Source organism: Sturnus vulgaris, chromosome 2 (assembly GCF_052056855.1).
Source record: "Sturnus vulgaris isolate bStuVul1 chromosome 2, bStuVul1.hap1, whole genome shotgun sequence".
NCBI lineage: Eukaryota > Metazoa > Chordata > Aves > Passeriformes > Sturnidae > Sturnus > Sturnus vulgaris.
The window spans coordinates 105089715-105217783 of NC_142244.1; the positions used below are offsets into that span (position 1 = coordinate 105089715).

At 39.9% G+C, this 128069-nt stretch overlaps 4 protein-coding genes across 15 annotated transcripts in view; 2 read left to right on the plus strand and 2 right to left on the minus strand.

The window, feature by feature from the left end:
* The window catches only part of CNKSR2 (connector enhancer of kinase suppressor of Ras 2), a 206390-nt gene extending 204385 nt beyond the window's left edge, over positions 1 to 2005 (plus strand). For all 4 annotated transcript variants that reach the window (XM_014879721.2, XM_088160266.1, XM_088160265.1 and 1 more), the window contains one exon: positions 1 to 2005. This exon is cut by the window's left edge and continues 691 nt beyond it. The gene's annotated coding sequence lies outside the window, so the exon portion shown is untranslated.
* An 809-nt stretch (positions 2006 to 2814) lies between these two features.
* On the minus strand, positions 2815 to 5609 carry KLHL34 (kelch like family member 34). Its single transcript, XM_014879710.2, has one exon. The coding sequence runs from the start codon at positions 4933 to 4935 to the stop codon at positions 3148 to 3150; it is 1788 nt and encodes a 595-aa protein (XP_014735196.2). The 5' UTR covers positions 4936 to 5609; the 3' UTR covers positions 2815 to 3147.
* Positions 5610 to 24023: 18414 nt separating this feature from the next.
* SMPX (small muscle protein X-linked) lies at positions 24024 to 74652 on the minus strand. 7 transcript variants are annotated; one of them, XM_088160273.1, is made up of 5 exons: positions 69291 to 74652; positions 60675 to 60734; positions 55774 to 55863; positions 51929 to 52082; positions 24024 to 25104 (listed from the first exon to the last, which is right to left on the minus strand). In XM_088160273.1, exons 2-4 carry the CDS (start codon positions 60711 to 60713, stop codon positions 51942 to 51944), a joined length of 270 nt encoding a protein of 89 aa, XP_088016399.1. In that variant the 5' UTR covers positions 60714 to 60734; positions 69291 to 74652; the 3' UTR covers positions 24024 to 25104; positions 51929 to 51941. The 7 variants fall into 7 exon arrangements, with proteins under 7 accessions (XP_088016399.1, XP_088016403.1, XP_088016402.1 ...); XM_088160277.1 differs by lacking the exon at positions 69291 to 74652 and adding an exon at positions 68113 to 68741; XM_088160276.1 differs by lacking the exon at positions 69291 to 74652 and adding an exon at positions 64230 to 64897.
* Positions 74653 to 74781: 129 nt separating this feature from the next.
* MBTPS2 (membrane bound transcription factor peptidase, site 2) lies at positions 74782 to 114816 on the plus strand. Of its 3 annotated transcripts, none has more exons than XM_014879735.2 (11): positions 74782 to 74925; positions 79788 to 79936; positions 81624 to 81762; positions 85195 to 85298; positions 87694 to 87821; positions 91600 to 91718; positions 92572 to 92752; positions 95258 to 95352; positions 97563 to 97758; positions 107612 to 107687; positions 108985 to 114816. In XM_014879735.2, exons 1-11 carry the CDS (start codon positions 74851 to 74853, stop codon positions 109205 to 109207), a joined length of 1485 nt encoding a protein of 494 aa, XP_014735221.1. In that variant the 5' UTR covers positions 74782 to 74850; the 3' UTR covers positions 109208 to 114816. The 3 variants fall into 3 exon arrangements, with proteins under 3 accessions (XP_014735221.1, XP_088016398.1, XP_014735225.1); XM_088160272.1 differs by having other exon boundaries at positions 107612 to 107718; positions 108951 to 109203; XM_014879739.2 differs by lacking the exon at positions 108985 to 114816 and adding an exon at positions 97889 to 97953.
* Positions 114817 to 128069: the final 13253 nt, after the last annotated feature.

Genomic DNA, 128069 nt, shown 5'->3' on the forward strand with positions numbered 1-128069 from the left:
GTGTTTAAGTTTTGTCAAAATAAAAGGGTGAAAATCGGCAGACAAAAAAATTACTAATGTGAATTTAAGTGTCGAAAGGTTAGGTCTTATTTCCTTGTGCTTTTTTAAAGCCTGTTGCTAAGGTTTACCACCAGAGCAACGGGATGCTGGTTTGTATTATAATTAAGACCAAATTGTGTGTTGTCTCTTAATCACATTAGGTTGATTTTTAAAAAAATCAGTCATGGTACTGTGATTGATGATGCTTTTGCACTGAAGGTATCAGTATAATGTGCAGATTTTGCAAAAGAGAAAATGCAGACTTTCAACATCCTTGGTAGCCGTGTTTCTTTAGCCCTTTTTAGAAAAGCAGCAGTGGAAAAGGTTTCCAATGAAATGTTCCAAATCTGAGATGCTTTGAAGATTCCCACAATAGAAAAGGAGTGAATAGGATTTTGCAAGTAGTTTCCTATGTTTTCTGAGCTGTGAAATTTGGCTGCATTGTATGCAGGGATAATGTGTGATGAGCAGAGCTGAGCACAGAACCTGAAAAATAACCGAGGAGTAAAAAAGCCTCTGGTTTGCTTTTGAAGGGGAGGGGATGTCTCTGGGTTCTGCTGAGTTCACAAGCCAATTAAAATGTTTTAAACTTCCATGAGATTTGTTATCTGCTGAATAAAACCCAGTGACTATGAAAAGAAATAGCTCCTTAGAGTTAGGCACATGCCTGAAATAAAAGTGAGAGGGAACTCTTAAATCATATATTTACTTTTTATGGGCTTGATTTTGAAAAATGTTAAGAGCATGACAAAATATTTCTGCTCCTCATCAGTATTTTGCTGCATAAGTTAGGACTCATGACATGATTTAATAATGCTCATGTGGAAAGGAAAAGCCTCCTTTGTACTTTAGTGAGTTGTACTCTTAACCAACTTGAGACTATTGCCTGTACAGCTCAGTGAATGTACTTTTAACTTTATGAACTCTGATATTTCCTGGCAGTTATATCCATGAAGGGATGAAGGAAAGAATGGACAGATTTTTTTCTCTCTCTCCTTTCTTTCTTTCTTTCTTTCTTTCTTTCTTTCTTTCTTTCTTTCTTTCTTTCTTTCTTTCTTTCTTTCTTTCTTTCTTTCTTTCTTTCTTTCTTTCTTTCTTTCTTTCTTTCTTTCTTTCTTTCTTTCTTTCTTTCTTTCTTTCTTTCTTTCTTTCTTTCTTTCTTTCTTTCTTTCTTTCTTTCTTTCTTTCTTTCTTTCTTTCTTTCTCCCCTTTTTCTCACTTGCCCCCTTTCTCTTTTTCTTTCTCTTGCTCTTTCTACCCCTCATTTTCTATCTTGTTATTGCATTTGGATTGCAAATGTTCTGCAGATTTTGCACAACTGTACAGAAGAGTGGCCTTTCTGTAGCCCATTTTCAGTAATCCTATATTCAAGTCGTATGGATGACAAATCATGTATTAACGTTTGTATAGAATTCTGGATCCAGTGTAAGATTTGTACTATTAGAAGAATATTGTTTGTATAAACTGGACATTTATTTACTGCATGGGTACTGACTTGTATATTAAATTTGTGAGGTTTTTGTAAATTTCTCTTAAAAAATGCTTGACTTGAAATGGATTGTGCTATTGTTCCAAGCATTTAGATTCTCTTGCTATTGTTTTACTGGACCAAAAGTAAATATATTCATATGAAAAACTCTTTATATCTGATGGATGTATATGCACATTGTGTAGTTGATTCCTTGTCAAAACCAAGGCAGTTCAGAAGACTTAGATCTGTTGCTATGCAACAGCCATTCTGCCTGCACTTTACGTTAGTAAAGTTAGCTTGATTGCTTTAAAGGTGAAAATTAAACATTACAATTTTTTAAGCTAGTCTAGTGACAAAGAACATGTGTCCTCTCCATTGTGCTGCCTTCTTTTAAGACTATTAAATGTTCTTCTATATATATTTTTATTGTATTAACTTCAGACTAGAAAGGGAACACTGTAAAATGAAATACAATAAATTTAGCTTTTAAATGAACATTTATGGCTCAAGATTCACTTTACTCCATACAGGATTGATTCTGTGGCATCTGACTGTTTTGTCTGCATTTCACATATCCATGTATCTTAAAGTACCCCGGTGTGACTTAAATGCTGCCAGTGTGGCCAACAGGGACTGACTCTATTGTTGATTTGTATGTAGGCAGGCACTGAGTAGAGACTTCTGAAAACCTTCAGTTACCTCCCTTCCCTTTGTACTCTTTGATGAAAGTAAACCTTTTTTGACTGCAGGGTTCTCTCTTGCAGCAGTTCAACAGCAATGAAGCATTTTACCCTTAAGAACAGGTGTGATAAAACAGCGTATGGTGCCAGGGCATCAGTAACAGCCTGTTACTCCTGTAAGAAGCTTCTTGGAGGCTAACTATAAGGGTACCCATTCAGCTCTGGCCATCTAAGCTAAAACAGGGTCTAGATACAAAAGAAATGTACATCACCAGTAGTGTGTGTCCTTAAAAGAAAAGAAAATAAACTACGACAAAGACCACTGAGAGAGAAATGGCTTCTATCAAACAAACACTGTTTTACCTTTCAGCTGTACCTGAGTCTATGTAGTGAAAAGTCCATGCTTTCTGTCCAGTAATTTCATGCTGGTTAACTAAGACATTCATGCCTACTACATAGGATATCAAATAATACCTTTCCTTGGCAATACTTGCTACTAATTCTTCTAGGCATCAGTTTTCTAGTCTTTATACAGCTCTGTTTCCTTTTGCTTAACCATAGCATAAAATCTCAATAGCACTTACCAGCTGGGAGAATTACCTCTGATTAAAAAAACATAAAAGATGGATTATATTTTTTAATATTTGAAAAATCCGACTTGCAACACCTACTAATTGCTATCTAGGTATTATCCAAAAGTCAAGGATTACAGTTCTCACTCATCGCCTCTAAAAGTGATACTTCCTACATCCTTGCTCAGTGAGATCAGCTTCCAGCTTTATAAATCCTAGATGTGTTTCCTGTGCTGGAGACAGATTTTCTTGCCTGTTTCCACCAAGCATTTGGCTTATCCAAGTAAAACTTCCGCTCTCACATCCAGTGCCAGTGCAATTTCCTTCTTCTCCAGGATCTCCCTGCTCCTTCATCTCCTGGGATGGCTGTTCCCAGCACGGCAGCTCAGCAGTTGGGCAGATTCTTGTGCTGGGTGTCACTGTCCTGCTCTTCAGCCACCTCGGAGAGCTGGAGCACGGCACACTGCAGCCCCCACCACGGCAGAGGGGCCTTGCAAATCTCTTCCCAGCCATCATTGTCGATGTCATAGCCAACCACGTCTTGTGTGGAGACCTCCAGTGAGTTTTGCCATTTCTTCCCCCCAATAAGAAGAGCTGTTTCCTCTACCACTGCCAGGCCGTAGGAGAATCGATCGTAGACCAGTGGTTTTAACCGAGTCCATTGGTTTTGATCTGGGTCATACCTTTCTATTTCAGAGAAAGGTTCATATAATCCCAGAAAGGTGAATATGGATCCCCTGATTGTTGCCATCTGATGCCCAAACCGAGCAATGCTCATTGGGGCACGTTTCACCCACTGCCCTTCAAGTGAGCTCAGGGAATAAACCTCATTGCTTGTGCTGGCTGGGGCCAAGTACTTGCCCCCAGAGATGTATATGGTGTTCTTGCAAACAGCACTGGCATGGCCATGTATCCTGCATGGCAATTCCCTGGCCTTCGTCCATCTGTCCCTGCTGATGTCATAGACTTCCACAGATGAATGCAGCGACCCGTCCTCACCCCTTCCACCAATGGCAAAGATATCCTTACCTAGGACACAGCAAGAAAACTGGCATCTCTTTTCCAGCATGCCCGTGATTTGGGTCCATGTGTTAAATCTTGGATCATACCGATGGACCTTATTTGTAACCAATAAAGTCTGTCCAGTTTTAGCATCACCTAAGGTACCACTTTGTATTTCCCCACCCAGGACATAGAGGAAGTTCCCCACCACACACACACTGTGGTTCTGCACTCTGTCCTGCAGCTGCGTGAGGGTTCTCCATTTGTGATTGTAAACATCAAAGGCCACCACATCAGTGATGAGCCCTTCGCTTGCTGTGCCTCCCCCCAGCAGAATGATCCGAGTTTTCTGGTTCCTCAGTGTCGTGGACTTATCCTGCAGGACAGGCTGTTTGAATACAGATGTGTGATAATTTATTGCTTTTATGATCAAGCATTTAATAGCTGGTGAGAGGGACACTTCTGACTGTGTGTAGGTTTTTCTCAGCTCTCCTACTGGGATGAGACCATATCTTATGTGCTCTAAAAGGCTGCTTGCATGATCCAGCCTGGATTTATCATGCTTCAACCACAGCAGGACAAGATTCAACAGGCGGCATTCTTCCACCATGGGGAGATCTGGTGATTGAATCACTGCTAGCAAAGACCTGAAGTTCAGCTCGAGAAGTCCTGACAAATCCAAGTCCAGCAGCTTCCAGATGTTTTTGATAATGTATTTTTCTGTGGCTGCTAGGGCATCTGGCAGGTAGAACCTTCTGGCCACGTTGGCAGAGTAGCAGCAGTTTTCCAAGGCAAGATTGTTAACTAAGTACTGATTGCACAAGCCAATAGCATCAGTCACTTGTAAGTAGCTTGCAGCTTCCAAGGTATCCTCCAGGCTTTCAAAGGAAAGGGGCAGCAAGGATGTGTAAATGAAATCCAGGATATGCTGGAGCCCGGTGGGTGAGACAACTTGCAGGTGAATGACACTGGCTTTAGACTCTTGGGTATAGCTTTTGAACATGGCTCGGAAGTAGTCGCTGGAGCATGCCAACAAGGACTTGTGTGCAGGAAACTCGTTTTCTTTCACTTTCAGCAAAATGTCACAGAGAAAGCCCTCTGATCTCAGGCTCTGGTATTGGGCAAGCACGGCAGCGCAGTGTGCTTTGCAGTAGGACAGGAAGTAGCTCATGGCAGACAATGCAATGCTTTCCCCTTGAGCTATTAGTGCTAAAATGCAATTAGATATTGAAACAGCTGCCTGACTCAACAGCCATTGCTTGAATGCCCAGCAGACCTCCAGCTGTTAGAGAAAAGCCCAGCTCAAAGAAACCAAGTCAGTCTCTTGCCTGGCATAGGGGGACCGTTAGTAGATTTGTAGTGAATTCAATTCATTCCTTTATAGAACAAATAGCTATTGTCATATCAGCTGTAGGATGCTTACTTTTCTTGCCTCCACAAGAAGGATGAAGAGTCCACAGTTGTGCCGAGCACTTGCTTGGCTGGCCATCAGGTGACAGATGAGGGAGCTAGATGACAATCACAATAAATGGCCCTTCGTGTGTGCTCAGCCGTTGCCCCCAGCCCTCCTTGCTCCACAGGCAGATCCCAGGGATCCTCTCTGGCTGCCAGCGCGCGGCTCTGAGCAGACACAGATGAGAAGGGAGCGCTGACTTTTCTCCTCTTGTTTGTAGTTTGAACTCCAGTCAGTTCAGATGTCCCCACCCCTGGGACAGCAGCCCCCTTTCTGTCCCTTTTCCACACGGTCTTGGGAAGCCTCAGCCGGAGATCAAATCAGCGCCCAGGGATTATTACGGGAAGATTTTCTGAGCCCATAAATCTTTCCCCGGCAGCCACTAAGACAACCAAAATACCATGATTAGTCACTGGTTCGATTTGACATGCATTTCTGGCTCTTTGCTTCACGTGACACCTCCATAGCTCACAGCTACCAGAATAGCCACAGCCTCATCCCCTCATCCCCCTCGCCTGGGAGCCAACCCTGGGCGGATGAGAAATGGGGCCAGGGACTGGGAGGACAGAGGAGCTTCCAGCGACAGCCACAGCCAAAGCAGCTGACTTGGAATGACCTGGCTGGAAATCACAAGGGTAACGCGTTCGCACAAAGTGGTGACAAAAATAGATTCCCCCAGTTCAGCCATAATAAACCAAATTCTGTTTATAGAGGAGGCTTTGCATAATTGTGCTCTCAGTTACCAGCTGGGAGCAAACCCAGAGCCCCCAGGGATGGGCCAGAGCTGTCTTGCTCAACTTTCTCACTTTCCGTTTGTCCCAATTAGAAGCACTTATACAGGGATTATCCCTGATTTTCACCTGGGCACTTCAGGGTCTAATTTCTACCAGGAATAGCAGCTCTGGGCAGGCTACATATTCTGACCTCTTAAAGCTTGCTTTTATTTCTTCTTTTTTTTTTTTTCCCTGCATAACTCTGGGTGGAGGTGTTCAGGAATCTTCTCTCAACACCTTTCTTTCAAATCAAACCCTCAGGACTTGCAGACCCCAGTGTTGATAAATGCCTGATCATTTTGCTGCACTGTGAGCCAGCAGACTTGAGAGCAGAGAAGGATCCCACAGGACTGGAAAATTTCACTTTTTGCTTAAGCCCAAGGTAAAGCCTTTTTACTGTATTTGTTTATATTTATTTATGTGATGTCATGAAATTCTGGCTTACCCCTGTAGCTGAGCAGTGTTTGGAGCTGACTGGATCCTAATAAGGACTCTGCATGCTGTATGACTGTTCCAGCTTAAACTGTCTTGCTAAACAGACTGATACCTATATATGCTCTGTTTGTGGGGAAGAACTCCAAAAACATCATTTTTTTGTTGCTGTGTAGCTCTGAAAATTTATTTCCTCTTGAATCCGCTTTCTGTCGTGACATTATAGACCATGAATCAAGATCTTGCTAAACGATCTTGCCCTTTGCTAGCAAAACAACATGTATGGGCAGTAGCGATGAAGGAGAAAAGGGGCACTAGTATTTTTTCACAGTGGTTTTGCCTCTGTCCAAGTTGGGGCAACTCTGAGGTATGTGAGGTGTTAGTGAAGCTGTGCGGTTGATTCCAAGGTTCAGTTTTGATATTTCTCCTGTTTTGGAAGTAGAGACCAAAGGCCAGGTGCCTCTGTCACCCCTCAGCAATCATGAGTCCTGGTGATGAGGGACCAGGCCTTAAATGCTCCCACTCCTGGAGACACTGATTTCCCAGTTTAACCCCACCAGGTACCAGATTTCTGTACCACAAGGTGCAGATAAACCTCCACTGTTTTGAAATAGCTGGGTGAACACTATCCATCACAATTTCCCTGGGAGCTTGAGGTGTGAGACACGAGAGCACAGGAGCTGTGCCTGCCCCACAGGGCTGAGTTTGAGGAGAGTTTTGCAGCAGTTCTGGCATGTGAGCCTCCTGGCATCACCTCCTCCTCACCAACAGCCCTTGTCCTCCAGCAGCCCTTAGCCTGTGCTGCCACAACTGCTCTGACACAGCCGGGAACTGATGCACAGGGAGAAATGGGGAAAACCCAAAAAGAGAAGAGGAGGGAGGCAGGTCTCTGTGGCCAGGTCAGCCTTCCTCACTGTGAGCTCCCAAGCAGATTGAGCACAGCAGAGCTGAGCCACGGGCTGGGCTGGGGCTGCAGCTCCAGCAGAGACCCCGTGCACAGAGCTGGGCTGGCTGCCCTGGAGCCAGGGCCACCAGCCCCAGGGCACTGCTGAATGTGTGTGCTGGTACCAGCTGGGACCCAGCACACATAAATAAATCCTACTACCCCGGATCCAGCTGTACCAGAAAGAGGTCAAATTATGGCTTGACCGGCTGAGGGTATTGCCAGCAGCAGCCAAGGAATATTCCTGACCCCCATATGACACTCCTGCCTCCAAGTGATGCACTCCCAGTCAAAGGCAGTGTGCCTTTTCCTCACCTCCAGTCTTGTACCAGTTTGGCTGACACGTGTACAGTACCAGCACAGCTCTAGCCACTGTTATTTCTGTAATTTCAGAGAGGCCAAACAAGGCGCAGTCTGAACGTCCCTGCCTGTGCCCAGAGTGACTCCATGTCAACCCAGCTGGTTGTGCATCACTTGCTTTACAAATGAATTCCATCCATGGGTGGCTGTTTATACAGGTCAGTTGCTGGCACTGATTGAACTGAACTGATTTAACACCAGTGCCAGGGAAGCGGGTGCTATAATTGTATGCAGATTTGCTGTGCTATTCCCTCTCAGACCTACTTCATCTTCATGGCAAGCCAGCTAATAGAAGTAGTAAGAATCATGATCCTTATAAAGCTGTTTATGTGCCTGGAGGTTTTTTTTTTTATTTTGGCTTATAATTGAAATAAAACCACATCCTTTCCAGTCCCTTGCTCTGGAGTGAAAAAAAATCATTATCAAAATGAGGTTTTTCCCTGCTTCACTACCAGGCAGTTAGCCTTGTCTAACTAGGGAGCCTGCTTAGCCAAGACTCCTTTATCAACGAACAAATTATCTTCATGCAGCAGCTCAGGTCTCCAGCACCTTTGGAAGAATATTTGATGTCCATTAGTAAGAGAACAGACAGTGACTAAACAGCTAACTTGGGAATCTCAGCACGAGACCTAGCACTAAGTGGGATGCAGTCAAACCAGGATCTCATTTTCCTCGGGTGTAATTTCGAAGATCAGATCTAATGTTTGACTCAGTAGATGGTGCTTAAAATTAGGGAAATACTAGTGTTTCAATGATGTTGATTTGTTGGGAATAGATAATACATTTCTAATCATGTGCATCATTTAGACTTTAAATTAGATTTAGATTTCAAGCTTTCAGTATAATTTCTGTTGAAGTGATTGCTCTACTACAGTAGGAAGTCTGAAATAAAAAAGAAAACATTTAGATGTGTGCTGTGAAAAACATTGCCTTCCACACACACAGAGGTTTTTTTCCTATACAAAATTGAAAAATGGCCTAAGTTGCAATGCCATGTTCAGTTTAATATTGCAAGTAGGCCATTGGTCAATGTTGGCCAATAAACAATGGAATTATTATTTTATATTTTACCAATTATTTTTTAAGAGTAAAAATTATAAAGAGTTGTACAAGTGATATTAGTCTCATTACTAACAAGTGGCTTACTGTAAAATACTCATTACAAAAATCCACAGCAGAGAATTACCAGGCTACATTTTGTTCCAAAAGAAATCAGTGCATTCCAGAGGACAACAGAGTAAATATTTCAGATGCTTGATAATGTACCACATGAACAAATAACAGCAAAATGAGCCAAGAAATGAGTATAGCCGTACAGGTTTCCTAGAAGTGCTAATCAGAAAAATTGTATTGATTTAAGTTGTCTTGTAAAAATCTTTGGACTACAGTCTGTTCTTCATCCTTGAATAATCATTCACAGTAGTATTTGGGTCAGCATATCTATTTAAAGCAAAGGATGTTTAGCCCAGGAAAGCAGTCCTTAAGAGCAAAACAGCAAGAGGGAGGAATTTTCTTGCAGCTAAAAGCAATGTCTAGTGAGATCATGTCTGTGTATGAAAGCAAAACAAGAAGGTTCCCAGCTTGCATGAGGTGGGCTTAGGCTGTGAGGTTTCCATTTAGGCAGGGGGAGGCTGGGGTCGCCTGTGGCCACAGGACACTGTCCCTGTGAGCTGGGGAGCAGGAAGGCAGCACAAGGCAGGGCCTGTCCCAGCCTGGCAGAGAGGTTCTGCAAACCCTCAGCACCCTGCATCCATCCCTGTGCCACCTCAGAGGGGTCTGTGTCTCGGGACAGTGCTGGCAGCAAAAACCTTGAGTGCAAGGCTCCATCTGCCTCTGGGGAGAAGAGAGGTTTGGTATGGTCAGGAGTCAGAGCAGGGACCCCAGCCAAAGCTTGCTGCAAGACCGTGGCTGCTAAACCATGGCTGTGTGGAACACTTCTGTGGTTCTGGGGAAAAAGAGAAGGAAAGGAGGAAATACTGGGGCACACCTGGGCTGGGAGTGGCCATGTCCCAGCTGGGTTACTCCAGCACTAACTACACCTGTGCAAGAAAGTATCCTGTGCCTAATTGTGAAATATGAAATAACAGACTTTCAATCAGACAGTGCCTCATTTATTTCCTCTCCCTGTTTTTTCAGGTTTCGTTTGCCTTCCGTGAAGACAAATGTTCCAGCTTCCATTGCCACCTCAGTGGGTTAGACATGAGCTTCCCTGGTGAATAAAAAACAAATTGGAAAATGTTTAACTTGGGTTCCCATTCCAGAGCAACTGCAATGGGATGAGTCACTGTGCAGCCACAGGATAACGAAGGAGAATGTGTATTTTAATGAGCCCATTTCAGAGCAGATGCACTAATAGCTTTCACAGCATCTCGCAGCTGAGGGTGGAGGGCTGCTTGGGGTTCATCTGTTCCTGTGATGGTCAGGTGGCACCAGAGATGCTCTGCATTGAGCCCTGGCTTTCACCCCTGGGCAAGCAGTGCTGCCTGTGCTGTTTTGGGGCAGAGAGAGATCTGCAACCCCTGCCCAGGGGGATCTTCCCTCTGCATCCAGCTCAGGGATGCTCACAGACATCTCTGGCTGCTGACTTTGCACAGCATGGGTATGTACAGCCCTAGCTGAAGCTGCTCTGCTTGTGGGTCCCTTCTGCAAGTATGGAAGCCTCCCTGCTATAAAAGGAACATTTCTGACCCTCATGTGGCACTCCTGCCTCCCAGAGACCTTGAGGCTGGTTGAATTGGGTTCCCAACCTTTATTTGCTTAGGAACAAGCTGCAGCTTTGGGCTGTATGACCACTGCTGGCAGGAGAGCTGGGCTCTCCCTCCTGCCCTGGCTGGGCACACACACCCAGCAGCTCCCAGCTCTGCCTCCTGCACACAGCCCCTGCACCTGACCTCTATCCAGCACAAACCCCCTGTGACTGGGATACATACCTCAGGGTAAGAAAGGGTCAGGAAACTGGGACTAGCCTCCCACAGTTCAGTGGTCTTTGAATGCATTTATGGTAATTAGAAGGAGGATGAGTTTTCATAGGGATTGAGATGTAAGGAGCAAGCAGTGCTGAAACCACAGAGGAGAAAACTCCTCTGATATTTTCGTGTGTTGGGACACCATAGAGATGAAGTAAAGCTGCAGTGATGAAGTAAAGCTGTATGTCTCTGAAACCAAGGTGCTTTTCACATAAGCTGTGAGGATTCAGCTCCACCATCCTCTTTCATCCTAATTCACATTCAAGCAAATGCTCTCTGAGACATGGACTGCTGATGAGCAAAGTAAAGGTTACAGTGTAATGAGCTGCTGTTACTGCATGGGATAAGGAGATCCTGATGTCTACACTCAGCTGATCACTAAAAGTGTTCCTAGAGTCTGTACACTACTGTCATCGTTGTTGTGATGGCTGTCGCTGCACCACCACATTACCTACTGACTTGGGCTTGGTCCCTCCATGCCGTGTAAGTATCAGGCTTATCCGTGGGACTGAAAGGATTGCACCTGCACATGCTGATCCTTTTTCACTTACAAGCTCTCAGGTTTGAGAGTGGGAGAGCACCCATGGGTGAAGTGCAGCTGGAATTGATTGCACATGCCAAAGGATGAAGGATGGATGACAAACCACCAGGTGTCTAGAGGGCTTTTTTCCTCTCAATGACTCCTGACTGAATAAAGCCATACTGGAGTGTGACAAAGGCATTGATGGAATGTGTGTCGTTTACCCCCCCCTAATTTTCATGAGCGACTGACTGGTGTGTGACTAGCAAGCCTCTCTGATCAATTGTCAGGCTGATCTCAGAGCCAGTCCATAGTGGCATAAGGTACTGGAGGCCCTGCTTACCACACAGGGAGAGAGACAACTCCCTCCACACCAGACATAGTCCCTATATTCCACTCCTGAAAGAAATTCCTAGGGTAGTTACAGAAATTGTGTATGCCAAATTTTCTTCCCCAAGCCCCAGTCCTAGAAGACTGTGAAGGATTTCTGTTGTCTGCCCTCTTTCCGTGGTATGATCTGGATGCCAGCTGGGCATGAACATAAACTGTGGATAGCAGTGAGCCAAACCCCTCATCTCCAAGGCGCTCTCCAAGAACTAATGTACTGTGAGATCACTTTTATTAATTTTAATTTAGAGTTCATATGAGAGGAACAATGCAAATATTGACTCTGTCATGGAAGTGCAAAGGTTTGCCTGCACAGAAAAAACACATAGCATGCCCAAAACAGCTTGAAAGGCTGTTCTATATTCAGCAAGTTTATTTTGGTCTCATCTGTCTAGGATAAGGATTGACATAAGTGCGCAGTGTGCACCTGGCATGACAGTGCAGCAGCATCTTCCTGGTACAATAGCAGAGTTTTTAGGGGACCTTTGCATTTTGCCTGAAGCAGGAAAATCATTGCTCTATGTCAGTTCTTCTATCACACTCAAGAAAGGAAACTGCAGACAAGTGAAGAAAAAGCAGGTGAAGAGGACAGATGGACCTGAAACTCTTTGGGGGGAAACACAAACTTTGAAATGTCTAAAAGAAAAACACCTTGCCAATACTGCAAAGACTTACCTGTCCATTGACCCATCTCTCCAGGGCAGGTGGTATCTCTCAGCTGGATCATGGGACTTGTCTGACACTGTAAGTCAGCAGCCCTTGGATGCAGCACTCCAGCCTTGCCAAGGCACCCAGCAGTGCACCTGGGCAAGGTGCATTCCTGACCCTCCTCAGGAATGCAGGTCAGCCACAGGTGTGGTCTGGGGTGGACTGGCAAACTCCTCCTGCAGTAAAGAGACAGTGGCTTTGGAGGTGATGGTGGGGAATACAGTTCATCAGGATGCCAGGTTCTGCCAGGAAATTCTCAGTGCTCACACATAAAAAACCAGAACAGTTGCACCTTCCTCCTCCTCCATTTAAGAAAGCAGTGCTGGTGTCAAGGAACCTCCTCTGGTGCCAACAGAGTCATGTCCAAGGGGAGGATGAGAGCTGAGCTAATAAGAGCTGAAGTTCAGTGAGAAATGTGGTTAAATGGAACTACCACACAATTGTGTCAATTGGATATCCTAGGATTGAAAGGAGGGAGAGAATAAAAATAAATGTGTATGCCTCCATTTTTTTAAAATTATGAGTAATTACATAATTAATATTTTCTGGAGGTCATTCAAGGACAGCAATGCAGTAGTTTAGGCCAACTTGACCATCCTGAAAAGGCACAACTGTGGTTTCCCTACCTCTCGTTCTCTTCCAGTCTTCCTCTTTGCTGAACTATGGTCCAACAAGCAAGTTACCATAAAAAAAATTTCCTGAATTTGCACTGTGAAAATGACAAATGTGGTCAGAAGAAACCTGATTTCGAAAGGTAATTAGGTTTATATATGAAGAACAGTAGATAATCTATGTGCCTGCATCTTCATTTAGCTCACAGTAATATGAATATGCCTACAGCCCTGGCAAAAAAACAAACCCAACCAAACCAAACTAAACCAAATCGAACCCAAAATCAGAAATCACCAAAAGAAAAGTAAAAATATTAACTTCACAAACTAGACTGGAGGCAGACTTTCAGCCCATCATTATGCAGGCAGATACTGTGCACTGCTGGTATAGCACTTCATTATACCAGCTAAGACAAAACTGTTGGATCTCAGAAATCTGGAGTTTTTGAGCTTTCTGTGCTTCCAGGCACAGAATCCCTGGAAAACACTGCTCTGGACCTGAAACATTAGAGAAGGCTTGTAAATATGAATAATGAGTTAGAAATCACAAATGTGTAGTGGGTTAGATGTGTGTGTTTTCACTGGGTGATGAGTGTTAAATTTGAGGTTTTTATAGTATAGTGGTTATGAGACAAGATGGAGAATTTTGGGTGGTGTCTTTTTCTTTGTTCATCTTCTTCTCTTCCATCTTCTTCACAGAACTCAGGTAGTAACCTCTGGTTGGTCAGTCAAAAGTCATTCTAAGGATCATGGGAATCTACTATTGGGTCAAAAGGATAAATAATGTAGGTGTTAAACTTTTATTGGTTTGTTTAGCTTTAAAAGGCCTTGAAGTAGGCTCAGCTGGAGGCCATTTTTCCCACTTCTAGCAGGAGCAAGAGGTGCTGTCTTACTTTCTGTAAATTTTGATAAGAAATAATAAACATCCAATTCCAAACATGAGAATTGTCTCAATCGCCTTTCTAATAATCCTGGCTCTGAGGGAAAACAGATGACACTGATGACAAACCACTAATAAGTGGTGCAAAGCCCAGTATGGACCCCTACAAAAACTTCTAAAAAAATGGATTGTATTAAGTAAATTCTCCCATACTTCCCAACATCAGCACCCTAACATAATTTCCAAGGTTTGAAGATTACACTGTCTGGAAAGAAAACACTCAAATTCAGGACTTACCTTCACATAGTCATATCCACTCACTTTTCACACACACCAGCTGTACATGTAAATAAACAGTCTATGCAAACAAACTGCACATCCTGATATTTCTACTACTCCTGACAGTGGTTTAGAGCCTGCAAGTTGAAATTATAGACAGAATATGAAAGCAGTCACCATACAAATCACCTGTCTATCTTTCCCCAAGAAGGTTTATTTGCCTTTGATGATATAAAATTGCTGTTAGAAGTCTAATAGATCTTCTGCAGGGAGCTATATTTTGCAATTTTCTTCAAATGAACTTTGTGGTCAAGTGAGTATTTTTCAGTCCAAAGTTTACAGTGTTATATGGAAATAGAGACAGATTTTATTTCCTTCAAAGCCAATAGAAATTTTGCCATCAACTCTGGAACATGCAGAAACACAACTTTCTCAGCACAGAGAAGCTTGGGAGGCTGTCTCAGCTTAATTTTTCAACCTTATATGCTGGCTTTCTCACCTGATATGCAGGGTATAATCAACTCCCAATGGTTCTGTTAGAATAAAGGTAATTTTAAAGATCAGACCCTTTACTACTGAGCCCCTTATCTGCTATAGAAGAGAGTCTGGTGAGTTTCTACCTACAGAACTTTATTTTTAATGGGTTAACTCTTGCTGTGTAGAGATTGTCAGTGGTTTGTGTGGCATGAGCAGGCCCTGGTGAGCAAGGATGGGGAAGGGCAGCAAAAATCTCTGCTAGGATGTCCCCATTCTGCAGCCTCCAGTGATGCTTTAGGGAGCAGAGTCCTCAGACACCAGCGTTATGTGGGTGCTCCTGCCGATCTCACCTGGGTTACTTCAGAAGCAATATTGTTTCCTACTCCTTCAACTTCTGGAAATGTTTAATTAAGTGATAAAAAGGTTGATTTTTTTTTTCCCCTGCTAGTCAGATCAGGCATTGTCCTGATTTTCCTTATATTTTCAGGAAAGAGTTACTGGAGAAAATACTGCATTTCTACAGCTTCTGGAATTGCAACGGATTGCCATAAATCCAGAAAAAAAATACTGCAGAGAACTTCAGTTCCTATGGGCCATTTGTGGTTTCCCATGTACTGAAATTCTCAACTAAAAAGACAAACAAGAGGATAAATAGGTATAGCTAAGACATCAGAAACAAAAGTATTAGGTCACTTTCAAAGGCAGAAAGAGCAGTTAGAGGCCAAGGTCCTGTCAGGCAGCTAAACAATCCTAATGGCCATTGCTCCTCATGACAATGTCCTTCCTGCTTACTAAAATGCAGTGATTCTGTTATCAAGGTGTCACCAAACTGTCTGATTTGTTCAGGACAGTGCTGTGTGCAATGGGCACTTTTGAAACACTCACAAAGTGCTGGAAACTGCCCTCCCATGAGGCCACTGCTGTAAGTCACTGCAGTCAATAAATCCTCTCGGTCTTAATTGTTTGGGTTTCTCTTAGAAACAAATATTCACCAGCTTCTGGTTTGCACAGTCTTCTAAAGGGCACAAATGCTAGCTCCAAGGGGAGCCAGGCTATTCAACCCTAAACTATTTAACCTTGGCTTCCTGTGGCAGCCTGCACTGCCATAAAAGCAGGCATCACTATGGGACGTATGTGCAAGGATGGAGGGGTAAAGTTCTTCTCCCCTTGGCCCATTTCAGCATGTTATTTTTAAAAGCTTATGTGTTCCGTGATGAAAATAGACATCTTCATTCTGCTTTTCCTTTTGGATGGGTTTGATGTGTTGGATGCTAATGGTATGCTGGGAAATTAGAATTACTTTCTCATTCAAAAAATGTGGATGGAGGGAAGAGAAAAGGATTTTCTTGTGATTGATATTAGTGGTGAAAGTTTTTAGTAAAAATAAAAAAAGTTCCAGTTTTCCACAACAACTTTAGTCCTTCCAACTATATGTGGGAACATGTAGCTCCAGAAAAGCTTCAACTCAGCTACTAGTCTCAACTTCCTAAGACTATTCAGACATAAAATGACCTCTATCAGTATTTCTTATACTTGCCTTTCATCTCATCATGACCAAAAATTCCAACCAGGAGAATTGCTGGGGAAGCTTTAATCCAATTTTGTGCCTTGGCTCTTTTCATACTGACTCCTTACTTTTGAACAGCATAACTTCTAATTACACCAATCACTGCATAATCATTTGGGCTCCTTGCTTGTGAAGATAATAAAACATGTTCTGAGCTACACCTTCTGCATGGTGAAACAGTTTGGGGTGTGATTTCTAAACTTTTAGTCATCTATCATCTTCCTTTTTTCCTTGTTTTGGTTTTGGTCTGTTCTCTAGTGTCACTAGAGAAGGTGGAGCCTCCCAGGAGTGGGAACCACTAATTCTTCTGAGTGCAATCCTTCTTGCTTGGGTTCAGCAAGAGCCAGCTCACTTTCCTTTAAGACTCATTATTTTTGTCATCTGACCTAGAAAAATCACAAGAGACCAAGGATCCCCTTGCATGTAGGTCAGTCATGTCTTGGGAAATACAGGGTTTGCTTTCTCACTTCTGGGATGGAAACTGATATGGTTGTCATAATTTTCCAATTTGATTGCTCTACTGAGTGTTGTATGTTTCCTGCAGAGGAGTAACATGCAATATCACAGATATATGTTATATATATGCAGGTCAATAATAACAGCTTTAAATTAGGAAACAGTTTCTAACAGTAAAAATAACAAAAAGCTAGGACAAGTTGCCTAGGGAGGTTGTGAGGCCACCATCCATAGCATCATCTTTAAAGTGTACTGTAAAGAATATATTCCTTACAAATCTGTCTGGAGGCAAGGAGATGGGTTAGATGGCATTTTGAATCCCTGTGAGGGCTGTACTTAAGGATCTTCTGCTTCTAATAAGTGTTCAGTCACAAAGTACTCAGGCCTTGGTGATTCACACAAGGGATTTTCTAAATAGAGGTGCTTTACTGAAAAACAAAAGCCTTAAATAGGAGAAAGCCTGGGATGCACGCTGGTGTGTGGTGTTTTGGAGATATTGTAATTGCTGTTTGCAAAATTTACTAAGCATGTCAGTAAGCTGAAAATGCACAGGACAAAGGGCATGCAAAGTGTCTGCCTGAAAGCACTGCCTCTCTTGGCAGGAAGAGCCATTGGAAGGTCAGTGCCCAACACCACTGCTCTTTGTGAAACTGCTTCCCAGGGATGTCATCACTGGAGAACTTCTGCTGAGAAAGATCTATAAAAATGCATTTTTGACAACTGAATGCAGTAGTGTGGAAATGAGCTTCCCTACCACTGATGTCAGAGCTGGTTTTTCTTGTCTTTTTTCCTACATGACATAAAGATAAATAAAACAGGTAATTTTCTTTTTCAGATTGGTAGAGGAGAAATATTTTTGTTCTGGATGTTACTAATTTGCATTTCTGGACACCACTTTCTTCTCTCTTTTCTTGAAGAGACGGAACAAGGTGTGCAAAATATCACTAAGCCAAAAAAACAATAAGCAAGACTAACAACAGCCATATTCTTCTACCTGATTAATGCTGTACCATACCAAGTTGAAAAAGGTGCAGAAGAGAGACCCCCTTGAAGAACTGGAAGCTGCTCTTGGTAAAGGTTTGCCAGACGATCCAACACCAGTGAGACTGCTGGGATACAACAAATTCTGGAGGAATTATGCCTCAACATTGATATACATTGTGTTTCCTGAAATCCTGCAATGCAAAATCACTTCCCCAAAGTGCTGGTGCACTTGCTGCTCCAGCAGGACTGAATGACTTCCGGGAGGAAAACAAGGAAAACACAGTCACACTAAAGAAGCTCACGGAGGGATGAGATAGTCCCAGCTTTGTGGGGAGGACTAGAAATCCTGGGCACTAGGCTTTTCCCCCACAGATGTGAGGAGCTCTCTGAATTACAGCAGGGCAGGAAGCCTCAACCAAGCAGGCTAGATGGGTGAAATCCCAGGAGAGACCAGGCCAGCAGAGCCTGGGAATTGCTGGAGGGAAGAGGAGGGAAGGAGAGGAACTTTCCTGGCCTGTCTCCATCCCAGCAGGAAGATGTTTTGGAAGCTGTGGTCCCACCTCAGGTCTTTCTGAATCAGGCTCCTCCAGAGCCTCATGGTCTGCTGGGGCTCTTTTCCAGGTGGAGGCTGGTGATAAATCCATGGTGCAAACCGGCAGAGCTTCACTTACACCTGCAGCTGACTCGGCCTTTGGGTTTAAGTCAGAAAAAAGCTGATTTCAGCTGCCTTGCTGGATGTGTCACATAGGCAGAGCATGTTCCTCTCCTCTCAAGGGCTAGGGAAGAGCCCACATGTCCCATCTGAGTCATGTCTATAAGAATTTGATGTCAAATGAATTTTCTCAACTATGTGGTGCCATCCAGTGTCATTTTCCCAAGCTCCACAGAAGTCTTACCCCTCGCACTGCCCCCTCTTAGATTGAGGATGCTCAGTAACATTTTATTGGAGAAACAGCCATAGCAGGGAATTAAGGGGTGGCCTCATTCAGAGGTGTTAGTGGCTGAGTCACTGGGATGTCATTCAGGCATGAGAACAGACTGTGAAGGCCTTCAGATCACATGCGTGCATGACATTTAGAAGAGGTGGGTGACCTCACAGGAGATTATCTGAGAGATCTAAATTGGCCATAGAAAGGGGCATTGGAGGCCTTCATTTACCCTTGATAACCTTCAGCAATAAAAACAGAGGATGAGTGTAGGGATGTGAATGCAGGCAGTGTGCAAGAAGTGCTGAGAACATTGTGAAGGCCAAAGGGCTGGTAAGCCATACCCCAGCTCCAGTGACACGTGTCTGTCATGGAAAGAGGGAGGAGGAGGAGGACACTGTGTGCTTCACAGGGCACAGGACTTTATTTGTTTTCTTTGATTTTGTGTGTATGTGTGTGCGTTTGCTACCTGTCTGTGCCATAAGACATTTAAGAATCTGTGCTTTTTACCTAGTTTCTGTAGGAAAACACAAATCTGGATATTCTCCTGACCCTTATAATTGTAGCTCACCAGGCCTGGGCCAGACTTGTCAGCAGCAGTGACAGCAGCCAGCAACACTGAGAAGTAGAGCTGTATTTATTCAAACTCTGCTGTTTCTTCCATTGCTCGGCAGTGTCTCCTAATCAGCACCTCAGCACACACAAGGACTGCTGGGGGAAAGCAAGGAGAAATATGGGGGTTTTATTTAACTAAGTTTAGTAACAATAACGATCTAAAGGGCCTTATGATTTTTCCTCATGTCTTTGGCCTCCTCTAAGCATTTATCTGTCATGGTTCAGTCCAGCACAAATCTTTCACAAACACGCTGGACCTGCCCAGGTGAGCCTGCTGAACTATCTGTTCAAAAATTTGGGAAGAAAGAAGTGGTATGGCAGTAGGGATTTTAGAATCACAGATTCTAGTTGGTTATCCTGTCTACACAATAGTTTAGTTTGGAAAAGACAGGATCACCAAGTCCAACCTTTAACCCAGCACTGCTAAGTCCACCACTGAACAGTGTTCACTGCCCTTCTCTGGACTCGCTCCAGCCCCTCAGTCTTGTAGTGAGGGGCCCAGAACTGGACACAGGATTTAACACTTTACTCACCTGTGCTGAGTACAGGGGGACAGTCACTGCCCTGCTCCTGCTGCCACACTATTACCAACACAGGTCAGGTGTGGCACAGTTGTAATTTTTGGCCAGAGAAGTGTGGAGTGAGAATATGCGAGGGGAGCAGCTCTGCAGATACCAAGGTCAGTGCAGAAGGAGGGGCAGGGGTGCTCCAAGCACTGGAGCAGAGATTCCCTGACAGCTCCTGGTACAGCCCGTGGTGAAGCAGCTGTGCCCCTGCATCCATGGAGATCCATGGGGATGTAGAAATCCACCTGCAGCCCGTGGAGGAGCCCACACCAGAGCAGGGGGATGTCTGAGAGGAGGCTGTGATCCTGTGGGACACCTGTGGAGAGAGGGCCCTGCTCCAGGCTGGAGCAGCCTGTCCTTGTTGGGCTGCACCCCGTGGGAACAGAGCCATGCCCCAGAAGTTTTAGGGGGACTGTGGTCTGTGAGATGGACTCAGGTTAGAGAAGCTCATGGAGAACTGTCTGCCATGGCAGGGACCCCACGGTGCAGCAGGGGAGTGACTCCTCTCCCTGAGCAGCAGGAGAAGCCACAGGAGATGAACTAATCATTCCCCATTCCCTGTCCCCCTGCACAGCTGGAGAAGGAGGTGGAGCTGAAAAGAGGGAGGGGTGGGGGGAAGGTGTTTTTAAGGATTTACTTTACTTCTCATTATCGTGCTCTGATTTTGTTAGCAATAAATTCTCTTCATATCTCTAAGTTGAACCTGCTTTGCCCTTGATGGTATTTGATGAGTGATCTCTCCCAGTCCTTACCTCAACTCCTGAGCTCCTGAACCCTTCGTTAAATTGTCTCTCCTCTGTCCTGCTGCAGAGGAGAGTGAGTGAGTGGCTCTGGTGGGTACCTGGCAGCTGGCCAGTGTCAGCCCTTGGCTTCCACTCACATGGCTCCTCCTCATGCCCCAAAAAAAGTGTGAATCCTGCCCCTTGTGCACAAACTTGCCTCACATGGTCAACAGCTTTGTTTTAAGGATAGAAATAATGTACTGCATCATTACAATGTCCAGTTCAGCTGCATGCTTACTTCTGCATTTCTACTCATGCCAGAGCTTGGATTGGCAGCCTCCTGTTGGAAGGGAGATGTGTTATGGACCACTACAACTCTGCAATTGCTCAGCTAGGAAAGCATTAGATGGAAAGGAAGAACCACTGTATCAGATGAAGATTACTCTCAACAGAAACTATTGCAGTACCTGTAAAAATCATTCACTATGGATGCAGCATCTGTAACAAAGACAAATTTAGTTCCAGTTTCACTAAAGATACAGCGAAGGATTAAATCACTTTTCACAGTATGACACCCAGACAGAATCAAATTTAATTAGTTACCAGACAAGAGTTAGCATCCACCAGTGCTTTAGAAACCCACAATTGGTATCAGGGCCAGAGCACTCTCACTTCATTTGCACCTGCAGTCAGTCACCAGTCTTCTGTAGGATGTCTTTGAAAGCATCCACCTCACAGATTACTGCAAAATAATGCAGTGGGAAGTAAATATAATATATGGATAGGTGTGCTTATTTTATAAATGGCTTTAAACTTCTTTTGAAGACACGGGAAAACTGGATTTTACTAGGTTTGATCTTACATCCAACCCTCAGCTCTTTAGTCTCTGAATATTTTATCTTGGGGCTGCAGTATTTTTTGAGGACTGAAAAACTAGCTTTAGGGGAAGTTTTCTTTGTATTTATTCATGCACCAATAATACTAGGCAGCCCAAATACCAAAATTAGGATCTTTCTTCCAAATGCATTATTTAATCTGCAAAAACTCATTCAAATTAAATATGCACACATTAGAGAAACTGGGACTTAGTCACATGGGCAAAAGAAAATTGTTTCAATATTTTGCCCCTAAAGCTAATGAAAACATACAACTATTTTCCTTGGACCATCTTCTGTGATTATCTTCTCTCAACATCAATTTTTTATAATAAAAAATGGCCGAAGTTCCAGATTTTTTAATGCCTTCTCATAAATAATTTACAGACTGCATAAAACAAGAGATAAATAAAAGGACCTTCTTTATCACCCTTGTGAGTACACTGAGCACAGTCCTAGTGAGATGCCATTGGAGTCAGTGAACTGTGCCTCAAGGCTTTGATTTGGGGAACTCACATCCATAAACACAATTGCATGTAACTACAGATATTTTACTGATACAGTATGTAAAGCAGTACAGTGGGGCCTTGCTTTTACTGCTTTTTTTAAACTACTTGCTTTTACTACTAGCTTACACCATCACAGAAAAGACAAAACTAACAATTTAGTTCTATAATTCAAATGAATGCATAAATCCAAGCCTCCAGAGTTTTAAGACAAATAACACTATTTGCCTCAGAAATGCAGAAGCCATATAATCTTTAAACTGAAAGTGGTTAAACCAGAGTAACCAATCGGGATACATTCAAACTCCCCAAAATTTTCAGGTAACAGTAATCATTATTATTTTACCTCTGTCTTTACCTCTAAGCTAAATGTGTTTGGATTTTTCTGTGCAGATAATCAGAAAAATCCTTAGAGTTTGATTTTGTTCACTGGCCAGTGATTAAAAACTCTTTTCCCAAATGTGTTGGGGTCGTGCTGTCTCATTAGACTAAACCCTTTGCTGTGGGTACTGCATGATACCTATTTCTGTTTTTTTCTAACAGAACATATTGCTACAACATTGTTGAGTAATTTCTCTTAGATTAGAAAAATCTCTTTTTTGGCATTAGGACAAAAAAAAACCCTTACAATGCAGAGCAGGTAGGGAGTTAACACAGGAAGCTCTCCCCCACCTTTCATGCCCAGTGCTTGGTGACACAGGGGCAGCACTGACCCTTTGATTGACTCTCACCCAGCACAGTACAGACACCAGGACACTGGAATCCAGGGGTTTTATAAATCCAGCTTCATATCGTGGGTCCCCCAATGAACAGGTCAGGATAGAGGTGGAGGGGAGTGTCTCTGCTTCAGCTGTGTTTGCTCTGGTGCAGCCATTCCCCTGGCTCCTCTCTAGGGGTGCTCACTAGGGAGGTGTTAATGTGCATCTGTCAGTGACTTTGGCTCACACCCTCAAAGACTCCCATGTCACCACGGGAAATGGGCATGATTTTAGCAGGATCTGTTATTATGTATCTCTGTGCTTGTTCTTCTTTATAAGACCTCAATCGTTCTCTAAATTTGTGCCAAAATCTAACACCTGGGGGATAGAATTTCCCATACCAGAAGTACCAGACTGCAGAGTTGCTTGGAGTGTATTTCACTGGCCTGTGTGTGCCTTACAGTCAGATTAATACAGCTGAGATGAAAAATAACCTCACTAGCACAAGATGGTTCAGACCAGTTGTAAACTGTTTGCTGCGGAGACACACAGAGTCTTCACAGCCTCCTTTTTTTCCTAGTACTTGTTTGCAAATTCCATGTTTTATTAGGAATCTCTTGTACTCCTACTACTTAACTCAGAGTTCTCACTAATCCCCACTCCCCATTAGCTGCCAGTCTCAAGGAAATGAAAGAATTTTCATTTAAAATAAAAACAAAGCCCAGAAAAAGTGTTCTTTGCCTCTGACTGGTTCCTCCCCATTCTGAAGATGTTTCATGGCCCCTGGGGGTACCCCCTCCATTTGGAAGCAAGGATTTGAAATCTGGCAAAAGAACCACACTTCCCTGTCAGGGATGGGATTTTTTCTTTCACCTACACGTTCAGGTGTGAAGACTGGGATGTGGCCCAAACTCTCTCCATCCCCTGGAATTTCCACTGTGAAGTTTCCTAACTATAAAAAGAGGGGGGAAATGAGGTTTAACTTTCCCCAATTCTCTGAAATTAGTATTATTTAGTGAGTAAAGAAAACTAAAGCCAAGGCCCTGACTCATCTCACCTTCAGTGTGCTTTTGGATCAAGGGATGATGTGTTTTCTCCTTTTTATCATTTCCAGACTGGTAGGAACAATGCAGTCCAATATCTGATAATGCAGCGTTGGGGAAAATTGCTCATTTTGAATTGAACAGACATGTTCATCTCATTGGGATGTAAATGAAAGGTGCTCCTGATTCATTCCATCTCTTGACATTTCCATTTCAACCTGTCCTTCAGGGATGCTCACCTCCATGAAATGCGTTAAGAGAAATCAGAGCATATAAGGATGAAGCAGGACAGTAAGCAATGTTGATATTGCATATTCAAAGTAAAAAATACAAGAATGCCATTTTAATTGAGCTGCAGTGAGTACAGCTCCTTTCTCATTTCCTGTACAAAGTAATGCAAATATATGGAAACTTAAAATTCAAAACTAATTTCAGTTAGATCTTGTATTATCTGGTGGAGCAAACAAGAATTAAATGGATGTCATTGTAAGTAATATTCGACTTGAAATCTGTTTTCTAACCAGAATAATTATCTTTATTTTATTTGAATAAACAAGAGCCAGGCAGAGAGTTTTAGAGTATGTAGAATAGTTTCAATCAGCATTAGAAGAATATTATTAAAAACAGCTCCTCTTATCCCTTTACAGTAAGTAACATAAAAGAGACCACGGAGACACAGTGTATTAAATTTCTCTAACAAGAAGATCTCATTTCCAAAAATAGAATATGCATCAAACAGTCTTCTTTTATGTACAGTCCATATAAAGCAAGCACCAAGGATTAATCACTCCATGTAAGAGGTGCTGTGATCATACATTACTTTAGCCCAGCATCCATATCCCAGTGTTCCCTTTTGATTTGCACTTTTGAAGATAATGATCCTTCAAGCTATATTCATGAACATGTTCCATCAAGGCTGGATGACTGTTTATTTGAATAAAGGTTGCAGGTTTTCTGTCAGTTACCTCCCATCTTGTATATTCATTGTATAAAGGTGATGCATAAGTAGCAGAACAGAAGTGCATTTTAGATTCTGGAGGAAAATAAACACTTTGTCTCTACAACAAAAGAAAAATTAAGCTCAGCTCACCATAAAGATAATTGCTTTTAATATTTTCATTTCCTTTACTATACATTATAAATGATTCTTCTTCTATGATTAGGAACTCACAACAGGACATAACATGTTATATTCCTCATTTATTCTGCATTTTGTGAAGTCATTTAAAAACTCTTTTGTACACATTGACATTTTTCAAAAAGAAAGGAACCAAATTAATTGAAAATAATGATGTGTTTTTTAAAGTTTCTTCTACTTTTGCTCAAACTTCAAATTACACTACTCCCCGTTCTCAGGTCAAAATTATTTCTGTACATACACACATTCATTGCTAGTTGCTTTGTTCTGTTTTATTTCAGCACTACTTTCCTATGTTAAACAAAATGGACAACAAGAAAGCATTGATATAAATGTACAAAGATACTTCCTATGGGGTATTGAAGAATTCGGAAGTTCAGAGTCTTCATACAAATATATAAAATATTTGAAATTTTCTCCATTCATTGGAATCCATTCAGTTTCACTTGTCAGACCTGTGCAACAAATACAAGACCAGAAGTTAATCATTATCAGTGCACTCACAGGTATTTTCAGACCATGCAGAAAAGCTGTGAGAGGGAGGACACTCCCCGGATCTGCAATTTTTCCTTTCCTGACAGCACTTGTTTACAGCCAGGCTCAGGGAATACAAATCTTTGATCCCCTAGCTTTTCCCACCTACTCTCCAGATCTCTGTCTGATGAAACTTCATGATTCTGCCAAGACATGATTCTGGAGTTCAGCCCTTGGTGCAGGTGCTGGGGCTCTGCCCCACCCCACTGCCCATCTCACCCCCAGCCTCCCAGCAGAGTGGGAGCTGGGCAGGTCCAGCCCTTCCAGCCCTGCCACTGCTTCAGCAGGCACAGGAGGCAAATCCTGCCATGGATCAGCAGTGTGGCCATGTTGCAGGCTGTAGGGATGCAGCAATTCATAAAAATCGAATTGGTATTTAATTTTACCGTTAAATACTACTTACTGATAAATACATATATATATCTGTGCATTTTAATTTTTTTTAAAACTGCTTTGGTTATCCTCTTCTCTTGCCTTTTCTGTTCTGCTCATTAGAGTCTTCACTGGTGAGACTCCATCCAAACTGAACAGTCCTGGGGAATTTTCAGCCTCTCTTCTTTTGGTAGTGTATATCTCCCTGTAACTAGTTTTGTCACAACTCCACTTCTCCCCTATTTCTGCTTTAATTCTCATGACTGAGCAGCACTGAAGACAGTATTCTAGACAGAGTAGCAAAGTATTTTCTGTGTTCTTTTCATAAATCCCACTGATTTATTTATTTATCTAAAGCAAGGTTGGGGGGCACTTAGCTTCTGTCTGGGGGTGATGAGCAGCTTCCTTTGACCTGGCTACAGTGACTCTTTCCTGCATAGTCACAGCTAATTTGAAGCCCAGCACAGGGCCTATTTCTGTTCTCTTTGAAGTTAAGAAATACCATGGCTGCTATTGATACCAGCGGTTCCAGACAGCTCAATATTGAAAACCTGAAAACAGGCTTTGCAATTAACTTTCAGAAGGTCAAGTCACTAACTTTCTCAGCATATATGTTTAATCAGCAAAGATATAAATACTTGAGGTGGAGGAATATGTCTACTTTTGTTAAATTTTATTGAACTCATGAACCTTGAACAAATGCTAAGAAAACAGATAAGAAGTTACAGGACAGAACAAAAAATGACAACCTGCTATATCTCACATGTATCTCACATGTATCTGTTACATGAAGGGAGTTTACACTCCTGGACACATGCAGGCTGTGCACATTTGAGCAAACAGTGGAGGGACATTCAGAAGGCTGGCATTGCTCAGCTTCCAGAAGAAACTCTTTCCTGGAGAAGAGAGGTGCTATTAAGAGAAACGCTGCATGACTTACACCAATTGCTTGAAAGTGATGGCAGCCTTTAGAAAAAGAAGTCAAATGTTAATTAACTTGTCTTGAAAGAAAGTGAGAGGGTGTCATTGCCCACAGTGAAGTGGCCATAACACATGTAGTGCTACCAGCACTCTGTGGCCATCAGCAGTCAAATGATGTAGCCATCTCAGCTGGCTCAGTAAGGCAATGCACTCTTCTGTTCCAGCTGAAATTTCCTTCCAGTCAGGTAATTTTAGGTATTTCTCTTCCTGATCTCAAAAGCAAAATCCAAGTTTAGGACTGTATTTGATGGCTCCCTGGGATACACATGCACATGTAATCCTGTTTTGTATAATTACCTCCTGCCTACACATGCTCTCCATGTGCTTCAGCATTCAGGATTATTCTCCTTTCTCTTTCAAAATCTGCCGTGCCTGTTCCTGTGTATCATAGGGTGGCTGTTCTCAAGTGGTATGTGAATAACATTGCTGGCTATGACTGAACACGAGGCCTCAAGCCTGGGATCAGGACAAAGAGTGTGCAGGGCACAGCAGGCAAATCTGAGCACAGTGTGGTCCTCAGCATCACAGGTGTTTTCTGATTCTTCTGCTGAAAGAGGCCAGTGACAGGTTCTGCCTCCAAACACACCATGGGCAGACTGTGGCATGATGGACAGCTGTAATTTAGAATTCTGGGTTTTAGGATTAAATTTTTTTTGGTACCTTTCTAGCAGATTCTGCATCTTAGATTTAAGGCTGTGTTTTCTGCCGGTGTCACCCTGGAGGAGACATCTGCCTTGCATGGGAGCTCCATGCTTATCTTCTTTAAGTAGTTTAGCCTTTCCTTACCTCCTGACAGCCATACTGTGCTGGGCCCCAAGAATTGTGATAACACAAAGAAGATAGGTACAAAGCCTTTGGGTACAAAAAGGATGCAGACAGACTTTCCTTACTGAGTGACAGGAAGGGAGACAACGGGCACAAACTGAAATACAGGGAATTTCATCCAAATAGGAAATAAAACAGGGCAGTCAAACTAGTCTGGGTTGCCCAGAAAGGTTGTGGAGATATTCTTGGAGATATTCAAACCCTGACTGGACATGGCCCTGAGCAATGACATTGGACTGGATGTTTTCCTGAGGTGGTCTGGAGGCTCAGGCCGTCTGTCAGTCTGGCAGAGGCTTTGCTAGTGCCAGGGGAAGCTGTCCTCTACTCACAAGGGCTAAGGTGGATTCATGGGCCATGTGCAAGGTCCTTCTTGCCCCTGCCTGGCTGTGGAGCCATCAGTGAGTTTACAAACTAAAACAGCATGGTTTTTATAAACTGTATTACTGTTTTGCCAGTAAGACAAGTAACCTGGTTGATGGCATTACTTTTGGTCACGTGCTCCATTTTTTTCAAATACTTCTTTGTCCTTTCTTTGTTTCCTCATAGTTCCCACACCTTTGACCTTCAGCTCCCACTGAAATCAATATTAATATCAATATCCCTTAATACCTCAGGGCTGAAAGGTCCAAACTGGCATTGTACCCCATTCAGCCAAGCAAGCACCTCTCTTCTTCCCTCTTGCCATGACATAGGTCTCTCACTGGGCAGTGGACTCACCAAAAAACCTGTTGTGTCCAGTTCTTCCCCATCACAACTGGGACACAGCAGCTCTAACCAAAGGATACCCAGCCTTCCTAGGAGACCACGTGCCTACAAGAGTAGCTAGTTAGCAGGAGGAGCAACAAAAACCAAAAACTATAGCTCCCAGGAACCCTGACACTTGCCATCCAAAAGAAGCAAAAAATCAAGTTGCCATGATGATAAATCTTTCCTTAGGGCTCAGGTGCTGAGGAAAATCAAGCCCACTTTTCTCAAATTTTGTCTAAAGCATGCTGCTTGCAAGTGGTGCTATTTTAACACCTGGTAGCTGTATTATCTTTCTCTCAGGTATTCTCTCTGCTCTCTGGCTGCTTATAATTACTACCTAAGCTCCCTTTGCAGTCAGTGGACCCTCCATTATCTCCCTGTGATGCTCTAATCCACTCAGACCTCCCACTGGCCAGCTCCAATTCTCCCTGTCCCAGCTCCCAAAGGCACGCTATTTATAGAGCACAAACTCCTCCAGAGATCAATGGGAGCCTGTAAACTCAAGAACAGGTTGCTTATGGTACATTAATATTCCTCCCAGTTATGTTCTCTGGTGACTCTTTCAGCTGCTGCAGGTTATCACCAGACTCCCTCGCTGCTCCATTCAACCTTGCACTGAACAACCCTCAGTCATTAAAAAAAAAGAATATACTTGAGAGCAAATGCTTAAAGGTTGTCCTGATTAAGGGTGGACATAAGCACATGCTTAGGAACGCTTTGAATCATGGAATTAGAGGGCTTTTCAGCCCTCAAGACCTTCTGCATTCCCTGAGAATCTGCAAGGCTATGATTGCAGTCAGTCGGATGCCAGTGTCAGCTTCTGGAATAAAAAAGACTGGATCCCTGAGGTTTCTGACCACAGAAAAAAAGCAGTAGCTATTTTTATATAAGAAATTATTTAACGTAGATGCAACTTCAAAAATAAATGCAAGTAAAGAAATTAATTGCATAATCTCACTATTTTTTTCCTTTTTCAAAACTACAGTTTTTAATGCTGCATCTCCCCTTTATTCTCTGAAAACATTTAACTAGTTAACAGCAAGCAGACAAAATATTTCTTTTTAAAAAAAACCACTAGTAATTCCAGTTGTCAGTGTTTTCTGTTCTTAGAGAGCATGGTAGCTGAAAGAAGAAGAAACATGGAATCCATCCAGATTTTGGCTGTATCTCCATATATGCAATAAAATTACCACATTTGGTGCTAATATTATATAAGTAAAGACCATGCATGAATCACTTGGGCTCTAATTTTTTTTTTCTTTATTTCAATAGTTTCCAGCCCTATATATTTAACCCCAAAATTCTGTTAAGGCATCCTCTTTTATAAGAAGCAATTTAACACAGGAGAAAACAGACATTAGCACTTCAAAGTAGATCAGTGATTATAGCAAGTGCACCAAGGTTCAGTAAATGCCTCCCACTCAACAAGCTTCCAAAGTGAACGGCCACATGATGTTTACTCCTCACCAGAACCCATTTATAGATCTCTTACTCACCACTATCTCAGTCATAAATGCAGCCCTCAAAAAGAGGCAGCAAGGAGGGCTCTATTTGGGAGCAGACACAGAGTTCACAGGGGGAGAACTGGCCCTTGCCTTCACAACACTGTTTAGCCAGGCTATGGATCATGATTTAAGTCATCCACACTAAAGATTCCAAGCTACTGGAAGTGTTTATTACACATCTTGTGAATTACACACGAACAACGGGTATGGCTGCTTGAAGAAAATTCTGCACCATTTGGAAAAACTGATAAAAAGGGTTAAAAAATGCCCCTTCAGAAGTGCAAGTGGGAAATGAAGGTAATGACTTCTTATGGAATTAGGAGACCTAGGAAATAGTTTTGTTGCCATTATGTCATTTAAAAGACATCTGGCCATTCCCAGCAGATAGCACACTGGGAATGAAAAGGGTATTGGTTACAGTAAGGTAAGAAGGGGACAGAGGTCATGAACGTCTGTTAGTCTGGAGCAGAACTAGCCTGGAATTACAAACACACTGCTCTACAGAAGGAAAACCTGGGCAAAAGGTAAACCCAGGGACATGTCTCCTTTCATTGCCCTAGTGAATTGTCAAGGGGAAATAAAGCCAGACTATCTCCTTAGACTCTCTAATTCTCCCACACAGCTGGTAAAAGCCTTGACCTTTTGGAGACAGTAACCTGGAGTGCCAGTGGATCTTTAATTCCTCTCCCTCACCCCCCTTTGATGGGCAGCATTTGCTACAATCAGCTTCACCCATTCAACTACTTTAATATTTATATTAATTAAATATATTGATATTTATATCGAGATCACTGTCCACACAGATGCCAGAGAAAGCAGCAGGAAGTCAGATGTGCTCCAGGTTAACATATTAATACCATGATGGGATGCCAGAGAGATGTTTTACGTTGCAAAGGAGAAGGAGTTCATCCTTTGACTCCTTTCCAAAGATATCTGGTTGACTAAATGAAAGATCCTACTTTAAATTAAACTGGGCTTTCCTGAATGTGTTTTTACAAATTATTTCAACACATGTGTTATATCTCTGTCAGAATAATGACAGCAACTCTCATATAGCTGAGCATATATCATATGTCTTTTAAAATATGTTTTCTCTCATTTATATTTTCTGGGCATTGTCCCTGTGAAATACTGGAAAGATAAACATTTAGGCCTTTTTTTAAATTATTTTTTTAACTGCCTTTTTTTTTTTTCCCCCTTTACCTACAGTCAATAAAAACATGTAAGAAAGCATGTGGAAATAGAAATGCACACACACATACATGCAGGGTTTCAAAGGAAAAAGAGAAAGGTCAGAATTTTTATTCTTTCAATTTGTCTGACAAAGAATGCCAGGTAAAAATTATTTTCCACCAAAATGCAAAAATAATCTTTTTAATAACAAACTGGTATCTTCACTATGAAGAAATTGTTGAAGGCCCTGTGCTCCTTTTGACATACATATGTTCTTTCTCTAATTTACATCTCAGTTCAGACAGTGTGACATGGGGAGGGAAGGACAGTTTTGACCCTTTCACTGTTTGCAGCTCAGTCGTGCACACACAAAGGAGCTGCAGCCAAGTGCTGTGTAACAGCAGGTCCAGTCACACACAACACACCCTTTCATTTCAGACGGGAAAAGTCAGGTGGAGACATTCCTCCTGTAATACTGTTATCAGGATTTCTTGGTACCTGCACCGATACAAAGCTTTCAGACCAAAGGAACTTGCAAAAGGGACACGATTTCACTCAGTGGTTCTGAGATGACAGCTGACAAATAAAAGTCTTTCACATCAACACAAATTCTAAATTTTTGTTCCTGAAAGACCTAATGCCCATAAAGACATGATACTTGTTATTTGTTGTATTGCCTTTTATTTGTAAGTGGAATATACGTGGAGTGTAAGATATTGCAATAAGTAGTAGTTTCAAAAGTGAAAAAACCCCCTCAGATATCAGCATTTCCAGAAAAAAAGAAACAAATATCCCTACCTCCTGACTAGTATTAATTGAAGAATTTTGGCATTTGTAGTATGTTACAAACACTACAACCTCTAGAGCATAGAAATATGTTCTGAATTTCCACATCTCTTTAGCCTTACCAGTTATAATTTTACTTTTGTTTGGGCATTTCTTGGCTGAGATCAGAAAGCTGCCTAAAACATTATGCTGGGCTTCCAGTTCTCGCTTACATGAAGTAGAACCTTAATGAGCATGGGATTTTTTAGCTAATGGATTCACAACAAATGCAGATATAAATACATTGTTTATAAAGATAAAAACCAACAGTTTCTTAAAGCTGGCAAAGCATATCTTGAAGTTTATAATATCTGAGTACATAAAGAGACTGAATTTTAAAGGACTGATTATGCAGTACACTTTGAAATGTTATTACAATGAAAACCCTATATAAATTCTGGTATACTCTCTGTTATTGGTATTATTACTGCTTTTGTAGTGACTTTTTCTGGAGCTATCCTTTAGATTTTTCTCTCCATACTGTACAGGTTTTAAAGCACAGTGGCTGTAACAGATGCTTACCTCAAATTAAAATCAAGTTTTCATTTCAATTTTCTGCTTTTCATTAACATTTTCACTACAAATTCTCATAACTTAAAGTGTCACCCCTATAAAAAGATTTTGCAGACCCATCTTCAGTTGCTTTGGGACTGTATGAGGTCATTTGTGATTCATAATGGCTAGCAAAGATTAAGCAGCATATGCCATATGCTGTGATTAAAGTTGTTGGTAAGGAGCTGCAGTGGCTCTTTTTACCTTTGTTAATGAGAACTATGCTGCAGCACTTTCTCCCTTTTAAATTAGTGTCTTCTGAAGAAAAAAAAACTCACTTTTCCTTTCTAGCACTTTAGTAAGTTCTGCCAAGTCCATGCAGGTGTGTGCCTATAATTATTGTTCTTTGCAATTATTTATCAATATAGGGAAAATTGTTCTCTGAGGTTATGTTAAGTGGTTCTCATTCACCTATACAATCTCTGCATTAAAAAGCATTTGATTTCCAGTGTAGGCATCGCTCAAAAGCTTGGTCACTGCTGTCAGGTATCATCCTGACCATATTAGCAAGTACACCCAAATAGTCTCTTAATGAAGCCAAATGACTTAAAGAGCTTAAATAGCAAAAACTTTATATTGGTAAGATTAGAGAGGGATTTCTTGGACAATTTAGTTGTATTTAATTTTCATTCCCCATAACAGCAGACGTGAAATTTCAGTAATTATCATTGTAGCAAATTCATCAGTGAGGAAGCCAAAGACTAATGGCTGATCCTGCAAAGTGTTTATTACCTCCTTTAAGATGCAACAAATCCTATTGATTTCTCCAATGACAAACAAAACCACTCAGCTGCTTGCAGGCACAGGGTGGAAAATAGCCAGTAGCAATGCACCTGGGTGGTGGTGTAGCTGGAAAAAGAAAAGAGGTTGCTAGGAGCCCTTATGGACTGATAATTGTGATGTCCACAAGACAAAGATCTATACAGAATGGACCAGACAAAGTAGTAATACAAATAAAATAATAATTGGTCAAATATTCAGTATAGAAAAACAAACAAACAAACCCAAAATAAACAATAAAAACATTTAAAAAGGAAGTTTAAAATAAAGCTGTGACATTTAAAACAATGGAACATCTTTCTCGTACTGAGAGTGGTGATGCAATATGAAATGCACCCTCTGAGAGTTAATTGCCTGACTGGGGTTTCTCAGCCAGGGCATGTCTCTGAAAACAAAGCTTCCAGCTAGGAGAAAATGTATATGGTGGTGAGAGCTCTTGCTGCAGAGGCTCCCTGCAGTCAGCACTTGGCAGCCCACCACAGAGATGACGTGGGGAAAATACCTCAGAGGTGTCTGCAGCTGAAGTACAAAGGCAGGAACACGATTATTGGTACTGAAATCCATAACCCGGATCAAACATGGGCAAATTATTATACAGCTAAAACACGGAATTCCTGGATTGCCTCAAAAGTGACTTGAGAGTGTGGGGGCCACAGATTCGGGCTGGATCGTGAGGGAATGTGAAAAATGAGCTTCACTTTCTTGGTAGATTTTCAAAGGTTTAATAACAGACAATAAGAGACAAACAATAAAGCAAAAGTTTATAATGGCCGGGAGCTTGGCATTCAGCCAAGAGCACCCCTGCTGTTTTGGAGACACCCCTTAAATTCATCAGCCTGTTGCATATTCATAGACCCATCATACATTTCCAAACTTTTCTGTAAACTATTTTCTATATTCCAGGAACTGTTTTACATGGCCACTCCTTGAGTCTGCCTTTTTAGAGCATGTGTGTCTCTTGGCTGTGGTTTTAATTTATTTTTTTATTAGTCTTAATTTGGGCTGTGCTCTTTAATTTCTATAGATGGTTGGTGCTGGTAATTGGTATGTTAGAAGCAGGTGTTTCCACTGGGTATTATCCAACCAGGCAGGTAGTTCACTTACCACAAAGACACTTTATCAGCCTATGTTACTGCTAAGGAAAACTATACCTTGAAAAGCATCTCAACACCACACATATATCCACCCTAATATTTGCAAAAAGCCAATACCATAATATGCATTTATAACAGGGAACCCACCAGAAGCATTACAGCTCCAAAAAGCCAAACCCTCTCCCACCCCACCTAGGACAGCACCATCAGAGGGACCAAAGCCACTTTGCACCTCCCAAGCCCTTGCTGCCTGCTCTGGAGCTGTGCCTGGCACAGAGGGAGGATGAGGATGGTTGCTGAGGCATCTCCCAGCCTTGCAAACCCTCCAGTAGCTTGGACTGTCAAATTTTGTGATGATCTTAATGTCTTGTGTCTGCACCAGACCCACAGCATCAAGGGTTTGAAGCTGCTGAACAACAGCTGTTGCAAGTACTCAGAAATGTTATTTGGGGTGGACAGAGAGCTGGAAATCTAACAAATCAAAGCTTCTTGACAAAAATTTGGATTCATTCTCAGGAAACTGAAAATCCCCAGATAGTCTGTGCTTTTCTGGGAAAATTCAGGCCACCCAGTTTTGTTTTTCTAGAAAAATATTTGATTTGGGGAGGCTGAAATTTGGAGAAAGATGATGTTATTTTTACTGATATTTTTATGGTAGGGTAAAGACACTTCCAGGTGAATCCTTTCAGCAGTCTTATTGTAGTCCCTCAAACAGTGCAATAAAAACTACTGTAAGGGTGGGCTATCACTTTCAAGATTGTGCTGCCTCATGCCATATGAACTCTAAAATGCACAACTGTGCTACATAATTAAATTATGAACAATGATTTTCAAGTTGTTTTGCACAAAAGAGAAGGCACTGGCCTTGGACTTCTTTTATGCTGGGACTTCATTTGTGCTGGCTCTCCAATCAAATATTAAAGCTTTACCCGAAATTATGTATGAAACATTCTCATAAATCCAAATGCATCCTATCACACAGCAAAATGCTGCTGCTGGAAAGGTTCTATGATTTCACACCTGAATGCTCATGTCTTTTGCTATTGTCATGCTGGCTGCCACTTAAAACTCCTGATAAGCTGGCATTTTCTCCAGAGACACACGCCCAGTGCTGAGCAACACTGCTTCATGTCTGCATGGTTTTCACATACAAAGGGTTTAAATACTGTTTGTGTTTTTTAAATTAAAAAATGGTAAGCAAAAGGTAAGAATTATTTTTTTTTTTTGCCAGAGATGGTAGAGCTGCAGGGACAAAGACTGTGGAAAGTGAAATATTTGGCACACTGCTGATTCCTATGGAGTCCCTCTCTAATGGCATTTCTAAAGTGCCATTGATCTTTGTTGACAGCTGACTTGTGTGGAGTCAATAGCTTTTCCTTTTTCAAAAAAATTGAGGAACTCAATGATAAAAAGCACATACTAAAATAATATTGAGTTGATAAATGACTCACATAAGCATCAGTTAATCAGTCAAGACTGAACATGAAGTCTAATAGTGGTTATTCATATTCAAATATTAAGATATCAATACCAAGTTTTCTTTCCCCTATACTTAAAGTGAGGTAGGCTACTTCAGAGACCTACTGGTATGTAGAAAAGATGATTCAGCATTGCTGTGCTTGTTTTGTAACCATGCATAATTTTGTAGCTATGAGATGGTATGAGGAAAATTGCTATGAATCATAAAATTCAGGCAACACAATATAAGGCAGACTGTAGAGAATGTTAATCCATGTGCAATGACAAAAACACAAACACTCACTCTTAGCTTCCATACTGCCTGATTTTTCACTTCCTATCAGACTTCAATATTGTCTGAAGATTTTTATTTCATTACCCATAAGAATTCACATATTGTCCAGGATCCTAGCTCTGCTACTCATTTTTTATTGCAAATACTTTCCATTTTTAAAGGTCTAAGCACTGGGTGTTAACTGGTTAGACTTTCAAAAGCCATGTGTTTAAACTTTGGCAAGGCAGACTGTTGTCTTATGTTTGTCCCTGAAAAACAGGCACATTTAATGTTTTCAGAAATTACTATGTTCAAAAAAAGTTTTATAAAACAAAGTCTGCTCATGTGTATCCTGAAGGTAATTGATTTTGGGGTTGTTTGTATATGCTTACTTTGGGATTAAAATTATGTATATACTGATATCATGACTTTTTATGAATTTCAAGTTCCAGGGCAATGAAAATAGAAGTAAACAGCATCTTGGTGTACTGCAAACACGTCCTTTCTTCCTTCAGTGAAGCAAAAGGGTGAAATGACAAGAGAATTATCAGGTTGGATAATTACTGGAGAAAAGACCGAGTTTGCTTGATTTGCTGCTTGAGAGTTGGCATGGGCTGAGACTGCTGAAATTTATTTAAAATGCAATGAGTTTTTGTACCTAAGAGTATGCCAAGAGTCAAAATGGTCCAACATTTTTCTGATGGAACATTTCTCCACTGGGAAAGTTTTGTGCTTTGGAAATATAACTTTTTATGGAAACATTTTGCTTTCAGCAATTCTCCTGATGCAGAATGGAACACTGAGCATGAGTGATCTGGCCAGTTTTTATCCCAGCAGCTGCCCAGGAGGCTGGTGCTGCTCTTTGACTTTGGGGGCTTCCAAGGGTCAGTAATTTCAGGTCTGACAGACTCAAACCCCCTAATCCCTGAACAACACTCCTAACATTCAGAAACTGCTGGACATAGCTTCCCAAATCAGAGGAGAAACACCCTAATTTTTCACACTGTAAATAGCATGGTTTAACCCCAGCTATTCCTGCTCCCCTGGGGTTCAGGTGAGGGCAGGGTCTAAATCTGCAGTATGAAATAAACTTGGCATTCCTAAACTGGTTCCACAGCCTCTGCCTCATCTCAGCCTCCTGCAGGATTGATCTGCACCTTCATCCAGGTGTGTGATGCCAAACCCTTTAACGCTGCCCTTCAAGATCCGTTTGGGCAACTGCGAGCTCTGGAAATGAGCTGTACACCAAATTTCCCCCAGACTCAAAGACTGACCCAAAGGAAGTGAAAAATTATTTTTATGAATGGGTCAGAAGCCAAGCCCCATGTAGATGGTAAGCAGTACTCACACATATAATAATGATAACAATAATAATAAAACCCTATTTGGCCCACGGTGATTTCTAGTACACAATAAGACACAATTCCTGGCAAGAAAATTTGAGACAAATGGAGGAATAGGCAAAAGACAACTCAGTTACATTGGGTATAATAATCAGCAGACTTACAATAGGAGCTGCTTGACTGCTGACACACAGCAATGACTATTATTTTTATGCAGCAGGCTTCCTGAGCCCTCCCAGGGCAGTATTTTGAAAGCGTTTAGCTGATTAAACATGCAGCCCCCTAGGAGTGAGGCACTTAGCACTTCTTTGGGAAGCCGAGGAGATACCTAATTGCAGGTTTGCAGAGCTCAAAGTACTTTAGAAGCTTGCCCTCTAGTTTCCCTGAAGAGTTACTGCCACGATGCAGTATTTACTGATATGTTTTGACTGAGGTTTATTTCACTGTAACAGTTATTTCCCCTTCCCGCCCCCCCCCCGAAAAATATAAAAATCCCAAAACTACATCCTATCAACAACCAACAGTGTAAATAAACTAGATTCACCATTAACCCTTTAGGCAATGCTCTGTACTAAATCATTATATCAATAGAGTTGACAAAACCACAATTCATTTGAAAACCAGGGCTTGGGAAAAAATAGTCTTTATTAATGGCAAACCCAGAAGCACAAGAAGACTGTCAGAAAAGAGTCTTCTGCATTTTTAGCACTTCAGATTGCTGAAGCAGCTGAAGGACACACTGTTCCTTTACATTACTATTGAGAAGAGGCTGGGGAAAGTAAAACAACCACATTTCTGTGGTAGCCAGGGAAACACAGAAAGGCAGCAGCACAACCTACCTGCTTCTGCTACTGGAGTTAAAGGGAAAACATGCAGCAGTGTAACCTCTACAGACCCTTTTTGAACAGAGGGCTGTGCCCCTTGACCTGCCACCCTGGGAAGGAGGAATCATCCTGCAGATGCTCCCCTGCTGCTGCCTGATGTGCTCCCCACTTTTAAACCAAACTGCAATTAAAGTTACAAAGATAATCCACTTCAGAAGCTTCCTAGAGCCAAGCACTAGCAAGGGCTTTGCCAGGATCTGTGTGTGTTTGGAAGCCTCAGGAAAGGAACATAGCTCTGCTGTAATTTTGGCTCTTTCAGGACTTTTCAGGGATATCCTGGGCACTTGGACAGTCTGAAGCTCTGTGACAGCAGCACACACTGTAGAGTGTTGCTCTGCTACTAAAAGAGAAGATATGCCCAGAGGTGCCACTCAGCTGAAGTGACATTTAGTGGCTCTTGCTGGGCTCTGAAGGCAGGGGAGGTTATTTCTCCTCAGCTGTGAGCTCCTCAGTAGAGCTGCACTGCAGGAACAAGGATGGGCAGATGGGGCGCTGGGGTTGGGACCAGCCAAGCACTGCCAAACCTGAACCAGTCCTATCCCTAAGCTCTCCCACACTGATTTATTTGCTCCCAATGCATCAGCAGCAAGTTCTGTGATCTTGAAGACACTTCCTCTCCAAGAAAAAAAAATAGAAATCTCAGCTATCTCTATTTGGGCAGCAATATCCAATTTATCCATCATGAATCCTGCCTCTTTTGCCACCTTACCCAGCCTGTACTGCAAATAACCCATATTTGATTCTCTGTGCTAGTTACAGTTTCTAAAAATGCTACTTTCTCCTGGTCATATGGCTTCTTCTCACAGAATTCATAATGTATGAGTGAGCGTTGTTCCATATAAATATAGTGTACATCTGATATGCCTACAGATAATATCACAGCACGACTGAACTGTGATTAATTGTGGTACTAATCATCCACCTGTTTTCTTTCAATATAACTCTAGCACGTGCAATAAAAAGAGGGCCTGAGACAATGGTCACATCCCTGCAAATATACTCACAGGTGAGACAGAAGTTGGCTGTGGTTTTATTTTCAATACATTTAAATCCAGGCTTAGTGGTCTCTGTGCACTTTGCAAATACTTTTCCTGAAATTCTTAGCACTTTGTATGAAGCAAAATATATTGAAAAATACAGCAAATGGAAGGAAGAGGCAAGGGTGGTAAGAAAATGATTGCCAACTCAAAACCCAACCTAGTTTTTCATAACCCACATTCTCTGAAGGCTCCTCTGCATATTTAAGTCTCATCCCAGATTTTATGGCTCCTTTGCCATGGAAAAGTGAGAGTTCTTAATCAGCTTGGAAAATTTGACAGCCGTCTTGCACCTAACCCAGAGGATCTCCTCAGAGATGGAAAAGCATGAAGCCAAGACATCATATCCAGGCTGTTAATTTAAACTGACATGTTACTGACTGCATTAGAAAACTGTGTATTCTGACATCTGGTCTATACAGGATATGCTCAATTCTTCACATTATCTTGCTTCTTCAAAGCTACTGCAGGTAGTGGGACAGTTTGTCTCTGTCTGAGGACAACTCGCTTAATATTTGATACATAAATCTACATTACTCGTGTAGTCTTTTCACATCAGTAACATATATATATATATACATACATGCTGTGCATACAGGATTTTGTAACTTATTGTGGTTTCAAAGGTAAACCCATCTTTTGCCAAGGAATAGATCCATTTCTTCAAAACACAAATGAAAGTGTTACAACATGTTGCCTGTCCTGTTAATACTTGATTTGAATCTGTGGCAAATGAGCATTTAGAAATGAGTTATTAGGATTGACTGGAAGACATATGGGAGAATTAAACTTTCTCACAGCACCGTGTTTCAAAACAGAAAATTGTTTTTTGACTAAACAAATTGAAAAGGAAAAAAATATATTTCCACAGAGAAATAGAAGGAAAAGCTAAGAGGAATCACCTGCTGTTAAAAAACAGGCACTGGAGACCAATTGTATTTTGGTTTTGAATTTGCATGGCCATGATCTACAGTTTCTGTGGGAAAGATTTCTTTCGGTCAGCAGAAAGGCTCCTCTCAGAATGTGTGCAGCAGCTCCTGCTGGAGCACTCACACAGCTGTACCAGATCTGACTGCAGACACACAGAGCCCCACTCGTTATTAGCAGTGAGCAACATGCAGTTTGAAGATCCAAATTTGGAGTGTGATTTTGAGATCACTTAAGTGATTTATGAGCACAGTTCCCACTGAGTGGCCTTGGTTGAGCTCCTTACCACTGGAGGGCAGTCCCAGCAATTTGGATGCCTCAGGTGCAAATGGGATGCAGGTACTTAAATCCAAAATTTTGGTCCTCAAAACCATGAACCAGCAACACTGTAACCTCAAACTGTGCTCATACCCATGTAAAATGATCTGAGTTTAAATAACCCTGCTCGTCTGAGTACCAGGGAGACATGTAAATCTGAGCAGCACCCAGAGGCTTGGAGGGTTTCCACAGAGACTGTCCTCCTCAGCATCTACATAATTGCATCAGACTCTACAAAAACACAGCAGCAGCCACCCTGGGTTCTTTCAAATCACAGCTTGAGGGGACTGCTGCTACACAAATTAGCCTTTAGACATGGTACACAGCAGTCTGCAGGATAAGGCACAAGGAAGCAAGTTTCCTTACTGCCAGTTGAGCTCCACATGGCGAAGCTGCCATCAGGCTGACTTGTCTGCAGATTACTTTGAATTCATTTCTGCACAGTGGCTCAGCTTTAGATTGAAGTCTAGAAAGGGCCCCCCTGCCAAGGTAGTCTGCAGTCTCCAGGGAAGCAAGAACTGTGGGGTTTAATCCTTTTGAGGCAAAGAAGGACCTGACCTGGTTTATTCATGCTTCCTGGCTGTGTATGTGTGATAATCACTGAGCCAAGGCAGAAGGGAGGGGCCCCCAGCACATGCTTTCTCTTGCATGTTTGCAAATTTTTCTACTTGTTTTTAAAAAAGTTGGAGCATATCTGGAAGAGGCAGTTCACACTGTTTATCCAAGGTGATGGGAAATGTCTCCTGGCTTTACTGAGGACATTGCTGAAGCCCCAGGGGAAAGAATCAGATTGTTTTCAATTTTTTTCTGTTTAGCTATGTCTAAACAGCTTTCCACACAAACTTCACCATGCTGCTTGCAGAAGCGTGTCAAGGGTTTGTAACAGCACATGCAAAACCATCTTCTCAAGATGGCAGAAGTGTGGGTTTCTGCAGGGCAGAAAGTTTCTGAAGGGACCTGTGTGATCAGAGGCACTGAGGACTCAGGGTGGGTGAGACACGACTCTCTACCTCCATTTTCCTCTCTCTGTAACCTCGTACATCTCTTTACAGACAATTTCCTGTTGGGAGGAACCAGGACTTAACCCTGAGCAATGCTAGAGCACCCTGGCAGGGGAGGACAATGCTGACCTTCATCCATCCCTTGGGATACAGCAATTGAGGCAGGAGGCAGTGCCATAGTGTGGGCCAGCTGCTCTCCCCTCCTGCCCACCTTCCCTCAGGCTCTGAGGCACTTCAGCTCCCCCCTTTAGTGATGAAGCCAGTGAGCCATAGGTGTTTGCAGAAGCTGGAGTCCAGGCAGCTGTTCCCTATGGTGGATGATGCAAGTGGATCACCTCCATGGCAAAGGGCCCTGGGAGACATGGAGTGAAGTGTTTGTCTGAGGCAGATCAGAACACAGCAGTGCAATGTGCTCTCCTGCCATCCTTGATGGCTGGCTGGAGCTGCCTGCATCATTCTGCCCAACATGGATCTGCTGCTAATAAAATTCCAGACACTGCTGAGGGATGTGAAGGAATGCTCCATTGGCTCAAGGTACTCTACTGCCATTGCACATCATCTTCATACCATGGGCTTGCCTTGATGAAAATGGCTAAGATGTCAAAAATCTCACTGCAGATGGAGCCCCAAGGACTTGACTTTGCTGAAGGACGGTTGATCTTTATCTCAAAAATGAGGTTTTTAACCCCAGGTCAGCACAAGCTTCTCTGAGAGCCAGCCTCCACTCACCTCTATGGTGTCTATTAAAGCAAGGCACTGAAGAAGTCGGAGCTGATCACTCTGTTATCCTCAGGTTTTTTAAATTTGAACCAAACTGCAGATAACTTCACACTTGGACATGGCCCAGAAAGCTACTGCTGGTTAACAGAGTGGTGTTTGGTGGCCAGGTTTAACACAGGTTTGGCCAGGTTCTTGTTCTCTACACATGTAAGGCAGAACACAACCATGATTTGTGACAGACTTTGAAGCATTCACGAGCTCAGCAGTGGCTCAGGTGCTGTCTACTAATGTGTTAAACCATAGTAACTGGAGACAGACAACACTTAGCTGCAGAACTCATTTGCCCCAGAGTAATTATTCACATATATGATAGCATATCTATTCTGTTCCAGAATAAAAATTTTAAAAGCATATATAAAGCAGAAAGAGATGCAGTACTACGTTGTTTGTTACTTTTTAAATGAAGAGCTTAAACTAAAAAGAGAGTACGTGTGATATACCCATCCAGACTCACTTTACTTTCAGCAAAATGGACTGAAAAACTGAAAATATGCCTCATCTTCACACAGAGAGCTCTTCTTTTCTTGAGAACTAAAAGAGAGAAATATTACATATTTTTCAAAAATAAATGCTTCCATTCAAAGCCTGAACAGACAGATCAATTCAAATATTTTCAGACAAAACCACAAAACCAAGGAAATTGAAAAATTCAAAATTAAAATGTTTGAGATCCTCCATTAAGTATTTAATGGAGGTCTGAGATCCTTTGTTAATTTTAGCAGAGGACATCCTCTATTCTATCTTGAACAATTTTTGGAAAGGGTACTGCACTCAGGAGCAGTGTGATTTGTAAAAACGGGAAAATTGAAGGTGTTCTTTTCCCTGTATTCTGCCTATTTTAGCTCAAATATTTGGTTTCAAGTCTTCAGATATGCTTTTTTTTTTTCCATTTCAGTACATACTTTGTGTTGGTTTCATCTTCTGTATAAAGGCAGCACGTTTCAAAGCTTTGAAACAGCAATATCCAGTTATTGTCATCATCCTTCTCTCAGAAGAGGAGCAGTTTGGCTGGGGGGGAAGAGTTTTGTTCTCTGATGTTTCCCCAGTAAATGCAATTTCAGGAGCCCTGCTCTGGCTTTGTGCACAGCAGCGTTTCTGTGCCAGGGCTGCAGACACAGCCCTGCTGCTCCTGGGATTCATTCCCTGGGAAGCAGGACAAGCACTCCCCTTCCCTAAGTGCATTCATAGCCACAGCCTTTATTTGCTCCGAGATTGCTTTTCTGTGCCCTGAAAGCCTCTGCAAATTCACGTAGGAGTAACAGCAATTTTAAGACAAGGTGTGCTCCAAGGCAATAAATGAGAACAAAGACCCAGGAGAGCTAAAAGCTGAAGGACTCAATTTATTTCTTTTATCCATTGAATAACTGAATTATTAAATTAAAAGCAATGCTACATCAACTTTACCAAGGTGGGGGAGTAAGTTCTAAACACCAAGACCGAGGGCTTTATTTTGCTTTTATGGAACCCGTGTCTTGTACATGAATCTCAGTCAATTGCAGTCAGAAGAAAATAGAGTCCTACTGCTATAACCAGTAAATGGCAGCACAAAACCCAGGCATTATACTTGTTCCCAAATGGAAGTAAAGGTTAGTTCAGCTGAGTCTCCCTTCAGCTGGCTACAACCTGCAGCAAATCAAATTTGAAAAATAAATTACGACCAACACTGAGAGTAAAACTAATAGATATTTCTGCAGGAAAAACCTCATTTATTTTGTGTCCTTTGTTCACATGGAAATACAGTGTATTTGAGACTCCTTTGGCAAATCTAAGGGGAATTAGGAGGTTAAAACAGCAGCAGATAGGGTCAGCAAAACCCAACAACACTGGAAACTTAGGGTTTCCTCAGTACTGTTGACAATGGGGCAATGGATGTGGGTGTGGTGAGCTCTACCTACATACGATGCTCTGCCTACACACAGTGAGCTCAAACACTACAAAATGTTAGTCTCTGAAGAAAAATTTGCAAACAAGTGTGAAACAGAGGTAGCCTTGGCACTAAAAGAGCTACATTTCTCAAAAGGCACACCAGGAGCAATTTGGTGGCTGAAGCAGGTGTAGTCCTGAGTACAAAGCAGGGCTTGGGACACTTGTAGATGGCCTGCTCCTGGACAGGGGTCACAAGGCTCATGCCACATCGAGCCAGTTCTGCAAGAGATGACAAAGTACAGTAATGCAGTAATTTATGCGGTTTTTAAGCACAAGGCTGTTAGAACATAATTAGGTAGTCTTCTACCAAATGAAATGAATAAAAACTATAAAACAAAAAGATGAGGCACTAAATTTAGAAGAAAATTCGTTTGATTATCACATCAGAGCTGAGATATTTCAGATCATACTGTCAGCTTAATTTGCTATAATTTATGTAGATTTGATAAAACTATCTGAGCTGTTACTAACGTGGGAAGTCACACTTCATGTATTCCAAAGCAGTTAGCCTTTTCACTCTGATGCAGCACTTGAAAACCTTGTGCTGAACACATTTTGAACTGTATAAGGTGGGAATGACTGGAATTGCTTATTATTTTGTGTTTCTGATGATTTCTGTCATTACAGTGTCTGACTGCTCCAGGCATACCTAACACTGGCAGGACAGCTCCCAGGAACAGAGAAACAGCACTGCTCTCGTCTCACTCATACCTCCCTAAGAGTGATCAGTGTGATCTTGTTCCTGCTCTCCAGTTTCTAATGCCCACAGTCCCCTGGGTGCATTTATATGCATATGACTTGGGAAAGGTGTTTTTCAAGCCACAGGACCTTCTCCTGAATACTTGGATCTGTTCACACAACAAAGTTTTAGGGATTCCTGGTATCCAAGAGGAGTACATTCCAGTGGTACCTGTTGTTAGATACTGTAGTTCATGGACTGACTCTTAACACATCTAGCAGAGATAAGCAAGAAAAAGCTTGTTGACTGTATTCCTTCTTCACACTTCACTGATCCCCCAACATCTGGTATCTTCAGGAGGCCTCCTGCCTTTCTGAGCTTCTTTTCAGGGATGTCACCCCAGAAATTGCATCTCACTCAGGCAACTTAGTGCAAAGTTTATTTTTCATGAAAATCTGTCATGAACAGCACCAATGGAAAGAGAGAGGTTATTTTACAAGAGAGTCTAACAAAAGTTCAGGACTAAGTAATCAACAGAACAACCACAGGGAAACAGTTATTAAATAGCAGTGACCTATGAAAATTTTCAGCTTTCTAACAAAACTTTTGGACCTTTCTTCCAGAAATGGTTCTCACTTGAGAACAGAGCAGAGATTTTTGGGTCTACATTTCTAGCACCGGAAGTATTTTGTTACTTTAAGGCATTAATATTTCAAAGGGAGAGGCTCAATGAAGCCATTTCTCCTGTCTGCATGTAGAGGTTAAAAATTAGGAGAGATTTCTTCAAATTATTACTTTGTGCTTGTCTCTTCCAGTAATAAAAAAAAAGCTCTGCTTGAATAAACAGTATGGAATAAAAGACTTTTTTCTTTTGAAAAAATACAAGCATCCGTTCTTGTAGTTTGCTTTGACGCAAAATGGTTTCTGATTCTTCAGTGTTTGTTTTAAAGTTATTAGTCAGTTTTCAAAACCACAAAGCATAATCTTTTCCTAACTAGTTTATGTAGAAGCATTTGTGGTTTATAAGAATATGCCCTGCTTTTTACTTGGCAAAAGTAACCTCCTAACACAAACCTTCAAGCTTTCTTAGGCCTCTAGAAAGCAGACTCTCTCTCCTGTCTGTTCTCCCCTCTCTCTTCCACATTTCAGCTAGAGAACGAGAAGGAAATCTCTCCTTGACTTGCAAAGGACTGACGAGCTGGGAGTTACCACAGCACTGTTTGGGGGCAGAGACTCAATTCAGGACAGACAGCTGCCAGCCACATCAGAGAAAATTGTGCTGGTTTGGCCGGGGTGGAGTTCATTTTCTTCACAGTGGCTGTACGGGGCTACATTTTGCATTTATGCTGAACACAGGGTTGATAATACAGAGATGTTTTTTGTTGTTGCTGAGCAGTTCTTACACAGAGCCAAGGCCTTTTCTGTTTTTCCTACACCCATGCAGGCAAGGGGGGCTGGGAGTGTATGGGGGGGACACAGCTGGGACAGGTGACCCAAACTGACCAAAGGGATGTTCCAGACTGTATAGCATCATGATCAGTATATAGTGAGGGGAAGAAGGAGGAAGAGGAGATGTTTGAAGTGATGGTGTTTGTCTTCCCAAGTCACTGATATGTGCAATGAGGCCCTGCTGTCTTAGACACAGCTGAACTCCTGTATGCCCTTGGAAAGCTGTGAATTCCTGGTTTTGCTTTGCTTGTGTGCATGACTTTTGCTTAACCTATTAAACTGTTTTCATCTCAACCCATGAGTTTTGTCACTTTTACCTTTCCAATTCTCTTCCCCTCAACACTGGCAGGTGAGTGAGTGAGTGAGTGAGTGAGTGAGTGCGTGCTTATGTGGTACCTGGTGGCTGACTGGGGTTAAACCATTACAACAAATTTTTTTCTTCTGATCACAGAAACTCTGGGAAACAAAAACATGAATAACTTTCTTTTTGTTCTCAAGGAAAAAAAAAAAAAGGAGGTAACAGGATTACAACGGTTCTTCTGATACTAAATGATGTCCTGAACATTCCATTTTTCTCTTTGAAAATAAATTCCTAGTTCTTCTGTTTTAAAGTCTGAAAGCACATCTTAAGTAAACACAAAAAACTGGCAAACCTAAAGAAGTTTAAATATTCTATTAAAAAATCCTACAAACCTTCAACCCTAGTTTCTTAGGACAATTTCACAAGAAGAAGGGACCTGACAAAATTGATGGCTGGCCATTAAATCCTTGAGTGCTGCTGGTCTGGGAGTTCTGAATAAAAAACAGCAGGATGGTAGGAAACCATAGATAGAAGAAGACAAGAAGCACTTTGAAATTACCACAGACCACCCAGTGAGTATGTTGGGGGATGTCCAGTCACTGGGCACACCAAGAAGGGTCTGGCTCTGCCCTCTTTGTACCCTGCCTTTAGGTCCTTATGCACACCAAGGACATCCCCCATGACCCCTCTGACTCTGGCATGGGGGTCCTGCAGAAATTCTTGATGTACATCCTCCTTCTTCACCCCATAGTTCCCACTCCAAGAGATCTTATGTCCTGACCCACCTTGGCATCCTCTGGATGCAGGATTCCCTTCTCTCACACAAACTTTGGCTGCTGGGACTCAATCAAATGAACACATTTTTCTAAAACTGCAGTGCTCTTCCCAGAGCTCACAACATGTCAAGAGTTCCTCCACTAACAAAGCACTGTTGTGTTTATGGAGAAGAAGCAATAACCTTGCTTGTAACTGTACTGCAGTTTAACTACACCCCTCTGATCCATGTGAGCACAGGAATAAAGTGCAAACTCTAAACTGTGGCTCAGAGCAAGGACACCAGGAGAGGTAGATCACTGCTGTTAACTGAGGGGCAGCTTAAGAGCAGGATATAGCAGGAAATTGTAATTAATTCTTTAGTGGTTCTAATGTGCATTTTTAGCCCAGGGTAATCGACAATTTTTTTATGTAAATAATTAATAGCAACGCCAAGGAACATCTAGTGTGTATAGATACAAGACCTTTATTCCCTAAAGGACTTCTGTTAGGGTTTTTCCCCCTTCTTATTCCTCAAGTGATGCCAATCTCAGAGGCTGCTCTGTTGACAAGATTTCTCATTTTATGTGGGGCAGAATTCTCTGCATAATGCAAAGGCTAGCTGGCCCAGGAAGTTTTTGCTAGTTCTTCAGCCTTCAAAATACAGGTCCCTTGCTTCTGTTACTTGAAGACAGAACTACCTTCTGTAATCAAATCACCCTCCCCAGTAGAACTCCAGGTAAAGACAACAATTTTTCTCCAAGTACCACATCAGATGGTGAGAAACCATCTCATCAACATTGTGATGGAGATCCAGACAATTCCTTTCTCAAACACAACCAGAACACAGTGCTGGGAGTGCTACCCCTATGTCCATTACAGACTGTTTTGTAACTTTAAGACAGTAGATTTCCCTTTTTGCCTTTTGAGAAGTTCTTCCACTAAGAAAGTCTTCCTCAAGAGAAAAGTACTAGACCACTTTAGCTGAAGGTTCAGGTCCTCTGAAACCAAAGTCTAGCACTTAAGGTCTGTGACCCTTCACCATAAAAAGATTTGTTACACAGCACTCCACACTCCAGGACACAAAAGGTGAAGGGATACAGAATGAAGAATGGGTTGCAGAAGTAATTGGCTGCCATTATCTATATTCTCAGGTGAAATGTCAGTTTGTGCTCAGGCCCATTTTCAAGTACAATCACTATACTAGTTATCACACGAGATATCACAACAATCTGTAATAAATCTCAGCCACAGCAGGCTCCATTTGTTACAAAGTAAATGCTCTCTACCATTACTTATTCAATAGGGCATATATTTTTAGTGTATTATATTTTGCTACTATTTTATTTTGCATATGCTTCACTCCTGTGCATGTATAAACATCCAGGTGTGAAGGGAGCAGAAAAAATTATTGTAGATGAAGCAAAGGGAAATGAATCATAACTCACATTGTATATTAAAACTAGCTACATCTAACACATCATCTACAGGTGTGGAAGAAAAAAACTCTTTACGACAAAGTGGAGTATGCTAATTAGCTAATTATAGATGATAGATCCAGATCCCCATAAGGGATGACTACAGGAATATCTTAACTGAGGAGCACTTGATGACCTTCAGTGGATCCAGCTTCATGACATCTCCCTAATTACATTCCTCCCACAAACCTATACTCACAACTATGATCTTAGCAAGTCTATTCATGTTTCCTAATTTGGTGAAGAGCAAGACCGAAGATATTTAATAGAAGTTACTCTAAAATGTAAATTATGTAGGAATGGGTTTGCAAATAATGAACCAACCCACTGCTTTGCAGGTTTCTTATTTTTGCTGCTGGGTTTGCATGCTAAACTGAGCAAGAAAACATGGATCAAAATTAAAGCAAAATTAATCATGTTAGCTTGCAATTTACTGAAACTAAGCATGAAATATGACAATACAGGAGGTAAAGTTGGAAATAGCTGCTGTGGTTGTAAATGCTTTGATATTTGTGACATGTTAAAGTGTATTTTTTATGTTTTTTATTGTAGCATATTATAAGATCACAGAATAATGGAAATTATCCAGAGTATTTGGAGTTATTCCAACTGTTTCAAGAAGGTATTTCTGATAGAGTATCACAAGAAAGAAAAACATAATATCAAAGGGAAATCCCTCAGTAGTGAATATCCGAGAAGATTATAGTAGTGATGTAAGAGAGAATTAATTTTCAAACTGAAAACCAAAGAACATCCTCATCTATCAGTACACACTCTGCACAGGCATATTCTATTGACCAGTCAGTTCACCATGCTTTTGAGATAATCACATCCAAAGGATAGGAAGGTGTTTTCCCATAGATGGAGCAAAGTATCAGGCAGATGTGAGTGTGAATTTCTTGCAGACTGATGTAATCTTCTCTGGATTTGCATGACCAGTCATAAAACAGCTTTCTGACAATATGACCTTTTATACAAGGCTGCAGGCCACAACAGATCTGATGAATGTCCTCTTATAGGGGACAGTCCTTAGATTTAGTATCATTCAAGGCTGCAGAATGTGCCATGTGATTAATTTACATCTCAATTTTATATGGAATTCATGCACACACTTAGTTCTGCACATCATCCAAACTCACAGGCTCCAGTGAGTACTGTACCTGCAACTCCTGTGGAAACTAAGTTCTCAGATATGACCTGTGACTGCACTACCCAAAATCTAGAAATCTGTATCACTGTCAGAACTTGATAACCAATATATCAAAAGAAGGACAGAAATTACTTCATAATAACCTCACTGCTTTCAAGATGCCCTTTACTTTGCTGACCTTTCTGTAGAAAACTTTAAAGTGAACATCTGAGCATGCCCTAAATGTTTCTGTCAGATTCTCCATAAGGTAATTACTAAAAACCTTCTAAATGTTAAAAAAAGCAATCATCTTAGAATAAATATGGGGCTAAATTTACGTCGAAATATCTCTTACAGAAAGAAAACTCTTTAAAGCCTCACATTAAAAATTCATATTTCTCTGGGCAGTGCTTTAGTGAAATGACTAAAATGTTATATTTTACAAAATGTTATTTTTGCCCCTCCCAAGTTTCCTGAAGAGAAGACTCTGTTGCATCTTTAAAATATCAGGAACATTATGACACAGCAGGGTAAAAACAAGAAAGACTCAACACTCTTTCCTTCCAAATGGCATATTTATGCTGTACATAAAAAATATGTTAATGATGCAGTGTGCACTGGGGTAATTCACTCAAATTTCACACCATTTCTTATAAGATTCCTGGCTCTTAGCACTTCTGCATTCCCAGAACCCCTTTGCATCGCTATCTGTTTCCCTCTGTTCTTCATTTATGTTTTTGTGACAAAAATTCCAGATGATTTTCTCCTGCTCAACTTAATTCCTCTGCCTCTCTTCAAGATAAAAAGGATTTATCAGTCAGCATGCACAACTAGCAATTCATGTGAATATTATGTGACACAACTGTCTTTTTTTTACTGTAGCCAGGATGGGGTTTATTTTTGTATTAAAACTTCTCTGCACATCTGTTTTCATTGTAATTACCTGATGCATCTTTACTGACTTAGGCTTTTCAAAGGAAATCAGAGGATAATTTCATGAACAGAAATTACCATTAATTTCTATCAGGTTCAGAACGTAGAACAACAGAGGCTTATGGGTCTTGTTTGAAATCAGATATACATTATTCTGAAGTTGGCACTGAAGTGCTGAATATTTCCTTTTAAATAAAATGAACATAGAATCATGGAGTGGTTTGGGTTGGAAGGGATCTTTAAAGACCATCTAGTCCAACTCCCCTGCAATAAGCAGAGTCATTTTCCACTAGACCAGGTTTCTCAGAGCCTCATCCAGACTGATCTTCAATGTTTATGGGGATGGGGCATTTACCACCTCTCTGGGCAGCCTGGTCCAGTGCTTCATCACCCTCATTGTAAAAAACTTCTTCCTTACATCTAGTCTGAATCTAATGTCCTCAAGTTTAAAACCATGACAACAAGACCTACTAGAAATTCTGTTCCCATCTCTTCTATAAGCCCTCTTTAAGTACTGAAAATCCACAGTGATTTCTGCCCAGAGCCCCCTCTTCTCCAGGGCTCTCTCAGTCTGTCTTTCATAGAGATGCTCCTGCCCCCTCTTCACCTTTGTGACCCTCCTTTGGATTCACTCCAACAGGTCCATGTCCTTCCTGTGCTGGATTACAGCAAGTCCTTGAGTGCCACAAATAGCACTGGATATGTTTGTGTGATCAAATATACAGAACCATTAGCATGTCAATTTTGAATTACATAAATAAATTAATATTAAAAAAACTAATGTTCCAAAGGAACTTTTAAAAAATACTGACCTACTTGTCCATCACTGCAATAAATTTATCTGCATTGTAAAACATGTATTTGTAGTTAGATTGTAAAAATACAAGTTCTATATTTTGCAAAATTGGAACTTGTGCTTATGAAGCAATATGTTATTTTTAAGGTGGCTTCGATATTCCAAATACACTGAATTCTTAATATGCTGAATAGACCACTTCAGGCTGGTGATGGGTGCCATACATCATTGGATATAGTCTCCAACATGATCTATGTTTGAAATAACAGAAAATCCCAATTATGACTTCTAATAGTTTTTCTTTGAATTATGGGGTGCAACTCCAGGTCCACTGAAGTAATTGAAAAGCCATCTTTTCACTTAGAGAGGTTTCTGGATCAGCCTGCCTCTCCTAGAGCCATGCAGAGAACCTCTCTTTTACTCACCTGCTTCTTCCAGCTACTGTTCAGCCTTGGGGACATATTTCAGCTCACTCTTTATGCTCTGAATCTCTGACAAGTTGACAGCAGGACCCGGAAGTTTCTTAGCTCCTGGGAGCAGTTTCTTCTCTTTCTCCTCCTCTGTTGAAGCAGGAACATTCTGCACAAAAGGACACCAGTGACCTTCTTGCTGCAATAGCAATCTCTTGAACATGAGCATGGATCAGTTATTTGAAAAACAGAAAATTATGTTTTTATACTAAAGGCAATCACAGTGGAAAACGGGGTGGAGGCATGAAGAGATAGGTTATTTTGCTGGTTGTTGTCTAAAATGTCTAAAAACAGTCTCAAAAGAATAGAAGGTGCTCAGTGTAGAAGAATGAGGATTAGAATGGGTAAGAATTTACAGTGCTAGGCAATTAGTAGAAAATAACTGACTGGAGAATTAAAGGCAACTCCAAGTCCCATATTTCAGATGACAAAAAAGTAGAAGAAACATTTTTATCATCTAATTCCTTTGAGAGTTTCACAGTTGCCAGACACTTGGAGGGGAAGATCATCATGCACTTCTGAAGCTCTGAGGAACAGATATGATAGCAGGTTATGGATTCCAAAAGCTCCATGCAAGATCAACATGAGTTGAAATTTAACTTTTCATAACCGCAGTTACAAGACCAGAAGGGGTTCTGTCATTTTATGTTTGAATTAGGGTAATGCTGCATGGCTACTTTGCTGACAGTGTAAAAATGCCAGTTAAATAACAGCAATTACACAATAGTGAGAAACTCAGCTAATTTCCCAATGGGCCACAGTATTTCAGCCCTTGGTACTTCCTCAGCTGTACTATTGCTTCTAGCTGAGTAGAGCAGGTATTTTAGACCATTTCTAATCTAGACTGGGCAATGTTTTGAAGGCATAGATTTCCAGACATGAGTTTACTGTTATTCCAGCCTGTTGTGCATTTTATGAAGCTGGCATACAGATGGAATCAAGTTCATTTAGAGATTAAATTATATTTTACTATAAATAATTCCATGATGATTTTTTTTTTATTTTTGATTAATCTGTGAATGTCCTCTTGTGATGGGCTTTTTTGAGTTCAAGAATGATTTAGATTTATTAGCCACCCTTTTTGAAAAGGTGCATTAACTGTGAACCGTCGATTCTTAATATTTAACTTAATTTTTAAAATTTAAAATTTTAATTTTTTTTTAATTAAAATTTTTTAAGTAACTTAAAATTACTTGTCAAATATTATTGGCCAGTAAACTCTTCTCTTTCTTTTCTCTGCTGACTAATGGACTACATGCTGATCAGGAAGAAGACTTTGCAATGTCAAGTAGCAAATAAACAAGGTATTGTAGAAAACTGACATTTTCTTCCTATCTGATCTTTTAAGGACTTTCTTAAGATCACCAGATATAAGAAAACAGAAATGATAATTACATTTCTTGGCTTGGTAAACCTGTATTATCTTTTCTCACATTTTAGCCAATACACTATTAATTAATACAAGACAATACTAGTAGTATTTTACTATTGGTTTTGCTAGATAATTTCAAATCTCAGCCAGTAACTCAGCCCCAGGTACTGTATGTACTGCCTAATATCTGGTTTAATGTTGTAACATCCTGAAACAGCAGCGGAGCACAGCAGGAGAATAAGTAAATTGATACAGAAGCTGTTTAGAAGAATGCATGAAATTGTATCAGTAGTCAAAGATACCATGAGCTTGTATTGTTTCCTTTGACAGTTTTCCTAGGTAATCTGAATAATCAGGGTAAACAAGCACTCCCTGGACCCCATAGTACTTATTAGTACATAGCAGAAACTGTGTAAAAAATACCATTTCAAGTCATGTGCAATACCATTCCTCTTGTAGAATAAGCAGTGCAAGCTTTGCTCACATTTTGGAGACTTTGAGGTCCATAAATTGCTGTCAGCTTTCCCTTCCAACCTCAGGTGTTTGCTATTTATGACCTCACGGCTCTCTATATCACTCACTCCATGTGCAACACACAGCTGAGAATAGACTATGGCCTTCAGTTCTAAGGAAGGAAGCCTGAAGAGTGACTTAGATATACAATAAGGGTTAAAAAGTACAAGCATTGGAATGCTCTGACTGAAGAAGAGTTATTTTCTATAATTCCCACCATCCATTTCCTTTCATGTTAACCATGTCTGTTCCACTGACCTTCAAAACTCTACATTCCTGTCTGATTCCACCACCCCTTTGAGTAAGATCCATATTCCCCTCATCTCCTGCACCAAGGCTTTAAAATACAGTGGAAAATGCACTGTTAGCAGTGATTATGCACTGTTAGCAAAAGTTACATTTGTCTAAAACTGCTGTGAAAAATCATGAGCTGTATGGCAGAACTTACGGCAAAACTTAACAAGATGAGAAAAAATCTAAACGACAAGTTCACTGGTAGCATTTTTATTCTATTCCTTGAACAAGATCTGTTTCTTCAGTACTTAATTGCATTGGTTTGGTTGAGTATTGGCCATAAAATCTGGGCCAAGAGCTTCCATAATGCCTGTCTCATATAGAGTATTCATGTAGCTGAGAAACAAAGCAACATTCAACTACCCAAACAAATGTAATTATCAGCACCAGTCATTTATTTTATTTCTCGAACACTCCTAGAATTCACACATGCTATATTAGTTTCTGCTTAATAACATGCACTCCTTCACCAGTTTAATTACTGCAGAGTGAATATGTTTTGATTTCTTTCCAGGGGAGAAAGCCACAATAAATGTTCAAGGTCATTTTGTATGTTTGTTTTTTAAATCTTCTTTAGAGCCAAGTCAGCCTAGGTTTGATTACTTCAGGAAAGTTCTATGTAAACAGAGCACTGTTTATATCAAAATATGGCAAAATTCAGGAAAAAAGAATCTGTCTGAGACAGAAAAGAAGAATAGGCTCTTACACAGCCTTTCCTGCCCTTGGCTGTGAGGAGCAGTGGGAGCTCTGGCCCAGCAGGATGAGTTTTCATGTGGGGATTATGAATCCAAACTAAGTAAACTGTCCAGGAAACCAGGAGCACTCATCTTTTTTATCTTGCTTGGAGTTAGCTAACACTACCTTTTCTTCCACTGTCGATGTTAGGGTCTCATTTATTATCAAAGTTAATGGCAAATAGGATGCTTTAATATCAGTCTGAAATATGATATGTGTGTTTAAACATAACTATTGTGATCAATGTTAGTTAAGGTATGAATTGGATTTTATATTCAAAACTCAGTGTTAAACACATCCTGTAAAATACAAGCATGGAAAAACAGAATTCAGTCTAAAATGGAGTATTTTCACCCCCAGGCAGGTAAATGGGTTTGGAATTTCTTTTTTAAGTTGCAAGTGTCTTCACATTCAATTTCTTCTTGTTGATAAGCCTTCCAAAAAGTATTGTGTTTGAAAACCTGTGCCAATACTGTGAAGCTGTAACAATAAATCACACCACAGGGTGACAGGTAGCAGCAAAGTCTTCCAAAGCCTTGTTATAACTTTTCCTGCTGTATCTCATCAGCTCCCATCTAGGCAAATACTGCTGGTGAAATCCTGTCTCTCTCTCCTGACAGCAGATATTATCCCACTGGGGAAGCAGAGCTTCACACCTTCAAAACAGTTTCTATTCCTACAGGTGCCTTAGCACCAAAAGCCAAAAGAGCTATTTATTCATGAAGTGTTAGTAAGTAGCCATTTATTTCCATGAATGGTCAGTGCATGTTCAACTGTGGTACCTAAGATTGGTATGTGGAGCTATAAGATCACTTTAAAGACTTTTTTCCGTTTTACAGCAGGGACTCTCCTCAGAAAAAAAAATCAAAAAACTTTTTTTGCTTACCTCCTCCACTTCTTCAGGTGTAAGTTCTTTTCTTTTATGAGGGTGGCCTGCACCAGGTCGAAATGCTCCCATTGGGATGTTAATATTAGCCTGTGAGAAGGAAATTGTGATGCATATAATAGTGACTGATAAATAAAGACACAGTTGAAAAATGGCAAAACTCAAAAGGAGTGGGACAAGCATATAGGCATTATCATGGTTTCCAAGCACTTATGCCTTCATTGTATGCATCATCACACCACTCCTGTGCAAAGTGCTTTCATCTCCATTTTAAACACAGAAAGTCAAAAAACAAACAAGAAAGCTTTTGAAGTTCTAATTTTAGATTAATGCTTCCTGATTTTGTTGGACTTGATACGAATGACACTAAATGACACTGGACACTAAAGTGTCTTTAGGCACCTGGGTTTGCTCCAGTTTTCTCAAGGTCAAACAAAAGTAAGTGCCAAAAGCAACATTTAAGCGTAAATTGTGCAAATCCTTCAGTAACACCCAATCACGGGACCACTCTTCATTCTCCAATGATACCAGTTTTCACCTCACTTTATCACACGTATCTTAGAAGGGAAGCCTGCCCTGAGTCAGCTCAAGCCATAAGTATTTAAAATGTGATTTTACCAACAAAATTTACCCACGGTTGCTACGAACTGCAAATACTTGAACCAGCTTCAACCCTGGGCAGACCACTGGCCCCTTGCTTCTCCAAACTCTTTCCAGAATGATATCCACACAACTACATCAATCTCATGTTTTATCTGGGGCAGAAAGCCAGTAGCTATAACATAATTTGGGCTGATAATAGGTATCTTGAAAGTAAAGATTTTGGGGAATAGAACAGCACAAAACAGTGGTTAGGAAAGAGCAGCTGAAAAGTATCCATTTCCCAATGTGACCCAGCCAAGATGATTTTAAAAGTCAAATGGCATGATCAACTAAATGCACAATTTATTCTTACTCTTATCTCGTGATCTCAGAAGAGAAGCTGCTCTAGGAAATGTCATCAAAATATCACGACTCCCACTGGTAAAACCAGGGGGTGAATTGGTAATGTTAAGGAGCGGAAGCTGAGAACCTTCTAACTGCCAGCTCTGTTCTTGTCCTTTACCATCTGACTGATGGTAAATGGAGACAAATAATCCCACCCTTCTGCTCAAGTTAGGGTCTCGCAGATCGTGCCCTGCTTGAGCAACTACGGGAAAACAGCCACAGTTTTCAGTAACAACTGTGCTGACCACTGTAATCAAATGACGAGCAAATTAAGAATCCATCTGCCAAGAAATGAATGCTTTTCCCTGTGTTCGACTTACCTGTTTCCCATTATCTTATTTATGCAAGATGATACTGTAATTTCAGCTGCCAAATATCGAAGGGTCACAGATAACCAGGTATTTGTTTCATAAAGCTTTTTCACTGGGAATTGCTTTAGATATTGTGAAACTTTTCACCTTCACTTTGTAAGTTCCCAGGAGACAGGGCATTTACAGCCTCACAGTTCCTAACTCATTATTTCATGTATGGGTGGAAAAAACCCAGCTTTGCCATTTCTAATTTTAAGTAACTGCCCCATCAAGCTCTGATATCTCCAGACAGCTTCGATTTTTGGAATGGGGATCTTCTCTGCAAATTACAGCTAGCATGGCCATACAAGTTTGCAGAGTTAAAACTTTAAGAGATATCTCTCCTTGTGGTGCACATCCTGAACTTGGACATTCCTTTCCCTTGGAGGCAGCCAAAGCTGAAGCCAGCCTCCCACAGAACACTACAGCCCTTGCATTTCCCACAGTGATTGACAGACCAACTGCGACTAAAATGGTTCAGAAAGCAAAAATGAACCACTAAGTCCCAGGCTGCTAATTAAATTCAATAAACCACTCTTTGGTCTGCTTCAGCACTTTCCTAGCAATCTGTGTCACACAAAAGCAGTTGGTACTTATTTATCTGCAGTAGGGACATTCACGTCAGAGTTTGGGCAAGAAGTACGCAGTCGTGACATAGTAACTTGGTAACATGAGCATCCTTTAAGGCACAGTTAAAAACTCTCTGGCTCTGATAAGACATACTGTAAATTAAAATATTTCCAGTACGAAATGAGCAGATGACATTTCTAAACAATTCCTGATCATAGTACCAAAGTCCTGAGCTGTAAATCTCTCTTAATCCAGTGCTGGTCCTGACTTGCAGATGAGCAGCTGTGTAATGGGTGGGCCAAATTCTGTACACCAGCATAGCTCTGCAAGGACTTGTGCTGTGATCAGCACAAGATCACAATTTTGTTTTAAAAGTATGTTTCAAGGCTTTTGCTATCTCTAAGCTGAGATGGACATATGACCCTAGGGAATCTACATCCAGTAAAATACTAAATAGGAAATTTTCTGTTCCAGACTCTGAAAATCCTAAATTATAATTGCTTTAGACAGACTTTCCAGGTGTGATTGTTATGTTTAACCATACTAATTATGAAAACTAGTGAGTTTGCCTCTTCCTTTGTTTGAAAGGCCTATCAAATTGTGTACCATTGCAGTTTTTACAATGAGTGGGTAGGTATGTGCACTGATGTAGCCAGGGTCCTTCTGCACAGACTAAAGGAAAGACACCCGTAAAAATGACACACTAATATATTGCTGGTTTGACTAAATTGAACTGGTACTTAGAGATTTTTTTTGGTGTGTTCTTCTTTCTGTTTAATGGAGAGAAGGTATTAAGGTAAAGATAAAACTGATGCAGCTGAGCATGAGTTGAGGACTGTTATGGGTAAGTCCTTCACAGCATCACAGCCACTTCTGGCTGTCCAGATGGATAACTGAGTAATCTGGAAAGACAATTTTGTATAGACATAAAAAAAAAAAAAAGAAGGGAAGAAGAAAAGAAAAGAGAGAGGAAGAGAGAGAGAAGGAAAGAAGGAAAGAAGGAAAGAAGCTATAGAGAAAATGGAATGCAACAGAATGCAAACAAACTAACAAAAACAAACAACAACAAACAAACAACAACAAAGCCTAGAAACCTCCCCATCTTTACCTCTGGGGAAAGCCAACAGTGTTTAAAGATAGAATAATTTTCAGTTAGAGCTGTTCACAGCCTTTTGCACACTGAGAAGGGGAGGCCAGCAATTGTTTCCAGGAATTAGCATACTTTGGTCCTCTTGCCCCAAACTACTCTTGGGAACCAGTTGCTACCTTTAACTCTCACACATCTGTATTTAGTAGCTATTGGGAAGTGAAAATTTTTGTCTATATCTAGTACAGTCAGAAAAAAGCCATTTCAGACACAGAACACCATGAAACACTTCAGTTAGTGAGGTGCTTTTACCTTCCCATTGCTACAGCATGAAGTACATTCCCCAGGGCACATTAGTGTTATTATACCAGTACACAATAGCAAAGGATCATAATATATGAATCACAATGTATAGAAGTAATGTGACATTTTGAGTCATAGTTCTCAGACTGCTCAGAGTGTTATAAGTATCAATTCAAGTGCAAGTCTCCCCACCAGAACCACCTTTGACACAATGCTTAATAGATACATTTCAAATTTTTGCTGTAATTTTTCTCATTATTTAAATTACCATTGCAAAAATTAGTTTCTTAAAATATCAAACTTAGTGCTTAAATTTAATGCGTTTTTTAAATGAACAACCGAGGAGAACTGTTTACATTTAGAAGTTGGAAGTCATCCTAGAAATAAAATGCAGCCTATCATTACATATTTAAGAAAAAAATGTAAACCAATTAATTCCTTAAAAATGTTTGTATGTGCCTATGGAGTCTAAATGCAAATAAATACCTTTCAGCTATTAAAGATCTCTATTTTTCATTAATCCTACAAACATTTCTATAGTCACTGTAAAAGACAGATGAAAATTTGAACTGAGTGAAATCAAAATTCTGGCAAAATTTTTCTAATTTGAAGAGAATTAGAGTACAGTAGTTTGCATGCCTATTTTGGTAAAGTGATGATGATGATGCTGAAGAGAATCTGCATTTTCACAATGCCTGGCACCTTCAGTATTCAGGTAACTAATCTTGATACTCCAATCCATTGCATTAGTATTATCTCAAGAAAATAGATAACAAAGAGGACTTCAGAAATTCCATTTTATGTTTCTCAGGTAAGGCTACTTGAACTCGTAGCAAAATTTCATTGGAAGTGTTTTTTACAAAACACCTAAGAAGTCTGAAAAATTCTTCAGTTCAGAAGATATTTTTGCGTTTTGACAAGAACCACTGATAACATGAACTAAACAAATTCTTCATGACGTTACTTCATGATGATGTTGGGCTAATTATCCAGCTGTTTCTTTTACAAGTATGCAACAATGAACTCCATCCTTACAAGCATATACCATTGAAGAGGTATGTGGCAGACAAGAATCTTTCAGATTAAAAAGATCAACACTTTCCTTTGGCTTCTAAATAAAATGCTTCTTAAACAATTATTTGAAGTTGAGGGTTTTTCTCCTAAGGAATGCAGACATGAAAAACTTCACAATACCCATGCTATCTTTTTTTAAAATCTTTTTTATAATTCTCCTAGCATATTGGCTTTGTGGAAAATCTAATGGCTGCAGGAGTTATTTTTACTTAACTTAACAGTTGTGCAGATGCATTACCATGTTTTGCTTAGATGATCCTCCAATACACATAACCTAACACGGCAAAGACCATGCAAACAAGAGATTAATGAACCTATCTGATCCAGTTATTTTATCAGCTCAGATCAAAAGATGATCTCCAGGTCACACTTTTTCAATGCTTTCATATCTACCAAGCTTTTCACTTTAACAGAATAACCCCAGATAGGACTCCTAGAGTGCTTTGTCTGAGTAAAAATGCAGTCTGCCAACCAAAGGAGGTTGAGATTTATTATTTTATTCTATTAAAAACATAAATGCTATCTCTTACCTGAATGGCTTTGACATGTGATGCTGGTTGTTTTGACATTTTTACGACAGAGGCTTATCCCTGCAAGCAAAATTGGAAAGTGTTACAGGCTCTGACATTCTGATAGCTATGGAAGACAAGCTAGAACTTAACCCATGCTGCCTCTTGACAGGCATCCATTTCATCTGCCCAGCTCCTGTTTCCATCTCAGTTTCCAAGTTGCTTAGTTATTCCTTCTGATATCAGAAGGAGACAGAACACCTGAGCTTCACCAATTAATCTTTCATAGCCACAAATGAAGCTATCTCTTTCACACTAAAAACAATAATGAGTAGAGATAAGGAATCTCTCAAACCTTAACAGAACTGTAAAATGAGTAAGAATTAAGGGAAGCTTTTGAGGATAAACATTGTATGGTTAGCCCTGTCACAGTAGGTATGTGGGAATTATTAGAACTTTCAGTTTAAGCCTTCTCTCAAATAAAATGCAACTTGTTAGAAAATATTGATAAATGCAGACATAACCTCGCATAAATCCTTGCAAACATTTAATGCTTGCGGACTGAAAGTGATCAAGATGGAAAAACAGAAAAGTTCTCCTTGACAATTGCTAGTGCACAAAGTAGCCTCCCTTCAAAGTTTTACATCATATAGAGTCATCTTTTTTCTTTAGCAATAAGATAAAAAATAATATATTTTTCCATATAATTATATGCAGGTGGAGAAATATGGACTGATACAGTATTAATATATAATAGCAAAGGGAAATACACCAGAGTAAAAAGGAAAAAAAAATTGTTAGCAGATTATTTGAAACACAATATCAGTCTTTTATTCTCTCACTGAGAAGGTAGATTTTAACTGGACTAGACTTTCATCAAAGTCTTGTTATTTAACTATTATAATATAAAGTAATGTAGTAATTCTAAAAGCTGAGAAATTAATTCACCAGAGAAATCACTGATCAACACAAACCTACAGCACATTTTTGATACTGTATTTAATCTTAGATAGAAAGGGAAGTAATGAGAACAGAAATAAATTAGATAGGAGAGAAAAGCAGAAATACACTGAGAAATTAAAGTATGTCAAAGACTTGGGTACTCCAAAGAGCATAACTCCCTCATGAGGCAGTCCCCAAAAAACCATATAGATGAGTTGTATGTCGGCTTCAGCTTGGAGTATCAGCAATATGAAATTGTATTGCTGAGACTGACTAGAAGACTTCCTCCTGCATATTCTCTCATCAGTTTTAAATCTGTTTACAATGCTGAGCAGAATTAAAGAACAAATGACCTGCCATTAGAGGTCTCCCTCTGGTCACACTCTCAGCTTCAAAAAGTGCTGTCCAAACTAACACAGCATTCAGTCAGAGGACAGTTATGTTCATAAATTGCTTCCACTAAATTAATAAATCAGAAAAAAGTCCCAACTGTGTAAAATAAAACCAGCATTCTTTTAATGAGTTTTATATTGTGGTTTTATATACACAATCTTGAGAGAGAGCTCAAAAAACTTCAGAATTCACTTTAGGGGATGCAATCTCAGCCACTGACTTTCATGACAAAATACAAACAGATTTAAAAAACACAAAAGGATTTACTACACTCTGTCTCCTTTAGTTTTGAAAATCTTTATTAGGAGTATAAATAACTGTTCCGTTGAGCAGTGACTGTATTGCAAAATAAACATAAAACAATCCCCCAAATGACTGGGAAGATTAGAATCATAATACAGAATGTTTAATTAATTTTTTAATCAACTTCTCATCTTTCTTATCAGAATGAAAAATGGAAAAAAAAAGCACAGGAAAATAATATTAAACATTTTGAAACACAGTGGATCTACTTCCCAAGCACTGTCACAAAGAAATTCTTGCTAAGATGTACTTCATCTTGCATGCCTGTGCATTGGAAAAACACCCATACACAGCTCTTGGGCCACTTAGAGATAAATTTACCCTGAACCTCAGCTTCAAAACAGGCTCAGCATTAGTGCTCTTTGGCGAGGTGCTCTGGGTTCACAAGCAGTCAGTGTTTGAAATTACTGCAATCAGACACTGGTTCCTAAAGAGGGATGCATGATACAATTGTGTAGGACTGCTTCTGGAGGAGGTGATTTTCCTACCAGACCGTGCTGTCCTCATTACCGCCAGAGAAATCAGGACAACAGCACACCACAGAATAAAAATAGATCTCTGGCTCTTTCCCCTTCCCTCCTTTCCCTGAATTTCCTTACAGAGCAATACTGACCACCAGTCACAAGAAAATAATCCTTATATTACAGAAGCATCCATTACAGACGTGATCAGTTAATTTTATAAATTCCTTTGTTCTTTCACCATGTGTCTCAGGGAGACAGTCAAGAGTGCTGCGCTGATTGTAATAAGTTATTTCTAATATTCCAATCAGCTCTGCAAACTTGAAAAAATCCCACTCCACCCTCATTTCCACAGCAGGATTTCACGTCTCTGGCAGGCAGAGAAATGCAGACACACAGCCTGTATTTGCCGGTGCCTTTTTGGCCTCCCCACACCTTACCTTTTACCTTTTATGGGCTGCATGCTGAGCCAAACTTAGAAAGCAATGGCAACGTTAGTTCAATTTGGAGCTGGTTTATGGCAGCCCTCCCTTGCAAATTCCCTTGATTTGCAGTGAAAGTACTCATGAGCAGGACTACTTGTGAAATACAGGGTTACTGCAGTGAAATAAATGAGGGTTTTGAAGCAAAACTTTCTAAAACAAAGGAACCTATCTTCTGTCTCACTGCTAAAAATAATTTCTGACAGAGCTGCAGCAAGATAATAAGCTGATTTATTCAATTTGCTTTAAATACGATGAGATATCATAATGCCATCTTTTGTAATGCACACAAGAGATGTACAGTAGCACACAGACAACAGTAAGAGCCCTCCCCCTGTCCCAGCTGGAAGCTGTCCTCTCCCCCCACTGCATGCATGGCATCAAGCACAACAGGCATTTTGGAGACAGAACTGCAGTGTATTATCTCATTAAAAGGCTCTGACAGGAACTACACGACTGTGATACCCAGCCAGTACAACGAAAGAAGAGAAACCCCTACTCTGCAGCTTTCAGCCTGTTACACGAAAACTTACTACAAGCTCTAGGCAAATGTGGTCACATTTTCTGTAATACACAATAATCTTCACTACAGCTGCCTGTTAAGCTTAGTGAAAGAAACCTCTCTTAAGTCAAAACCATAATGTAATATTTCACTAACTATAATAAACATATAGAAAACAATAATCCTCTGCCTATGTACCACAATATTCAAACTCATACACACTTCTTATGAGTCATGAGGTATTTAAGTGACTTTTTGTTTTAAATCTTTAGATCCCCACAGACTATGAAGCAATAGCGATCTGCTCTGAATACTCTGATGCACTGCATCAGACATTAAAATAGGCAGAAACCCACAACTATTGTAGTAAACTCACAGCAATTACTAGAGAGTTCTCATGAAGGTCTTCAAGATTTTAATTGACCCCTTCAAGATTAACTAACTTATTTACTTATATAAAAAAAGTTCCAAACCGTCAAGTGAGTATGCACACCTCCTTTTGATGCTGAAAGAGGTACCTTCTTCTACCAGCTGAGGTATTGACTGTGACCCTTTTAATGTGTCTGAAATAGCTCCGATGCTTTCAGCCTGGACGGCACTGAGTGCTGCTCCAGGCTGGAGTGGGACTCAGCAGAGAGGCGAAGTGTAAAAGGGAATTCCTGTCATAGCTTCCAGTTGTTCTTCCTAAATATAGAGTTTGATTCACCCTGTAACTTGGTCCCCTGTGACACTTGACCATGGTAAAGGCAGGGCTCAACTGTCAAGCAGGAGGTGTTGAAGGAACACACCTTTAGGTCCTTTTCCTGCCCTCCCTCTCCCTGTCATTCCAGGCTTTTCCCAAGTGCCAAGCAAACAGCAGTAGTAGGTAACACAGAACTCCTCCCATGGCATTTGGGGCAGTCTGTGCCTCCCTACACCACACCAGAGACGGAAATAATTATGGAGACGTAATTATGAAGAAGTCACATCGGAGGAACTACCTAGGGGAGGTGAATGACAAACCAATGTGAGCGTGGCCATATTGCTGCTGCTTTGGGAGCAAATTCCCACAACAGCTGCCTGGGGTGTGGGCAGAGCCTTCCCCCCTGCAGGATAGCCCTGCTCACAGGGGAGGTTCCTGGGCATGGAGGTCATAGCGACCAGCTGCTGAGCCTGCAGGCATGGGGATGAAGAAAAGCCAAAGGAGGAGCATGTATGTGTGTGTGAGAGAGAGTTGTTATGGCTCTTGGTTGGTATAGCTGTTATGTATATGAGGGAAGTAAAACATTACACAGTTGTGCTCATGCTGGCTGGAGTATTGTCTTAGTGAGGGCTACTGATGGAGATTTCACAACAAATTGTGTCTGGGGCACATCCTCAGGTTTCCACTTGCAGGAGTGCAGACTCCTGGTCATCTATGCATCTTCACAAGAATGAATTTCCCTCTTCCTCACTCCTCTGCTGTACCTGATCTCCACTGAACCCACAACAGTAATGGTGACAACAGCAGTGTCATTATGGGCAGTTACTGTCAAGGATCTCCCTTGACTTGAACTCATTTGACCAATGACCCTTTTAATTTCAAGCATCTCAAAGACGAAGGTGAACAAGCAGGCTGCTTCATTAAGCCTGTGACTCACTCTCCACTGCCCTCTTTCCCAAATATGTTGTCATCTGGAAGCTGATAAAGCTGATGACTTGCTCTGGGAGATTGCTGACTACTTAGAGCCACCCCCTTCCCAAGCAGCCACAAGAAGATGGACCACACAGAGCCAGGCACACAACCAGGACATGCATTTGTGCAGGTCAGGACCCATGGAAGAACACACAGTAAACAGCTTGTTCCAAGGAGACCTCTATTCCTCAGAAAGGCTGATTGTGCTTGTTGCCAAAAAATTTTGAGGTATGAGAGGACTACTGCCTTGAAAGGTGGTGGAGTTCCCAAGAGGGCTCACAGAGCGGTTCTTTGACCTTTCAGGTGGTTGAGACCACATTAAAACAAAGCCAGAATCAGGTAAGTGACTTTACATACCTCCTTCTGAAGGTTCATATTTACAATAAAAGTACCAGAAGGCAATGGAAGAGGCAATATATTTTTGTAACATGGTCCTGTACATTAACTTCTTTCAATTCCAATTACAATAGTAATATTACAAACTAAGTCTTGAATACACAGTTCTTTCTTCCATATGCCATTAATTAAGCAAAGGTAGGCCACTGTTTAGATTTTATAATCTCTTCATCTTGCAAATATGCCTAAGAAATATCAGCTTAACACTATTCCCTTCAACAAATTTTCATAGCAGTGACAAGTAATTCAATAATCTTAGCGACATGTAAACAAGAAGAGTCTGTCACCTACCTAACACCCAGTAACTATCACCTGAACTGTATTAAACTGTGAGGATAAAAGGAGTAAACTTAAATTTTATCACTAATATCAGAAAATGCAGATCTGAGTAAATTTTGAAGGGAAAAATAGTCACTCTTAGCATTCTTTTGCAGCATACCATTGCCTTCGAATAACCTCTGGGGTGCATAGCCCCATGACTTGCAGAGTCATCTGGTAAACACGTGCAGCAGATGAATTAGTAAGTAAATAAGGAGGCATATGAGCATTTCAGGTGATGGATTCAGTGTCTGGCAAGTTACGGCCCTGTACATTGACACACGTGGCATAAAATTATTAAGTCTCGTGTATAGAGATCCAAAAGATACAGTAGAAATGCATGTATTTGAAGTGTAAATTCCCAATATAGTTTAAAATAGACTTTTGTGGCATTGCTAGAAGCTTGTCTAATTAATATGCTTCCTGGCACAACTTACTAGTTTTGAAAGTGAAGTTGATGGTTAACAGAAATGTGTATGCGTCTTACTTCTCCACTGAGATATTTCACTGCATAATGTCAGAACTGTTTTTTAAACCTGTCACTACCTAATACATTTGCGTAAATGTTTTGCTTTTTGAGAAACCTCATGAGCATAGATAAAACTTCCCTGAGCATCCCAAAAGAATTTATTTTTCTATTGTAGTCCACAATGTTTCAGTGTAATGCAAACAGTGTAATACAATTGAAAATGCAAGTCCACACATAAGAAGTCACAACCTTGGCTCACTTGAAATAAGACTTCTTGGAAGTAAGAAGTGAAAAAATACATTTCTGGAGTTTTGCTTTATATTACCATGTAGTAGCAACATATTATAAATCTTTATCAAAGCAAAACTTTGCTTCTCTGTCTTAATCTTAGCTCCATAAATTACAGTTTATTATCAAGTAAGAATGGTGGGTCCACAATATTATTTGGCTAATTAATTCATATCTTTACATTCGATTTTTTTAATGAAGAATATGCAAACTAAAGTTGCAGTGTAACTAGCATAACTATTCTCTTCAGTCAACATACCGAAATTAGTGTTTAAGATGTAAAAATAAGAAACCTGCTATCAGACAGATTTATCAGAGGACTTATGCAGAGGATCCTGAAAAAACCCCAAACTCACCATCCATTTTCTATCTCACTCAGGTTTTATTTATATTTTTGGGCTCTTTCCCCTTAGTATAGATGCACCCATGTAATACTGACTTGGCACATAGACCTGATGAAAGGCAGAGACTTTAGCAATGGTAGCCAGTCAAATAGACAGAACTACAGAAATTTAAAATATAGTGGAGCCATGAATTTTACCAGGCATCACAAACCATTCCTATGCTTGATTTTAACAGAAAGCAACTCTGAATCATAGATTGCAGAAACAGTATCAAACATCAGCGATTTTGTCAGAAGAAAAATTGTTTGAGGAAGTATCATCTACTGCTTGTATATGTCTTCTCATTTTCCCCAACCTCTATTTCTTAATATAAACAAAAAAATCAAGCACTTGCTCTTGAGTTTCTATTTGTATAGTTATGCCAACAACAGTAACATCAAGTTATTTAAATAATTAATGACATAAAGTAGCATGCAAAAATGTTTGCTGTTATCTAGTAGGCAGGAAATCAATACAAAACATATCTAAATTATCTGATTTTGTTCCTGTGACATTTCTAGGCTACTCAATATTAATTCAACTCCTGCATGCTCTCTTTCTTTTCCATAGAAAAATATGATGATTATTATCACAGACTGTTCCACAGAGAAATAATTAGCCTTGTATTAAGGAGATGGTCCCATTAAAAGCTCGCAGTGACCTTGTTCTGAATTTCAGAGTCACAGCATCATTAATAGTGTTGTTAGCATCATCTATGAATTTGTATTAAGTTCTGAAAACTGCCTTATGAATATAACTCATACAAATTCTAGAACATCATAGTTTTGACCACTATTACATAAAGCCATATTCTCTGTTGCTTAGTATTGTATAAAATTAGTTCTAGTTACTCAAATATTTTTGGTACCTGAAACATCATGATGATGATGATAACGACAACGATGATGATGAGATGACGACGATGACAATGATGATGTATAAGCAATTAATTTGTTTCTACTTTTCTCCTTTTTCTACTTTTTTCCAGTAGATATACTGGTAAATTTTAACCAGTATATCTAGCTAAGCTAGTAGCATAAGAAAGAGCAAGGCTAGTGGCAGATTTTTAATATGAAATTTAAATTACACACTGATTTTTGTAAACATCCTGTCTACTGTAATGATTCAGAATTATCTGGAAAAGAAACAAAAAAATGACACTGCACCATCAGATACTGTTCTCAGCAAGTGATTTTGACAAAACAGGAACTGACTAAATCACTGTTGAAGCTTTCAACAGAGAGTACTAATTGTTTTCACAGATCAGGATAATTCAAGTAAGCATGTAATACCTTTTTCAATCCCATCACACACTTATTTGGATGATGCCCATCCCCATCAGCTGATCGTATCAGCTGTGCACTATCAGATCTTGTCAGATTAAGACCTTAGCTGACTGCAGCAGGGAATTTTGCTGCTGACTCAAGCCATAGATATATATGAGAACTAAGTACAGATATACCAGACGACTTGGGGACTCAGCACCACAGAAAGTAATTTATTTCTCTGTTGTGATAAAGCATGACAAAAAATTGCAGCTATGGTCCCTCCGTGAGCACAATCATCTGAAGTCTAACAAAGAGAACAAGAGACTAAGTTCTGCTGATTTCTCATCTGAATGGCATATTGAGAGGAAAGAAATATATGTTTGAGACATTAAAAATCTCTCTGGCAGAAAGATGCAACCAGAACAAGTAAGATGAGGAAATGGGCTGGAGGAGAAGCAGAATTACAAGGACATTATAAATAAGTTAATGCCTTTAGACAAGAAGTTATTACTCAAGGACAACTAAACAACCTGATGAATTATATGTGATTTATCGATTGGTATCTTTGGTTTGTACCTGCTGAACAGAAAATAAAAGATTAAGATCATTAAATTGTGGGTGTGAAGATTTTTAAAGTTTGAATCAGCATCAGGACACTTACCTTAGTTTTCAAGAGTCATAAGGAAAAAATCCTTACCTTGTCACACCTCCAATGTTCTGAAAAAATAAGAATTAATGCTTTCCATGGTGAAGATATGAAAAAATCTACTAGTCATACCTGTCTATCAAGTAGTCAGACATCATCGCTATTAAACTTTATTTTTATTTAATCAAATCTGCTACAGAAACATTTTTCAATTATCTGTGGCCTCCTGCCACACAAATATTGCAATGTTCAGAGAGAAATTGCCAAAAGAATTCAGTGTCGGCACAAAATGATAATTCCTCCAGCTGCTCCACTGGGCAAAGATGTTTTCCAGTACAATATCAAATCTCCAGGATCAGAAAGCGTTTCTCTTAGGAAATTACACAAAGTAGTTTTTCAAATCTTCATATCGTACTTTACATCCATGAATTAGAGTTGTGGACAGGCAGTATCTTCTATACAAGGATGAAAACAAGCCTGGATAAAGAAACCATATTAAGCTGTTTCACTCCATCTCCTCTGGCTGTGCAGCACCAGCTCTTTAAAGTACAGTTCACTTCTCAAGGTCTGGAGCTAAAAGTGATGCTTGAAAATCATTTGTCTTGGAAATTGCTTTTGAGAACTGCAGGCTGCTCTGTGTTTTCTGTGCCCACCAGCTGTTGGTGAGGTACTGACTATACTCTGACTAGAGTATCCATGAACATGTTCCCTGTTCTATTGAAGCCAACTGTTAAACTATTTATTATAAGAAAGGAAATGTTCTTAGCTTAGGCTCCTAACACAAAGTGGTCTGTATAAGGCAGACCCACAGTTTTGTCATGGATAGTTCACAGGTGCTCTGGCTGACAAGGGACAGAACAGATTTGTAGTACTGGGACACCAGTTAAAATTAGTTTATCCACTGTGTGCAGTGCTATGTAATCACAAAGCTGCTCCCTTCTGTCCCTGAGGTAGAACAAAACCAGTGCTGGTTTAACTCAGTGCCATGCTGCATGATGAAGGAATTCAGGAGCTGCTTCAGCCACCTGTGCAGTCCAAGTGGACAGTTCTGGGGATATCCTCACTGCTTCATCCTGTGCAAGACATTCCTATTGTTCGGAACAAAAAAGTATCACATATGCACAGATGAATCCAGATTGGATGGAGCCCTGAGCAACCTGGTCTAGGACAGGGTGTCCCTGCCCATGGTGGGGGATTGGAACTAGATGGCTTTCAGGCCCCTCCCAACCCAACCCAATCTATGCTTCTATGAAGGGAAATGTTTCAGGCTTTAATACATGATGAAATGATGAATTACTGACTACTTTGTCTCAAACTGTTACCTCACTTCGACTTGCTCATGCTAAAGCCCCTTCTTTCCCTAGGGTTTAAGGCTGCCCTACAGGTTTTGGGGCTCAAAGTAAATACGTCTAATGCTATCATGTGCATTTATTTCAGGTTACAGCATACATTAAACAATATCTGTTAGACTGAATCTATTTAATTTATTTTGCATTCTGCAGTAGAACACAGGACTGTGTCCATAGGGACTTCACAGGTAATTTAAAGCAAAAAAACCCATCAAACATTGAAACAATTGTTTGATATTATGCCCTTTTATGGTCTCCTCCTTCACTGACTAAGCCCTTTATTTCCTGTAATTTAGGTAAACTCATTTTCATGGATAGACTTTTAAAGTTATAAAGGGCTCCCAGCATAAGAGCTAATGCTGAATAGCTGCTCTCCAGTAGATTTTCTTCATGTGTAACTGCTAAATGATTACAGAGGATGCAAGCAAGACTATAATATAAAAATGAGTAGCATAAGCCTGAAACTGATGTTTTCGTTGAACTATATTCTAGAATAATACTCAGGCCACATCTCTCAAGTTTCTCCATTTTCTTTGCTTTTCTTTAAAGTCTGAAACTTATTTCTCCTTGGAACGTGACAGCTTTGGAGGACTCTCTTTTAGATGTAATTCCAGCTGAGATTTGCCTAACAGAGTTAATACAGATGGATAAATGCTGCAAACTGACAGCAAATAAGAAAAACCTCTATTTTGTTTTGCTATAGATCAACACTCTGAGACAACTGGTGAAAAAGCATGTACAACTATTGTTTTTTGCAGAATAATCCAGTAAAGGCATACTTCTAGGAACACTTGCACTTTTCCTTTACCTACGTTTTCAGATGAATAGTGACTTAAGAACGAATTTCAATTGTTTTAAGAATCAAAATTCCACCTTTCCAGCAAGTATTTTTGGTAACCAGGTTAAATACTGCACATAAATCCTGAACTGTAACAAAGTATTTCGATCTCACTTCTATTTAAATTAAGCAAGATTTTTTTATACTGTAACTGGAACACAAAAACACCCAAAACAATAAAATTGTGTTATGTTCTGCTCTTATCTTTTTTAAGCAAAGCAAAGATTAAAGGATTTTTTTTAGATTCTTGTTTGGGTTTCAGTTTAAAAGATCACACATATATCTCCATAATTCCCACCACCTGAGTTACTCCCCGATACTGATTTTTTTTATACAATAATATTACTAAGGTAATGAACACACATCTTTTCTTCATACTTCTACAACCAATGCTACACACATCTCTGCAGCATGCTAGTCTCTATATGTTTCCTCTCGTGTCTTGGATTTCTTCTTTATTCTGATCTCTTTATTTCCTCCAGAAGCAACCTCCCAACTTGCAGAACTGCTTAATGGACCATCTATTTCATCTTCCCCCACGGACTTCTTTCATGCATTCTAGTCTGTACTTTAAATTCTCAGGTAGGCTTGGAGGCTCATTCTGGAAACATCCATGTACTCTGTGGAAGCACCCCTTCACTTTAAGTTACATTGACACAGTAAAAATTTGCAGAATCACATTTTATCCCAATTGTCCTTTCCTGTCCTTAGCTCATCTCCATGCTCAACATTCTAAAGATGAAGACTACTCAGAACATATCAAAACCCCATTTTCTTTCCCCAAGGCTCAAACACTTATCCAATCAATTCATGTTGATTGTAGTGTCTTCTTCAAACTGAAAAATTTACAACCTTCCTCGACAAAATCAACATTTTAGCTGATTTTAGGTCTGAGTCTTTGATGAACTGCAATTGGGTAAAATTTCCCTGAAACCCTGCAAACCCCTCTAATATAAAGGATTTTGATAGTGCTGTTCAGGGTAGTTTTACTCTTATTTAGCAACTTGTCTTCTATGGTAATATCTGAATAATCACATATCTACTTGAATAATAGATCAAAGTTGAAGACATTAATAATTAGACATATTGTTAATCTCAAATAAATACATTTACCATGTCTAGGAAGAGATGCCTACGATATTAAATCACTAATTGAACTTGATAATATCTTAATTACTGTATTATTAACAGATTCTATTTGGTATTTAGGTTTGATAATTGATAAATTATATTTAATCAGTAATATTGTTCATAAGAGAATTTTTTTCCTGTCTAAGCTTTTTTGCATGGACTAACATACTCTTGTATGATGATTGATGTTTAACCTTTTCCAACATTCTTAGATACTTGCCCTGCTGAGGTCCAGTCGTGCCTCCCCCGATGCACCCCTCAGCTGTGACTCTGACACTCTGACAGCTGAATTGCTCTGGAACAGCGTTTGGACACTGAGCACACACACGGTGACTGCAGGGCCACTGCTTCAGCTTAATACCTGCCTCTAAATAAAACCAAGCAGGGGTAAAATGTGTATCAGTATCTGTGCTACCACCTGAACCATTTTAAAGTGGAAATCTTTAATCCTGAATACCTTTACTTTTAAAATGCAACCACTCCATGTAACACATCACAGACCACAACAACTTAATTCCATGGGAACAAGAATAAACTCTGCCTCTGCCACGGGCAAAACAGCTCTCATGTTACCCAAGTCAGAACACTGGGGCTGGCAGTTCACTCAGAACATCCATCTTCTGCATTCTAGAAAGTTCTTATTTTTGTTTACTTTGTTGAGATAAACTTTCCAGCAGTAAAATATAGATTTTATATTAAAAATATATTTTATTTTCATGCTTTTTTTAAGGTGCACTTCATATTTCCAAGAAAACTTAATAAAATTCAAGTCTGTATTTTTATGGTACACTAACTGAATGTAGAAGAAAAATACAATAAGGTTACAAAACCTGGTCACCAACTGGTTCACTTAAACATGTTCATTTTAGTTTGCTTTATTTCAGTGAAGGTATGACACTAGTAAAAGTATTTGCTTTCTCAACTGTTTGAATACAATTTCCCTCCATTGCTTCTGAAGACCATCACTGGTTTATAGCCTGTATATTTATATTAAATTCATGTTGGTCTATGGAACAACTTGAGTTTTCAAACAATAAAGTGTAGAATAAACCATATTTGCATGATTTTTCAATTATTTGATAAATTTATTAGACTGGGAACCAGTGCAGAAAAAAAAATCATTATCAGATCTCAATATTCTGTGTCTGTTTATAACTCTTTTCAGGTGCTAGGAACATCTCAAAGTCTTCAATGCCAGTGCATAAACTCAAATTCGGTTGCATGCAGGGCTGGATACACTTCTGTAATTCTTCAGATTTCATGTCCAAATGAAGTTCTTTCCAATGTTCTCAAAAGGCATCACTCAACATGGACAGCTTCCATGAAAGAGCAGAGTTGTTAGAACGATGGAAAATCTAAACGTAGGGGGGGAAAACAATCCCTGAGTTAAGATGAAAGACAAAGGAATTGAGCAAACAGAAGTGAAAGGCAGCATTCACTACTAGTTCAATTCCTGCTCTGTACCCGCAAATGCCAGTGATGAGAGGCTGCCCAGGGCTGTTTTCTCTCACTTGCTCTGGAAGTCAAACACTGAAAGTAACAAATGCTTCCTCCTCCTTTGCTTAGCTTTGTATCTGATGCCACGTGGCATGGAATATCCCTTTGGTTAATTTGCTGTCCCAGCTGTATCCTCTCCCAGGATCCTGCCCACCCCCAGCCCATGATGCTGGAGAGCCAGTGTGGATGCTGTGCCAAGCCCCGGTGTGTTACCAACACCTTTCTTGGTACCAAAGCAAAGCCATGAGGGAAAATTAACTCCGTGTCAGCCAGACCCACTACAGGCACACAGCTGGAGAATCAGCACTGACAGCGCCTGGGAAGGAAACATGGGCCCAGGAAACATTTGTTTAAAAGCCACTCTCACAGGCAGCTTCATAGAATGATTTTGTTGTGCAACGAGGTCGGTGCTAAATTTCTGAGAGAACGTCAGCGGTTAAAGGGAATCTTGTTACTCTCTCGTTACTGAAGCGCTTCCACAACGTGCTCTGATCTTGCCACCACAAACAGCATTTATTCCCACACGCAATCTCCCCACTGCTACCACTGCAGCCGCTCCAACGAACACACTGGAGGAGGCAGCTACGGCGCCTTTAGGCAGCGGATCAGGAACTATCCCGACCCCCGCAGCCCTCAGCGCCCAGCGCCCACCACCGTCAGCCCGGCCCCGCCCCTCGCCCCCGCCCCCACTGCGCACGCGCCCCTCCGTAACGTCCCGAACGCTGCCCCGTTCCTCAGCCCGTGACGTCATGCCGCCACCTGCCCTCGGTCGACGCGCTGCCCGGAAGCGTCCGCCCGGGCAGTAGGGCCGGTCGGAGAAAGGTTCCGGGCAGGTTGGGTTCCGGGGCTGCCCCGCTGAGGCGCGGCGCGGCCCGCGATGATCCCGGTGCCGGTGGTGGTGACCGTGCTGGGCGGCTGGTGCGCCGTGTACCTGGCGGACACGCTGCTCAAGGTGAGGGCCGAAGGTGCAGAGCCGGAGGGGCCGGGAGGAGGCAGCGGCAGCCCCGTTCCCCCCCGCGCCGGGAGCCCCGGGCGGCCCAGGGCCCCATTGCCGTGCCCGGGCTGGCGGAGGGGCCGCGCCCTGCCCGGGCCCGCCGCGCTCCCCCGGGCCGTGAGGCGATCCCAGCCCCGTGCGCGCCGCCCGCCCCGCAGCCGAGCCCGCCGGCCCGCAGCCCCTGCTGTGCTTCCGCCCGGCGCCGGGCTCCGAACGCCTCCCCGGAGGGTGCGCGGGCTGCGCTCTGTGCCAAAAAGCTTGTGCTTGGTCTGTAACCAAAGCTGCGAAAAGTTAGGGAAAACAGCTTTTAATGTACTGCTTAAGTGGTCCCGCGGCATTTTAACTTGCTCTCTGGAGCGTATTATTATTACTATATTGACAAAACCTGAAAGACAACCTTTTAAGTTTGCGTTTTAGAGTATGTGCCTTATAATGATGATTTTCCTAAAAAATGTAAAATGTAATGCGTACTTGTTTCTATGGAATGGCGTTAGTTTTATTGCAAAAAAATTAAGTGGAGACAGAACTCGATACAAATACTTTTTTAAAGAAATAAACTTGATCCTCGGAGAGTATTAGGAAACACGTAATTTTCCTCCTGATATAGGGAGGAAGGTTTAAAAAGAGAATACACCAAGACAGCATTTGTTATATCTGGGATGCATCTGTGCAATGCTCAAGTTTCATTAAGTGATGTGGCGTTGTTTTAGGTTTTTTTGAAAGATTCAGAGATAGGATTTCTAAGACGTGACCAAAATTGCAAAGAATGCAGACAAAGTAGGCTGTGTGCTGGTTAAATTTGAGGGTAAACGAAATGAAAGGTTTGATCTGTAATTCTTAATTTTACAGTCCAGGAGCTACATCTGTTTCTGCCAAGGCAGATAAGACTCAGTGATATGAAAGTACAAAATATGCGTTTTTTCACTCCTGCAAAATAGAGGAAGAAATACAAGAAAATTCAGGTGCTTAGAAAACTTGGAAAAGTGTCTCCCCCTGCAGCTAATTGGAGAGCAGATGTAACTCCGTTAATGATGAAAGCTGATAATTGCAAAATACTAGTCTGTACGTAATGACAAATACCTGAAGTCATTTACCTGAAGACTTCTCAAATTTTCTTGCAGCAAATCTGTTAAGTATTTGGAAAAAAAAAATTATAAAATAAATTACAGCATTGTTTTGAAACACGTGAGAAGATTGGCCAGGTACCAGAAGAACGTGCTGTGACTGCAGTGAGGCACACCAGGAAGGTCAGCCAGGAGGCTGCTTCCCTTGGCAGCAGCTTTGTGTCTGCTGAAGACTTGGGCTGTGAAGCAAGAACTGAGCTCAGGTACCAGACCTGTTGTGCCATGGTGCTGAGGCTATTTGCATCTCTGAGAGTCTGGATATCTCTTTCTGCATTAGACCATAAAATCATTCCCTTTTGTAAATAAGGAGAACCACTGCATTTCTTGTGGCAGCAAGGGAGGGAAAATACCCCCTACATTGGGGCCTATTTAATGCCTGTTTTTTGTTGAAGAAGAAAGGGCAATTCCTAGAAATTCTATAGCAAGCATGAGAGTCCAGGAGTTAAATTTTAATTCTGATCTTTTAACTAAAAGTTGACCAAGGAATCGATTATTAATCGTCAGGAATTATGTGGGAGCTATTGAGTTTCAGTGAACTTACTGGTAGATCTCATGTTGTACATCTCAGTCGTAGGTTTCACTGTGAGTAACACAGTTGAAATAGAATTTGGATTAAATAACTAGATTTATATAATTAAGAAAGGTTGCTTGTTTTTCTGCTGGTACACCACAGTCACAACCCAAGGCTAGCAACCACAGCAAAATTGTACTGTTTAATTAATTATACTGTTGAAATCTCAAATCACTTACAATGTAATTACACCAAAAGGATGTACAGATCATGAGTGAAAAATAATGTGGGAACATTTTTCCATGTGCGATCCTGTTGATATTTTTGGCGAGAGAAGGACGTGTGCTGTAACTTGCAGTTAATGTTTTATCTGTAAACCTGTTCAATGTGCAGTGTTTTTTGCTCAATTTGTTCCCTTACTGATTTAATTCAGATTTCAAATATTTTATTTTGGCAGTTTGACTCTTAGACTACAGTCTAGAAAGTATAACTGTGTATAAATGTATTTTTGCCCAGATAAATCCACATATTACAATATTGCTAGAATTAAAAGATACATTTGTGTCAGGAAACTAGAGCTATGCCAAGTCAAGATGGAATTTTTAATATTAAGTCCCTCGTGTTGCTCCTTATTGTACCACTGCCACCATTTTTATTGAAGCTTGGATTCTGTAAGAGGGAATCACTCAGACCCCTAAAGTCCTTCTCCCCAGCATCCTAAGTCATCACATTTCATTCTGCCTGAAGGATCAGGAATGAGTGAAGGGTAGATTGTCCCTCCTTCTGCTATGAGAAATAAAGGATGCATTAGACACATTCGGTCAAGGTTGGCTCTCAGCTTTTAAAGTCAGGAAGCTGAAATGATGCAGAGCTCTTGAACAGATTTTGCCAGCAAAGAGGATCGTTAAGGACTCCTGCTTGCTGGCAGATACCCATGGAGCTCCTGGAGCATTTAGCAGATGTCCAGCAATTTAAAGGCTTGCATAAATAAGTAGTTACTGCTTTTATAGTAAAACTAACAAAGATTCCTTAGATCTCTAAGAAGCAGAGCCAAGGCCTGTGTGAAAGCAGCTTGAAATGAAGCACACAAGTGCTTGAGGAGTTGTGTATAATGTGTGATCCCACTGGGATCAGGACAGAAGGAGCAAAACTTTGCAAAGAGCTTTTTAATATATTTTGCAGTCATTTTGTGATCATGAATAACATTTACACAATTTGTGAGGAAAATACAGAAGGAAAATTGTATGGTACCTTTCTTTTCCTCATTTGACAGCTGTATGGTCAGTGATTCCATATTTCTCATGGAAAACTTCATATTTATGTCTTGCTAGGACAGTGGGGCTCTGATGTTGTTAGAATGAATTTGGAGGGATGAATTTGTGGCATTTCTAGGGAAAAAAGTGGAGTTTGCATGTGCTAAAAGGAACATTTTTAAATGTTTAAGTGTCTATATATCTGATTCACTTTATTAGAATAATGTATTAGGGTGCCTTTGAGGTTTTTTTGACTGTGAATGAATAGGATTTTTTTTTAATTCACAAAAGACAGTTTCTCGTGTCAGAGGTAATTAATGATGTATGTATTTCTGTTCTTAATTATCTGGTAGATTATGTGAGGAGGTCTTTTTCTTTGTTTCCTTGGCTTGTGTATCACTAATTGTGTACAAGTCTAATCATCTTTATGATCTCTTCTGTTAAAATTAGCAAAAGCTGATATGATTGTGGACATTAAACTTAATAGTGCCATGGGGAGTGAGTGGTGCTGATGGGAATGCATTACAGTGAAAATTTCTGATGGTGCCCTCAGATGACAGAACAAAAATGTGGCTGAAATCAGTAGGGTGAAGAGGAAGGAAATGACACAGAAATATATAGGCAGAAAGGATAAATGGTGTAATGGGTGATACGTGAAAAATGACTTAAGTAAATGGGTCTCAGATCTGAGGAAATTTGTTTTTTGAAATAAACTTTTAGTGTTCAAGTTTTAATTCATTTGACAAAATGAGAAAAGCTGTTAATACAATTGTGCAGTGTGAGATCCTCAACCCCTACCAGCACTGTGGTGCAGGGCAGGAGGAATGTAAGGAATTGGCAAGTTCTAAATTTGTTCAGAGGACCACAGACAACAGCCAGAAACTTGTGAAGTTCCTTGTGGGGGAGGAGAAGGGAGCCTGTTGAGAACTACACATTCTGGATGTCTTCAGTAGGTGCTGCTGCTTGTGGGAAACCTTGGGAACAATGCTCCAGTTCAGACAGCTGCAAATACTTGTCTGGGTTGTGTCAGAGACACTCCTGCCTTGGGAACTGCCCAGTGTCAGAAGGCTCAGGGCTCATCTGTGCTTTTCCTGAGCTCTGAGTTCCCCTTTCACCTCCAAGGAAAACATGCCTTCATCTGGAAACAGGTCACCATGAAGCAGGTGACTAAAGCCTCTTGAGAATGCAGGTGCCATAAAGTAAAGTTAGCAATTGCAAAAACCATGTCTGTTGGTCTATAATTCAAGATAATGCTGCAGGTAAGTATTCATAGGTCACATTTCTTATCAAGAGAAATCTTTGGAACTACTAGAAGTATCTTGAAATAGCAGTAAAACTGCTATTGCAATACAGGTTGATAATTTTAAATTCCTTGTAGTTTTTTGTTACTCTGATCAGATAATCCAGACCCTCTTTAAGCATAGTATTTGTGTTTGAAAAATAGACCTCGTTTTCATCCTTACTAACAGGTATCTGCAATGCTGAGCCATATCTCATCTGTATTAGAAAGTTTTTTTCAGCTGGAGACAAAAGAAACATTTTTCATCATTGTAGTTTTTAAAATGTTTGTTGGAATGTAACTGCATGTTGAAAGAATACCATCAACAGCCTGTAGCCTTCTAACCAGAAAGTAGAACTGCTGAAAATGATTTAACACTGGGAAAGATGATGCAAGACCTTGTTTGTCAGATAACTCTGGATACTCAGTCTCTCTCACAAACCTACAGTTGTTGGAAATGACATCAAAACAGTGGCATAACTTTCTCATATTACATATCACACCTACCTGTATGTCAAAATGTAAATAACATGTAGGACATCTACTTGGAATTATACACCTGTTTTTATATAAAGAGATCGACTTACTGCTTGGTCCCATTACAAAATCTTCCTAGAGTGTTTTGGTCAAGCTGTTTTTGTGTTCCTTTGCAGTCCTCCAACTCCCTGAAGGCGTCGTACGAGGACTGGCTGCTGACATACGGCTTGAGCGTCTCTCCCTTTCACCTGCGGTGGCAAACAGCGCTCTTCAACCGCCAGTTCTACAGCTGGGGGAGATGGAAACCCAGATTTCTCTACTTATGGTATAAATTCAGCGTCTTTTTTCTTCTGTCAAATACAGAGTCAACAATTGAAGCATGCTGCATTGCAGCATTAGAAGGGCAGTGGGCAGATGTGGTTATTTTAATAGGCTAGTGGAAAATCCAGTTAGAGTATAAGTATTTATCCTCTGCTAAAAAAGACATAAATGTAATAGAGGTTGCGTATTGAGATTCTATAAAACTAAAAATCCTTAAACTGTTTTTACCTGTGGTTTGAGCTATGCATAGTTCTGAAGAGTACAGCTATCATATTCAGTACTTCATACAGAATAGGTCTGAAAGCAGCTGCTCAGATCCTCGATCTTTCCCAATGCTGTAGACTTAGCTCTCCCAATCACTAGAGTTTGCAAAGTATTCAGAGACATCTATACTGAATTGTTAATCCGTATAGATAATCCCTGTCCCTGTCATTGCCCAGACATTCAGCAGCAATCCCTGCTCAGAAGCACCTTGCTTACCTTCTGTCTTTTATCTGCTCTCACCTTTCCATACGAAGGTTGCATAGTGCTGGCAATGGGTAGATAAGCAGAGTGGTTTAGTATGGGTGCTCCTGGACTGGTTTAGAAAACTATTGTTCAGTTGCCTTCCTAGCATTATTTTGTATCTGCTCTGAAAATATAAAATGAGTAAGGTTTGAATTTCTTTTCATTTCCTGTATTGCTACCCTCAGTGAGATAGTAATAAAAGAGATCTGCTTCATATTGGTTTCTCTAGTATGTAATGATTTTGTAATAATCAGTCTGAAATAGCTCTATATCAATTACAATTTTTAATGTGTATAATTTATTACAGTATAATGTTTCCACTAGTCTCTTTAATTAACATTACGAGTACATGTTACTTAAAATAAATCTTCTAATTCCCAGTGAGCTCCATTAAGGCTGATAAGAGAACAGTTGCACTGTTGTAAGAGGAAGAAGGACTGGTATTGAAGTGTTTTAGAAAAAAAAGTTATCACATCCTTCAACTATAGCACAGTGTAAAATAGGAATAATAATATTAATGCTGAATAAAAATTTGTTACTAGGTGGAGTGGCATGAATTGAAATTATTTTCAACATTGATTTTAATGAAAAATTGGTGAGAAGAACAGTGTTGCTTAAGAAATTGGTGTTAATGTGGTCTTGCTGTTGTACTTTTTAGTTGCTCTTTAAAAAGGATTCAGTCTCATTTATTGTTCTTTAGCCCGTTTTCTTGTTTGTGAGAAAGATGCAAAATGTACTGAAGAAGCTTACATATATAAGTACATAAGCTGCCCCATCATTTGATCCAAGTCTCTAAATATATGATATTGTGGTGCAACATGGCCAATTACACATTGTTAGTTATATTTCTATATTATAAATTTATGTATTCATAGCTAAAGCAAGTTACACGAATTGTGTAACTGAATAAAAATATTTAAAAATTGATCAGGATATGGTTTGGATGTAAAACATTTATTAAACAAGGAGAATATATGTTATTGGTGTTATTATTGTATATTATTGTTATTAGTTTCCTTTAGCGTTTTTGTACTGGATTGTTGATGAACTGTGGTAGCATCAGGTAAGTATTGCCTTGTGTTTGTGTAATAACTTGTGCTGTAAAACAGAGATTTACATAGCCAGAAATGATACCCTTTTTCTCTTGTGGCTGTGCATTGTTAACTGTTTGCTTCTCTGTGTAGGTTCAGTGTAGGAATGGTGTTTGGAATAGTTGCCATGTTTGGCTCTGTTATTCTGCTTGGAAAGACCCTGCTGCAAACTCTGACCCAGATGCTCACGGAGGCTCCTAAAGCCCAGAATGATCGAATGCTGCAAGTTGTGGTGAGTGTTCCCTCCTCAGGTCTTTGAGACCTGTGTACAGATCTAAAGCAGCTTCTTAATGGGGTATGGGATGCTTAAATATTCTCATGCAAGAATAACCCAACTCCTGATGTTCGTCTGCATGAAAGTCTGCTGTTTTTTTACCCGCCTTAAAAATGGGAAAGTGGGTATAGTAAAAGGGCAAATGGAGGCAAACACGTGGAGGAGTTTATATTAAAAATCCCCAGGAGTGGGGATTGGATGGTTATTTTGAAAAGCCCTGAATTCCAGTACTAAGAATAAAATTATAGTTCTAAGAATATAAAACGAGTTAAGTACTCGTTTCCTGTGAGCTGTGCAGTGTAGATGCTGTGGTGACCCTAAAGTTTGCAGAGCTCATACATAATTGACAAGAACAGACAAGTTCTGTTTCTTTTAATACAATACAAAACAGCAGTGGAAAAGGAAAGAGGACAAAAAGCTTTTTGTGATAGTAGAAGCAAAGAGTCATTAGTGAGGAGGTATTTTTTGATATTTCAAGGACTTATGACTTAATTTACTATGTGAAATTTCAAGTGCTGTTTCTGGCAGTATCTACTTAAATTCCAGTTATATGTTTAATTGTTTTATGGATTTCTGGTGCTGAACAATATATTCTATGGTTTTAGAAGGGAATGCATTTCACAGGATAGGAGAGATTGCAAATACTGTCTTTTTAATGTCTTCGCAAGGCAGTAATGGAAGAACTGACATTGCCTTGCAACAGTTTTAACCTAGGAAGGGTTCCTAGTCACCTTTTTTATACCACGAGTGCAATCTAGCCAAAATGTATACTCATTTTCCAGAAATTCAGAAAGTCTTATTGGATTGTTCTGCCTTCTGCTACATGGCTTATAGCAGAGGTGCCCAGCCATGTTACTCTGTTTAAGTATTCAGCTATTCAAGTGAACAGATACTGAGGATTGTGTGCAGACACAATAGACCTTCCTCTAATCACTAAACTGACTGCATGCAGCTAGACTTACAAAATGGCATGAGGCAGGAAGCCTGATTCAGCAGGTGCCATCAACTCAGTGCCTTTGGATGGCTGGGTCTGTTTCCCACAGGCAGGGTTTATACAGAGTGCAGTATGTGTTGGAAAAAGCAGACAGTGAGAGCTGCTGTCACTGCCATTCCTGTCCCCTGTCCAGAGACTGCTCCTGACTTACCTCCAGGGGTAATTCAGACTGCATTCAAACCAATGATTGACTGGCACTGAAAACAGTTTGATAGGGGTAAAGTAATGTCATGTGTGAGGATAAGGTTACTTCTCCTAAGTTATGTTGTGGTTCTCTTCCTTTCTTACCTCATTCTTTCATTTCTGAGTGGTCACAGTTGTATAATTCTGGCTTTAGCAAGTTTCAGTATTCTTTTTAAGGGGAATGTGCTAGTGTAAATTGACACCAAAAAGAGACTTAAGTGGTTGCAAAGAGGTGAAGAATGACTTAGGAGGACCTTCTTATTTAAATTATTTGCTTGTATTTGACTGCCTAGAGAGAGTGAATTAGTTAAAAAAAAAAAAAACCTAGCAAAACCTCACTTTTTCTTCGTAAACTTAATTTTAGCCTGTGGCATAAAGCTGTTCAGGCTTTAGCCTCTGGGTGTGAAGAGAGGCAGAAACAGTTTTGCTTATATTTTATTAAGATGTTTGTATGCTTCCTCCTTTGTTCAGTCATGTACTTGATTTAAAACACGTGTTCATAGGTAACTGGGCTGTTTCTTTTCAGCTGACCCTTCTTGTCTTGGTTACCTACTGACAAAAGTAGGAAAGAGGCAGATTAGTTGCAAGCAAAGGATCTTTTACTAAAGGCATTTCCAGAAAGCCATAAAATACAAAACAGTATGCTTTTTAACAAAATACTGCTATTGGTTTCAGAACTCTTCATGAGAGGTAACTTCTGTTTTAGGTGAATCTTAAAATAGCTTCTTTGACATAGTCTGAAAGCATCTGATGCTGTGTTCTACCAGGCTGTAGTCATGGTGGAATTGAGATGGCAACTCTTGTCCTCCCACTGCAGAGGCAGCACCACTGAAGTGATGCATTAGTGCCACCAGCTGATGCTGTAATGCAAGTAATGACGTTTAAGAAATGAAGTGTGGCTGTCTTTCATACTGTGAGGTAGCACAGCTGAGGCAGTTAAGGTAAATTCCTTGGTCCCCATCACACTCTGGACAGAATTTGTGAGGTGGTTAACATTTTTGAATCCCTTTGAAGAATTTATTTTAACTAGATTGTCTCAACAACCTAGTGTAGGGTTCTGGTGCATGAGTAGGTAAATGCATATAAGTGAAGAATGTGCAGGACTGAACAAAGATAGAATCCAACCCACCTGGTTGGATGTGCAACATTTTGTTTTCCACCATGATGGTTTTTATAGAGTTCTGTAGATGGGCCAGGAGATTTTGCCCACAGCATCTCTTTTGTGAGACTGGATTGCAATTCAGGTTGTGTTTGCATCAGTTTTTAGTGAGCATACTGGAGTGCAGCCTGACTTGAGTAGAAAAAGCTGTAGATCTGACAGGAGAAATGCCCCAGAGCAAGCAGCAGGAGTGGCCTTGTCATCCCACTGCAGCTGAGGGGGATGGAGCAGAGCAGGATGAAGGTCCATCAGGAGGAAGGAGGATGGTTCCTCATGCCTTGACTAGAGACTGCTTTGAAGCAGTTGGTGTCCCGTGACAAGCACAGTGAAGGACTTGGAAGTGGTGGGAATCCACAACAACAGGAAGAATATGAGGGTCCTGTATTTTATGTGTTAGTTAAATTAAAATAGTATACTCATTTCAAGGTGGTGGTTTTTTAACATTAAATTGCCATGTATAGACTACCAAAACCTGAAGAATAGATGAAAATTACCTTTTTAAATTTTTTTTGACCCTGTAAACTGGGTTAATCTTTTGATTTATATAGGAAGAGGGAAGGGAGAGACTGACTGTTCAGCTGTCAACTAATTTTTGAACTTTTCATGTTCATACTCTTTAAAGTGCCATACAATTTTTATTATTTTCTTTTGAAAGGTGGATCTTTTCTATAGCTACATGACTGGCTGCAGGAAATTGTAAGCTAATGCTCACAGTGCCAAGCTTATTTCATTTGAATGGAAATCTATGTACATTTTTATAAAATTCTCGAACTTAATATAGAGTAGGATGCATTTGGTTAGAGCTGTGGGGAATATATAGGGCAGGGAGAGACTTTTGTGCCTGGAGAACATTCAACAAAAGAATATATTTTTAATATATTTTAAAATACACTGAATAAGTTGGTAAAAGATTGTGCTGCATGAGAACAGCCCCTGGTCTGTTGTGGGTCTGAAGAAGTGAGTGAGAGCAGCAAATCTAGGAGCAGAATGATCTGTCTTTGTACCTCTTGTTTTCCTCCTGTGTTTTGTTTTGTTGTCATGCCCACATCAACAGGTGCCTGGTGTCAATTTGCCGGTCAGCCAGCTGACCTATTTCTTCTCTGCAATCCTCATCAGTGGTGTGATACATGAAGTCGGCCATGGGGTGGCAGCTATTCGGTAATTTCTTTTTTGCTTTTCTCGTACTCTGACAACAAAGCCAAATATTCCAGCACAGTTTCTTACCCGTGGATGTTAGCAATGCCTTGTTTTATCTAGGGAGTCTGTTTAGTCTGTAATTCATAGCTTCCTTAGATTTGAAGTTTGGAAGGGGTGTACAGATTAAGGATAGAGTTTTAATACAGTGTCTATTATACAGATCATGAGAGGACTTCTGCTTTGCAAATACAGCATCAGGTTTAAAACAATTTTTTTAAGTGGGTCTGTTTGTTAGACAGCAATTTCGTTTCTGTGCCTGTGGCACTTGAGCTCATGTGCTATTGCACAGTGATACTTTAAAATAGATTTTTAATTGATTTGTTTAAATATAGTTTGTGAAATATGATATGAACAGGATGAAGCAATAACTTGTCAAATGTGATTTGCTCCTGTTAACCTCAGTGATGTATTATTTTTGATCAAAGATTCTATTTTTAATGTCTTTAACTGTGATGATTACTTCACAAAAATTATTTGACAGGTTAGTATAAAATGCCACTTAGTATAAAAAGGTTAAGCAGTGACTACTGGAACTGATGTTCAGGTGTCCTCCACATTTCTCCTGGACGGCATCAGTATCTCTTCTTTGAGAATAAAACCTTAAGTTGTTTCTCTGATTTTCCTGAATGTAGGGAGTCATGACTGCATTTTAACCCATATACTACCTTCTTTGTAACCCCAAAGTTCTTAGTCAAAGGACTGGTTTGAGACTGTGTTTCATATGCTCTGCTTGTCTTTCAGCTTTCTTCCCTCAAATATTCACAGGGAATTTTCTGTGGTGGATGAACCTCTTGCTTGTCTCATCACAGGAAGAAGCAACAAAATTTTCTTTATACCACATGTAACTGGCAGACTGCAGAGAAGCTAGGAGTTACTACAGAGCTCTTTTTAAGCAGAAAGAAAGAACAATTCTTGTGTCCTAATGGTGTGATACCTTTATTCAAGGTCTAAAGCAAAGGCTTTGAATATTCAATTTTGGGTTGTATTTTCATCAAATAATTGGTTTTCCCAGGTGTTTCCAGAGAAGAAATTAGTTGGTCCAATGTACATTGGCAGCCAATGTTGCTGCTCCTCTTTTCTGCTTGACATTTTATTTTCCTTCTAGTGCAGGTTGGGTCTATAGTGCTGTTACTGTAAATCCTCAGGGTTTCAGCTTCACTAAAAAGCTGTGCTGCAGGCAGATTTTATCATTCTGGCAGGTCACTTAGCCTTCCTGAAATCACATACACTTTTGTCAACTTCAGTTCTAGAAAGCATTAGCTGTGAACTATAAGAACTTAAATATTTGAGCTTTAGCTTAGTGAAGGCATGTACCAAATAAGTCTTTTTCTTCCTCCCTATCTTCTACCCAAGTCATGAAATCCTGAAAGGCATTGAACTGCCTATTAGTAATTGGTAGCATGGGATGAGTTAAGTCCACAGTATTAGTGTATGACTAAATTCTGAATAATCTTGTATAATTCTTTATCTTCTTTCGATGTATATACACATTAAATAGATAAATGTAAATAAGTGAAATGTTAGATCCAGTATATTGCCTCAATAAAGATATGGGATTAGCTGATCTGTGCCTGGTTTGTCTTGGAACATGATTTTGCCATGCCTCTCTTAAGTCCCTTATGCAATTTCTAGCTTCAAAAAACCTTAATGTATTTGCTCCAAAAAATTCCATTTAAAAGGAATTGCAAAACCCTTGGAAAAAAAATATTATCTGTATAATAGTGTCAACTACTAATATATTTAAATAGAATCATAGCTGTTATGGTTTGGAAGGGCATTAGCATTTGTCCTTTTAACCTCTTGACTTGTTTTCATTTTTTCAGATGACATTTTCCTCATTTTTGTTAGTTTACAACGTACTCTAAGTTCCATTTAGGAGAAACAGAGGAATTAAAAATTCCAGAACTGTGGAAGTATTTCTTTAAAAGGAAAGCAATTGCTTCTTGCAAATATTATTACATAGATGAGTTTGAAACTGATTCCTACGGACTGCCATTTTTTTGCTTAAAAGAAAAATTACCCCAAATGGTGAAATATATCTTAACATGAAAGTTAGGTAGGTTTTTTAAAAGTATTTTATGTGTTACTGTTACCAGGAGACAGAACAGAAGTTGAACTTACCTTTATGTTTTACTAAACTTAAAAATGTATACTGCTTAGAAGTGACAACTATTGTAGAAAACATCCTTTAGTTTCATTGTCTTTCAATTACTGATACTATAAAAAATAAATTTGACTAAAATTTTAATTATAAAACTTTCTTGTTGTCCAAAAATGTGTGCTGTGCAGAATCTCTCAGTTTTTCTTTTGTTTCTTTGTAGTCATGCCACTTGACTTTTCTTTTCTTCTTTTTAAGAGAACAAGTACGATTTAATGGATTTGGGATTTTTATCTTCATTGTCTATCCTGGAGCATTTGTTGACCTCTTCACAACTCACTTGCAGCTGATATCTCCTGTCCAGCAGTTAAGAATATTTTGTGCAGGTAATAGTTTGTGGTTTTTAATTAAATCTTTGTTTAGCACCATTACTTATGCTAAGGCATAATTTGTGAATTTTTGATTATTTAAGGTTTAGAATGAATAAATACCAAAGCTTCTCTTTACCTAATGGTGATCCTTCTGTTCTGAACCTGTATTGAGATCTCAGAAAATCATTGGATCATTACTGTCGTTATTGAGCTGCTTTCTGGAGTAGAGATGTCACTTTCTAAGATCTTAAATGAGTGCCCAGTTTCCTGTCATGAAAAACATTATTATATTCAAGATCCAATTCAGAATAGAGTTGCATAAGAAATTCCAGTTGTGTAGTTGGGGAAAAGCTGTGGTTTCTGATCTTCCTCTTATTAGAAAGAGCTCTTGCACCGAGTGCAGGAGTTCCTCTGTCTTTTTTGTTTGGTTGTTGTTTGGGATGTTTCTGCTTATTGGCCTAGGTAGCAAAACCTTGGAGCACTCAAGCTGGGAAATACTCAGCCAGAATGGCGCTATGAGAACAAGACTTCTGTCACAGGTCAACATCCTTGAACAATTCACTACTGTTTTCTGCAATAGGAGCAATCTATTTTACAGTAGTATTGTGAGTGATTTTCACTGACCTGTGAGTTGTGCTATTATACAGGTTGCTGTGTTTTCATGTTGCCATCAGGAGGAAATGAAGGTTAAAACACAAACATCCAAAGAGAATCGTAGCTTCTGGCTGCAGATAACCTCCAGATGTTTTTGAATTGATGTTTTTTGAAGTCTCTGGCTATTGGGAAGTAGAGCCTGGTTGCTGTGAATAGTCAAACTCAGACTGTGTTGTTCTGCCTGACCCATTTGTATGATTATTTCTAGAGACACAGGTGGTTCCCAAAGAACTGAAACAGAGATAGAAGAGTTATCATCTTGGTTCCATTCTTGATACTGGTGTTTTAATGTTGCAGGCTAGCAGCCAGCCTGTTGTAATGCTTAGTTATTAATGTTGTTTCTGGAGTATTGTATCTAAAACATCATATAGAGGGTGGACATACAGAAGCCTTTAGCAAGCATGTTTTCAAGCTTTCATAAATCAAGTAAATAATTACAAATGTTAGGTAAATAGTTATATCTGTATTCCAAATATCTGAATCAATAAAAATCATTCACTACAATAGGCTAACTTTTATGAAGGCCTCTTTCTCAGATTAATCTGTTTCCATTCCATCTACAGGGGACAGAACTGAAAGAAAAGGCATGTTGAATTTCAAAATGGTTTGCTTACACAGATTCCTGAGACATTATCTAGAAAGATAGAATTCTAAGCTGTAATAGGAAGTAATTGCTTGCATGTTTTGATGACAAGCAAACACCTGTAATAATGTTTTATGTTTCTTGGGAAACCTGAAATAGGGGAATACAGGGCAGGAGCAAACATGTTGCAAGACTAGTCAGCATGAATGGTTTGCTTTCAGTTAGGTATAACAAATAAATGCATTTTTTTACAGTTTGTGATAGATATATTTCAGAACTAGGATGTTTGATAATGATAAAATGCAATATTCAGTAAACAACCAATTTCTTCTATTTGTCAGAATAGTTGAATGAACCTATTCCTGGTGTTCAGAAGTTTGAATTTAGAGAGACATGCTCTCAGATTTTTGTATAGCAGATAAGTAACAGAACTAGACTAGAGGCCAATACCAAATATTCTTTTTGTAGTCCAGCTATAGTCTGGAGATTAAAAATATATTTTTTGTACAGCAGATGGCATCCTATGTTCAAGAATAGGAAATGAGTGTTCTTGTAAGACTTGTGATATTTATAGCATAATTCCATGCCTACTCGATAGATGAAAAGTAATTCTGTACAGCACATTCTTATAATTAGTTCAAATATTTGTATTACTTTGAGATAATTTTTAATACATTTAATCTTGTCTTTAACAGGAGTTAATTTTTTTTCTTTTTTTAATAATTAATAGTTAATAAATTATTTTAAGGTGTTTTAGGGTTGTGTAAAGTGTCCTTTTTTAAATGTGAGGAATTAGGTGTCCAAGGATGAGGCTGTTTCAGCAAGATGAAGTTGAAGGTAGAGTGAGCAGTGTAGCTCTACAGGTATTCTCATTTTGAGCATGTTTATTCATCACCTGGTTTATTCATCACCTGGGATGAGTTTGAATCCGTTCTATTTTAGACTTTCTGCTATATTCCTCACAGCAGATGATGTCAATTTTGGTAGCAAGGCCCCTGTTTCCAATTTCCTAGCTACTTGAAAGTATTCCTTGTCACACTCTAGCAGTTCCTTCACCTCTTAGTAGTATTTTAAGGGTTGAGATTTTTTCAGTTTACTCTGTGTAGCAGCCACAAAAGAATTTTATTTCCATTTTACATTTTTGTCTTTTGTTAAGCTGAAAAAATATTTCTAAGATAAAAAGATTAAAACAATAAAGTTAAAATATTTGCTCACTACTTCTGGATTTGTTGCAAATAAATGTGTATGTGAGATAAGAAGAACTGATTACAAAAACATTTCCTCTAAGTGCCTTCCCATGAGATACAATTAAAACTATAGAAAGAAATTCTTAAATACTTTAAGAAGCATCTACCAGTGGAAATGGCAACAAACCCTTACTTCAAGAACTCCAAAAATCTCTCATTTCTGCAGCATTAGAGGTGTAAAAGAAGGTGAGGTGAGGTGTGAGAGGGGAGATAAATCTGCCATGTGCTATAATTTCTGTGTTATATACACTGCAAGAAAGATAGGTTTCATTTATTTATAAATGTATTTAATTGAATTTCTGCACTGTAATTGCACTATGTATAGAATTGAATCAAACTTCTCATAACAAGATGAAGTACTGTAAGAAGGAAATAAAGGCTCTTCAACACTGAAAAGTTCTCCTGCACTGTTCATACAAAACTGTTTGTCCAAGAACACCAACTAAATCAGAAAATTGTGTAGTGCTGAATGTGGAAAGCCATAAAGCTTTGATGATGAGCACCAGCTGTGTCTTATGATAGTGGCTCATTGCTTCTTATGCAGACCTGCATACTACAAAGATGGCAATTGCAAATGTTCCCTAAGACAAATGTCAGGAAAAGCTGATTGTACAATTTCGCATCTTGATGGGGTTTTAGGTCCGTATATTTTCTTGTAGAAGAAACCTTTTTTTCAAATAATTTTCTAAATTCATTTGGCACATATACACGTAATAATTTTAATTGAAATAGTGTAGGTTACCATCGCAAGTACTGAATTGGAAGTAAATTTCAGACATCTTGATCTCTAGGACAAACAGTATTTATAATAAGCCCATTCATTGAGATTCTTAAATTCAACAGTTTATTGTGGTAGAAGGTAACGTAATTTCATTTCACTATTTTTTAATGTTTATGATTGAAGACAACTCTCTAGATAGAAACTGTATTTTAATAGTTGATTCAGTAGCCCAGTTTTCTTCTGGGTACACTGCCCTCTCATATTTAAAAAAGTAGTGGTACATGAAATCTTAATCTGTTAGAATGACATCTTAGAAATTGATTTACTGCTCTCCTGTCCTTTTTGATAGTATAATTCTCAGGGGGCTTAGAGGTTTGTTTAAAACTCCCTTACAAAGTGGCATCATAGAAGCTAAAGTTTGTAATCTATGTAATCTTCTCTTACGCCTATGTTCACAAATCAACTTTTCATTTATTCTTACAGTAATAATTTCAGGAAAGTTAATTAGAAGGTAGCTATAGGATCATATAAAAAGCAGCTTTTTGTTGTTAATGTTTATTTAGAAATTCTTTTTTGCCTTCTTTTTAGGGGTGTGGCATAATTTTGTTCTTGGTGTTGCCAGTTTCATGGTGTTGTTTCTGCTGCCAGCCATTCTTTTCCCTTTCTATTACACGGGTGTTGGGGCACTTGTCACTGAGGTTGCAGAGGTGAGAAGGTATTTGTTGTTTCCATATTATAAGGTTTGTGACCTGAAATGTACCTGTGGCTCTTATTATCACAATCAGATTTGGTCAGTCCAGCCCTTTGTAGAATCTGATATACTGAATTTCTTGCTTAAAGTTCTCCTTTCAGTCATATGGCTTAGTGTTAGTAAATCCCTTAGTAAATAAGGGAACATGGTGTGAATAATGATAGACTAGTTAGCATACTATAAAACTGTTGAGACATTTGAGATGAGTTTGCAGGTTTATTTCTGGGAGTTCTTAACTGTTTCTCAGTATTAGCACAAAGCAAATCTACTGAAAACTGCACTATCATTCTATTTACTGCTATCTGTTTTTAATGTTAAAGATTATTTTGAGCCGATTTCCTTGTTTGGTCAGCTGGAAGCAGAGAAGAGATAGACTTCTGGGATTCTGGAAAGGAATGATTTTTTTCTGACTTAATCAAATACAGCACAGTTGAAGAGCAGAGCTGAAAGGATCCAATCTCTCTTGGATCTAAAAGTCAGTTGAAAAAACTCAGGAGAGAATAACACTTATAATGCTTTATTACCTTTGAAAGTATAGGTACACCTGCTTTCTTGAAAAGTTCAGGGTATTAAATTAAGTTACTTGAACTTACTAATATGTTGTGGGTTTTCTTACCATTTTGACCTATATGAAAATAATTACTCAAATTTGAAGATGTCTCCAGGACATTTGAAGACTTCCCTTTCCCTCCCCTTCCCACCATTTTTTAGTGTCTTAACCTAAAGTTTTCATAGTATTCAGTAGAACTGTAAACTAAACCTTGTGGTTTTAACTTTAGTAATATGACTGACTTCACTATTCTTCTCAGGATTCTCCTGCCAATGGACCGAGAGGTCTTTTTGTGGGAGACCTTGTCACCAACCTACAAGACTGCCCAGTTTATAATGTGGAAGACTGGAATTCCTGTCTGGGAGACATTTCAGAGAAGTCACAGGTCGGCTACTGTGTAAGTGCAGCCACCCTACAGCAATTAAGCTTTCCAGCTAGAGGTATGACTTAAGGTGCTCTCCTCATTATTTTATATGTTAATTTATATTTTAATTTTATCATGTCTTAAAGACTATTTTGGATTTAGAATTTGTTATTGGGGTCAGATTTCTTGTCCAGTCAAATCTGTTGTTCTGTATTAAGCAATTACCAATGAGCCATGCTGTTTTTTGAAATCTGAAAGTGAGAGAGGGTTAGAAATAGGAATTTCTCTTGTCTTTCAGTCAACCTGTACAAATTTCCTGTATGATCTGAATAATAAAATTTGCTTCTTCAGGATATTGCAGAACTTGGTTCTTAGCAGTAGTACAATTATTTCTTGTATTTTAAGTTCTATAAAATGGATCAACTCAGTGATCTTTTGCAGATGTAAATTCCATGTTACTTCACAGCTTTGATCAGCATGACATTGCAAGTTGTATGATTTAACCCAATGATGTGCTTTATTATGGATTTGTCCATAATTTTCTTTGGCTTTGTTTCCCTGTAGGGTTTTATATCATTGCCCATAAACTCAGTTTTGTCTGGATTGCACATACTGCTTCTGGAAGTTAGTCTACTTCCTTCTGTTTCCTTTTATACATTAGAGTTGCTGTAAGGACTTACCCCCAAGAAACAAACAAACAAACAAACAAAAAAAACCCACCAAAAAAAAAAAAAAAAAAAAAAACCAAAAAAACCAAAACAAACAAACAAAGAAAAGAAAACCCAAAAAATGCAAAAACAACCCCAAAAATGAACTAAACTAGAGCAATAAACAAAAATTGAGTAGAACAAAAAAGAACAGTCAAGTTAAATTGGCTGAGCGTCTTGTGACATGCCCTGAAGCTCTCTGAAATTTCTTTCATGCAAGCATTCATGGAAACTGAATTCCAGAGGTGAGGGGCTGCTGCTGAGCAAAGCCTATAGGATGCTATTCAGACCTTTAAAATGGTCACTGCATTTTTCCATCATCCTGGAAATAAACAGGAGGTCAGGCAACTCGACTGTCCGTGGTTTTGTTGCACTGTACTACTTTCGTGAGGTTGAAAAAGTAATTTTTTTTTTTTTAGTGTGTAATGAAAGTGATTTTCTAGCTGGTACTGGATAAATATGTAAACTGGAAACTAGTGAGGTGTGGGTAAGAACCTGCTTTTAGAGATCTGACAGTTTGGATTGTGCCTCTGAAGAGGAGCACAACTTTGGCCCGTGCTTTCAGCTGGGCAAGGATGGCAAGAGCCAATTCCCAGATGTTGTAGGTATATATATCCTCAGATTCTGCTGTTCTCTGAAGTGCAGTTTTGGAGTCATGGGTAATAAAACTGCATATTCTGCAGATGAACCAGTCTTATTTAGATTGAAATACTAGAGGCTTAATGCTGGAGACTCAATATTGCTTTCAAGCTTGGTTGCTGTATTGTGTTAGCAGCCCATTGTCCCCACTGCTGCCTTCTAATCAGACCAGTCTGTCTGCATTTTCAGAGTCATAAGCCTCCAGCAGTGAGAAATATTCCTCTGAAATTAAATGAATTCTGTTTGGTCTCCAGCAGCTGTCATTTGTCAAAATCTGGACAGTTCACAACTTGGCATAAATACAGAGTATTGATAAAAATGTATATAGCAAATGGACTCCATCTAGTTGACCATAAAACAAATGGAGAGTGAACGGAGTATTGAAGTTAGAGAAAAAACAATACCCTAAGGATCTTCTTGAAATTAAAAAAAAAGTGTTTTCAGTGTAGTTTATAAGGAAACTAATTTCATGGTCATTTGCTATTCAAAAATATATGTGGTTTCTTAGCCTCAGGGTACTTGAAAAAAGGTTTGTACGGTACAGTGCTTGCACCTGTAAGCCCCAGGCATAAAGCTTTGTGTCAGTGGATTGCAGCTTATGCAGTGATAAATCAGCAACCGGTATCACAGGCTTGATCTGCCTGAGGAAGGGACTGCAGTTGCTGTGATACAGATCTTTACCATGGCCATTCTTTTGCCTCTGTGTGTGTTTAAGCAGTCGTTGGACAGTAAGTTAGGCTTAATTCATTTAAAGAGCATATGTACAAAGGTTCTTTATCAGACTAGTTAAATCATGGTTTAAAACATAATTTATTCACTGCTGCAGCTTTCAAGGCTTGGAAGGCTTTCGTGATTTAAAAAGTACATTTTGAGTCTTGGCCGGTTCCATAGCCAGCCAGTGAAATCAGTACAGTAGTAGCTAACCATTAGTACAAGTTAAGGACAATGGATATAAAAGTGTTTTGCAACTTGTAATACTCAAAACATTGCAGTGGTAGATCCCCAGCACCTCAAGGAGATTTATTAAGGTGAAAAAATCAGTATGTGATGTGACTGAAATCATGTGACATTCACATATATTGGTGGTGAAGCTTTTTTTTTAGTTGAGCCTCAGCTAGGCCGTGTGAATTACTGTAATTCTTGAAGGCTGCAGGATGATTGTTTTGCTTCATTCAGAGACTAATATTTTTGATAATTGTAAATAATATTATTTGCTCTATGCCTATGTTCTTTAGTCTACAGAAGACTTGATGGCACGGTTGAATGTTGTAGTAACAACAGCCTCACAGACATATGCTTTTCGTACAGCAATAAGTTGGACAGCCATCTGGTAAGTTACTTAAACTGCTATTTCTCTTTGGTAAATCTAATTTTTTTTTACTGAATTAGTAATATTTACTAACACCTATGCAGCATATTGAAGTGTTTAAGTACCCTTACAGTTTGTAATAAAGGTGTGCATGTATACTGTTCTCTGAATTACAGCTTAAAAAGCCACTTTTTTTAAGCCACAGCTTAAAAAATTTTATTTTTCCCGTAATCAAACAAGGCGTCTCTGGAAGAATCATAAAAAATCTTAGACACCTCATTCCTTTAGGCAGAAAGACACATCAGTCATTTTCGGTATTCTGGATGCAAAATACTGTGAGAACAAACAACTTTTGAGAAGAAGTCGAAATTGCTTATTTTGGTGTTCCAGTCTTTAAAGGTATTGAGCACTACAGGGAAAGCAAAGCCCTGGGCTGTCTGTTCAGTTATTTTGTCTGAAGCCAGGAGTGCTGCTCCCTAAATTTAAATAAAAACATGCAGGAGAAGGTCCTAGAGATTGTGCAGTTTCTCAAAATAAGGGCCCGTACTTGAATCTTTTTTCACCATGTTGATTTTCTTGTCATATAGAAACAAAGTTTCTCAGTGGAATTTTGACTTACTCCCTTACAAAAGGGTTTAGCAACATTCCAGTGCCTAAAGGGGTTACAAGAAAGCTGGAGAGAGACTTTTTGCAGGGGCATGTAGGGATAGGAGAAGAGGAACAGCTTTAAACTGAAAGAGGGCAGGTTTAGATTAGACGTTAGGAAGAAATTCTTTACTGTGAGGGTGCTGAGGCACTGACACAGGTTGCCCAGAGAAGCTGTGGATGCCCCATCCCTGGCAGTATTCAAGGCCAGACTGGATGGAGGCCTGAGCATCCTGGTCTAGGGGAAGGTGTCCCTGCCCATGACTGGGGTTGGAATGAGATATCTTTAAGGTCCCTTCCAACCCAAGCCATTCTGTGATTCTTTGAAAATGCATCAATGTTTGTTAAAATTTGTGTTCCATCCTGACAGTGATAGAATATTTCTGTTGGTTTTTTACAAGCAAAAGAGCACAAGAATCAACTGTGTAAGCTTTTCCACACATACCAGTTTGTTATTGTTCTGATGCTAGTGATAAATACCCGAAGGAATTCAAATGAATTTGTTCCAAACCTGCTGTGTTTACTGTTTCTACAGTGGTAAACGTCCCACTCCAGGGTGTTTTTGTGGTATTTAACCACTAAGAGTTGCACACATTTCAGTGGTTCATTTGAAATAGAGCAGTGACAGCAAGATTTGATAAACCCCTATACCTGGGCATTTTTAAGCCTGTAGCTGCTATTTATTAACAGGAAAGAAATAAAAGCATCAGGTAGCTTGAGACCTTGTGACTTTCAAGTGTCCTTAGACTGGCTGTGAGTTTTTGAACAGTTTTTGTAAATGACCTTTGCAGTGCTATGCATCAGTTTTTGAAAGTGTGTCCTCTCCCTCATTAGAATAGAAGGAATTTGTATCAAGGTTTATGGTGAGGGTCTGACACCCATGCATTTATGGGGAGTGCAATGATCAGGCTTTTTTTTTTCCTTCTAAGGCAAACAGTAGATTAGGATTCCTTGCTTCTAATTTTAGAACAAAAGGAAAAGTGTCACTGAGATTTTAGGAGAGACATGAAGTGGAAAACTAATTTCCTGTTCCCTTCTACTGTACTGTCTTTGGCCTGTGGGGAGCAAGAAAGATCTGGTCTGTCAGAGAGTGAAAGTGTTATAGGCAGGGATTGGAGCACATCAGTGCGTTGAGCCCTGGGTTCATCTTAGTGGAGAACGGTTTCTTAGCTACCACACACCTGGTAGGTTTGTTGGTTTATTTGCTAAAACTTCAGCTTGAACAGTTAAGTCCCTAGGATGTTGGTACAGGCTCTGTCCTTTAGAAATCAATGACCTATGTTTATATGTTGTGATTTTTTGTTGTGCATGTGTGTACTTTTCTAGAAATAGTTTGCTTTTATTTTGGTATATGTGCATACTCTCTCTTCCACACGACAAAGTTTGGAATGACAGGCTGAATATGCATCAGGTAGAAATTCATCAGGATTTGACAATTTAAAAATAGGGGGAAAAATCAGATTTTAGCTGTTTGTGGGTTTATAGCAGTGAGGCATTTCTTTGCTTAAAAAGATATTTTGTTTCTTTTATTTGCTCTGCTGGATCAAACTGTTACCTTTTGTAACGATTTTAAATGCCCTTTGCAGTATGCCTGTCTGCCAGCACGAAAAGTTATTGAAGCCAGCAAAGTTTGTCGAACCAACATGGACTGCCATAAGGACTTTGTTCCAAGCTTTTGTGTGACCCCTTCTTTGGAGAACCAAACAAGGCTAATCAGGGTAAAGCATCCACCCCATATTGACATGCTCTATGTAGGACACCCCATGCATCTTCAGTACACAGGTTGGTATTATTTATTGAATGTTTAGCACAAACAGTCTTTTATATGGTTTCTTTTGCCTGCCTGCTTAAACAAGGTCTTGGATTGCTTCTTAGTTAATTTGTTTAAAGTAGAATCCATTTCTTGTTACAGCCAGTGGAGAGACATGGACTACTCAGGCCTAAAATGAAAAGTTCACAGTGCAATAAGTTATGAAGGTAATAGAAACCATATGTGATATGAGCTGGTTGGTTTTTTTTCAGAAAAGTATGAAAGAGCTATTTCTAGAACACTTCTTATTCAGGTTAGTCATAGGAACCAGGTACCTGCATTTTCCTAGCACATAAATGTCTCAAAATGCTATTGTAAAATCTCTAGGGCACCTTGCTTCTCCTACACCTTGCCTGGAATATTAGCGTGACTGCTCAAATCACACCTGATATCCAAGTGTCTGTGACAGATTGCTGTGACTACTGAGCCACAAGTGTTACCACAACATAGTTTTTTCCTGATTTATTTTTTCATTTGACTGCCCTAAATTAAGTAACATATAAAATTTTAGTTCCTTACTTTGAAGTTCATTGTGACTCTCCTTTGGGCATCTTATATAAATAAAAAGTAATTCTGCTCCTAAAGTGGGTATGGAAAGAATTGAAAAAATTCATCAACATCCTACTTGATAGCTCCAGTGGCATGATGAAAATTAGCTGCAGATGGGCTTTAAGAAGTTTAAAGTGTTAAATTACTATTCCTTCCTGTGAGGAAGGTATCTGTTCTTCACAGGCAGCTGAAACTCTCGGGCCGATTTTGCCTCCAACACCTTGGAAGTATCTCCTTAGGAAGGCATTGTACTTTTCTGAATAAGCACTGGAATTAGGTACCAAAAAGCTTTAGAAACAGTAATGAAATCTGATGGTGTAAATCCATTAACATTCTTGGATACCTTATTTTTAGTTAATCTATCAGTCTTTATTTTTCTATACTGGTAATATGACACTCTGAGGAGTTATTTATTTCAACTTTTTACAGCATATTCTCATTTAAGCCCAAAATATGATCTCTTCATTTGTTGCTTCTGGCCTCGTGCCATTTAAGAGGAAAACATTTTTCACTTGTGTGTTACCAACACACACTACTATATCTGATTATATTTATTTCAAACACAGCAGTGTATTTTAAGAGTAGAATTTTATAAGTATTCAGAATTCTTTTTCTTGGTCTTTAACAATACAAACTATTGGTACTGAAGAACGGTTGATATTGGTCTTTTTTTAATATATTTGGTGCAATGGAATTTTTGTTGATGTTTCCCACTGCAGTCATTCTGCAGAAGAATTGAACCTGCCAGTCTTTCAGAAGTCAGGAAAGCATGTTATTGTTATTTAAAGAGGTAGTTCTTCTTTAAGAAGTTACTTGGCGAAAATACTGTTTGCATGCACATGTAGGAACAGAATTTTAAAGTGATTTACCCTTGGAGCTGTGCACTGAATGTATTATTTTGAAAGCTAGAAGTTTGATTTTTATTATCAGCTTTGCTGCAAATGCAATCTATGCTCTTATCTTCCATTTGGAAAAACACTAGACCTAAAATGATAGGATCCTGGCTTGGGTAGCAGGCTGTCTGATGTACCATCATAAAGTTTTGTACATTCCAGTGAAACAACTTCTAAATATTTCAGACTTAGCACTGCACTGTACAGGACTGGCTGGGGCCAACAGGTTTGGTGTCAGTTGCTTTTTTTCCCAAATGTGACTGATCAGAATGTGGTAACTGTTTTTTACAGTTAAAAAAAGAAAATAATTTCTTCCTCTACTGTGTGAGCTTTACAATAGGAATATGTTTTAGTAAAGTGCCTTATTCTTTAGTGTGATGTTTCTGCCTGCAGGAAACATTACTTTTTAAAGTGGTGCTACATTTAACACACAGCATAACGTGGGAGTTATAGTACTAGTGTGTACTATGACTATACTTGCTCTGGAAATGTCACTAAAGCAATGTTTGAATAACACTCTAAAATTATGCATGCATTATTTTTTGCTTAGGCTTATATTGTTGTCATGGTAGTCCTGATTTATGGAGAAGCAGTAATAATTTCATATTTTCATTTGGGCATAACTTCCACATGACATATTTTTAAAAAAAGCTTATCCATATTAGCTACTTAGAAGAAATAGTCTCTACAATTTTATTTCTATTAAATCTTTCTGTTGCCTCAAATTAAAATATCTTAGCAAAAATACTTTTGTTGATATGGAGGCTATATATAACACTTGTTTCCAGTATTTAAAAAATAACAAAACTTTAAAAAATTATAAACCTAAATGAACTTACAATTATAGAGATTTGGCTAAAACTAGAACAGAAGGATGATTAGGAGTGCATGTTGTTTGGGACAGACACATTGAGTAATGCTTTTAATTAGCATCCTTTATGTAAAAAGTATCTAATATTATCCAGTAGAAATTCATACTGTCAGTTCACTACATATGGTATTAAGTCTTCTAAACTCTTCTTATTGCAGGCCAGTTATATTTTAGAGTCTCTTCCTTTGTTGGGCAATGGATATGTAAGGTTGAAATGGAGGGCCCTGTCAGTGCTGCCATGCAAATTTGCAGTGTTTCTTTTTTATTATGTATGAGAGGTTTTATTTCCTCATGTCATCTCTAATAGTGCAACATTTTTGCTTTCTTCTCTGGCCCTTGTTGATTAAGAAGAATCTGGTGACTAAGATTTGTATTAGGAATTCACACTACTTGAGGAAACATCATATCCCTGAATGTTACTCTTGCCCATCACAGATCAAAAACTATAAGATTTTCTTCATGAAAAGAAGATGGAACTTACCTAGAAGACCATTTCCTCGAGCTTGACCAATCTCCTACTTCTGTTGTATCCGAGTCTTCTAAAAAAAATAAAAGGCACTTCCTGGCTTTGGGCATGTTTATGAGCAACAACAGCCACAATCCTTGGCAAAGGCCTTTCTGTTTTCTCAGTATTTTGATGCTTGTTTACCCTTATAGCTGAGGATGGTCCTTCATTGCTTTTAAGCCAGGTTTAAAGGATTAACCATATAGTTCTTCAGGAGACTGCAAAGAAATCTCTTATGGAGTGCTGTCTGTCTCTTCTGTAGCACACATGCCCTTTCCCCCACGAAGGAGTTTTGAAAAGCTCTTTGGTCAACCTAGTTTCCAAGTCACTTCCAATTAAAATTGTCTGTTGTGAATTCTTCTCAATATTTGCCAACACCATCTAGCATTAGCCAACAAAAGAAATGTTATTTCCAGGTCAAAGAATTGTTTAATTAGAGTGGGAAAACAATGACTGTTTTCTCTCACCTGGTCTCATTGCTATTCACCTCTTCCCAGCAGTGTCTTTATAGACAAGCCTGTAGAGCATAATTTCTGTAATTCTTTTGTTATTCTTCAGAGGATTCACCTATTACCATTAGGTTTGATCCATTACAACCAAAAAATTCAGTGCTTCATATTACAGTCTCAGAGCTCAGTCCAGCAACTTCCTGAAGAGTTTATCTGTGTTTGGAGCTTGCTTCAGCAGCAAGGTTTGGAGTTTAGATCCATGTCAAGTGGCTGTCAGTGACAACAGTTTAATGTAACAAAGAGGGAAGAAGATCAATGATCCGTTCTCAGTGTAGGCATAATTTCAGGTTCAAGATGGTGACTTGGTAGTGGCCATTAGGTGTTTGTCAAGAGGCAGTCAAGCTTTGAAAGTACAGTGATTTGCAGTGTGTGTCTTTTGAAACCTTTGAATACACTGGCTGTCTCAGCCATTTTGCTATTTTGGCTTATGAACAAGAGTTTTGATCAGGTGTTCTGATACCAGCCTTCAACTTGACAAGTTGTTTGCTTTGGATATCACTTGACCTGTGCATACAGGCAAACTGGGTAATGCCAGGCTGGAGAGCAGCCCTGCATTGGTGAATGGCAGGTTGAACATGCCAATGCCTTGGCAGCCAGGAGGGCCACCTGTGTCCTGGGAGGCATCAGGGAAAGCATGGCCAGCTGGGCAAGGGAGGGGATTGTCCTGCTGTGCTCTGCCCTGGGACAGCCTCACCTTGAGTGCTGGGGGCCGTTTTGGGCACCACAATATGAGAAAGATATAAAGCCATTAGAGAGAGTCCAGAGGAAGCCTACAAAGATGATGAAGGGTCTAGGCAGGAAACCGTGTGAAGAGCTGAGGTCACTTGGCTTCCTCAACCTGGACGAAACCTCAACATGGTCTACACGCTCACAAAGGGAAGTGGAGAGGCAGGCATTGATCTCTTCTCTCTGGTGACCAGTGACAGGACCCCAGGAAATGGCCTGAAGTGTGTTGGGGAGGTTTAGATCAGATATCAGGAAAAGGTTCTTCACCCAGAGGGTGGTTGGGCACTGGAACAGCTTTCCAGAGAAGCGGTCATGACACCAAGCTTGACAGAGTTCAGGCAGCATTTGGACAATGCTCTCAGCACATGGTGTGACTCTTTGGGATGTCCTGTGCAGGGCCAGGAGTTAGACTTGATGATCCTTGTGAGTCCCTTCCAACTCTGGATATTCTGATACTATGCAAATACTTATGTGAAGACTATCCCTTTTATTCAGACAAAAAGCCAATCCCTGAAGCTTTTGGTTGTGTTTCTGTCAGCTCATCCCCTACCCTGGCAGGCCCATCTTCAGCTTTGTCCGGAGGGCTGGGCCAGCAGGTTTGTGGCTGGGGCTGGGCAGTTCCCACAGCTGCTGAAGGGCAGCTGAAGAGGGGCATGGAAGAAGGACAGCTCGGGGATCACATGGGTGAGTCTCTTAGGGCTACTGCAGTGGCAGGGCAGGTTCAGGTGAACTGGGCTGGCTGTCTGTGCATGTGATCAGGCCAGTGCGTTCCTGCTGGTCTCCAGAGAGACGCCTGTGGAGAGAGGAGGTGGCTAAGCTGCAGGTGAGACACAGGGACTCTCCTCCCCAGCAGGGCCCAGAGCTGGCAGGGCTCACTGCTCTGAGTGGAGCTGCTGGCCTGCCTTGGCAGAGGCACCACCAAGCAGGGGGGACTCTAGGTTCCCTGGTCAGCAGCAGGTGCCAATGCATCTCTTGCTTTCTGGAGCAATACCACCCAACACTCTTTTTCATCCTGACTTTGTTTTGCCTCTGCCTGTTACTCATGCAAGCTACTCTTGTCCAGGGAGACTCAGTTTGAGCAAACACGGGCTCCAGTCCAAGTAGGCTCCCCAAGAGAAGACCCAGAAGATAAGAGGCTAGTTAAAGCTGCTGACAGCTGCAGAAATCTCAGCACAGTTTTTCAACCAACCACTAACTTGCTGGTGCACAGCAGCCTGACTAAAAATGCTTTGTGGCTGTGAGCTGCCTTTGAAGGAAGCAGGAGCTGTGCGGCGGATCAATGACTCACCATTTTCTCTCACACCACCAGCAGATTGCGAGAGAACAAAACACTGCCCCAGCTGGCAGGACAACCAGGACTACCAATATGGCTATCATACAGCCTTTTCCATTACAGAGGAAACTTTCAATGTGCTCCTGGGCTTTAGGATCTTGTTTGGTCGTTTCTCCAGCCATTTCTGCAGAGCAATTCAAAATGTTAGCCTGTCGTCTGCCAGTTTACCACTGGTAAACCTGCAGCATGTTTGATATCACCAGAATGTTCTCTGTTTCCCCCTCAGTGCTGGTCCTGGAGGCATACTCCCACCCCTTTGGAGACAGGTTGTCCCTCGGAACAGAACTCAAATGATCAGGAGGAGAGCACAGTGAGGAGCACTGCTGCTTGGCCAGTCACTCCTTTGACAAAAACTCACCAGGAAGTTCCACCTGCAACTCTGTGTCTCTGGGCCAGCTCCCACACCCCAAGGGGATGGAGTCAGGCCCTCACAGGAGACATTTGAGCCTTGCTCTCCCTGTCTGCCATTTCTCCAGCATGGGCACCCTTTGCAGCCACTCCCAGGTTTCAGGATGTGTCTCCCCATAAGGGACCCCAGCAGGACTGCTCAGTACCTGGGTGCTTTGGATCTGTTTGAGGAGATTCACCAGCTTTTTTATTCTGTTTTTCTCCAGACTTAGACAGCACTGCCAAAAAGTAGAGACAAATAGAGCCTCAGTGTGGCTCAGGCGTGGAGGATGCAGGAGGATGGGGAGATTCCCTCTAGCTTCCCTGCCCAGCATGCAAGTCAGAACACTAAAGTGGACCTCAGCTCATGAGAGGGATCCTGCTTGGGGCTATTTTTGTACTTTGGCAGTCTAGGTAGTCAGGGCAAGCTCTGGGATGAAGCTGCAGGGGGAGCTATGTTTGTGCGAGAGTCCTGTTTTTAATCGTCTCTGCAATGGGATCCAGATGTCTTGAACCTAACAAGCTTCAGCTTGGTCGCTGATGTGACATGCAAGAGTAGGCACTGGGGAAAGAGCCTGCTGCTCACAGGTGTCCTATGCTGACCAAAGGACAACAATTACCTGGCCATGCCAGTGGCTGGCATTGGCCTTGGAATAAGCAACTTGCATTTCACATGGAAGGAAGTTTAAAAGGTAAGTATACCTTCCTCCAGCTAACTTACCTGTGGGATTCTGTGTATGCTTGATGAATGGAGATTTCCACAAGCCATTGGCCTCAACATCTTAAAGAAAATTGCTCATTAATAAGCTATTGACACATTAGTGATAATTATTCTTTCAAAGGAAAGGATATGGAGAACTTACATGCTCCAGGCTCGCCCAAGGGTTCCAAACCATCTTTCTGCCAAGCTGCCAGAGAATCTGCTAGGGAGTCAACTAGAAACAAGCACAGAGAAATGTTTCCATTGCATGTTGGGATCTTCTGCTTTTGTTACGGAAGCACTGGATGAGGGTCAGGTAACAACGTGGGAGCCAGATGTCAGTGGATTGCTAGAACTGCAGAGGAGGACCTGGGGATCTCTGAGCTGGCAACTCAACCCTCTTCAAACACAATATGCAACACCTCTGGAGGAGAGATGGACCCTTGGGACAGGAGAGTGCACACACAGAGGAAACCCTCACTAAAGCACTGGAGGAAAAAACATATTGGTGAGAAGATTCCACTAACCCATGAAAGGCTGGACTTCTACTAGCAGCTTACCTGCTTCCTCTGATGTGTGTGGAGCATAGTTGGCAGTCCCGGGATGTAGGACCATCAGAAGGATGAGGAAGGAGGGGAAAAGATGGTGGACAAGGGCCATGGTCCCTTCCACAACACTGCTGGTGCTGCAGTCAGGAATGAGGGCTGAGCAGTTGGTTCTTATGGCCAGTGCAGTGCCATGGGGCTCTGTGACCTCATGGCCCCATGCAGCTAGGGCAGGACTGTGTGGGGATGGCACTCAGGATGCTCATGGAGAGCTGCTGGAGCAGCTCATGGCCCTGGAATGGGCAGGCAGTCAGTGTGGGGCTGTGTGAGCTTGGAGCTCAGGGTGCTCCTGGGAAGCTGCCCTCTCAGGCAGAGAAGCACATCCCATAGGGCAGCTTCACCCAAGGGCTGGGACACAGCCTGCCCACTGCAGGATCAAGTACACCTTCTACAGGTTTGCAGACAGTGCTAAGCTGAGTGGTGTGGTTGGCACATCTGAAGGATGGGAAGCCAACAACAAGCTGAACAAGCTTGAAAAGAACCCTCATGAGGTTCAATAAGACCAAGTACAAAGTCCTGCACCTGCACTGGGGCAAGCCCCTGTATCAAGCTGCAGGAGGCTGTGGTGTCTGCTTGGTTAACCAATGTAATTTTAAAAATAAGTCTAAAACAGTATATTAATAAAATATTGCATTTAGTTGAGTAATTCTGTGTGTATAATGGGTATAAGGGAAAAATATTTTATCTTTAGGGCTTTTGTGGTTCAACTATTTGTTTACCATAATGCCTTGGTACTAAAAACTACTGGACAAACACACAGAATATTTCAGAGAACTTCCCCATTGTATCTCTGATATTCAGTGGCTTTTCCTACAGGCTTTCTTCTAGAAAGAGATTGTATACAACGAAGTAGTTCTTCACTAAACATGGTGAGGCACTGAAACACGTTGCCTATAGAAATGGTCTGTGCCCCATCGCTGGTAGTGTTCAAGGCAATTATGGATGGGGTTTTGAGCAACCTGGCCTAGTTGATGTTCCTGCCTGTACCAGGGAGGTTGGAACAAGATGATGTTTCTACCCAGATCATTCTATGATTCTGTGATTGACTAGGATACTTCTGACTTTCTGAGCTGGATGGTATCCAAGATGTCTATCTGTTGTGTTTTCCACTCAGTTGTCCAACAGATTTATTTTCTCTCAGTTCCCCTAAATCAAAGGTCAGTCTTAAGCTTTAAGCAAAAACATGACTTTCACGCACGCTGGCAGTTTTGATACTGAAAAGTTCTCTGCTTGTTGCCACACCAAACTCATTATTTTTTTGGATTCTCCTTGCTGTCCATGTTTTTCCGACCCGCGGTGTGTTTGCTGGCTGGACTTATCAGAAGGACATCTATTAACAGAAGAAAATGTCTTCATATGACTGAATGGACCAGTTCTCTGCCTTATGTGCCTTTAGAACTACTTTCATTCACCTTTGTTGCTGTGTCCTTCAATTCTTTATTGAACCTGAAGAAATCTGATCTCACTCTTAAGTAAGATATACTTAGCAGCACTTTTGGTATGTTATGTTCCCAATGGTCTCTTAGCCTATGGTTAAAATTTCTCAAAGAGTGGGTTAAACTAAACTTCCTTTCCCAAGGGATGTTTGTATTGAGTGGGATTTGAACTCTTGCCTTCAAATATCTCTGTGGAGGTATGTATTTCTTATGGCTGTAACTATTCTCCACATAGGTAGGGAAAATTTAGGCTGTTGTGGCTGGGAACTCGCATCTAAAGTTGTTCTTTAAAGACAGAGTATTGGTTGTACTATGCAAATTTATTTTCAAGATGGTTTTCTAATTCTGCATTAATTTACCCTAACCTCTTTCTTCTGGGGATAAGACCCTACTGTACTTTCCTTTTAGTAGGAAAGGCATCTTTCTTGCAGCTGTCACAGAATGGTTCTCAAATGGTCCCTGGTGCTGGCAGCCCAGAATGCTGGCTACCCGGATGGAACATTCCTGTACTAACAAAGTACCTTCTGGCAGGTCTCAAACTACTTCACTTGCCTTGAAGAGTCTCTCAGAAACATTTGACATGCAGTCCACTGAAGGTTAATGTACACCTTCAAAGAACAGTGTGCACAGTAATAAAGTATTCAGGATCATGTGGTCCTTGACACTGCAATTTTCCAGTCACTTTTAAGGATGCTGAGTCCCACCTCCCAGGTTTTTGAGTTGCACCAAGTTATATCTTGAAGTCACTTACCATCTGAACACAGAAGAGAAGCTACTTACGTACTGGCTAACTGGTACTGTGTGATGTGGTTGTGCATCCTCTCATGGTCTTTGCTTTCTCAGAGGGACTCCAGATTTCTGCTCCCCATTTCCCCCACTCCTGTACACCATGAGCTCAGCCTCAGGTTAGGGGGAATCTTCTGCAGGTACTGCAAGAGAAAATTTTTCTGGCCTTCAGAGAAAATACAGGTGTGCACACACAGTATACTTGTGGACTGCATATGTTGAAAAAGTCTGGTAATTATAATCTCTCTTAGAGATGCCTCTTGAAATATATATTTTAGATTTAGTTTTGCTGAAATGGTAATTGTGCTTTGCATAGTGACTTTACTGTGATAGTGGCCACGTTTAAGGAAAATATAATAGCTGCACTCTTGTAAAAACAAAAAGCCAATCAAACCCTTATTGAGATTGATTATTTGTCCTGGAAGAAGGTCATTTCACATGTGACTTTTCTGCAAAATTATAATCTAAAATTCATAATGTTATAACCCTGGACGACTTTTCATGCTTTGTATATTTTCATTTCAGTAAGTCTCAGCAGTTTTGTGCCACGACAAAACTTTCTAAGTATCGATCTGCCTGTGATGATAGAGACATTTTGCAAGTATCCTTTGAAGTGTGTTCGTTCTTTTAAGGTAAGAAAGGAACTGTTCAGAATTTAGTGACCTAGCAAAATTTCAGTTGGATGTCATTTTAGACAGGATGCCCTGAAATATTTCTGTAGAGATTTGACATCTTTATCCCATCTCTGCATTGATTGTTGTCCATGTGCCAAGCTGAAAATGAAATCTCTCACTTTCTTGTGCTTTTTTAACTCTTGAGGATGAGCCTTAACAGATGTGACATAAAAGCCAAAGTAAGCCTGAATTTAAGTCAGGAAAAATGAAATGTTCTTGCTAGCTTTGCAATGTCAGACTTTTATTATTTTGTGTCATTATACTGAACTAAATAACAGGATATGGTTGGGTAGGTTTTTTTCATCAAAAGAAAACAGCTATTCAAAAAACATGATAATTCAGTTAACTCTTTGGTTATTAATGAACAAGATTATATATATATATATGTATACACATAGATTAATAGACTGGAATGTGGCTAATCTGGGAACACTTAACCTTAGAAATGGAGATGTTTATGCGTGGCCATAGAATAACTAAACTATGTAGTTCAGTTTAGTAACAAGTCCGTAGAGCCAGAGTAAAGGTATCACATAAGCTCCCATTTTCTGGGAGCACATCAAGGTTCATGCTGCCTCAGCTGCTTTCTGACTCGTGTCTTCTTGCCTGGCCATTTAGGATGCTGGTCATTTAGGAGGCAGGTACTGCAGTTAGCAAGCCTTTAACCAGCAGTAAAAATTACCTGCCTGTGCCTCATTCTCACATGCACACACATGTACAGAAATCCACTCAGTTTTTCTGGCTTACAGGTAAGTGGAGAGATAAGTCAGATTTCTGATTATATTCTAGTCATTTAGTGTTTTGGAAAATATTCCTAATCATGATTTCATACTTGGGTCTAGAATACCTTTTTATTTCAGGCATGGTGCCAGAGCTGTAACTTTCCTCCAAAACCACACAAAGCAAGCAAAGAGATAGTGGTTTTGATGTCTCGTGCTTTCACTCAAGTTGTGAAGAGTCCAGGTTTAAGTATCCAGACTTAGCTCTTAAAAAATAAAAATCTGTAAAGGCAATTCTCTTGAGTGGGTATGTTGTGGGCTAAAATTAATTTTACTTATATAATTTCTTTGAAGTGGAATGGCAGCTAGAAAAATAACCCTTGTATGTCTTTCTCTGCATACTAGAAATACAATACATGTATCTTTTTTTTTTTTTTTTTTTTTTACTTTTTTTTTTTTACATTTTCTCAGATACTCTTAATGAACCTTAACTACATTCAACCAGGTACCTCATCTCACTATCAGGAGCACTGGCAGTTATCAATGCTGTACCCTGCTTCGCTTTGGATGGTCAGTGGATATTAAATTCCTTCCTGGAAGCCACACTGAGCTCCCTAATTGTAGAAAAACAAAACAGAGAGCTTGTTGGCTTTTTGATTTTGCTTGCTGGTAGTGCACTTTTGGCTGCCAATGTTGCACTGGGACTTTGGATGGTGACAGCTCGATAGAGCATTGGATATTCTTCCATCAGTTCTCAAAGTACACAGAAATAATGAATCCATTACCTTTTAAAATTTGTCCAGTACTGAGATTGGAATAATTCCCTTAAAATGACGCTGAAAGAGCAATCAACTAGTGGTTGCTGTTTTAATTTAAAATTTTACAACACCATGCCTGTGGTCATGGGAAATCTAATAGGAAAAAGTAGAAGCCTTTTTATTTACTCTTTAAGCACTCTTTAGGTATTACTTTTGGAGAAATTGCATTTTAAGATTTCATAGGAAAAAAATCAGACTTCATTAATTCAGATCTCAAAATAAGGGAATTATTTTGCCTCAAACATTTTTAAAGTGGGAGGAAAAAACCCAGTTTTTCTTTGTAATTTAAATAATTGTCTGTATGGGCTCTGATCATTTCTCAATCAGCATAGTCTTCATTGACTTGTTTTGGTTTTTTTACTTTGGTATTCTACCAGACTGGATTCTAAGAAGCCTGAAAGTCTAGTCTCAAAATGGGGAAAAGCTAGGTAAAATGCCTGCCATGTGTTAATGGGGAGAGAGCAGCCATTTGGGTGAGTGGCTTTCCTTTTCACCTGGCCAAAATGACTGGAGGAATGTTGTCCTCAGGATGTGGATGAGAAGTGCCAATGTCTGCTAAAAATGAAGCATGTGGGAGGATAGCAAAGCCCACATGTTTGTGTTGCTTACACTTTAGTTGTATAGTCATACGCAACTGAAGTTTTTTTAAAGGCAATATTTGTCACCAATAGCTACAGGATAACTGAAATTTGGTTTGTGAGTGCCGAAGTATGCTGTGCACAGTTTTCCTAAGTGATATGTAATGTTTGTGGTGTTTTACTCAGAAAATAATACTGTATTCTACCTGTTCACAGTTGAAAGTGAAACCTATTGTTTTTATGGTGTCTATCTTCTGATGCTATGCATGTAATATGTACAGTAACTCACTGATGGTTTTCTGTATTTCAAAGGGTAATTTTATTTGGCTAGAATTCATTCTGTTCAAAGATAGCTAACAAAGATATTTAGCTCGTCTTAGATATAAATGATTTAGAGGAAGAATATGATTGTGACTTGAACTTTTTAAATATTTGGCTTTGCTTCCTGAGATGAGTACAGACCATATTCTTGTTCTTAAATGAACAGTGGAAGAGCAGTCAGTGTTTTACTGACTGAAGTATGTCTGACATGCTTTGAAGTTCTTTAGGTCTGTAATGTTTTGTACCCAGTAGAATTATGTATTGAATGCCTTTTCCTCCTGTGATATATTGCCTAGTTTATATAAATCAGGTTCAGTCAGAGTCTTGCCTCAATATAGGCTGATATTTAAACAAAAATGTTCTGGTTTGGGAGCCTCAATATTTGAAATAGGAAATTGCTGAAAAATACCCTGCAACTTCTGCCTCATACAGTGCTCCCCATAGGAGCTGCTGAAGCTCAGAGTTCTTTTACAAAACGAAGTGGAAGCTAAGCTCACAGATCCTGGCTTGCAGGGAGTACTGAAACATCCATGACCAGGTAAAATAGATTCTTTTTTTGGCACTTGAGGTGAAAGCCTGGGTAATTTCAAAGTGGAGAGGAGCCCAATTCCTTGTGTTGCTGCACAGTTTCATAACTCTGTGGCGTTTGCATTTGCCCACTGATGTGTACTTTTGCACAGTGGCTTTCACACTTAAGATGCACTTCTTTCTTACCATGATGCAAGCAGTAATGAGAGACTGTGTCTGTTTATTTGTCATGGGCTAGTTTACATCCCTTTCCAGTGCTGCCACAGGCTGGGTGAGCCCTTGAAGTTTACCTCTGTGAGGTGCCTGGCCTGTGCCTCTCCTTTTCAGTCATTTCAACCCAGGCAAACTGGGACGGGTCCTGGTAGGAGAGAGTAAATCCTCCAATCCAGTGTGAGCTGGCCCCTTTGGGGACCATTAAAAGTAACACAAAGTGCAAGAAGGAAAAAACCAACTATACCCTGTAAGTGTAACTTGTCATCACTCTTGGAAACATACAGAGGTTTCAGAGTAGCAGTTCTGATGGGTCACTGTGCCATCCCTCTGTGGACAGGAGGCCAGGAGCAGCCTGGTCCTTGCACAAGGCCTGGCTCTGAGACTCTGTTCCAGACTGTTTCTCTCACCTCAGTGGCTGTTTATTGATCTGAACTCTTCCTTTCAGTGGCTCTATGACACTTTCCTCTGTCTCATCCAATCTGTAGTGCAAAAACTTAATTTCCACTTGGAAGTTTAGTAAGACAGGATATTAATTTCAAAACATGTCAAGTTTGATATATATTTATTCATGTTGACGACAATGGCTTGAAACAATCCTTTAGCATAGTGCCTCTCATGGAGATGTAGGCAACAGATTTGGGGAAACCCAAAGCTTCTGAATTGACATACACAAATTTCATCTGCTGTAATGAGGCTGGCAGGCTGATCCTGGTTATTTAGTATGCTACCAAACATGAAGTTTTATCAAATGAAGCTATAGCCAGTTTACTTTACACAGTCATTGAAAGCCACAGCTCACAAAGTAGAACTGCAGTCTGTGTCTGACCTCATAAGCAAGAAGAGGTGGAGAAGACATTGGACATGGCTTTAGCAACACAGACACACTAGTGCACTGTAAAAGACCCTAGATATTATGTATGGAAGAGAGAGTACTAGAAGTGCTTAAAAATAATTCATGAGTCCATTCCTCCACATGTAAAATTCAACTGACTAAGGATTGATTTAGGTATGTACAGGTTCTTTAAATCAAGACTTTAAGCAAACTCTATGACCCAGCACATCTTAGATTAGTGTCATTAGAAAGTAATATTAGGTTGGACCACTCTCTAAAGAAGTTGTTCAGTGGATCCATTTCATTCTCTATAATCCTAACATATGGATTACATTTTGATAAGCATGTGCCATACATGCACTTACTGGGAGGATTTTTCCTGGGGTTTTGGTAATTTATTTAGCAAGGGAAAACACAAAAGTACAGAGTGATTTTTGTGTGTTGGATTTTTACTGGAGTATTTCTGATGTGTGTTTTGTTTTTGTAAAAATAGGAAGTCTTTAAATTAAATCCTTCTACATCTTATTCTAATTAGCCCCTCAAGATCTTTAATACAGAATCCATCAATATAATTATAGGGCATATTGACTGGACTATAAAATACAGCACTCTTGAAGATTGGATGGCTGCTACTATTTATGTATATACTATACATTTTAAATCTGTATCAGATGGAAAAAGTAATGTCTAATATTCAGAAATGTTATACTTAGCTTTTGTTTGAAAATTTCCAGAATAATTCCATAATTATAATCATTGTTCTACTTTGTTTTTTATGAAATTGTTTTTTATATCACCAAATATTTACATAGCATGTTCTGATAATGCATGATATAACATGAAAATGGAAAACTCCTTAGCAGGGGGGATGTTACATGCTCTTTACTAACTTAGGAAATTAAAAACAGCTTGCTTCTGAACCAATTAAATGAAAGAGGCTTCACTAGAAAAAGTATAGACAATCTTGCAGATTATTCATCCCAAATTATGAGCCACAGTGGAAAATTTGTTAGCTCATCCTTTTTATTTAGAATGAAACAACCATGTTGATAGTTTCTTTCAGTGATAATTCTACATTTGTGGATATGTGTGTATACATACATTTCTATAACAGATACATACATAGCCATAGGATGGATTAATGCTTTTTCAGGGATATCTTACAGCAGTCCTCCAGATTCTGCAATGTAGGCTTTTGTTTTTCTTTTTCCTTCTCTCTGTGAATTCTCTCTGTGGTTTTCTCTGGATTTGAAAATAGAAACTTGTTTTCTTCCCATAAGCAACTCTTAACTTCTTTATTAACAGAAGACAAGTGATGGGGATATGATGTAACCACACCTGCATGAGTTTTGTTTCAATGATGTTCAAAGAATATTTCTTACTTTCTGTGAAGCCTCAGCTACAAGCATGATAAACACAGCTTTTTCAGGGCAACTAAAAAAGGTCAGCCTTGGAATGCATCACTCTCCTACTGCTGCTGTTTGTGCTGTTCTGAAGAACTGGGATGAACAAGACTGTGTAGAGCATACTGAAGAAATAAAGTTTCAGGACAGAACTCTCCATGGCAGGGTGTTTCAGCTTTCTTTTAATAAGGATATGTTTTGTTCAGCTTAGCACATCAGCAATCCCAGCGTTCCCATAGCTTCTCATACATTTTACATTATGTCAAAGGGTGACCTGTAGGAATATTTTTAAAATAAATTATGTATTTCTTACAAATTCAGAGCTTTCATACAGATCTGAATATCACTAATGACAGATGAAGAAGGCTTGTTAGGGTTTATATAGCCTAATCTGTATTTAATTGTTTTAAAAATACGTGAGTTAAATGCTAGATATAAATAGCTATTTGTAAAATAAGCATTTTGTACACCTGCATTCATACCAGTTTCCACAACCAGTCTTGCCTCAGCTTTGTTCTTGTAATCTTCTGAGTAAGGAATCTTGAATCTTAACACAGGTAAGATCCAATATTGGCAAATATTTTATACCGTCTTTATTCTGAATTTCATGTAATGCTTTCTGTTGATTAGTTATTTAATGTGGCTGAGTTACCTGGGGTACACACCCTGCATCAATGCAGCATTTGGGAACATTGCACTGGGGACTGCCAGAAAACAGCAGCTCTGTGACTGCTGGTCCTTGGGCTCATCCACTCCACCATGTGAAGAGTCGATGGCAGCGTTTAAGGGCAGTGAAGGACTTCAGTTTATGGCAGCTTTATGAAACTTTCACACTGCTGACCTGGTGTGAAAGGACAGGAACAAAGAGCAGGATATGACACTGCAATTCCTTTCATTCTGTTTACATTGTCATGAAACCTGAAAAGAACTGGTAATTAACATTTCAGAGCAGGAAGATATGTTTTGCAGCTCTTCACTGAATCTTTCAGTGACTGGTGGTCAAACTTATTTCTTAACACTTTGTCATTCCTTCAATAAATATGTGCTGAATAAGTAGTGTGAGTAGTTGCAGCTTGTTTTGTAAAATGGACTTGGATATTTCTCACCTCTAGGTGTTCATCCTGGGATGGTTTTTGCAGCATCATAGTACAATTGATCTTCATTGATACCGGGTTGAAAGTTTGGAGGCTATTTCCAAGCCATCACTACGAAAATCTATTTCCAAGTTGTTCGATAATATTTTTAATTCATCTTTTCCTTACATGACATTGTTTTTAGATTTCATATACTGAGTTGATCTTATCTGAAGCCTGTCAATGGAATATGTATTGTTTAGAAATTCACTGTGGGGTATTTTTCCTCTACATGGCCTTATTTTTCACACTGAATCACAGCTGTGGAATGTTAGATTTCTAGACCCTTTGTTCCCACTATGCATTGTTCATGATCATGGGTTTTTTTAAAAAAACGGAAAAAAAAAAGAAAGCTTCATTTTGAAAATGTCAGCTAGCAAATATATGGAACACTGAATAATGTATTGTGGTTTTGTTTTCCTTTTATTCTCTATTTAATTAACCAAACAATAAGTATTGTTTTCTATGTATAATAAATGTATCCTGCAAATAAATTCATTGTCTGATTGTTGATGTGCTTAAGTCTGTTTTTAAAAATAAGGTAGAGTGAAGTAATTCCTTATTAGTGGCAATTGCTGTATTCTGTCATATATTCCTATTCTCTTCGTATGTCATTCATATTCTCTCTCTGGGTACCAACAAGATACACCATCCTTTTGGGTATCTGACCACCTCCTAAAAATAACTATCACTTTACTTTCCCTTATTTATCAGCTTATCACAGTAACAGTAGAAATATTTGACTATGGATGTCATCATCAAGGTAGGCAAAACCACTGCTCTGGCCAGTCCTGTGTGAAGAACTTAGAATGTCAGCTCTTCAAAAGTGAACTTACATGTGACAGCCTTGGATTTGTTTATGCAGGCCAGCCCAGAGCTGGGCACATCCCCTGCTGGTTCTGGACAGGTTTCCTTGGGTGTCCAGGTGGTGTCTGGGCTGTGCTAGCACAGCTCTGTGAGAGGGAAGTGTTGCTGCTCTGTTTCCTGAGCAAGCTCATCTGGAGCCAGCCAGGTTATTTGTTCTGAGAACTAAATCGTCCTTTGTTGCTTACTGGACACGCTGTTACTTTATACAAGCAGAGCTGTTTCAGCAATTGTGGCTTTGTTCCCAGATAAAAGATTACCATGAGAAATGGACACAAAGCACAGATTGGGCACATTGGTAGGATTTCCCAGATAGGTTGCTATGCAGTTTTTGTAGTTTTCTGAATTGCATTTTCCTAGCATGAGTAGATGCTTTTTTTTTCCCCTCCTATCCATGTTAAAGGTAGATACAATAGCATTTTTTTTCTGAAGCGTGTAAGCTTTTAGGAAACTTCTGAGGTTTTTCAGTTGGTTTTGAAAATGTTATCCTTTACTGTGATTAGGTATGTTGCTCTTGTAGTCTGGAAAAACAGTCAATTATATCCTAATGTCGTCCTGGGAATGTTGTCTCATTCACTAACGTAATTTCAGGGTAAAATTTAAAAAGAAATCCTATATCTATGAGTCTCATTGCTGGTAGCTTTATAAAGAAAGCTAAATATAATTCTTCCTGTGATCGTGCCAGTTTGAACCACTAAGCAGAAGCATTCCTAAACGTCTTCAGTAGATATGTGTGCACTGAGCTCACTTACATATGTTTTAAAGTATTTTTATGATCTTTTTATGTGATCTACAAAACAAAATACAATTTAAGGTTTGATTTTAATCTTACGGTGGCAAACTGAGAGAATCCAACATTTATGAGGGCTAAGCTCATAAGTGTCTTGTGGCTAGACTAAAATTTTCCCCTTTTTTACCTCAGAGATGTGGGTCTGGTGTTTGCTTTCATACTTTTAAGGCGCTGGTGTTGTTGAAATATAATTGGATATTCTTACCAATTATGTATCATATTCTCTACATTTATGATTAGTTCTACCTCTTTTTAGTTCTTTACAAGTATATTAGTGGCTGAATACTATGTCACTGCCACTTCTGACTGTTTTGAAAACACATGGTTCTACATCTTTTTTTATTTCCCCCTCAAAAGAATCTTCCCAACTGAAAAGAAATACTTTTTTTCTTTAAATGCCATCCTTTTTATTTGCTATTGCATTGCAAAAGCTCCTGTCCTTTTATCTTTCATGGCTCTTTGAGAACATCTATTAAAATACTACCAGATATTTTCAAATTTCCCCAAACCAACTGAATTTGATTCTGTTGCCCACGCAGGCATCTGGTGTGGTCTGAGATATCGGAAGGTGTTCTTAGGTTAAAAATCTGACTTGAAAAGACCGTTTTGAAACTCATCCCCCACTTGTCTCCTTTTGCCTCCTGGTGGATGAGTCTCAGGGTTTCTAAGATCTGCACATGGGGCTTCCAGATGTGGGTGAGACCCTACTGAGATCAAAGACATTCTGGACCAGCTGCTGGATACTTGGAAAGGTACCTGAGGGCATTTTATATCACACCAGATGCTTGCACGTGGGCAACAAATCGAGCCAAACAGATTCCTTTTCTTCCTTGCATTTTTTTCTTTTTGGCTCATGAGTTGCAGTAGTCTATGAGGCTTTTTGAGGAAGTACATCTGACATAAAATTAATCTAAGCTTTCCTGTTTATTCAGAATAGTGTGATCCAGACTGTTGTATAGAAGGCTAGCAGAATTACATGCATTCTCCTCCTGCACTGACCTGAGGCCTGGAAGCAGCAGGAATTAGTGTTGCTGCCTTACCTACAGCAAGAAAAAGGAAGGCTGATATTATAAGGAAAGTCCCATCAGTCTCAATCTATGGAGGCACCAGGTAGAGAAAAGGCTATGTGAGGGGCCTGTGATCATCTCTGCCAAGTGCCACAACTGTACATTTGACTGGTTTTTAACTTGCAGGAGAAAAGAAATGAGACTTCCAGTTAAGAACGGTATAAAGACAGGGAAGGGAGTGATAGGTTTGTTCATTAATAACTCCACAGTAAGATTTTGGCTACTTTTTTTTTTCCCATTGAAACATTTCTAGAGCTGATCTGCAACTAGAACTAACAAACTTCCATCCTTGGTAGAAATACATTGGTAGTAAGATCAGAGGGGCAATAAAAGCCCGTCCTTCTAGACAGCAGTTCAGGGTGTTCAGACTTTGGAGTCTCCCTGACTGAGGATCAGGACCAATCTGACTTTCAGTTAGTCTGGATGCAAAGTCAGAACTTTTCTCCTCTGTTTTTCCACATTCCCCCTTCAGCATCAGTTAACCTTACAAATGCAATTATTAAGAAAATCAATTTTTAAAATGTTTTGCCCCTTGGCTTTGTTTTCATTCCTGCAGCTATTTGAATAACTATTAGATACTTGGCCAAACCACCTGTATCTCTATCATTGCTGCAAAATCAACAAAGATTATGAACGTGCATTATAAACCATAAATTCCTGAGTACTTGCCACTCATACCAACAAATTTCTTTTTTTTTTTTAAATGTTATTTTTTTCTTTACTTATCTTTATTAGATGCTTGAGTTTATTCCCTGGAAATGTTTTGGCGCTTGCAGCGCTAAACATGCTGCAGTGCTGAAGGAGGGAAAAAATGGGCAACTCAAAACTTGCATAGTGTGCTTTTTACAACAAAATTCACTGTTTCATTTAGTGAACCAACACAGATAAGATTATTTTGTTGTAGATTAAGGGTCTGGTTATTTTTTCAGCATTTATATCCAAAGGCAGTCCTAAGGAGAGCACTTCAGTTGTTACCCTAACTGGCCTCTGTGTACCACTGACCTCTGCAACTAAATGGAGCTGAACCAGAAGTTGGACCAGAAGTTAAAATATTACTGTCATTGTTGTGAAAACTTCAGCATATTATCAAATGGTAATTTTTCATAAAAATGCAGAAACCTGTTGTTCATTTGAGATTTTAACTGACTGGAACTGCACATTTTTTTAACCTCTTTTTTTTTTTCCATTTTGATTGAAAATACCAAAAGCCATTCTGAAGAGAACATTTTAGCTTTCACTTACAGGGTTACTTGAGGGGTTCTCTTTTAGCATGTGCAAATGATGTTGTAAAAATAAATTTAAATAAAGAAAAGCGATACTAAATGTGACACTAAATGTAGAAATCACTCTGTTCTCATATATGTGGTCATGAAATCAGACCTGTCATGTTCTGATGTAAAATAGCAAAAATAATCGAGATAATTAATGGTCATGCAAGTTTAAGAAATAATTATTTTTATTATTAATTACAAGTAAGTAAATAAACTGAAGGGGAAAGCCCCTTAAATGAGGGCACTCTTCTAGATCAAAAAAGAGCTAAAAGGCAAAATAAACCTCTTGTCTTCTGCCATGGGTTTGTGTATACACAGAGATATGATTTTGATAAGCCCTTGGTTAACTTCTGCTAGCCTGCACTAGCATCAGTTTAGATAAAAGTAAGGACTGTTAGTGCCCTTAGAAGGCTGTGAACCATACAGGCTGTAGCTGCAGTGAAGTGGCACTGTCACATCTATAAAACACAACTTGCAGTGAAGAAAAGTGGTTGAGCAGCTCTGTCTGGGCCTGGGATGTGAGGCCACCCTGCAGGACAGGAATCCATCCCACTGTGCTTCCCAGTGTGACCTGCAGCACCTGCCAGGGCCAGCCCCAGAAAGGCACCTGCAGTCCTTAGCAGGGACTTAGGACAGTAGATCTCACTAAGCTCTACCATTATGACCTTTCTTACCCTGAAGTCAACAGCCCTCCAGAACTAGCTCAGATTTTTACCCAAAATAGCCCCAAGCTCTTCTGCACATGGCCAGCCATGGCAGCAGAAGAGCTCACATACAGCGTCCAGGCTGGGGCCTGGCAACAAGATGTGCTGCTCCTCTTGTTTGAAAGGCTCATCGTAGCACTCAGTGTGGAATTTTATAATCCATCATCCCACAAAATGTAGCAGGGGTGGTTGTGTCTTTGAAAATGGTGTATGCAGGGGTGGGAGCAGGATACAGCAGATGGGGACCAGCCTGGGTACAATGCAGTGTCTGTTTGGTGAACCATTGAACAGTTTGTGTAATACTATAGGTGAGTATTAGGTCTTGGCCTACTTAAAATCTCCAGGACAGAGCCACGAAGTTTCCAGGGATGTTTTAATTTGTGTCTTGGTTGTTGGAGTTTTTTTAATCTTTGTTGTATCTGCAGATGCATACAAACCATGTAAGAATGAGATGTTTCCTTGCTGGAGAGGAATGTTAAAGAGATGCTGCCAATTTTAAGCTTTGGGGGAAAATGCTTTTATTTTAAAGAATAAAATTGCTTTAATATTTGAAAAGCTGTTCTGCTTTTCTACAGAGTTTGCTGAAACATCTTATCAATGTTTAATAAAAACATTTTAACTTTTTTCCGAGTCTAGGGAGTGTGCAGCTTGGGCCATGGAAGCTTGTGAACAAAGGAGCTTTGAAATGGCTGTCTCCTCTTCAACTGCATGAAATGTTTGACCTTGTATTAGCATCAGTTTGGTGCTGATAAAAGCTTGCTGTTGTGTTGCTGTAAAGAAAGTCAGCTGTCTTAAGAACAGCTTAACTTATTAGTCAGTTGGTCATCTGAAACCAGAGATTTTTGCTTGTGCGTCCCAGGCTTTGGAATGCTGTCCTATGAAATCTAACACTGCAGCCAAATAATTAGACCTGATACCAGGAAATTGTAGGTCCAAATTAAATGGAGTCCTTGAAGTAGACTGAATATGATATGCATGTGAAAACAGAGCTAAATTGTTCATGAGCAATAAGACTCTTATTAATATGTAAATATGAAGAACTCCTTTTTCCATCCTTGTTCACCACAGACATGGTCTGGCTACACTGACATTAGTGGGAAACATCCTGGCCCTATATGGAGGGGGGTATCAAGTGTTAAAGTGATAGCAGAATAAGGTGGCATGGCCCAAAGAACAGTGTCAGAACTACTGAAGGAGGAAAACAGTTATTTCAACCTACAGAATGAAGTAAGGGGCTTCTCTTGTAGTTAATGCATTTTGCAAAGCTCTTCACTTCTGTACTATATGACATAGCCCTATTCTTCAAGCACATCTTGTAAAAGTTAGTTTATATTGAAGCATAAGAATGGAGCAATCAAATGGAATTTGGAAGGTTCTTTTGCTTTGGGGCAGTAACAAGCTTTGAAGGCTGCTTGTGTTTACTGAACAGGCTACTGCAATGAGGGAGGAATTCAGGGACTGAACCCCACCTAGCTTGAGTCACTTGGTTTAGACATTTGGAAAGTCATCCTAGGCTCTCTCTAGGGTTAACAAAGACAGACATACCACCACAGATAAGCCATCTGAGGAGCACCAGGCTCTGGGGCTGCTTCTCAACCAAGATTCTACAGACCCAGCCTGGGTGAGCAGCCAGGGCACAGCCTGCTCCACAGCCATGTTGCAGAAGAACTACATTAATGGATAAGATTGCTCAGAGCACCTACACAAGTAGTATAGAGTCAAACAGAATAATGAGTGCTGGTTCCTACACAGCCTTATTTCCTCTTTCTTTCTTTGGTCCACAGCAAATTTATGAATAAAAAGCTTTGTGTGAATAAACACTGGTTTGGGGCTGATTATCGTACTCAAAAGGTCTTTATTCATGTGCACCACATTCCTCCAGAGAATGCTCTAGAGCATGTTCTAAAAATTTTAAGTATTGGTCTTAATCATTCACAATTTAAAAATATTTTTGTCTGGTAACACAATATCTCTTCTTATATATGTGTGTGTCTTTAAGATCACTGAAACATGATGATGAATAATTTCTTATTGCTAGGTATCTGGAGCTTACAATCTCTTCTTATTTTTTGAAGTAACAATTACAATAAAAAGAGTTTAAAAAGTAAATAATGCTTAAAAGTACTAATGATGAAGATAATGATTTAGAAATCAGCCTATCTAGAACAGGCTTAGACATAAGGCAAATGTATCCCTGAAGACAGGCATTCTCAATTACATGTGTGGCCTCTCATCATCCCTGTCCACCTCCCACACTGTACATCTCTGCTGTAGTTGTAAATAATCACTTTTTACCTTCAGAATTGCTCACTGGCCTATTCTCTGTCTTTCTGCCAAGATCAAGCTTCAAGGCTGGAAAGCCAATTAGAGCTACAACTTCCCTGTCACAGCTGACTGCCACATTCATTCACTGGAAAGGGACTTTTCACAAAGATGCAGTGACAGACAAGGGGAAAAGGTTTAAGTTGCAAATGGGCACATTTGGGTTGTGTATTAGGAAGGAATTCTTTACTGTGAGGGTGGTGAGGCACTGGAACAGGTTGTCCAGGTTGGGGATGTCTCTGGAAGTGCTCTAGGCCAGATTGGATGGGGCTTTGAGCAACCTGGTCTAGAGGGAGGTGTCCCTGTGTATGGCAGGGAGTTGGAATGAGATGATTTTTAAGGTCCCTTCCAACCCAAACCATGCTGTGATTCTGTGATTACCAGTTTGACACTGAATTCACAACCTGTATTTCTTCTACCTCCTGCCTTTCTCAGCACCTCTCCCACCTCCTCACTTTGACGTTACCTTCTCACTAACAAATCCAGAACCATACTGCAGAGTTATTAGTATCTGCCTGCCTTTATTTTGTCAGTAATATATGATTTTTAAATGAAAAAGTGATAATTTCCCAACAAGCCATTCCTATGTAGTCAGGAGGAAGCAAAGGAGGAGCATGGCATCCGTGTTTTACTCTTGATTTAGCTGGGGAATTAATTAGCAAATGTGTTTGTCAGACTTTCTGGTTTTTACATGTCTTTAAAAGAAATGACTGTGGTGATATGACTGACAAGGACTGAGTAGAGAATGATGACTCCCAACATAATTACATGTCGTTTGCCAGCTGTGGCAACTATTTGAAAGGCTGCACTTCTGGCCAGAGATTATTAGCTTATATATACCAGGTTACATACTTTCATACAATCTATTGCTTAATGCTTTATCTCCCTTGAGGGCATTACAGATATTAGGCAAAAACCTGTATTCACATTGAAGGATGATTTGCTTTAGGAAGAAAGATGTTTTTACAGTGAATAAGCATTACATACAGCATGTAAAGATCCAGCCAAGATTCTGGAAAGCAATGACTGAATCTGGGTATGTTTCTAGAATTATCAGTCTAAAGGATTTATTTTTCCAATGCAAGAGAACAGAAAATGAAGTATTTTTAGAAGAGCTAACTTGCATACCAGGACCATTGCTTACCACACGCTAACATTTGTGTTTGTATATATGACTTTGATTTACTTCCCACTGAAAGAAAAAATAAAATGGTTGGAAAAACTGAGGACAGGTGCTATTAAGGTCACTAACTATATTATCACACACAATCATACTAGTTTCCTGGACAGCTGAAATAATAGCAGCCTGGTTTAGTGCCTTGGACCACTTTCTACTGGGTAACACTAAAGCCTGCAATGCGTCTGTCATCAGAATTGACAGCACCTTAAATGTGATGCTGAGGAACTACAGCAGGTGCTGAGAAAATCTCCACATCTCCAAGGCTTGGTTTTACTTCTTGGAGAAGCACGGAGATGATGGTTTGAGTAACAGAATATTTCCACCATTAACAAACTGGACTGTTTTATAAGACCTGAAATAAACTTTCAGCTCAGCCCATGCAAAAGAGGAGCAATAATGTTTTGATGTTTTGCTGATCCCTTTTATTTTCAGTATTAGGATCATAAATTCTCTGTGTCCCTTTTTCTGATTGCAGTGTTGTGAGGACATAACTCTCTTTGGAGAGATTTGTACTGATACAAATATGGTTTGAAAGTCGTGTGTCCTGGAAAAACTGGTTTCTAGAAAAGAAATATTAGGTCTTAAACATGATCTCTGTCATGTAGTTTGAACTCCAACAGCAGCACACATTTGGAAAATTAATTCAGTCAAGAAGTCAGCAACAGTGCAGGCAGAGCAAGAAAAGCAGTTGTAAACAGCAGAGAGATCAGAAACTGATGGAATGAACATCATACAAAAGACTCAGCAGGAGGGAATGCAAATGATGGTATCAAACAGAATAAAGTATGGTTTAGGAGGAGAAGAAGGAAGAAAGAAGCACTGAGAACAAGCAGTGCTGCTTTCAGAAGAGGTTGGGCAAAAGAGCTATAGACAGAAGCAGGGCTGGAGTAGCATGCAGCAAATGAAAAACCAAGTTAGTGGAGGGGTAATATTTGGGAGAGTATTGAAGAACGAGGCATCCAGTCAGTAAAGATTTAAAGTGATGATCCCAGAAAAGAAAGAAGAGAGAATGGAACTGAGGGACAGGGAGTTGAAAGGGGGAATGGGGAGATACGACTGGGACTTGAAACTGTAGAAAGAATGTGAGCATTAAAGAGAGGTCATATAGATAGCCATTGCTTCTCCTTCATTCAGAGGTATTTTTTTTTTTTTTATTATTTCTTTATCTACTTTCTCATGCAGTACTTTTTGTATTTACATCACAGTTGCTTTACATGTTTTTAAGATTCATTATTTCAAGCAGCTTGCAATATGACCTTAGGGGAGGCTTAAGGTTTTATAGCAACCTTTTACCTACCCACCACCTCTTCTCAGGAAATTTCCAGTTCATTCCTGCCATGACTGAAATACTGCATGATAGCATCTTTGAAAGCCTTCAGAAACAGCACCAGGCCAAAAGCATCTTATTGCTTCTCAGTTAGCATTCTCTCAAAGTCAGTTTAATCCCACATATTTAGTGCTGCAAGCAAGCAATTTCAGAAAATTAAACTGGAATTTCCCTATGTGTTTATGACATGGCAGTAACGATAGATTTTTATTTGTAGTTAAATATTATCCTGCAGTGTTTACCAATTAAACATTCAAGGCACACAGGGAAAGTGATTGTGGTCTTGACCGAAAGCCAGATGAAGGGAGAAAATATCATTTATTCAGCTATGGTTTAGAATTGATAACACCAGCCCAGAGAATGATTTGTGAATAAATGTGGGCATTTCACTAATATATAGGAAATGTGAATGGTTGCTTTTAAGGGCTGGAACACTTATGAGACATTTAACTCCTAAATAGTTTATAAATAGACCTCTGTGTTGTTTTCAGCAGAAGGATATACTGTAAACGTGTTACTGGAGGTGACCATTCAGACAGACTGCACATAATCCAGGCAATGGAATATGCCATGCAGGATGGATGTCATATGAATAGAACTACTCTGGCAATAATACATGCACTATCCCTTAAAGTTGAACTCCATGAATTATTATAAAAGTAGAAGTGAGGCTTACTGACAGAAGTAAGCCTAAAGCCAATGCTACTCACAAGATATAATTTGACCAGAAATATTACCTACAAGCAGAGAACTATGGTCTCTTTCCCATCAAAATGTACCATTTACATTTTGAACAAAACACAGGGGAAAAAATTGGTTTTTAGCTTGGTATTCATGAATGAGAAAAAAAACAATAGGAAAACCATTGAATGGTTAAGTCTGGAAAAGACCTTTGAGATCATCAAGTCCAACCATCAACCTAGTGCCACCACCATGTTCAACAGTAAACCATGTCCTCCAGTGTCCTACCCACATTTTTTTTGAACACTTACAGGTATGGTGACTCCAACACTTCCCGGGCTACTTTGTTTCAATGCCTTACAATGCTTTCAGTGAAGGCATTTTTTCTAATATCCGATATAAACCACCCCTGATGCAACTCAAAACCATTTTGTCTTGTCCTGGGTACCAACCCTCAACATCCTGTCACTTGCTACTTGGGAGAGGAGACCGACCCCCACCTGGCTACAACCTCCTTTCAAATAGTTCAAGAGAGCAGTAAGGTCTCCCCAGAGACTCTTTTTCTCCAGGCTAAAAAACCTCAACTCTCTCAGATGTTCATCATTAGACTTGTGCTCCAGACCCTTCACCAGCTCTATTTCCCTTCTCTGGACTTGCTCTAACACCTCAAATAAATCTATTTGAAAATAAAGCAAGTTTGTTGCCAAGTGGTCAGTAGTCTAAACAGTCCTATATGCAATAGTAATAATGGGCTTGCTCTCTTGTCCAGAAATCAAAAAAACTTTCCAGAGTCCCTTGAGTTTACCCTGCAAAACCACAATCATGTGGCCTCATAACTAGAAGGGATCCAACAGTAGAAATGCTGACAAGAAAATATTTCCAGGGAAGAAGAATACTTAAAGAGTAAGCTGCTTACTAGTATTTCCTCTGAGCATCTTGGCTTCTTCCTACAGCTCCATTGCAGCCCCTCCCATGTGATCCCATGGGATTTGTTTCCATATTACTAAGAACAGAAAGGGGGACCAGAGGGACCCCAACATCCGTACTCAAGCCTGGTTTATGACAGGATCAGCTGTTATCTCCCAGGGCTGAGTCTTTTAATCCATCTACATAGTTTCAATGCAGGACAGTGCATGGGAAAGCAGAGCTGGGTGCTGCTTCTCCACTCCTGCAGTGCTGCAGCCAGCAAAGGCTCCACACGAAGGCTGGCTGCATGAGCTGCCCATAACACAAAGGAAAACTGGCCCCATCGACCAAAAGAGCCCTGGGCTCCCTGTGCCAGTGGCTCTCAGTGCCACAGTGTAACCATGACAGAGTGCAACAAAATCTGTGGAAAAGTTTTCTGAAAGAATGGAGTCAGGCAACTGCATAATTTGTTCCAAGAAGCCTGCATGACATATTGGTTAAGCTTTACAGCTTTGTTTGACATACCCCAAAGTGGCTGTCACATAGAAGATGTATATTGTCTTTTCCTGAGCCATTTTAATTGCAAAATCTGTTATTCAGCATTTGTTGGTCAAAAACTGAATTCATACACTTTCTAATTAGTTCCTGCACACTTTCTAAGCAAACAGTAATATTAAAGGCTGGCAATTCATACTGTTTATTGTTACATGGGGCTATGTCAGTTTGAGTATGTGAAGAAGAGAAATACAATAGTGCACAATTTAAAACAGGAATCAGGAAGAAAATATAATCCAAGAGTTATTTCAGCATTCTCAAATATCTTTTTGAATCAGTGTCTTTTGGTATTGGCAATACACCAGCTTGAGCTCTTTTAGCACAAAGAAACACAGTGTCATTGATTATGACAGATGTAGCCCTTGAAAATGGGGTAAAATAGAAAAAAGGTCAGGAAGAAGTGAGCACTCAGAACACAGCAGCTTGAATTCATCAGAGTACAAAAACAAGGCCACCATATCACTGCCTAGATCAGAAGAGAAACCTAACCAGGATTTCTAGTACCCTGCAGGTACGACAATACATTCTTTTCTTCTTACAGCTTAACCCCTGCATAGTAGCAATCCCAAAACACTGGAAGGATAGGAGCCAGACCAAACTAAATTATCCACCATTTGCTTTAGGTCATAAAAGCAACCTTTCTGTCAAGTTTTAATTGAAAAATTAAAATGTCTCCACACTAGAAATTTTAATGACATTACCTATTCACTTACGTTTTTAATTTTGCATGTCATGCTGATAAAGTTGGGATTGGGAAATGATGGGAAACAAAATAGCTACTTGCTTTTTTTCGGAATTAATGCACTCATGGAAGTAAGACCCTGAATTGATAAACTTTAAAATACAGAAAATACAATTGCATGTTATTCCATAAGATATTGAAGTCCTTAGATTACAGTACCCTGTATGAATAGCCTTCCTTCATGTAGCTGAACAATCTTTGTCTATTGAAACAACTGGCATCTTCAGTGCCTAGGCTTTGACATAACTCTCATCAAGAGAGTTTTTTGCTTCCAGTTTTGTCCAGACAGAGGAAATTAATGACCATGTGAATTCTGTATAAGAAATTCTTTGGCTCTGTCTCTTTTTCCAAGTCTGCATTTATTTTACCATTTTCAGCCCAAAAGCCAAAATAGATACAGTACTCAAAAGTCCTAGCCTTGAAAATTATCCTCAGGTGTTACCAGTAGCTGCAGGTTCTATTGGAAATCCCCTTAAAAATTTGAAAATCTTCCCTCTCAAGATTTTCACCTCTCACCCCTTTGAAGAAAACCTTTCAGATTCTGATGCTGGGAAGAAATAAACCCCACACCTACATTTGAACTTTGCATAGGGTAAGTATTCCTATCTAATTACTTTTCTGATTTTCTTGTATTTGGGGTTAATGTTGCTGGCAATAATAGTCATTACATAAGCATTGCAGCCAAAACCTCTAAGCAAACTGCACTATCTTATGAGCAACTGCTCGCTCACTGACAATATCTTTACATGTCACTCTGTGTTCATCATAAGTTCTTTCAGTTTAAAAGTAACAGAGTAAAGAAGGAAACCTAAAAAAGAAATCTAAACCAACCTGTTAAATAACTGGAGAATATATTAAAGGCTGTATAAGGAATCACTCAGATAATATAAGGCAAGTAATAAAGAACCATTATGGAAAATTTGTGCAGAATACCATATACATTATTCACAAGAGGACTTTAGAGCTACCTGATGAATTTGTATTTTTTAAAGCATCACAGCTGAAACAGTTTTTGTCTTCACGAGTGTAAAAACTAACAGAAAGAAAGTACTGTTATCACCAATTTTTTGGTGGAATAATTATTAGCAATTTAAGAATTAAAACACTGATCTCCTCACTCCTAACCTACTGCTCTAGTTTCTCTCCAAGTATCAGCTGAAACATTTTAGTAAAGACTGAGTGGCACCAGTGGGGACTAACTTCTACAATCATTTTATCTTACCTGACAAACTTCTTAGTTGCAAGGACACATCAGTTTTCTGATGCTTACAACAGGCTGTTTCAGGCTGAAAAATTTTATGTCAATTCCAAAAGGCACTTTGCTGTAATTACTGCCAATTACTACTTTATTGAGT

What these genes read in the sequence shown, in the direction of transcription:
- SMPX (XM_088160273.1), bottom strand. Translation starts at nt 60,713, where the DNA reads ATGTCAAAACAACCAGCATCACATGTCAAAGCCATTCAG. An exon ending in CACATGTCAAAGCCATTCAG is followed by an intron (nt 55,864 to 60,674) that starts GTAAGAGATAGC and finishes TCCTTCTCACAG; the next exon opens with GCTAATATTAACATCCCAAT. An exon ending in CACCTGAAGAAGTGGAGGAG is followed by an intron (nt 52,083 to 55,773) that starts GTAAGCAAAAAA and finishes CCTTTTGTGCAG; the next exon opens with AATGTTCCTGCTTCAACAGA.
- KLHL34 (XM_014879710.2), bottom strand. Translation starts at nt 4,935, where the DNA reads ATGAGCTACTTCCTGTCCTACTGCAAAGCACACTGCGCTGCCGTGCTT.
- MBTPS2 (XM_014879735.2), top strand. Translation starts at nt 74,851, where the DNA reads ATGATCCCGGTGCCGGTGGTGGTGACCGTGCTGGGCGGCTGGTGCGCC. An exon ending in TTGTCACTGAGGTTGCAGAG is followed by an intron (nt 91,719 to 92,571) that starts GTGAGAAGGTAT and finishes TATTCTTCTCAG; the next exon opens with GATTCTCCTGCCAATGGACC. An exon ending in ATTAAGCTTTCCAGCTAGAG is followed by an intron (nt 92,753 to 95,257) that starts GTATGACTTAAG and finishes TATGTTCTTTAG; the next exon opens with TCTACAGAAGACTTGATGGC.